The following is a 121,896-nucleotide window of genomic DNA, read 5'->3' on the forward strand; positions in this document are numbered from 1 at the left end:
TTTTAGGATTATACACTGAAGCTACGTACCGGTCAAGGATAAAAAGAAAATTAATTTCAGAAAGAGGAGGACAGCACTCGCTGGCTAAAGGAGACTCTACGCTATGACAGGAGGCCGCTTAAGCAAAACTCCAAGTTTACACATCCTTATGCTCCTATTAGAAACGGAAAGCAGCGAGCTAGCTCAGACGTCAGATTTATACTGTTACAGAAGCACACTGAAATTTTTGTGCTAGGAGGGATGGGAGAACAGATCTTTAGTTGCTACAGCTTGTAGCTGCACCATATTTTGAATGAACAAACCTCCTTTATACATGGAGCAAGACAGGATAGAAATAAGCTGGCAGAGTTCAGTAGAAAAGATGGACCACGCCATTCCAGGAATGCCTTTATGCAATTGTGAATACTACACTCAGTTAAATTTTTGCTGCATATTGTAATTCTGTGCATAAAATGATGCTCACTAGTTAAAGCGTTAGGTCCAGTCGAAACATCTAAGGAAGGCTGTCTCTTACGCAGATGATACCATAGCAAACAAATTCATGTTTTGATACTCCAAGATCAGGGGTGAAATCCATCAGGTTCTGACAGGTTCTGGAGAACTGGTAGCGGAAATTTTGAGTAGTTCAGAGAACCAACAAATACCACCTCTGGCTGGTCCCAGGAGTGGGGAAGGAATGGGGATTTGGCAGTATCCTTCCCCTAGAGTGGGGGTGGGAATGGAGATTTTGCAGTATCCTTCCCCTGCCACGCCCACCAAGCCACACCACGCCCACCAAGCCACGCCCACAGAACCGGTAGTAAAAAAAAAATTGGATTTCACCACTGTCCAAGATTATATAATGAGTCTAATTTTTGGAGAAAGTATTGAAATGAAAAGTAAACGAGAACTGGAAAAAATATCAAGATATGAACATGCTATGCCTGTGTATGTACCCCTTCTGTTCGTTCTACCCGGCTACGAAAATCACAGCTGCCTTTTCAACCTCATGAACCCATTCCTACATAAAACTCTTAAAGGTAAAGGTTCCCCTCGCACATATGTGCCAGTCGTTCCCGACTCTAGAGGGGCAGTGCTCATCTCCGTTTCAAAGCCGAAGAGCCAGCGCTGTCTGAAGACGTCTCCGTGGTCATGTGGCCGGCATGACTCAATGCCAAAGGCGCACGGAACACTGTTCCCTTCCCACCAAAGGGGGTCCCTATTTTTCTACTGGCATTTTTTTTTACGTGCTTTCGAACTGCTGGGTTGGCAGAAGCTGGGACAAGTCACGGGAGCTCACCCTGTTGTACGCGGCACTAGGGATTCGAACCGCAGAACTGCCGATCTTTTGATCGACAAGCTCAGCGTCTTAGCCGCTGAGCCACCGCATCCCTTACCTACGTAAGACACTTACGGAATCCAATTCACTGTGTTATGTTGAGGAACAAAGAAATCTCTTTCTTCACCCATCTCATCCCAATAACCTGATAGGAGTAGTATTGTTTAATATTTTACTGTCTCTATACCTAACCCGATACGGTGGATCTGAGAAAGATAATTATGATCCTAAATAATCAGCACTCTTGCTTGTTTCCCACATAAATGAGGGTTAATATCCAACGATCTTTTCTGGACTTTTGTTACAGACAAACATCATGCATATGCAGCCTTCCAGTACTTCTGAGATTTGTCCTTCTCTGTATAATGCACCCTGGACGTAGATCCATTTGCAGTGCTGATTTGCAGCTATCAAACTCTCTTCCAAGTATTCTCTCGCATGCCTTCCATCAAAGCCCCGCGCGCCAAGGTTTTCACTGCTTCCTAATGGCCCCATAGGTTGGCTGTATATATTTTTCTTCTTAAAAACCAATTAAAAAAGAAAACATTAAGTAGTTCAGGACAACTTAAGACTAGCCATTGATTTCAGCTGCTTTCCTCATCTATTAATGGGCCCTCGCTACTCCCTCGTAAATCCTTCCTGTGTGATATATTTGAAAGAGCCCTCCGTTGCACGCTTCCGCCCCTGCCTTCACCTGTGTTTCTGTCTGCCCTTGAAACCCAAAATGGTTTTCTGTGCTGTTGTGAAGGGATCGACTCAGTGGTGAAATCTAAAATTTGTTACTACCGGTTCTGTGGGCGTGGCTTGGTGGTGGTGGGGGGGTTAATGTGACTGGGTGGGCGTGGCCATTTTTTTTTTCTTTTAAAACTATTTTTTCGGCGAAGAGGTTGTAAAAAAAATGCTTTCAAAAGGCTCTGACGATCCCAGCTGAGTTGCCTGATTGGCAGAGGCTTTTTTTCTTTTAAAAGCCTCTGCCGATCAGGCAATTCAGCTTGGATCGTCAGAGGCATTTAAAAGAAAAAAAAGCCTCTGCCGATCAGGCAACTCAGCTGGGATCGTCAGAGGCATTTAAAAGAAAAAAAAAGCCTCTGCCGATCAGGCAACTCAGCTGGGATCGTCAGAGGCATTTAAAAGAAAAAAAAGCCTCTGCCGATCAGGCAACTCAGCTGGGATCGTCAGAGGCATTTAAAAGAAAAAAAAGCCTCTGCCGATCAGGCAACTCAGCTTGGATCGTCAGAGGCATTTAAAAGAAAAAAAAGCCTCTGCCGATCAGGCAACTCAGCTTGGATCGTCAGAGGCATTTAAAAGAAAAAAAAGCCTCTGCCGATCAGGCAACTCAGCTTGGATCGTCAGAGGCATTTAAAAGAAAAAAAGCCTCTGCTGATCAGGCAACTCAGCTGGGATTGTCAGAGGAATTTAAAAGAAAAAAAGCCTCTGCCGATCAGGCAACTCAGCTTGGATCGTCAGAGGCATTTAAAAGAAAAAAAAGCCTCTGCCGATCAGGCAACTCAGCTTGGATCGTCAGAGGCATTTAAAAGAAAAAAAAGCCTCTGCCGATCAGGCAACTCAGCTTGGATCGTCAGAGGCATTTAAAAGAAAAAAAAGCCTCTGCCGATCAGGCAACTCAGCTTGGATTGTCAGCTGACGATCCCATTGACGATCCCAGCTGAGCCGCGTGATCATCAGAGGCTTTTTTTTTTTTTTACTTTTAAAAGCATTTTTTCGGCCGAAGAGGTTGTTGTAGAAAAAATGCTTTTAAAAATTAAAAGAAAAAGCCTCTGATGATTGTGTGGCTCAGCTGGACATGGGGGGGTGGGGAGAGGCAGGGATTTTTGCCACCGGTTCTCCGAATCACCCGCCTCCATCGCTACCGGATCAGGTGATCCGGTCCGAACCGGGAGCATTTCACCCCTGGATCGACTCCTGTGCACGTTTGACTGGCAGGTTTTGTCATTTCCGACGTCTTTTGTGTCTATAAAATTATGATTCGCCCCAAAATCCTCCCTGAACCAAACTTGGTGCTCGACGTATATTCTCCAGAAGGATCATCTCTTTATAATCCTTAATTACAGGTGGCTGATTAAGCACAGCAGCTGTTTTTCACCTCATACATACCTCATACCTTGCCCACACAAATAGCAAAAGGAAGATTCACAAGGCTGGAACATGTCTGCGGCATACGCACGCCAAATACCAGGCGGAAAGAAATTACACGCCTATAGAATGTTTTGGAACCCGAAGCAATCTTGAGAGACGAAAAGCTTAAGAGAAGACTGCCCCCACTGCAAAAAAAAAAATCAATTATTAAACTGCCCTCCCCCCCCCCACTCAATAATTCTTGAGTTATTGAATTCACATCTATTTATTTAAAAAAAGGGTTTATACCAGTGGTGAAATCCAATTTTTTTAACTACCGGTTCTGTAGGCGTGGCTTGGTGGGCGTGGTGTGGTGTGGCTTGTCGGGCATGGCAGGGGAAGGATACTGCAAAATCTCCATTCCCACCCCGCTCCAGAGGAAGGATATTGCAAAATCTCCATTCCCACCCCGCTCCAGAGGAAGGATATTGCAAAATCTCCATTCCCACCCCACACTGAGGCCAGCCAGAGGTGGTATTGCTGGTTATCCGAAGTACTCAAAATTTCCGCTACCGGTTCTCCAGAACCTGTCAGAACCTGCTGGATTTCACCCCTGGTTTATACAGTTTTGTCCAGCTGCCTAGCGGGACCTGCGGTTTCAGTAACATTCACAAGCAGCGTCGACAAAAAAATGCCAGGATTAGAAACAAGGGCGTATAAAGAAGAAAGGAGGAAGAAAACAGTGAAGCTGCTTTGCAAAGAGTTTTGAGTATATTCAGGACAAAAATTAAATTCCCCTTTACACAAAATGTGCCCGGTTGCATGTTAAAAATAAACTCTGCACTTCAGTGCCATTTGATTTCCAATATGCTGCATATCCCTTCCAGAAAGAGTTATTACACTGACTGTTTTACTACCCTGTTTCCAGAGGTGGGTTTCAGCAGGTTCTGACCAGTTCTGGAGAACCGGTAGCGGAAATTTTGAGTAGTTCGGAGAACCGGTAGTAAAAATTCTGACTGGCCCCGCCCCCATCTATTCTCTGCCTCCCGAGTCCCAGCTGATTGGGAGGAAATGGGGATTTTGCAGTAACCTTCCTCTGCCACGCCCACCAAGCCAAGCCACGCCCACCAAGCCACACCCACAGAACCGATAGTAAAAAAAATTTGAAACCCACCACCCAAAATAAGACATCCCCTGATAATAAGCCCAATTGGGCTTTTGAGCAACATGGCAATAAGGCCAAGCGCTTATTTCAGGGTTCAAAAAAATATATATAAAACAAGGTCTTATTTTTGGGGAAACACAGTACTTTCAAACACCTCAGCTTCCTCCTTCAACTTTGTTTCTCAGGACTGTATGTCATAATGAAAGAGAAGATCAGGAACACACAGCAAGTACTGTATTATTGATAGTCTTCAAGGCCAGTCTTGAATAATGGCAGCAGCCTATCTTGCAAAGTTATTTGAGGGAATAATGCAAATAGAAGATTAAAAAAAAAATAGCGCCATGAACAAGGACGCAGACATATTTCTCCTAAATAGTTTGAATAAGATTCACGAGAACCAGTTTTGAGACCGGATCATTTCCACACCTAGCAAGAATTGCTATGCAACTTCTCACTTCTAAATGACTAGAGCAAAACAATATTTTCTTTTCACTCTGATTTTAATTACCTTCACCTACGAGATAGGTAACGTGTAGCCTATTCATTCAATGGAAACTCGCTGCTAATGAAAGGGTACCTCCATTTCTTTCTCGCTGAAAATGGGAAACAGCTTTGTAATAAGTAATAGTAGTTCTAACAGCAGAAAAACGCATATTAGAAATTACATGCTGCGTTGAATTAGAGGGTAAGCCTTAGGGGGAAAATGCATTATGCACTTGCTCAGAAATCATGGGAATTGGGGAAATTAACCTGAATTGTGGAAAAATGACAGCATCATGAATCCTTAAAGTTCTGGGAACTTGTTATTTGTATAGTGTCTTTCTTGTGTGTATGGAGACAATCCTATAGTAGGAGTTCTATCTATCCGCCTGTCTGCCTATCTGCCTGTTTGCCTGGCTGCCTCTCTCTCTCCCTCCCTCCCTCTCTCTCTATCATCTATCTATCTATCTTTGTACAGGTAACTTTACTCAGATAACCAGGTGATACAATTAAATTCTTGCCTCAAACCCATCACCTATGACAACTTGTCTGAAATCAGACGCTTGCTACTACCCCCAATAGTGGGTAGAGACAGGTATTTGATAAAAGTAGTATTACTTTTAATAGTAGAATTAATTTTTACCAGTAAATTCTGGTAAAAGTAGAAAGTATTATTCTTTCTATGCATATGTGTTATCAGTGGTGGGTTTCAAATTTTTTTTACTACCGATTCTGTGGGCGTGGCTTGGTGGACGTAGCATGGCATGGCTTGGTGGGCGTGGCTTGGTGGGCGTGGCAGGGGAAGGATACTGTAAAATCTCCATTCCCACCCCACTCCAGGGGAAGGTTACTGCAAAATCCCCATTTCCTCCCGATCAGCTGGGACTCGGGAGGCAGAGAATAGATGGGGGTGGGGCCAGTCAGAAGTGGTATTTACCGGTTCTCCGAATTACTCAAAATTTCCGCTACCGGTTCTCCAGAACTGGTCAGAACCTGCTGAAACCCATCTCTGACTACCCACAATAGTGGTCTACCTTCCAGAGACAGGTATTCGATAAAAGTAGTATTATTTTTAGTAGTAGAATTTACTTTTACCAGTAAATTCTGGTAAAAGTAGAAAGTATTATTCTTTCTATGCATATGTGTTGTTATCCTTCAAGATCTAGAATTCAGTAGCCACTGCTCCATGGACTCGACTTCTACTGAAGGAAATGGTGACTGCCAGCTACAGCTGAGACTTCCATTTATATACCAACACATGCACACCCGTATTCATGTCTAATTTTATAATATAGGCCAGCCCCCCTTTCCTTTTATCATATGGCATCACATCCTCTGTGGTAGAGGGGCCGATGCGCTTTTGGAGATGTACTGGTTTTTAAACCCGTTTTGGAATAGTTTCATCTGGTAACAAACAAGCACCATTTTTTTTGAGAAGAGAAGAGAAGAGAAGAGAAGAATAGCGAATGAATAGAATACAGAATGAATAGAATAGAATAGAATAGAATAAAGAGAATAGAATAAATAGAATAGAATACAGAATTAATAGAATAGAATAAAGAGAGAATAGACTAGACTAGAATAAATAGAGAATAGAATAAATAGAATAGAATAGAATAGAATAGAATAGAATACAGAATGAATAGAATACAGAATGAATAGACTAGAATAAATAGAGAATAGAATAGAATAGAATAGAATAGAATAGAATAGAATAGAATAGAATAGAATAGAATAGAATAGAATAGAATAAAGAGAGAATAAAATAGAACAGAACAGAACAGAGAACAGAACAGAATAGTATGGTATAGTATAGAATAGGATTCTATATTGGCCAAGTGTGATTGGACACACAAGGAATTTGTCTTCGGTGCATATGCTTTACTGTAAGAAATGCTCAGTTTATTGCCCTGGGAAATAATTAAATTACTGGTAGGTCTTCTATTTGCAGGACACGAGGACTTAATCCAGCCCTGCACAGGCACCAACGCAATGCTTCGCTCCCTTTTGCTTTTCTGTGGGGAAAGACCAAGGAGCACCTACCGCTTCCAGGCAGATCAATGGAACTCCTTTTAAGGGTTTGTTTGCTGGAAGGAGCCTGTGTGTGCATACAGCTAGCCTGGTCCCTTAGGCTGTCTCCTTGTGGCACCAGAGGGGCCTCTTGGTTTCCTCTCTTAAAGGCTGTCCAGAGGCTATTTAGGTGAATCAAGCGCATTTCTGGTGAACATTCCCAGAGGATCTATCTCTATGCTCCACAATCTATTTAGGAGTTGGCAAAGGCTAATACTCTGGGAGGTCCCAAAAGGACAGTCTTTGTTCCACCTCTTCCAGCAGGAGAAATCCCGTCCATTATATTGCCGTCTATCAAGTCAAGATACACACACACACACACACACACACACACACACACACACACATATATATACATACACCGTGTTTCCCCGAAAATAAGACCTCCCCGGATAATAAGCCCAATCAGGCTTTTGAGCGTGTGTGTTAAAATACTCTCCCCCCCCAAAAATAACCCCTCCCTGACAATAAGTCCCCACAAATAAGCCCTCCCCAAAAATATTTAAATGATTGTGCAGCCGGTCCCGGCCATTTTCTCTGGTTAGGGTTAGGGAGACAGAGCTGGAAATCAGGTAAGATTTCCCCGTCTTGCTCCACACGCCCCAAAATAATAAGACCTCCCCAAAAATAAGGTCAAGTGCTTCTTTCGGGGTTCAAAAAATAAGACAGGGTCTTACTTTCAGGGAAACATGGTATGTGTGTGTGTATATGTGTGTGTGTGTATAAAAATTTATATTTCGCTGATAAATAAATAAAGGGAGACTAGTATAAATCTATTTCAAGCTATTTAGCTCTCATCAGCTAGCCATACCCTTACTTGGATTCGAACTTGGGCTGCCTGCATGTTAGGCTTGTTAGTATTAACCTTTGAGCCACAAGTTCTCCTCCCTTCATCACCTTGAGTCAGGGGAGAGCCTTGGTGGCGCAGCAGACTAAAGCACTGTTAAGTAACACCAGCTGCCTGTAATTACTGCAAGTTCGAATCTCACCAGGCTCAAGGTTGACTCAGCCTTCCATCCTTCCGAGGTAGGTAAAATGAGGACCCGGTTTGTGGGGGCAATAAGCTGACTTTGTATAAAAAAAAAGAACACCGCTTGGGGGGGGAAAGCCCTACTAAGCAGGTATATACAAAAGTATGAAGGCTATTGCTTAACGCATTGTAAGCCGCCCTGAGTCTCCGGAGAAGGGCGGCATATAAATCGAACCAATAAAGTAAAGTGTTTTTCTATCGAGACACCTGGTCTACCCTAGCATTTACCTGGTCTACCCCTTGAGGGCTCCTGGATTGGAGCTGAAAGGCGAAAGGGATGCAGTATGCTCCCTCCCACATGCTGGGGTAGACCAGGTGTCTCGATAGAAATATATATATATGTGTGTGTGTGTGTGACACTGCGTTAAGGTAAAACACATCTTGAATTTTGGACAGCACATACATTTTTAAAAGAAGAATGACCGTTAGGGCAAGGGTACCCAAACCTCTGGTCCATGGACCGGCACTGAGCTACAGCATGCCAGAAACCGGGCCGCGCAAACAAGCGTACCCCGCCCGTGGGATGCAGCCAGCACACGAAACCATCTGGTCCGTGGAAAAACCTCTCCCCACATAACCAGTCCCTGTGCCCAAAAGGTTAGAGAGCCACTGTGTTAGGGTTCCTATCAGGGGTGAAATGCTACCGGTTCGCACCGGTTCAGGCAAACCGGTAGTGATTAAAAACTACCAGTTCGGGCAAACCGGTAGTTAAAAAAAAAGCTACCGGTTCATCCGAACAGGTATTTCTGACGATCAGCTGTGCTGTGCGGTTTATATAGGCTAGAAAGCAGGAAATCTTGCTTTCTAGCGAACAGTTTGAAAGCTGTCCTAGCACAGCTATTCTCCCCCCCCCTCGCTGTTCTACTTACTTTCCCAAGCCTCCTTTTTCTGCGTGCAGCACATGTTTAGCATGCACTGTGCATGCGTGCACAGTGTGTGTTTGGTGCACACCGCGCATGCATAGGCAACAAACCAGTGGCAATCCAGAGAGGATTTCACCACTGGTTCCTATTGAGAGCGCCATGAACACAGAAATATCCTGCAGGCCAATGTATAGCTGGGACTGACTTGCACTCTGTGGATGTTCCAAAATTAGGTTTTCTCTCCAAATCTTGAAACACTTAATATTAAAGCGTGGGGATCTGAAATGAGGCACATGGGGGTCTTTGGGAACGGTTGGACTGCCCGAATAAGGCCAATTACTTGATTCAGTTTGTGACGAATAAGGTGGGAAGAGGGAAAACTGTAGGGTTGGCCTGAGGTATTTGATGAGCAAGACGAAGGGACTTCTGTGGAAGAGCCAAGCTCAGCTTCTGCGGGCTCCACGAAATCTCTCAAAAAACCATACCAAAGATACACCTTCATCTTCCTTCAGAATATTGTTTTTGACTTGTAAGTCTAGCCTGTAGCCTTGAATTTCACTGTGGTCTCCTATCCAAATATGACAGAAGCTTGATTCGGCTTAATGTTTGTTTGTTTTTTGGCTCAGCAAAAGTCAACTAGATGTTGCTTTATATCGGGTGTCAGCAACCTGTGGCTCCGGAGCTTGCGTGCGGCTCTTTGGGCCCTCTGCTGTGGCTCCCTGTCGGGTGATCTCATTACTGGCTGGCCCCACTCCTCGCCCTCTCCTCCCAGTCACTCCTCGCCTGGCGTGAGAAGGTAAGGGCGACGGCAGGGGATGGAGAAGCAGCCAGGGCAGAGACAGAGAGATACAGAGAGAGGGGGAGAGAGAGAGACATAGAGAGATGCAGAGAGAGAGGGAGAAGGAGGGAGAAAGATGTCAAAAGGGTTTTGTGGTTCCCAGTGTTTTTTAACAACCGGTTCTCTGCCCTAGGTAGGCGTGGCTGGGGGTGTGTGTCATGTGACTGGTGGAAATGAGTGACATTGAGTTGGCCACGCCCACCCAGGTTTTGTGGCTCCCGGTGTTTTCTTTTCTGTGGGAAATGGGTCCGAATGGCTCTTTGAGAGTTTAAGGTCGCAGACCCCTGCTCTATATGAAAGCCAACCTGTAGAATTTCACCTCAATCCTGGCAATTGAAATATCCTCTCTTACTTTTCAACTCAAATGGATAGTAATCCATTTGACCTGGGAGGAGGAAGGGTGGGGGGTGGGGGGAGAGGTAGTCCAGGATCCAGTCTGAAGCCTGCCTCATTTTGCTTAATGGCATTACTGGTTGAGATGGGAAGGTGGGCGGGGAATAGGCGATTAACCTACATAGATTTAAGAGTGAGAGAACTGATACGCATGAAATCACCTGGCAGGGGTCAGGTGGCTAAAGTTATTTCGAAAGCACGCGGGGATTAAAATGTAAAACTTCAGCCAAACTCCTGAAATTTTCCACACCTTTTTTTCCCCCCAACCGTCATAGAAAAGTTGCAGAAACTCAGAAATTATTGTTGAGGATTCTGTTTGCCCTATCTGAATGGGGAGGGGGGAGCTTGTTTTGATATTTGCAGGAGCAAATTAATTTGAGCCTTCAGATTAGATCTCCGACACACCCAGATGACACTTCCACCCCCAGCCGCAGAGGGTGGTAACATCATCAGCTAACTTTGCTGCTGCTGTCTTTTTCTCCTATTTCTAGGGTTATGAAATACATATTTTGTGTAGCTGGCTAATGCCAAAGTTTCAAAATCCATGTAATTAAGATTAATTTAAGAGCTGCATTGGATCATCTTGTGGCATCCACCCATTAATTAAAGAAACACTTTGAATTTCAGGTGCCTGTCTTAATATTTCACTCTGTGCTGGCACTATGCAACTGAAGTTGGCCAAGGAAATTAAAAAAAAAAAAAAAAAATAAGCGCCCAGGTGTACAAGAGTGGAAAGGGATTGAATAATATAAGAAAACTTTTTTTTCTCTCCTGGGAGAAAAGTGCCCCCTTCTGGAGAGCATGACACTATGTAGAAAGAATACGTAGGTACTGCATGGATACAGCCCTGATTACATATCTCTTTATCATTAAAAAAAACCTCCAAGTGAGGTGAATCAGGAGTGAAATGCTCGCGGTTCGGACCGGATCGGGCAATCCGGTAGCGATTGTGGCAGGTGGTTCGGAGAACCGGTAGCGATGGCGGTGCGAGGCTCCTCCCACCTGCCCGGGTGTCGTTACTTCCTGCTTTTAAAAGGTTTAAAAAAGGCTCTGATGATCGCGCGCCACAGCTGTGATCGTCAGAGCCTTTTTAAAAACCTTTTAAAAGCATTTTTTTTACAACCTATTCGGGTGAATAGGTTGTTAAAATTGTAAAAAAGAAAGGTTGGCCACGCCCACCCAGTCACATTACCACCACCTCCCACCAAGCCACGCCCACAGAACCGGTAGTAACAAATTTTACATTTCACCACTGGGCCCACAAGAGCAGAGGTCCTCAACCCTTGGTCCCTGGGCTGCAGCATGCCAGAAACTGGGCCATGCAAACAAGCTTAACAGTAACGGAGTTTGAAGGGACCTTGGAGGTCATCTAGTCCAACCCCCTGCTCACGCAGGAAACCTGTACTAGGGATTCGAACCGCCAAACTGCCGACCTTTCTGATCGACGAGCTCAGCCCCATCCGTGGGATGCAGGCCGCACATGAAACCACACACATTCTCTGGTCCACAGAAAAACCTCTTTCCGTGGAAGCCATCCCTGGTGCCCAAAAGGTTGGGGACCGAAAGATAAATGTAGGGTTGGCAGGAATGAGGAGGAAAAGCTGGTTTCCACTCCTCATCAGGCCAAGGGGTAGGGATTATTGTGGTCCAGACCTCAGGATGATGAAGCATCAGCCACTGTGAATCGTCTCAAACGGCACATCAAAGAAATCATTCATTTCCAGGAATCGAGAGCGAGATTGTCAGACAGGGCTTCTGTTTTGTAAATCAGTTGTCTTGAATGGGAGGGAAATACCAGCCAGCAAAATTTGCAGCGCCGCTGATTTGGACATAGATAATCTACAGAAAATCTTACGCATTCCTCTCCAAAATTAAAAACTGTCTTCAGTGGCATATTACCAACCAGCACTTCCGCTTCTTCTTCCCACTTTTGTGTGCACCAAAAAAATATCTAAAGACAGCTAAAAAGCTACAGACAGGTTATCTCAAACATGTGCCACAGTGGGAACTTTTTGGTCTTCTCCTCCCACCATTGGCTGAATGACGCGAAAGTGTCAAAAATCTTTTTTTCACATTGTCTGTGTCAGGGGTGGGTGAAATGCTCCCGGTTCGGACCGGTTCGGGTGAGCCGGTGGCGATTGCGGCAGGTGGTTCGGAGAACTGGTAGCGATGGCGGCGCGAGGCTCCACCCACCCACCCGGGTGTCATTACTTCCTGCTTTTAAAAGGTTAAAAAAAAAAGGCTCTGAAGATCGCGCGCCACAGCTGTGATCGTTAGAGCTTTTTTTTTTTTTTTTACTTTTAAAAGCATTTTTTTTACTACCTATTCGGGCGAATAGGTTGTAAAAAATGCTTTTAAAAAGTAAAAAAAAAAAAAGTTGGCCACGCCCACCCAGTCACATTACCCCGCTCCCCCCCAAGCCACGCGCACAGAACCGGTAGTAACAAATTTTACATTTCACCACTGGTTTGTGTATCTCTCTCTCTCTCTCTCTTTTTTTTTTATTTTGAAGTTTTGAAGCTATTTACTTTGTGTAGTTGTCACCCAAGGAGAAAAACACACTTTGGAAAGGATTGGGATTGCCATCTTTCTCTGCTCCATTTCCACTGGTGCCCAAGGCATAGAGTAAGGCCAATCCAACCACGGAGGTTGTAAAAACGTTTTCTTCGGTGCCCCCTGCTGGTTGTGACAAATATTATCTATCTATCTATCTATCTATCTATCTATCTATCTATCTATCTATCTATCAGTTCGATTTATATGCCGCCCTTCTCCAGAGACTCAGGGCGGCTTACAATGCTTTTAAGCAATAGCCTTCATACTTTTTGGGGCCCCCTAAGCAGTGTTCTATTTTATACAAAGTCAGCTTATTGCCCCCACAAACTGGGTCCTCATTTTACCTACCTCGGAAGGATGGAAGGCTGAGTCAACCTTGAGCCTGGTGAGAATTGAACTCGCAGTAATTGCAGGCAGCTGGCAGCTAAGTGCTACTTTAACAGTAGTTTAGTCTGCTGCGCCACCAAGGAGAACTATTACGTTAGTTCTCCATTTTATGCCTCTTTAACTCACCGACAATTGTTCCTCGGGTCAGTCATTCAGGAATTAGCTCATAGCCCGAGAAAGATTATGTGCCGTATCTATAGATGTGCACCCGTATAGAAATGCAAAGGGGTAGTTGTCATAAAGAATTCAGATAAAATAAGGGGCTATTTCTATACCTTGGTGAGAAGCTAAGTGGCTCTAGTGCAGTTTCAGATCTGCAAGGAACCTGTGATTAGCACTCTTCAGTCTATGCTGGATTGGCTTGCTTGACATTAAGATTAAGGTCGGAATTCTCTGAAATCGGAATTCTCCATATTGATCACCAGTGCCCCTAGTGGTGGCTATGGGAACACCCAGCAGCAAGGTATGGAGGGGGGGGGAATGAAAGCCAAGCGGTAACGCAATAGCACTTAGACTTATATATCGCTTTATAGTGTTTTACAGCCCTCTCTAAGCGGTTTACAGAGTCAGCCTATTGCCCTGACAATCTTGGTCCTCATTTTACCAACCTCGGAAGGATGGGAGGCTGAGCCGGTCAGGATCGAACTGCCAAACTGCTGGCAGTCAGCAGTCAGCAGAAATAATCTGCAATACTGCATTGTAACCAGAGTTGGAAGGGAACTTTAAGGTCTTCTAGTCCAACCGCCTGCTCAGGCAGGAGACCCAATACCACTTCGGACAAATGCTTGTCCAACCTCTCCTTAAAAACCTCTAGTGTTGAAGAAGCCACAATTTCCAGAGGCAAGTCGTTCCGCTGGTTAATTGTTCTCATAGTCAGACACGCAAAGAGTCCTCACATTCACAGGATTAGTGATTTTATATGTGGGACGTACATCATTCTTGCCTGCTAAATAGTAATATGCCTCATTCTCTTTTGCACGGCAGGGTATTATTTATTTATTTATTTATTTATTTATTTATTTATTTATTTATTTATTATTTATTTATTATTTATTATTTTTTATTTATTTATTATTTTAAATTTATATATTTATATATATTTATATATTTATTAAATTTATAAATTTATATATTTAAATTTATAAATTTATTTTAAATTTATATTTATAACCCACGAATAACCCCCGAGGATTAGTTAAGACTCCTCCTTCCTGCTCCACATCCATTGCCTGAGTCACCTGTACTCACTGCTGACAAAGAAACTGGACGTAACATCAACTATCAGAGCTGGAGAAGCTTCTTGGATGAGAAGCGAAACATCTTCGAAGAAAAAAAAAAGCAAGTCCAGTTGCCTCTTGGAAAAAAGCAGCTGTCTTGGTTATAATGCAATGGATGGCTGTGAAAGTTGGACCATAAGGAAGGCTGAGTGCCAAAGAATGGAACTCTGGTGCTGGAGAAGACTCCCGCGAGTTCCTTGGACTGCAAGGCAACCCAACCGGTCAGTCCTAGAGGAGATCAACCCTGACTGCTCTTCAGAAGGCCAGATCCTGAAGATGGAACTCAAATCCTTTGGCCACCTAATGAGAAGGAAGGACTCCCTGGAGAAGAGTCGAATGCTGGGGAACGATGGAGGGCAAAAAGAAGAAGGGAACGACAGAGAAGGAGGTGGCTGGATGGAGTCATTGGAGTCGGTGTGAGCTTCAATGGACTCCAGAGGATGGTAGAGGACAGGAAGCCCTGGAGGAACGTTGTTCATGGGTCGGACACAACTTCGCAACTAACAAAAACAACAATCTTGGTTACCTTTGCTTAAATCCAGCCCTTGGTGCAAATGAATGCATGAAGCTGCACCTGCCCATTAAATGCAGCCCCTCTCTCTGCCTGGAAGTGGTCTTCAGGCCTCACTGCAGTATTCTGCAGTCTCAGTGGCCCTTGACTACAAGTAGTTCTCGACTTACAACAGTTCGTTGAATGGCCGTTAAAAAGTTAAAACGGCACTGAAAAAAAGTGACTTGGGACCGCTTCTCACAGTTACGAAATGATCCAAATTCAGACGCTTGGCAACTGCTTCACATTTATGACGGTCGCAGAGTGTCCCGAGGAAGTGTGAGCCAACTTTGGAGACCTTCTGACAAGCCAAGTCCGTGGGGAAACCAGATTCGCTTAACAACCGGGTTACTAACTGATCAACTGCAGTGATTCATTTAACAACCGTGGCAAGGAAGGTCGTAAAATGGGGCGAAGCTCACTTAACAAATGTCTCCCTTAAGCACCGAAATGGTGGGGGCTCAACTGTGGTCGTAAGTCGAGGACTACCTGTACTCAAGGGATAGCAGGTTGGGACCTTGCTGTGTATAAAGAGTTTGTGAAGCAGGAGCGCATTTGATGCTTTTGCTTCTGATGCCAAGCATAAATACATAGGTACATAAAGGTAAAGGTTCCCCTCGCACATATGTGCTAGTTGTTCCGGACTCTAGGGGGCGGTGCTCATCTCCGTTTCAAAGCCGAAGAGCCAGCGCTGTCCGAAGACGTCTCCGTGGTCATGTGGCCGGCGTGACTCAACGCCAAAGGCGCACGGAACACTGTTCCCTTCCCACCAAAGGTGGTCCCTATTTATCTACTTGCGTTTTTTTACGTGCTTTCGAACTGCTAGGTTGGCAGAAGCTGGGACAAGTCACGGGAGCTCACCCCGTGATGCGGCGCTCGGGATTCGAACCGCCAAACTGCCGACCTTCTGATCGACAAGCTCAACGTCTTAGCCCCTGAACCACCACGTCCCTTATAGATACATAGTTCTTGCACCATCCCTACTAAATATTCTCAAGCACTACTACACACTGGCCGATATAGGGCAGGTGGTGGCAAGTAGCACTTTTTCCTATGTTTTTTTGTTTTTTGTTTCCTAGAGGTGTTGGTATACGTGTGTTCTCATTTGTGGAGAAAACGTTCATGATTATTTCATTTTGTGGCAGTAATGGAAAATACATTTTAGTGCCCGTGTTCCACATTTGCAATTCATGCTTCCATACATGATTACATTAAGTCTGTGTTCTGTCATTTTTGATGAATGTAGCTTGTTTTCTATAAAAAACAGAGCCCGGGATGGAAAGTGACAGAAGTGAAGCTGTAACAAAGGGTGATCAATTTTTCATAGCCACGGTTTTCAAAAAAGCAAGAGGAACTTCCTTAGAACCTCAAGGGCAGCCCAGGGAGGCGAAGGGGAAAACACACTACTGTGGCACACTTGAAGCATGACCCCCGAGTTATTAGTGACCTGCCGGAAGAGCAAAATGGGAGGGACGGGGGACGGACAGCAATGGTCATTGGCAACACTCTTTCCCCCCCTCCCGCCTGAGGTTGACAGACTGATTTATTAGCTTACCAGTTCAAGAGTCACCGGTGGGTAAATTTTGCTCTCGCTGATTGACAGCCTGAGCTCAGTGACAGAACATACGCCGGGCTCGCGGAGAAGGTTTCAGGTTCAATCCTAGCAATTTGATCTGAAGGACATTACAACACGGGGGGTTTTTTTGAATCACCAAAGATCACAGTCGGAGAGACAAGAGGGGAGATTGGGCTGCAAGAAGGCACTAATTATTTATTTATCATATTTCTATGCCGCCCACTTTCCGAGGACTCTGGGTGGCTTACACCAAAGACAGTATACTAAATAGCATATTGCCCCCAACAATCTGGGTCCTCATTTTACACACCTTGGAAGGATGGAAGGCTGAGTCAATCTTGAGCCGGTGAGATTTGATCCGCTGATCTGCTGAACTAGCAGTCAGCTGAAGCAGCTGCAGTACTGCACTCTAACCACTGCGCCACCTCGGCTCCCAGGGCCCCCAAAAGCTTCAACACATCTGGAAGGGAGCAATTTGTGAAGGCCTTCGCACCCACTAAAGATAGCCAACTACTTTCTACCTGAAGATTTGTTTTGTTTCTTTTCCCTTTTTACTCTGCTACCAGAATTCATGCTACAGATGCATTGTCTCTGTACAGGCTTCCTGAGACAGTAAAAAGCACAGGATTAGTCCCAAAAACCCCTCTTTTTATTTCAATGGCTGTGAATTCTGCTCATTCACAGCCCGTCACAAGTCACAAATAGTTTGTAAAGAGTCCGACAGAAGTCTGCCATGGTTCTTTGGGATAAGGCTGAGAAGCACCCACCTTTATTTCCCTTGACACGCTGCTAAAGACTTAATTGGCAATTAGCTTTGCAAGGCCACACGGAGCACAGAGTCAAAACGGAGCTTCAGAATTTAAACCAGAACGAACAAAGTTGCTTCCTGCAAAGGCTCACATGCCTTTGCTCTTCCTTTATGTCTTATGGGAGGGGCTAATCATCTCCAAGCCTTACTGCCGAGTCGCCCCTTTTGTCTTAACTGTTTTTGCCTTCTGGCAGCTCTGCGCATGCACGCACTGGGAACAGACTCCCCCTGTTCCTCTGCCTCGCTGACATCAGACTCTGGAAGCTCCAGATTCAGCACATAACTCCCAGATGGCCCTGGCCCCATCTCTGCCTCGGACGCAGAGTCCTCGTCCGAGCCTTCCCCAGACTCCAGGACTGGCCCCTGTTCCTCCCCAGCCTCCTCATTGTCCGACTCTGCTGCCAGCTCCACAGGCTGCCAAAGGACCACAACAGTCTCAATTTTGACAGATACAGGTACATCTAAATTTCACTTTGAATTAACTATTCACTTGGAAGTAACCATCTGATTTTTACAGTCATGTTTCCTGATGGAAAATGTATAAGATTCTTCTGGCACTATTTTTTGTGGAATAAAGGTTATTTTCCGTAGATTTACCCAAAAAATAATATATGATCCCAATGAACTTTTTAATATGTTGTAGGTTTGAGCTCTGAGCTTGGCGATTTGGTTGCAAATGTTTTGTCCCCCATTCGAGGAGACATCTTCAAGATGAAAATGTCTCCGCGAATGGGGACGAAATATTTGCAACCAAAGCACCAAGCTCGGAGCTCATACCAACAACACAACTACCAACCCGAGCCACTAATGCTCAAAGACATTTCAGCTTTTAATATTTTTGCAATTTTTCCCCTTCCCTGGTCATTCAGAGAGTCCAAATGTCAATAGCATTTTGGGATTTTTTTTTGCAGAAATGTTATTAAATTTGCTTTTAAACCATAGAAACTATTTCAGTTACGGGCTCAGTTGAAAAGATATTGTTCCCAATTTCACAGCAAAAGTAATACGGCTTTCTCAGTTATAACAACATTGGGTTTATGAAGTGCGGTGTCAAATTAATGAAAACTATTCACCTAATACCAAATTCAACATGCTGCTTATTTCTAAAAAAAAAAAAAATCCTCCACATTCCAACAGAGAAAGGAAACTTTGGGTACTGACCAGTGGTGGAATTCAAATTTTTTTTACTATCAGTTCTGTAGGGATGGCTTGGTGGGTGTGGTGTGGCTTAATGGGCGTGGCAGAGGAAGGATATTGCAAAATCCCCATTCCCACCCCAGTCCAGGGGAAGGATACTGCAAAATCCCCATTCCCACCCCACTCCAGGGGAAGGATACTGCAAAATCCCCATTCCCACCCCACTCCAGGGGAAGGATACTGCAAAATCCCCATTCCCACCCGACTCCAGGGGAAGGATACTGCAAAATCCCCATTCTCACCCCAGTCCAGGGGAAGGATACTGCAAAATCCCCATTCCCACCCGACTCTATGGGAAGGATACTGCAAAATCCCCATTCCCACCCCACTCCAGGGGAAGGATACTGCAAAATCCCCATTCCCACCCCAGTCCAGGGGAAGGATACTGCAAAATCCCCATTCCCACCCCACTCCAGGGGAAGGATACTGCAAAATCCCCATTCCCACCCCAGTCCAGGGGAAGGATACTGCAAAATCCCCATTCCCACCCCACTCCAGGGGAAGGATACTGCAAAATCCCCACTCCAGGGGAAGGATACTGCAAAATCCCCATTCCCTCTCCACTCCTGGGGGAAGGATATTGCAAAATCTCCATTCCGGGGCCAGCCAGAGGTGGTATTTGCTGGTTCTCCGAACTACTCAAAATTTCCACTACCAGTTCTCCAGAACCTGTCAGAACCTGCTGGATTTTACCCCTGGTACTGACCCTGTGAGAGATTGAAAGGTCTTGGCCTCAGGAAATTCCATTCTCATTTGGAAAAGCATTCCTTATCATCAGAAGTATGGTCTTCTTACAGAACAAAAGTACACTGCAAAGATACTTAGAGCAGGGGTCAGCAACCTGTGGCTCTGGAGCCGCATGTGGCTCTTTCACCCCTCTGCTGCGGCTCCCTGTCACTCAAAATATGCGTCACAACTGCCGAAGTGCGACACCCTCTGGCACATGATTTATTGAGCTTTTCAACTCCCCAGTAGGCCAACCATGGATAAATCCAAGAAAAGAAAAGTTTCAGAAGAAAACAGAACGTTTAATTCGACTACATATGCTAGTTTTGTGGCCACTCAAGAAATAGTCAGGCACGGGAAGGGTTTTGTGGCTCCCGGTGTTTTCTTTTCTGTGGGAAACGGGTCCAAATGGCTCTTTTGAGTGTTTAAGGTTGCAGACCCCTGACCTAGAGAATATCTTGCCTAGGTTTTCCACAGATCTGGGATCAGCTCTGCCAATCACAGGTAGCCCTCGACGTACGACCAGAACAGAGCCCAAAATTTCTGTTGCTAAGTGGGACATTTTGCTAAGTGAATTTTGCCCCCATCTGACGATCTCCCTGGCCACGTTCATTAAGCGAATCGCTGCAGTTGTTAATTTAGTAACAAGGATGTTAAGTGAATCTGACTTTCCCTGTCAGACGACTTTGCTTGTCCGAAGGTCGCAACGGGAGGTGGGGTTGATCACACGACCCCGGGACACTGCAACCGTCATAAATATGAGTCACTTGCCAAGCACCTGAATTTTGATCACACGACTACAATAGAGGTTGGTTTCAGCAGGTTCTGACCAGTTCCGGAGAACCAGTAGTGGAAATTTTGAGTAGTTCGGAGAACCGGTAGTAAAAATTCTGACTGGCCCCGCCCCCATCTATTCTCTGCCTCCTGAGTCTCAACTGATCAGGAGGAAATGGGGATTTTGCAGTATTCTTCCCCTGGATTGGGGAGGGAATGAAGATTTTACGGTATCCTACCACGCCCACCAAGCCACGCCCACCAAGCCTTGCCACGCCCACCAAGCCACACCCACAGAACCGGTAGTAAAAGGACCAAAGAGCAGGCACCGTTCCTCATTTTACCGACGGCTCAGTGGCTAAGACAATCAGAAAGGTTGGCAGTTCGGCAGTTCGAACCCCTAGTACAGGTCTCCTGAGTGAGCAGGGGGTTGGACTAGATGACCTCCAAGTTCCCTTCCAACTCCTGTTACTGTTAAATATGTTGAGGAGGAAGGAGGGTGTTTTCTCTTACTCCAGGCAATCACACCATAAAGCCCTGCCTCGAAGCAACTTTCCCTGAAGTGCTCTTAATTCAGGCGAAAATGGCTTTTTAAATAAATATTAAAAGAGGCTGGGCGAGATTCTTATTCACAGTCCTCTATAACAAGCTTGTTTTGAGTCGTTTTATCTCTTTCGCTGATTTTTTTTTCTTTTCTTTTCTTTTTCCCTTTTCCCTTGGCAAATAATGCGAGTGAATCAGCATTCTCCTCTCTCCCTCCGCAGATTATGGCTCTAATTCAGTTTAAAGATTGTGACCTCTTGATTCTTTAGTAACTAAAGAACTATACAAACCCAGCTAAAAGTACACTTAGCAATTTCTCCACTACCTACTGGGAGGGAATCTTTGATGGGGCAGGCGGTGGGGGGGGGAGGAAAGGGAGGGAGAGATGGTAAAGAAAGGGGGCAGCGCGGAACAGGAAGGGAAAGTAACTTTCACATAAAATTATGGTATATGGATAATTGAGAAGTTTAAAAACATGAATCTAATTGTACAGCCCCTGGAGAGGCCGATATTGAGCCCTCCTATAAAAGGCCTGGAGTTACCCAATGGTGATTTATTGCTAAATCCTAGTATTTTTCAATACATTATAGTTTTTAAATTGTGTTTAAATTGAGTGTAGAAGAGCAGAGGCCATTAGGAGATGCAGAAATGATGATTATATTTAAATATTCATGCACGCAGTACCTTATTATTGAATCTGAACACTAACAAAATCAATATTAAGTGCGGTTTGACATGAATTTATTTATGAATTTCGACTCTCTAAGTACTGTATTTTTTCACTCAAAAAATGGTGGGTATAATGTAGTAATGATATCAAAACAGAGTGTCAGGGAGCATTAGCCAAAGGAGGTTATAAACCTCCATATTACAGGGCCCTGTGCCGCCCTCAAAAGTGCTTCGTGCACAAAACACAAATGCCTTTTTTATTTATTTGAAACACATAAACGCACACACTCACACATAAACACATATACGAAGAAATAGGAAGGAAGGTCTTGGTTGGAAATTGCACAGCGGGTTTCTCAGGACTAGCGTAAAAAAGGATGGCGATTGACAGATTTTGGTAACACAAAATGACTGGAATGGAGAAACCAATTTCGCCATCACGTGCCAAGAGGGGGGGGGGCGGAGGAGGTTGGCACGTGTGTGTGCCCACACTCATAATTCTATGTGCCCTGCCTCTCTAGGAGTCTCTGGAGGCTGGGGACAGCAAAAAATGTCACTTCCTGTCCAACTGGAAGTTGGGAAACGGGCCGTTTTGGGCTTCCAAGGGGGTGGGGAGGCTGTTTTCACCCTCCCCAGACGCATAGACAGGATCTGGAGCCAGGTGAGAAAGAAAAACAGGCTTTCCCCACCCACAAGGCCCTCCGGAGGCAGGAAACAGCCTGTTTCCCTACTTCTGGTAGGCCCAGAAGGCCTGAAAATCAGCTGGCCAGCGCATGCATGCACGCCAGAGCTGAGCTGGCGTGCCCACTGATATGGATATGCGTGCCACCTGTGGCAAGCGTGCCATAGGTTCACCATCACGGGGAGAAACAAGATTATAGAAGGGTGGGTTTTTTTTAAAAAAAAAAACAAAAACTGGACAGGTAGGAGGAAGCTAGCCAGATGAATACCGAATGGATGCTGGGAGGCAGAGGCAGATTTTTTTTTTCTTGTTTTCCTCCGCTAAAGCTAACGTGCATATTATGGTCCAGTGCGTCTTATAATGCGAAAAATACGATATATATTTATGTTTCCTTGTTTGTTTGTTTATTTATTTATATCCCACCTTTATTATTTTTTATAAATAACTCAAGGTGGAGAGCATAAGTAGTACTCCTCCCTCCTCTTATTTTCGTCACAACAACAACCCTGTGAGGTGGGTTGGGCTTAGAGAGAGGGAGACTGGCTCAAAGTCACCCAGCTGGCCTTCATGCCTAGGATGGGAATAGAATTCACAGGCTCCTGATTTCTGCTGTAGTATTATATTATTATTATTATAATAATTAACAGAGGTGGAAGAATGATTTTTTTTTCTATCCTCCTCCCATCCTCTAATTCCATTCCTGCCTTTTTCATTTCTCTTATTAAATCAGGGTAAGGAGATTGTTTTCTGTCTGTTAACGAAGAGGTTTTTTTCCCAGAAATTTTAAGATCCCTGAAGCACAGAAACCAGGGCCTGAAAGCTCCCAAATCGCGCATGAGGTTGAGCAAGTTCTACCAGACCAGATCCTTTTAAAGATTTTAAACAGAAAATACAGGAAGGCGTTTAAAGGTAACAAAATAAGGCAGTAGCTAAGCAAAGAGACAGGAAACCAGCTGAGGGAAAAACCAAAGTCCACCAACTTGTCCAGTGATGGATTTCAATTTTTTTTTTTACTACCGGTTCTATGGGCGTGGCTTGGTGGGAGTGGTGAGGCTTGGGGGGCGTGGCAGGGGAAGGATAGTGCAAAATCCCCATTCCCTCCCCACTCCTGTGGGAAGGATATTGCAAAATCACCATTCCCACCCTACTCTATGGGAAGGGTATTGCAAAATCTCCATTCCCACACCACTCTATGGGAAGGGTATTGCAAAATCTCCATTCCCAGTCCACTCCTGGGGGAAAGGATACTGCAAAATCCCCATTCCCACCCCACTCCAGGGGAAGGATACTGCAAAATCCCCATTCCCTCCCCACTCCTGGGGGAAGGGATACTACAAAATCCCCATTCCCACCCCACTCCTGGGGGAAAGGATATTGCAAAATCCCCATTCCCACCCCACTCCAGGGGAAGAATACTGCAAAATCCCCATTCCCTCCCCACTCCTGGGGGAAAGGATATTGCAAAATCCCCATTCCCACCCCACTCTGGGGCCAGCCAGAGGTGATATCGGCCGGTTCTCCGAACTGCCCAAAATTTCCGCTACCGGTTCTCCAGAACCTGTCAGAACCTGCTGGATTTCACCCCTGAACTTGTCCCTCCTCAATGTCGTGCATAATAATATCGTGAAAGCAAAGAGGGGGAGAAAAAAATTGGCCTGCCTTACAGGGCAGTTGTAAAGCTTTGATTAAATTACAAGCTCTATTTCTATTTTCACTGCTCTTAGTGATATTTTGAATATGATGGATTTTTAGTCCAAAGTGGGGTGGGCGAAACAAGACACCACATTACTCAAAGGGGCAAAATAGCTCCCTTCCAAAATACACTTAAGAGAAGGAGAGATTAGGAGCCACCCAAACGCCCCTCTTTTCCAGTAAATGAATGCGTTTTGCTCTAATTTTATTTGGATATATAAAAAGGAGCCCTTTGAAATGTGCTTAGAAGAGCAGAACCGGAGAGGGGGAGGGAAGGGGGGGAACGATTGGGGTGGTGGCATGCATGGGAAGCATTACTCTGTCTTTATTAAAAATCCCATCCTCACATTTTATTGTTACTGTCAGCCTGCAAAAGACAGTGCTTAAAACAAAATAATACATAATGTATTACAGGGGCATAAACATCAGCAGTCATTTTTATCTTAAAAAGAAAATGCAAAAAAATAATAATAATAAAAAAAATCTCCCGGCTACACAACAACCGTAAAGTATATGGAGATAGTGAGCTGGAGGAGCCTTAATATAAATGTTGGCCACTAAGATAATAATAATAAAACAAAAAAGGTATTAGAGGGAAGGATTGGAAGCAAAGACTTGCAAACGTCTATCTGTCTCGGTATTTTAACAGGTTTTGGTTTCTTGTTACTTTGCGTGGCATGAGGGGAGAAGAGGGAAGCCGGGAAGGGAGCAAAAATTTGTAAAGGACTTAAAGAAGAAGAAGAAAATTGCAAAATTGCAATCACAAAAGTGTGATTGGACACACAAGGAATTTGTCTTTGGTGTATAGATGCTCTCAGTGTACATAAGGAGAATAAAATACATTCATCAAGAATAAAAAGATACAACACTTAGTGATACTCAAGGTTACTAATAAGCTATCAAATCGTACTACGAAACAAACAAAAACAATATAAATTGAAAGATACAAGCGAAGAGAAGAGAAGAAAAGAGAAGACAGAAGTGAAGAGAAGTGAATAGAATAGAATAGAATAGAATAGAATAGAATAGAATAGAATAGAGAAGAGTGAATAGAATAGAGAATAGAATAGAATAGAATAGAATAGAATAGAATAGAATAGAATAGAATAGAATAGAATAGAATTCTTTATTGGCCAAGTGTGATTGGACACACAAGGAATTTGTCTTAGGTGCATAAGTCCTCAGTGTACATAAGGAGAATAAAATACATTCATCAAGAATAAAAAGATACAACACTTAAGTGATAGTCATGATTACTAATAAGCTATCAAATCGTACTAGGAAACAAATAATATAAACTGAAAGATACAAGCACATAGAATAGAGAAGAGAATAGAGAAGAGTGAATAGAATAGAATAGAATAGAATAGAATAGAATAGAGAAGAGAAGAGAAGAGAAGAGAAGAGAAGAGAAGAGAAGAGAAGTGAATAGAATAGAATAGAATAGAATAGAATAGAATAGAATAGAATAGAATAGAATAGAATAGAATAGAATAGAATAGGATAGGATAGAATAGAATTCTTTTATTGGCCAAGTGTGATTGGACATCCAAGGAATTTGTCTTAGGTGTATAGATGCTCTCAGAGTACATAAGGAGAATAAAATACATTCATCGAGAATAAAAAGATACAACACTTAGTGATACTCAAGGTTACTAATAAGCTATCAAATCGTACTAGGAAACAAACAAAAACAATATAAATTGAAAGATACAAGCGACATGGTTATAGCCATAAGTGGGAAGAGATAGATAGTAGTAAGGAAGAGAAGAAGACTAGTAATACAGTCTTAGTAAATTATTTGACAGTGTTGTGGGAATTAGTTGTTAAGCAGAGTGATGGCATTCGGGGGGGAAAAAACCTGTCCTTGTGTCTAGTTGTTTAGGTGTGCGGCGCCCTATAGCGTCACTCTCCGTTGTACATGGCTGAAAAACGTTCCATGTCTTTTTAAATACAGAACAGATAATACATGCAATTAATTCCATTACAAAAGAATAAATAGTCTGTGATATTCAATGAGAAATCATCGTACGAGCGAGACAACAAAAACGATGGAAAAATGTACCGTGGAGTTACTACAAAGATATCACATTTCATTTGGGAAGGCTCCAGGGAGGGGCAAAATATCAATAAATAGAAGGAAAGTTACAAAAATACGGATAAGCAAAATATGCCATTGCTTATGACATTGTAGATAATAAACCTGACCTAGGTTTCCCACTGCAACTCGCCTCTCCCCCGTTTTAATAAAATTTCCACAGCTATCGCAAATCTGTCAAGAGACAGTGAACAGGTAGGAGACACAAGCTGTTCTACAAGGTGCTGTATATGTAACCTATATAAGGTATGGAAAGTGCACTAATAACGTAAAATAGATGGATGACAGACCTTTTGAACGGGGCAGAAGAATTCCCATGAATTCAATATTTCTCAGGCTGCTGGATCCCGCCCCAATTGCTACCTTTACATTGGTAAAAAAAAAAATGCATCGTCAAACTAACTATCATGTCTTTTTTTTAACTGCCTGGATCGGCTTGTTCACAACCTACCCCAAAATATCTTGAAAACGTTATCGTCTCATTTTAAAAGGCACCGCTCGCTTTTGCAAATAAACGTCCGAAAATAGCAGCAAAGGGGAAACATAAAGCTAATACTGTGAGGAAAAACTCACATCGTGCAGTGGTGGGTTTCAAATTTTTTACTACCGGGTCTGTGGGTGTGGCTTAGTGGGCGTGGCATGGCATGGCTTGGTGGGCATGGCAGGGGAAGGATACTGTAAAATCTCCATTCCCCCCCCACTCCAGGGGAAGGATACTGTAAAATCTCCATTCCCTCCCCAATCCAGGGGAAGGTTACTGCAAAATCCCCATTTCCTCCCGATCAGCTGGGACTTGGGAGGCAGAGAATAGATGGGGGCGGGGCCAGTCAGAATTTTTACTACCGGTTCTCCGAACTACTCAAAATTTCTGCTACCGGTTCTCCAGAACTGGTCAGAACCTGCTGAAACCCACCTCTGACATTGTGGTATTTTCAGTGCCGCCATATAGGAACTGTTGGTGAACAGTGAAAAAGGAAAGTGGGTGCTGGAAAAGATAGTATTTTGAGCCAAGCCGAAGAAGAATTTGCAGGTTTTAAATACCGCATGTCTCGTTCAAGATAGGCTTTTAGGAGAACCTTAGTACTAAGACATTCAACCCTAATTCAAAGCAGCGCCAAGGGTCGCTAAACAAGTAGGGGCTAACGGTAAGGGGGAGAAGGGGAGATTCCAAAGCCCTGTTCCCCAGCTATTCCTCCATTGCCGTTGGGAGGAGAATAGTTTAATTTGGAGGATTTAGTTTGGAGGATTTATACCTAGAGCAACTGAGGATGATTTTAGAGGGTGATTAGGAAGAATCGTTCTCTCACATTTGCAGCCTCAAAGCACTGAGGTTAGCACTAGCCTTTTGAACGGGTTGTTGGAAATGAATGGGAATCCAATGAATGGAGGTTAGATAGCACTATTGCAGGAGTCGGCAACCTTAAACACTCAAAGAGCCACAAAGGTCCTAACCGGAACACCACCACCACCACCACCACCACCCCGTTCTATGGGCCGACCGGAAATCCGTTTCCCTCACCATAGAGTCTCCTCCTAGCGCGGCGTCCTTTTTCCTCTGCTGAACGGAAGTCCGGTTCCCCCACCATAGAGTCTCCTCCTAGCGTGGTGTCCTTTTTCCTCTACCTGTCCTAACCGAAAGCTATCAATTGTGGAGCCGACTGGTGACAAGGAGCCATAGCACAGGGATGAAAGAGCCACGTGCGGCTCCAGAGCCGCAAGTTGCCGACCCCTGCACTAGTGTAATATGACAGCAACCATCTTAATTCTAAAAAGCAAGAATATTTCTTTTTTTTTAAAAAAAAATGTAGGTCAGCAAAAGGTTTTTGCTAAATGCGCTAATAAAATTTATTTAAACGGCGGCGTTAAAACAGCGTGCCAGGTGAATTCCATTCACAAGTCCTGGTTAAGGCCACAGTTGGCAGAAACTGCTTAAAGATTAGCAGAATGTCAATGGTAGAACCCTGCTGCAGAAGGGTTCCGGCTGCCATCTAGTGTTGCAAAGAGGGAACTGCACGTTTTCTTGCATTCTGCACGAGAAAGCGACTATATGGAATATATAACAACATCCACAAGTTACAGTTCGAGGTTTAAGTTGTTTCCACTTTTTGTGGATAGAGACAAGAGATATGCAAAAAAATTGAACGTTTTGTCAGTGGTTTGAAACAATCGGTACTCAAATTATTACAGATTTTTTTTTTCCTTCCGTCTCCAGATCTAGAAATGGGCAGGTCTAGTTAACCCAGAATAAAATTATCTGTTTCAGAGATGCAGAGAAATAATTCACCAAGCTTTTCCAAGTAGCTAGATAGGCCATTAAATACAGCTTTGAAAGACTCAAATTAAGGGTAGGAGAGTTACAACGATTCTGTGATTTTATACTGGGAGGACAAAATTATTTCATCAAAGGGCATCTACCATGTTTCCCTGAAAATAAAACCTGGTCTTATCTTAATTTTTGCTCCAAAAGACGCATTAGGGCTTATTTTCTGGTTACGTCTTATTTTTGGGGAAATATGGTACTAAATGCACCCATCTGGCTGACGATCTTAACTGGGTCTTATTTTGGGGGGTAAGGCTTATATTACGAGCATCCTGAAAAATCATGCTAGGGCTTATTTTCCAGTTGGGTCTTATTTTGGGGGGAGTACGATATTAAATGCATCCATCTGGCTGACAATCTTAACTGGGGCTTATTTTGGGGATAAGGCTTATATTGCGAGCATCTTGAAAAATCATGCTAGGGCTTATTTTCCGGTTGGGTCTTATTTTGGGGAAAATACAGTACTAAACTCCTCCATGTGCTGACAATCTTAACTGGGGCTTATTTTGGGGGTAGGGCTTATATTACGAGCACCCTGAAAAATCATGCTAGGGCTTATTTTCCAGTTGGGTCTTATTTTGGGGGAAATACGGTACTAAATGCATCCATCTGGCTGATGATCTTAACTGGGGCTTATTTTGGGGTTAAGGCTTATATTATGAGCATCCTGAAAAATCATGCTAGGGCTTATTTTCCAGTTGGGTCTTATTTTTGGGGAAACAGAGTATGGGACAAGCCAAAAAAGCAGAGAGAAGTGGCTGCAATCATCTGTCACATTTTCCCCCTTATCTTAAAATATGATATTGGCAAAAATTCTCAAAAAAAGGTGAGGCGTTCCTGGGGAGGAGGGACAGAAAGGTGCAAGGTGAGAAATGATTCGGAAAATTAGGCAAGGCAGGTAGAGAGACAAGCCCAGAGCCGTCCGATACATTTCGGTCCATAGCAGGTTTATAGGACCGAAGGTGTCTTTGGTGGGAGGAAGGAAACCACAAACATATTCCTTCTCTGGAGGAAGAGGGGGAGCCACAGTGGCAAAGAGTGTGTAATTATCACCCAGTAATCACACCTCATGAATGTCATTTGGCAGGAGATGTTAATCTTCCCCGCCTCCCCTTTTCTTGCACGTCAGGGATAGAAGTGAGCGGTTACATGGGTTATTATGAGAAGGGGAGAGAAGAGGAGGAATTTTTAATAAGAATTGCCTGGAATTCCTTGGTCCCGCATCTCTCTCTCCCACCGTCTCCCCACCCCCACCCCGCCATTTTTGCCTAGTTGTGGTAATCTGGAGCAGGGAGGCTTGATTGCACCTGGGTCTTTTTGTGATTCATTCAGAGCTTGTGGGAAAAGGGCACCGGACGAGGCTCGATTCAGTTTTAAGGGCTGGGGAAAACTCCAGCAGGGGTCTCCAAAACTGGCTGGGGGAATTCTGGGAGTTGGAGTTCAGCAGGCTGTTGCGGTCCGCCAGCAGCCTGCGGAGATGGCAGCGGAGGCGGACAGTGAGGAGGCTGGGGAGGAACATGGGCCAGTCCTGGAGTCTGGGGAAGGCTCGGACGAAGGCTCTGCGTCGGAGGCAGAGATGGGGCCAGGGTCATCTGGGAGTGATGCACGGACTCCAGAGCCTCCAGAGTCAATCATCAGAGAGGCGGAGGAACAGGGGGAGCCTGTTCCTAGTGCGCGCATGCGCAGAACTGCCAGAAGGCAAGAACAGTTAAAACAAAAGGGACGACTTGGGAGTAAGGCCTGGAGATGATTGGCCCCTCCCATAAGGCTTAAAAGAGGAGCAAAGGCACGTGGGCCCTTTGCAGGAAAGCAACGTTGTTAATTCTGTTCCCAGTCGGCAACTCTGTTTGATTCTGGACTCCCTGTGGCTTTGCCAAGTAGGTCTTTGGCAGCGTGTCGAGGGAGATAAACGTTGGTGATTATCCCGAAAGACTTTTTGCAACTAATTGGGACTCAGCTGTGAATGAACGTAATCCACAGCTGTTGCCATAAAAGAAGTTTTTGGGACTACTCGTGTGTTTTAATGACTCAGGGAAGCCGAGGTCACAACATGGCTAAGGTTGGAGACCCCTGCTTTTCATTTTAGCACTCTAGATCAGTGGTGGTATTCACTTACCTTCGCTACCGGTTCAGAAATGTGAGCACACTTGCATGCGGTTCGCAAATGTGAGTGCATGTGCAGAGCATCAAAAACAAGACATGATGATGTCCGACAGGAGTGGTGGTAGGCGGAGCTTTCCGCCACCACCGCTACCAGTTTGCCCAAACCAGATAGAACTGGCTAAATACCACCACTGGTCTAGATGCCAGATCTTCAGTATAAAACTGGAAACAGGAAATTAAAACGCGCTGCATGCAAACATTGTGACTACGTTTGCACAATGTTGCTGACCAACGGGTTAACTACCATATTTTTTGGAGTATAAGTCGCACCGAAGTATAAGATGCACCTAGCTTTTTTGGTGAGGAAAAGAAGAAAAAGAAATCTCCCTCTGCCTCTGTGCAATTTTGCCTCATTGCAGCAAACAGCCTGCTTTACTTTCATTTTCGTTTTCAGCATAGCTTGATTAGCACAAGGAGAAAAAAAAAATCTGCTCCAGCAATTTACCTCTTTGCAGCAAGCAGCAGAGCCCTGCGCAAAACAGCTGAGAGCAAATCAGCTGAGAGTCGGGAGGCCGATCCAATCAACTTGTGCTAATGAGGCTGTGCTGAAGCTGAAAGGAGCTGTTTTTTTCTTGCTGTTTGCTTGCAAGGAGGTAACTGCTGCGAGGCAGAGGCCAACGGGTGGGGGCCAGTGGGTGGGCGGGGCTACATTTGGTGTATAAGACGCACCTAAATTTTCACCCCCTTTTAGGGGGGAAAAAGGTCCGTCATACACTCCGAAAAATATGGTAACTAAACCGAAGTTTGTGGAATTAACTCAATTGACAAGGGCGTGGGGGGTTATGTATCATGCAACGGACCACGAAACCTGAAGCGTTGGCAGAGATCCCTGTGTTAAAATATGGATGGCTAGTTCCATAGATGTTTTAAACTAATCTACGAGTGATGGGAAGCCCCATATGGGTTGAACGATAGACGTGGACTTCCTGAAATTACTTATTTCACCTTTGGCCAAACTTCAGAAGCAAAGATCCTCTCTCTGAAGTTCTACCTAGACTATGGTACAAACAGACTCTGGTATGTTTGTATGTTTTATACGTGCACACGGCTTAATATTGTTATCATTTTATCCCAAATTGCTGCGCCGATAACCAGCTCTACCCCCGCCCCCCCAAAAAATAACTCATTGCCCACAAGGATCTTCTTGAACCCAATTAACCCAACCCCTCATTAAAAAAACAAACAAACAACAAAACAATGTGGTGTAAAGAGCTAATCAGAGCTTCTTTATTAATTTTTCCTTTCCCCACAAGCTAATAATTGCATTAGAAAATGAATATGTAACGAACTGGAAACCACAGGAGTTGTAATGGCAGGAGGGAGATGGCACTCTTCGCAGGTGGATTCTCTCACATTAGAAGGGACCACAAAGATCTGGTGTGGTTTTTTTTTTTCAAAGCCACAGGCAGGGAGACCTTGAGAAAATGAACTGTGTTTCAGAGCCACAGGAGAACATGGCGGTGCTATCAGCAGTAGACTTTAGCAATGGGGCTCTAGGGAATTTCCCCCCCCCCGTGGGTCAGATTAGTCTTTCTGCTGCTCTAGTGTCCTTAAGAGTAGCGGTCGCCAACGGGTGGTCCGTGGACCGCTGGTGATCCGCGAGAAAATTTGGGTGGTCCGCGGAAAAATTATTTGCATTTCTTATATTGCACTAAATCAGGGGTCCTCAAAATACGGCCCCTGGGCCGGATACGTGCAATGAACGTTTGTGTTGCTGCAGAGAGTCTCCCCCTTCGGGGTCTTTTTGTGTGGGTCAGAGGGGGACAGAAATTCCGACTTGGGGTCTGCTTCAGCTTCCTGGTGTGGGGCTTTGGGCGAAGGCTGGAGGGAAGCGCCGCTGGTGGCAAAGAGCCGGAGGGCCTCGTTCCAGTGGGACTGCATCATGGCCTGGAACTGGCTGACCATCTCAGCCCGCTGAGCCTCCAGGCGCCCACACCTGGCCTTGGACTCCCGCAGGTCTTCCCTCTGCTTGGAAAGCCTATGCTCCTAGTCCTCAGTGAGGTGCTTCTGCTGAGCCTCCTTCTCGGTCAGATCCAATTTGAGCTGAGCCAGCTGATTTGCCAACTCTTTCTCGTGGTGGCTGCTTAGCTCCAACATCTGCTTCCTGTTGGGGCCCTAAGGAGGCCGGGCGGGCAGGCGAGGAGTGGCTGGGAGGGGAAGGGAGAGTAGAGGCTGGCGAGACGCCCCTCGATGTGAGTGACATCAAGTTGGCCACGCCCACCCAGTCACATGACCACCTAGCCATGCCCACCCAGCCAGCAGATCATATTAGTGGTCCGCGGGATTTAAAATTAGGAAGTTAGTGGTCCCTGAGGTCTGAAAAGTTGGGGACCTTGGCTTAAGAGTCCTCCAAACCCATCATATTACATTTCTTTGCAGTAGGGCCCCCTCTGAATATTTTGATTGGTCTTTAGGTGGGACCCAATAGCTTCCCTTTTATTTCAACTTCATCATAGTCTTATATGATGCTAGAAGCGTGACTTGTCCCCTGCGGAAGCAAATGTTTGTTTGGAAGAACAAACAGCTGCAGGGATGGCAATTAACCCATCACAATTTTTGTGTGTGTGTAGTGGGGGGGGTCTTTCCCTCCCCCCAGTCAGTACTCCACTGCCTGGGGGGGGTGCCATTCCTGCTTGGATAGTCCACCTCCATCTCTGCACTGCTTCTTATGAACCGTCGAGCACACAGGGTTAATTAGGGAAAATATCCTTTCCAGCTATTTAAATGATTCTGGCATTTTCAGGAGGGCACATGTAATATTCAAATTACTTCCACTCTGTGCTGCCTTGTCTTTACTTGGCTTGTCTTCCCAGGTGAATTTGCGGTCTTCTGAAATGCTCTAATTTCCCCACACAAGCCGTGTCAAATATAATTTTGGTGCAAAGTTAGTAATTATACCTAACATCAGTCTGATGTTAAAAACACTGAAAATCCTGCAAGAGGAGATGAACAGAGAAGTATGTCGTGCGGCCAAAGCTGGGAAATGAAAGGCATTTTTGTATTTGTGCGGCTTAATTAATAATAGCATGTTTTCACGAATCGCGGGGAAGGGAAAGACGTATTTCCCATAAACTGCCAGAATTCACTTCTGCCCAAATTATACTTTTTCACCGAGGAGCTTGGCTTAAGGAGCGCGCGATTTGGCATCGCTTCAAATAAAAATGCAAGGCCCCGGTGAAATCCTACAGCATTTTGCAAGCGTGTTAAGCACCAGCAGTTTCTTCCTCTGGGAAGTAAAGCTTCCCACATTCTCCTTTCTGTAAAAACCCTTTACCAAAAAAAAAATGCATAGAAAATATCAGCATCTGTGTGTACAGACACGTGTATTTGAAAAACTTAGATTTTAGATGTGGCCCACCAGCGGCCAGCAAAGCCGGACAGTGAGGAGGTTGGGGAGGAACATGGGCCAGTCCTGGAGTCTGGGGAAGGCTCTGATGAGGGCTCTGCGTCGGAGGCAGAGAGAGGGCCAGGGCCGTCTGACAGTTGTCAGCTGCCTTCGGAGTCGGACATCAGTGGGGCAGAAGAACAGCTGAAGCCTGTTCCCAGTGTGCGCATGCACAGAGTTGCCAAATGAAGGGAACAGCTAAAGAACAAGGGTCGACTTGGGAGTAAGGCCACAGGTGGACGATGAACAGCCCCTCCGAGAGGGAATAAAAGAGGAGTGAAAGGGAAGTGGAGTTTGCAGGAGACAATTAGTACATTCCTGCATTCTTGCCAATGAAAGATATCGGCCTGGCCGCTCCCCAAGCCTGATCAAGGTCAGTAATTGTGAACTATCTTGAAAGACTGTGGGAGAGGAAAGACTCTGCTGGAGAGGAATTCACTGTAAATTAAATAAAAGGGGTTTATTGGGACTCGAACTTGTGCTGCTGGGGAAGCCTAGGTCAGAACAAGACTGTCTGCACAGAAGCAACGTGGATGGCCACCTATCAGTCTCTTTTCCCAACTCTAGTTTTGGTATCTCCTAGTTGCCCTGGTATTTTAGCTGAGTTTTCAAAGCGGTGATTTCTCTGAATCTTGATATAGTCATTCCCATTCAGATCTTTCTTTCTGCCGGATTCCTTTTAATTTGTATGTCTCTCAGAAAGATGGTTAAGAATGCTAAAAATTGTAAAGTTTACACTTATAATGTTAAATTGTAAAGGAGCCCTGGTGGCGCAGTGGTTAGAATGCAGGATTGCAAGCTAACAATGCCCACTGAGAAGAGTTCAATCCTGACCGGCTCAAGGTTGACTCAGACTTCCATCTTTCCGAGGTCGGTAAAATGAGAACCCAGATTGCTGGAGGCAATAGGCTGACTCTGAAAACCGCTTAGAGAGGGCTGTAAAGCACTACAGGTAATCCTTGATTTATGACACAATTGAGCCCAACATTTATGTTGCTAAGTGAGAAATGTTGTTAAGTGAGCTTTGCCCCATTTTACGACTTTTCTTGCCACAGTTGTTAAGTGAATCACCATGCTTGTTAAATTAATAACGCCGTTGTTAAGTGAACCTGGCTTCCCCATTGACTTTGCTCGTCAGAAGGTGGGACACTGCAATGGTCATAAGTATGGAACAGTTGCCAAGCATCTGAATTTTGATCATATGACCATGGAGATGCTACAAAGGTCATAACTGTGAAAAACGGTCATAAGTCACTTTTTTCAGTGCCATTGTAACTTTGAACGGTGACTAAATGAATTGTTGTACCCTGTTTCCCCCAAAATAAGACATTCCCTGATAATAAGCCCAATCGGGCTTTTGAGCGCATGGCAATAAGGTTCAAAAAAATATAAGACAGGGTCTCATTTTCGGGGAAACACGGTAAATCGAGGACTAGCTGCATGAAGTGGTATATAAGTCTAAGTGCTATTGCAAAATGTAAAACTGTCACCAGGGCCCTTTACCGTAGCAGGAAAAGAACTTTTAATAAAAAAAAATATTCCTTCCACTTCTGGAAATAACCAGGAACTTAAATCAGTGCTATATTTTGGAGGGAACGAACAGAGCAGCTTATCTGCTTCTTGTCTTAAATGGCTCTTTTGTGAGGGCCAATTAATTCTACCTGTGTTTCCCCAAAAATAAGACCCTGTCTTATATTTTTTTGCAACCCGAAATAAGCGCTTGGCCTTATTGTCGGGGAGGTCTTATTATTTTGGGGCACGTGGAGCAAGACGGGGCTCCTCTTGCCGTCTTATCTGATTTCCAGCGCTGTCTCCCTAACCCTAACCAGAGGAAATGGCGGGGACCAGCTGCGCATGTGGTTAAATATTTTCAGGGAGGGCTTATTTTCAGGGAGGGCTTATTTTAGTGCATGCGCTCAAAAGCCCAATTGGGTTTATTATCCGGGGAGGTCTTATTTTCAGGGAAACACTGTATGCAAAAACAATGCTTTCGGAAGTACATTTGTGGCTTTATACATAATAAGCACAATTCCTTAGTTCGTTCTTACTGCGCGATACGCAGGTTAGAGATTATCCTTTCCCCCAATTGATGACGGGGCAGAGGAGCACACATTACAACTCTCAGAAGTGCCAGCGATTTTACTGGGAGCTTCTAGATGGGCAAGAACGGGTGTAGATCACCTGGTGGCTTGTCAAACCGTAACTCCGGTGTCGAAGCTATCAACGCTAACGTCCGAAAAGTGGCTCTGTATTTATCCATTTTTTCCCCCCTCTGCCTGTCTTTTTTGCACGTAGCCAAGTGGCAAATGCCTTCTCTGGGTTAGGGGAGGAATTGGGAGATCAAGGCTCATGGGATTTTGCCTCATTGAGGCCTGTCAACACCGCGTCCCAACCGGCTTAATCTAAAACATGCCTGAAACTTAACCCTCCTACCCCAAGAGGATCAAATAAAGATGTAAACTGCAAGAGTGTTGACAAGGTCTCTGGTAAAAGGCCTCGGCTTGGTTGCTTTAGGCCTGTGTTTTTCTCACATTCTGCCTCCCCATTTTCTCCCCACCACCCACCCACCCACCCAAGTGCAGGAGAGAATTTTTCTACTACCCGCGTTTCCCCGAAAATAAGACCCTGTCTTATATTTTTTTGAACCCTGAAATAAGCGCTTGGCCTTATTGCCATGCGCTCAAAAGCCCGATTGGGCTTATTATCAGGGGGTGTCTTATTCTGGGGGAAATAGGGTAGTTTTCTGATTACAGCCCCTCCCCCCCAAGGAATTGCTTCATTCCATGCACCTCTACATAAGAAGAAATGCCACATTCCCAGCAGTGGTGAAACCCAAATTTTTTTTACTACCGGTTCTGTGGGCGTGGCGTGGCTTGGTGAGCATGGCAGGGGAAAGATACTGCAAAATCCCCATTCCCATCCCACTCTGGGGCCAGCCAGAGGTAGTATTTGCCAGTTCTCCGAACTACTCAAAATTTCCGCTATCGGTTCTCCAGAACCTGTCAGAACCTGCTGGATTTCACCCCTGCTTCCCATGCCCCAGAAAAACAAAAACCTGGATAAAGAGATTATATAGTTACAGGTAGTCCTCGACTTACAACAGTTCATTTAGTGACTGTCCGAAATTACAATAGCAACATAAATAGCCCTTGGACTTATATACAGCTTCATAGTGCTTTACAGTCCTCTCTAAGTGGTTTACAGAGTCAGCCTCTTGCCCCCAACCCTTTGGGTCCTTGTTTTACCTACCTCAGAAGGATGGAACGATGAGTCAACCTTGAGCTGGTCAGGATCGAATTCCTGGCAGTCGGCAGAATCAGCCTGCAATGCTGCATTCTAACCACTGTGCCACCATGGCTCTTGTGGCAATAGCCCTTATATACTGCTTATATACCTCTGGAGTTTGCAGTGACGTAGCCTACAGTACTGCATTCTAACAACCGTTTTTCACATTTATGACCATTGCAGCCTCCTCACGGTCTCGTGATTTATATTTGGATGTTTTGACAATCGACTCATATTTATGATGGTGGTAGCGTCCCAGGGGTCATGTGTGATTTACCTTTTGCAACTCTCTCGACAAGCAAAGTCAAATTCACTTAACAACCCGGGTTACTAATATAACAACTGCAGAGATTCAGTTAACAGACGTGGCAAGAAAAGTCCATAAAACAGGGCAGAATTTCTCACTTGGCAACAGGAATTTTGGGCTCGGGTGTGATCGTTAAGTCAAGGATTACCTGTAATCCTTCTTGGGAGTTGATTACCTGTATATGTCTGTGGTGGCCACGCTTTTCCATACAAGTACTTCCCCATGTAGAAAAGGATCTCTTCAATAATTGGAGCATCGTATTAGCCAGCAGATAAATAAATAAGATTAGCAGATAAAAATTACTTAGGCTTCGCAGGAAAGCTACTTTTTAACAGAGATTTCAATAAAAGACGGTTTGGGGGGGTGTCTATCTGCAGCCCCTCAGGGACAGGTGGCCACTGTAATTGTTTCCTATAGATCTTTCCTGAACTACTATCTCATTTAGCTGATGGGGGAAGCATAAGAGGACAGAAATGACTTTCTGGGCCAGACAATACCCTCCCTTCTCTAATAGCTTTATTGATATTCTGCCATGTCTTTAAATTACAGGCCTTGTCCATAGTCTACACAAGATCTTCTGTGACATGCAAGTAGCAGCGCCAACCTCTGGATACTTGGGAGTTGATAGCATTCAATGCATATTAAAAGCCAGTTTGGGGCTGTGGGCAGCATGTGGGATATAGTATAGTATAGTATAGTATAGTATAGTATAGTATAGTATAGTATAGTATAGAATAGAATAGAATAGAATAGAATAGAATAGAATAGAATAGAATAGAATAGAATAGAATAGAATAGAATTTTTTTATTGGCCAAGTGTGATTGGACACATAAGGAATTTCTCTTGGTGCATACGCTCTCGGTGTACATAAAAGAAAAGATACGGTCATCAAGAATCATAAGGTACAACACTTAATGATAGTCATAGGGTACAAATAAGCAATCAGGAAACAATATCAAATATAAATCGTAAGGATGTAAGCAACAAGGTTACAGTCATAAGTGGAAGGAGATGGATGAAGGGACCGATGAGAAGATGAATAGTAGTGCAGACTTAGTACATAGTTTGACAGTGTTGAGGGAATTATTTGTTTAGCAGAGTGATGGCGTTCGGGAAAAACCTGTCCTTGTGTCTAGTTGTTCTGGTGTGCAGGGCTCCATAGCATCGTTTTGAGGGTAGGAGTTGAAACCGTTTATGTCCAGGATGCGAGGGGTCTGTAAATATTTTCACAGCCCTCTTTTTGACTCGTGCAGCATACAGGTCCTCCATGGAAGGCAGGTTGGTAGCCATTGTTTTTTTCGGCCGTTTTAATGATCCTCTGAAGTCTGTGTCTGTCTTGTTGGGTTGCAGAGCCAAACCAGACAGTTATAGAGGTGCAAATGATGATGCATATGGGTGCGAGAAGCCAAAAACTAAGTCCTAGAACGACATTCTACCTAACAATTTAGATGAGGGAATAGAAGGGGAACTCCTCAGATTTGCAGACAACACCAAACTGGCAGGAATAGCCAACATTCCAGAAGACAAGCTCAGGATTCAGATGGATTTCAAATACTGGGCTCTAGCCAACAAAATGAAATTCAGCAGTAAGAAAAACCAAATGTACAGGTGCAGATTAGGTGAAACTTGGCTCAGTAGCGATAGCTGTGAGAGGAATCTTGGAGTCCTATTGGACAATTGCTTAAATAGGAGCCAGCCGTGTGCAGCAGCCGCTAAAAAAGCCAATGCAATCCTAGGCTGCATTAACAGAGGGATAGAATCAAGATTACGTGAAGTGTTAGTACTGCTTTTTAAGGCCTTGGTAAGGCCACGCTTGGAATACTGCATCCAATTTTCACCACAATATAAAAAAGATGCTAAGACTCTGGAAAGAGTGCAGGGAACAACAATGAAGATAATTAGGGGGCTGGAGGCAGTGGTGAAATTCAAATTTTTTTACTACCGGTTCTGTGGGCGTGGCTTGTTGGGCGTGGTGTGGTGGGTGTGGCTTGGTGGGCATGGTACCCCCAAGGGGAAGGATATTGCAAAATCTCCATTCCCATCCACTCCAGGGGAAGGATACTGCAACATCCCCATTGCCTCCCCACTCCTGGGGGAAGGATATTGCAAAATCTCCATTCCCACCCCACTCTGGGGCCAGCCAGTGGTGGCATTTGCCAATGCTCTGAACTGCTCAAAATTTCCGCTACCGGTTCTCCAGAACCTGTCAGAACCTGCTGGATTTCACCTCTGACTGGAGGTAAAACATGACGAACGGTTACAGGAATTGGGTATGCTTAGTCTAGTGAAAAAAAGGACTAGGGGGTGACATGATAGCAGTGTTTCATTATTTGAGGGTCTGCCACAAAGAAGAGGGGATCAACCTATTATTCGAAGCACCAGAAGGCAAGAAAGAAACAATGGGTGGAAACTAATCAAGGAGAGAAGTAACCTAGAACAAAGGAGGAATTTCCTGACAGCAAGAACAATAAACCAGTGGAACAACTTGCCTTCAGAACTTATGGATACTCCATCACCGGAGGCTTCAGAATGTTGAACAGGACTCCATATAAAACACCTCGAGGCCAAGCTATCCCATTTTCATTAAAGCACCTCCTCCTGTTTAAAGACTGTGTCCTACATGCAATTGCACCAACCTTCGAATAGCCAAAGGGGTACTACAACTCATCTGGTCAACCAGGTGAGCCAAAGAATCAAACAGGATTTAGTTTGGCCCATTAATGTCCTGCAAAGGCTTGGTATCTCAGCATCAGTTAACTTCTTGCATCAAATAGCTCTACAGACTTCCTAGTTTCTCCTGACTTGATTTCTACCTACCTGGTAATTTCTTGCTTCTGCCTCTTGCTTGCTTATTTTAAAAGCTAATCTCTATTCCTTCGTAACACCATACAGTATTTCATGCCTCATCTTCAGCCTGTCCATGCCCAAATTTCTTCTGAAGCTGCTTTTGCTGTAACCCACCTGAAATCCAGTTCAAAATCGACTTGCCATAGCTCCCATTCATGGATGGGGAAATTGGCTTCAGGCAGAAACGATTAAGGACTGTCTGCTTTCATGCCAGGATGAGCCTCCTCAGTAACCACGAGCTTTGAGGTTTAAGGCTGGGAAGATCCGGCTTTTTCGACCCACTACTTCGACAATTATCAGAGTGCTTTCTTTCCAGCAGTGACTTTATCTACTGAACGTGTAAGGTAAAGGTAAAGGTTCCCCTTGCACATGTGTGCTAGTCGTTCCCAACTCTAGGGGGCGGTGCTCATCTCCATTTCAAAGCCGAAGAGCCAGCGCTGTCCGAAGACGTCTCCGTGGTCATGTGGCCGGCATGACTCAACACCAAAGGTGCACAGAATGCTGTTACCTTCCCATCAAAGGTGGTCCCTATTTTTCGATTTGCTTTTTTTTACGTGCTCTCGAACTGCTAGGTTGGCAGAAGCTGGGACAAGTCACGGGAGCTCACCCCGTTACGCGGCATTAGGGATTTGAACCGCTGAACTGCCGAACTTTCGATCGACAAGCTCAGCACCTTAGCCAGAGCCACCACATCCCTTTTATTGAATGTGTAGGACTCTCTAAAGAATGGTACTGTATTTATTTGTTCTCCCTCCCATCTTTTACAAATTATTTATTCACTTGTTTCATTTAAATCTTGTACATGATGCCACTTTGATCAGTTTTTAATAAAATGGTTTGGGTTTGATCTTTAATGCCAATCGCACTCCTGTAATGACCGTCTATCCACATGGTCGCTTAAAAGTGGAGGCCAAACCTGATGGCACATAATCATCACCTCAGCCAGGCAGGGGTGAAATCCAAAATTTTTCCCTACCGGTTCTGTTGGTGTGGCTTAGTGGGCATGGTGTGGCTTGGTGGGCATGGCTGGGGAAAGATACTGCAAAATCCCCATTCCCGCCCCACTCTGGGGCCAGACAGAGGTGGTATTTGCCGGTTCTCTGAACTACTCAAAATTTCCGCTACCGGTTCTCCAGAACCTGTCAGAACCTGCTGGATTTCATCCCTGCGAGCCGGGTCAATTTGCCAAACGGATGAAAAATCTTGTGGCGACTTAAAAGCTAACATATCTGTTACGGCATCAGCTTTTGCGGACTTTCATTCGCTTCATCAGATGTATGAAGTGTTATTGCAAACTGCAAGCATATGCACACCTCCCTGCTTTTCCACTGCTATATAATAGTTGCATCTGTTTTGAGTCAAGCTTACCATTTGGCTTCAATCTATCGGTTTCCTGCTACCGTCTCTAGGATAAAGAGAGACTGAGGCTTTCTGCAGTTATAACAGTCCAATTGTTGCTTTGTTGTCTATTGGTGGAAAGAAAGAGGAATTAAAAGTAAAAGACTGGGAAGTTTTCTCTATGGTCAGTTTTCTCTTCTCTGATTAGTGTGTCCTGTACGTGTCCATGTAAGAGGGCACGTTACACTTTTTAAATTTCCGAGCTTCAAACAGCCAAGCACATTTTTTTTTTCTCTCCCACCCAGATTCCCATCAATAGCTCTTCCAACCTTCTAATTGAATTCTTCCTTGCCTAAACCAGCTTTTTCTCATTAGGGAAAAGCTAGTGCATGGACCTAATCTCAAGTTTGTAAGGAGACCATTGGAGGTGCCTGTTAGATAGCTGACCTTATTGGGAGAAAAGGCTGATGTAAATACCGTTGAGGTTTAGGGAAGAGGGTGTGGAGGAGAAGTGTGTGAGAACCAGTCAGTATCAGCACTGCAAGGCAGTGGTGAAATCCAATTTTTTTTTTACTACCGGTTCTATGGGCCTGGCTTGGTGAGCGTGGCTTGATAGGCGTGGCAGGGGAAGGATACTGCAAAATCTCCATTCCCACCCCACTCCAGGGGAAGGATACTGCAAAATCCCCATTCCCTCCCCACTTCTCCGAACTGCTCAAAATTTCTGCTATCAGTTCTCCAGAACCTGTCAGAACCTGCTGAATTTCACCCCTCTTGCAAGGTAAAGGTAAAGGTTCCCCTCGCATATATGTGCCAGTCGTTCCCGACTCTAGGGGGCGGTGCTCATCTCTGTTTCAAAGCTGAAGAGCCAGCGCTGTCCGAAAACGTCTCTGTGGTCATGTGGCCGGCATGACTCAACACCAAAGGCACACGGAACGCTGTTACACTCCCATCAAAGGTGGTCCCTATTTTTCTAGTTGCATTTTTTATGTGCTTTCGAACTGCTAGGTTGGCAGAAGTTGGGACAAGTCACGGGAGCTCACCCCGTTACGCGACGCTAGAGATTCGAACCGCGGCACTGCCGACCTTTCGATCGACAAGCTCAGCGTCTTAGCCACTGAGCCACCGCATCCCTTCAGCACTGGAAGGAGGCAACCAAAGCTGAAATCCACATCTCATAAATTTTAATAAAGGCACACAACTGAAATAGAACTTAAATACAAAAAGCTATTACACTCGGATGTCATCCACCTTTGCTCTCCGTGGCCCTCTTATTCCTTTTTCCACTTCCCTTCAATTTTCCTCCTTCGGTTGCCCATCTTGGATGCCAAGAAACAGATGGGCAATCTCTTGAAGTAATACACCTTTTTTTCATGGATGGAGGTGGTTACTCTTGGAAATGTACAAAACAACAACAATCATACTAGCTATGTGAATTTTGGTAGGGGTGGGAGTTACCAGCCACCCTGCTGCATGGTACACAATCAATATTTGTTTGTGCGTCTTTGAAGATGAAAGATTAAAGCCATGGCCCGCCTGGGCTGCCTTTGATTAGCTTTTCATCTGAAAACTTTGCAGCTGCAATTCTCTTTTGCTTCCCCCCACCCCACCCCCCAAACATCATTTCTTCCTCATCCCCAAAAGTGACACAAAACTCTACAACTGCTCCTGCTTCTCTGGGGAGATTCAACTTCAATGAAATCTTACAGAAAGGGAAGGTTGGGGGGATACAAAAGAAGCTGGACAGGATGAGACCCCCAGGAGAAATGGTTTGTCACTTTTGTTTTCAATTCTCTCCCAATCCTCAAACCACAACAGGCACCAGGAAGGAGAGAGGAAAAAAAAAAAACATTTGTTTTTGTTCTGTTTTTTCTGCTTTTGCACTGCAGAGAAAATAAAAGAATCCCAAGATTTTTATAGAGCTGTCATGCGGAGAAACACGGCACATGAAAGCAAATAAAATACGATCCGTTGAGCGCGCAAGTCTCACCAAATTTTGCTAATTCCCTAGCAAAAGATTCTTTTTATGGAAAGTGAGAAAGAACTTTTTTTTAAAAAAAAACTATATTTTAAATAAAGTGGCTCAGTGGCGAAGACGCTGAGCTTGTCGATCGCAAGGTCGGCAGTTCAGCGGTTCGAATCCCTAGTGCCGCGTAACGGGGTGAGCTCCCGTTCCTTGTCCCAGCTTCTGCCAACCTAGCAGTTCAAAAGCAGGTAAAAAAAATGCAAGTAGAAAAATAGGGACTATCTTTGGTGGGAAGGGAACAGCGTTCTGTGTGCCTTTGGCATTGAGTCATGCTGGCCACATGACCACAGAGACGTCTTCGGACAGCGCTGGCTCTTCGGCTTAGAAACGGAGATGAGCACCGATCCCTAGAGTCAGGAACGACTAGCACATATGTGCGAAGGGAAACTTTACCTTTAGCTTATATAAACAAAGACAAATAGAAAATAAGGAAAATGCAACAAAGCAAAAAAAAATAAATAATAATAACAAGGGGGTGATAGTGTCAGTGTATCATTAATTATGAACGGTCAAACTAAATACTTTGGTGTAGACAACAAAAGATTGTTATTAAGTTTTAAGATAGGATAAAGAACCATATACCAATAATAGTACATGTCATTGCATAAAATTATAAGCTATGGTAGATCAAGTCAAAACCGAGAATTTTGCTTCAAACATCCCATGGAATTGAAATCTGTACATAAAATGATATGCATATCATGTTATGATGATGATGATGATGATGATGATGATGATGATGATGATGTTACCTAAATGGGTAATGAAATGTCTGTCAGAAAACCACCAAGCTCAGAGAGCACCAAGGAACCCCACAGTTTAACCCCGCGTTACAAATATTCTCGTCCATCTGTGTACATAAAAGAACTAAATTTTGGATGGAATATAGATCCATGTGTTGTTATAAATCCAGGAATTGGGCTTTGAATGATGTGCCAGATTTACTTTTAAAGCACAAAAAAAAAAAATGAGAAACAAGACTTTTAATATTTAATATTATACTCTAATATTAATTTAAGACTTTAAATATTTAATATTTTAATTTCTAAACGTTCTTAAAAACCGTGGATGTGCTGGGGCACTTCACCGTCCTGTTGGGGAAGTTGTATGACAAGCAAGAAACCACGATCAGGATGGCCTGTGGTGTTATTAAATGGTTCAACACTGGAAAAAGAGTTTAGGAGCCTGGTGGTGCAGTGGACTAAACTACTGTTAAAGTAGTATTTAGCTGCCAGCTGCCTGCAATTACTGCAAGTTCGAATCTCACCAGGCTCAAGGTTGACTCAGCCTTCCATCCTTCCGAGGTAGGTAAAATGAGGACCCGGTTTGTGGGGGCAATAAGCTGACTTTGTATAAAAAAGAACACCACTTATGGGGAGCCGAAAGTCCTACTAAGCAGGTATATACAAAAGTATGAAAGCTATTGCTTAAAAAGCATTGTAAGCCGTCCTGAGTCTCCGGAGAAGGGCGGCATATTAAATCAAGCTAATAAATAAATAAATGTTTCTCCTTATTTAAGTGTTGTGGTCCGCAAGCAGCCTGCGGAGCTGGCAGTGGAGTCGGACAGTGAGGAGGCTGAGGAAAAACATGAGCCAGTCCTAGAGTCTGGAGAAGGCTCTGATGAAGGCTCTGCGTCGGAGGCAGAGGTGGGACCAGGGCCATCTGGGAGCTATGCACGGACTCCAGAGCCTCCAGAGTCGGACATCAGTGAGGCAGAGGAACAGGAGGAGCCTGTTCCTAGTGCGCGCGTGCGCAGAGCTGCCAGAATTAATTTAATTAATTAATTAAATTAATTAAATTTATATGCCACCCCTCTCCGAAGACTCAGGGCGGCAAGAACAGTTAAAACAAAAGGGACGGCTTTTGTTTTAGATTTTGCAATATACTTCCCCCCAGGAGTGGGGAGGGAATGGGGATTTTGCAGTATCCTTCCCCTGGAGCAGGGTGGGAATGGAGATTTTGCAACATCCTTCCACTGCCACGCCCCACCAAGCCACGCCCACAGAACCAGTAGTAAAAAAAAAATGGATTTCACTACTGTGCCAATGTGCCTACCGCCCCTGTCCTACTGTCCCCATTTATTCGTATCCATTTCCTGTATTCATAATCATGTTCATACTTATATCTGTTATCTTATACATGCTTGACTAAATAACTAACTAATTAAATAAATAATGAAATAACGAAATAAATAACAAAACAACAAAATAAATAACAAAATAAATAACAAAATAACAAAATAAATAAATAAACCAACCAACCAACCAACCAACCAACCTTAAATATAGCCAAATCTACAGGAGCAGGAATACCTTAACACCAAATTTCAGCTTGTTCTCCTCCACATGTTACATCTGGCTAATGTAAAATAAAGAAGGAAAAAAAGAAAGAAAAACCCGGAGCCACACATGTTTTGATTGAAGCCTTTTTTTTTTCTTCAAAAATGCCAACATTAAAGGAAGGGTTGTTTTTTTTTGTTTTGTTTTGTTTTTTGTTTTTTGCTTTGTAAAACTGGAACTATAAAATAGTCCTGAAATTGAATCTGGGGGATTAAAGAAACCACATGAAAAGAGGAATGAAAAGCTGGACATTTACTTCCGACGCAGAACTCGGAGGCAAACATATGCCTCCCAGCTTGCTTGAATAAGTGGAATCTTACACAAACAATCCCGTTTTTATTTTTATTTCATGTGGAAAACTAAGAAAAGATATTGGGGGTTTGTTATGGATATCTACACAAAGACTATTAATTTTTAAATGTATATATATATATAAAAAGATAACCCCCAAACACTTTCAAATTAAATTGGGGAAATGAGATGAAAACATCAAATTATCCCTAATTTCCTTGGGCAATGCACTTGATTTTAATTTTTATTTAATTATTTAATTTTTTTAAAAAAAAGATTTTACCTTTAGCAGGAGTTGCCTTTGGAGTGGGACAATGTGCATGTCTACAAACAGTAGATCTACGATCTCTCTGCCTTCAATACAAATCCACTTGTCTGACTCCACAACCCACAGAAATCTGTTAAGTCTCTTGCTCCCTAAAATTATTCTATTTGTCTGTCTATCCGATCCCTTCTGATCTGATGTGGAACTGAAAACATTAGCATGGATACCTCCAACTTGCTTAAAATCAGTGGTGGGTTTCAAAAATTTTTTACTACCGGTTCTCTGGGTGTGGCTTGGTGGGCGTGGCAGGGGAAGGATACTGCAAAATCTCCATTCCCACCCCACTCCAGGGGAAGGTTACTGCAAAATCCCCATTTCCTCCTGATCAGCTGGGACTTGGGAGGCAGAGAATAGCTGGGGGCGGGGCCAGTCAGAATTTTTACTACTGGTTCTCTGAACTACTCAAAAATTCCACTGTCAAATTGTGGATGTTGTCATAAATGTGAAGATAAAAAGCCAAATCTCTACCTAATGCAAATAGATAAAGTTGAGAGGGGCTCAGCTTCATTGTGAAGTGTAATCAGTAACAGGGATAGAGGACAGTAACAAAAATTAACCGGAGATTGTAAGTCTATCTATGAGTGGCGAGGTGGCCTAGAGGTGGAGCTCTCATGTCACAATCAGGAGGCTGTGAGTTCGATTCTAGGGAGAGGCAGATATTTCTCTCTATGGGCACATTGAGAATGTATCTGCTAAATAAAACTCGGCATTGGCGACAGGAAGGGCATCCGGCCAGTAAAAATTCAGTTCAATTCAGTTGCTCAGATTCCACCCTGCAATGGATTACGGCAGTGGTGAAATCCAATTTTTTTTACTACCGATTCTGTAGGCGTGGCTTGGTGGGCGTGGTATGGCTTGGTGGGCGTGGCTTGGTAGGCATGGCAGGGGAAGGATACTGTAAAATCCCCATTCCCTCCCCACTCTGGGGCCAGCCAGAGGTGGTATTTTTCATTCTCCGAACTGCTCAAAATTTCCGCTACCGGGTTCTCCAGAACCTGTCAGAACCTGCTGGATTTCACCCCTGGATTATGGGTTCATTAAAAGAAGATGATGATGATTGTAGGTCTATCTATGTGGTTGCTAAGAATTGACAACAACTAAACGGATCATAGTCAATCAATCAATCAGCTGAGAACTGCAGGAAAAGGCAAAATATCCCCTTGCTGACGTTAATCAATTCACAGACACTTATTGGCTAAATAGTATTTCCCATTAGAGGCTGAAATGATAGTCAATTCTTTTATATATTTTGCTATGGGAGACGGTAATGGAGATAGACAAAAAACAATAGTTCAGATTTCTCCGATTTTTTTTTCCAGCCAGGGCTACTAGATGCAGCCGAACAAACTGGTCTATGTTTTTATCGGGCTGCCCACAGATTTATGCTGGTTCTTTTAAGATCGATGGATATATTTTGTTATTCCTTGCAGAATTGCTGGAACCTTGTTCCTTTGTGTCTGGTAATTCTCCAAATAGCTACTTATAAATCTGCACGATATTTCCAAAGCAAGAAAAATCAACAACAACAACAAAAAAATAAGAGGCAATTTTGCCGGTCCATACCGCCCGCTGATTGAGCCCGAAAGGTATGTCAGCTCTGGAAGGAATATTTGGATCGTAACCCAAGCCACAGACGTATTACAACTGCATGATAACCTCACAATGTTTGGCCGGCCCGAAGCTTCATTACATGGCAGCCTTCTTTCATAAATCTGACTGTCCTCAAGTGCCCCCCAGTTATCATTTGGTTTAATATTGGGATATTAAAGGAATACGGAAAGATTTTAAAATAATTATCAAGGCACAATTAGCTATGCGTTTGACTTAAGAAGCAATATCGTTTTCTCTATTAAAAAAAATAAAATAAAAGGAAAAACCCTTAAGTTGATTGTGTGGAAGGCCATGCACCTTTCAGAGATAATAAAACTGCCAATCAAAGGGATTTTCAAATATGGAAAGGCTCATCCTTTATGTTTTATAGCCCCCTCAGTGAACGTTAAAAACGTATTATGGAGCTCTCACTGCAGTAGCAACTACCCCCTAAATCCGCAATCATAACTACTGAAATCACATTCCCTTCCTTCAGAGCCAACGAAGTCCCGGTTGTGCCTTATCCCCACCCAATCCTTTCCGCAGCCAAAGAGTTCCACGGTTCAGTCCTGGATGACTTGCCGTTTTGAAAAATAAAAGCAGAATTCTCTATTTCCCCGTAGAGACAGCTCGGGTCAGTAAAAGAGAACAGATGATGCCTCCTGCCACGCCAAATCCAGGCCAAAGACATTTCATCAACTGGTAAGAGTTGTTCAACAGAAAATATTGCCCCCTTATGTCCAAATTGGGAATTCCACACGTTTTTAAAATGAAAATATAGGTGATTAGCTCAAATACTCAAAGAGCCATTTGGACCCGTTTCCCGCGGAAAAGAAAACACCAGGAGCCACAAAACCTGGGTGGGCGTGGCCAACTCAATGTCACTCACTTCCACCAGTCACATGACCCCCCCTAGCCACGCCTACCTAGCTGGTCATTAAGGCAGAGAACCAGTTGTTAAAAAACACCGGGAACCACAAAACCCTTTTGACATCTCTCTCTCCCTGCTCCCTCCCTCCCTTCCCCCCCTCTCCCTCTCCCTCTGTATCTCTCCATGTCTCTCTCTCTCTCTCCCCCTCTCCCTGCATCTCTCTGTATCTGCCCTGGCTGCTTCTCCATCTCCCACCGTCGCCCTTACCTTCTCAGGCCAGGCGAGGAGTGACTGGGAGGGGAGGGCAAGGGGCGGGGCCAGCCAGTGGTGGGCACCCGATAGGGAGCCACAGCAGAGGGCCCAAAGAGCCGCAAGTTGCTAATCCCTGGACTAGCTGGATACCCGTGCTTCGCTACGAAACTATGCGATCGGGTGTGATAAATTGACACTTAAAGCCTGAAACTTAATGTAGAATGTGTAACTCTGTAGCATCAGAGCATGTTAATATATATGGCAACTGGCAGTTGGAACAGAGGGGGAAGGGGAGTAGAATGTCCCAGCCCGAAGGCCGGATGCGTCACGCGCTGGCTACGCCCACGCCCGGTTTAGTGAAGGGATAGTAGCGTGTTAATATAAGGCAACTTGCAGTTGGAACAGAGTTCTTTTCAGTGGGGAGGGGGAGTAGAATGTCTAACTCCTTAGCATCAGAATGTGTGAATATAATACTGTACATAAAATACTAATGATCTGATGGTCATTTCGAAAAATCCTTTCTTAGCGAGCACTTAGAAGCCAAGAGGAATATATGTGGCAAATTTCAAGTTTGTAGGCTTTACAGTTCTGGAGATTTCGTGATGATGCGTGAGTGGTTTTCGCTTTTATATATATAGATTAAAGAGTTTAAATTTACTGATATCTGCTGATAAGAAAGGCCGACTGAGTTCCACAAGGTTCCTCTCAGCTATGTTAGAAATAGTTCTCAGTTAGGGAGCAAGCCCTATTGAATACAGTGAGACCTGCTCCAGAATAATGATCATCCATATGAAAGACTATCAAAATTAGGGTCATGTTGTGAAAAACAAAGTGGAAGGAAGTTGCATAACAACAGGAATCAGAACCGGAATAAAGCTGGAAGGGACACTTAGAGGTCTCCTAGTCCAACCTCCTGCTCAAGCAGGAGACCCTATACCATTTCAGACAGATGGCTGCCCAGTCTTTTCCTAAAAAACCTCCAGTGATGAAGCAACTACAACTTCTGGAGGCAACTTCTGTTCCACCGGCTAATTGTTCTCACTGTTAGGAAGTTTCTCCTTAATTCCAAGTTGCTTCTCTCCTTACATCCATATCTTGCGTTCTGGTGCTTCAGAAAAATCACAAGAGCCTTGGTGGCGTAGCAGACTAAAGTGCTTTAAGTAGCACCAGCTTCCTGCAATTACTGCAAGTTCAAATCTCACCAGGCTCAAGGTTGACTCAGCCTTCCATCCTTTTGAGGTAGGTAAAATGAGGACCCGGATTGTGGGGGCAATACGATGACTTTTGTATAAAAAAAGAACACCGCTTGGGGGAGCCGAAAGCCCTACTAAGCAGGTATATACAAAAGTATGAAAGCTATTGCTTAACGCATTGTAAGCCGGCCTGAGTCTCCGGAGAAGGGCGGCACATAAATCGAACCAATAAATGAATGAATGAATGAATGAATGAATGAATGAATAAAATAAGTTGACCCCCCCCCTTCTTTGTGGCGGCTCTTCAAATACTGGAATACTGCTATCATGTCACCCCTATCAAGTTCTTTTCTCTAGCCTCACCACATTCAACTCCTGCAACCATTCTTCATACGTTTCTGTCTTCAGGCCTTTTATCATCTTAATTGCTGGTAATCTGTGTGTGTGCGTGTGTAATTCTGCATGTAATGTATATTGACTGGATTTAGAACCTATGATCTGTTCGATTCGTGTGCCTTTCACTTAGTGAATCCCAGGATCAAATTTTTGGCCTTTGGAGATAAAATTCAACAAGCCTCTGTCTGCAATCCAAAAATTCACTGTCTGCCGGCTAAACAGTCAAATCAATGCATGGTAGTCTCCTATCCTGCTCCTACCTGTCTCTTGACAGGTAGGGAGTAAGGATTATAACAAAATTTAAGCAATTTATCCATGCTTCACTAAATAATTTTCATTAAGGAGTTGTCTCTTTATGAATTTAATGCTTCACCCAAACAGTATCAACAGTCCTAGGTACCCCTTCATCAGTGGTGGGTTGCTACCTGTTCGTGCGAACAGGTAGCGGCGGCAGGAGGAGGCTCCGCCCACCTGCCCGGACGTCATCAAATACAGTCTGCGCATGCACAGAAGCTTCTGCGCATGCGCAGATGTGGCGCACGTGTGCGAACCGGTAGCAAAGGTAAGTGAAACGCACCCCTGCCCTTCATCATATGGACCAATTGGCAGCGATCACCCCAATTCTTCCTCCCATTTTCTCCTTTATAGAGAAAAGCAAGAGATACTTAAATTCCTGGCATCGTGGTTGATGTTGCTTCAAGTCCCAGAGTGCAAATGACTTTCTGGTTCTAATGAGAAAACAGCTGTGCTGGAGCAGCTCTGCTGCTGAATCCTGCTGTGGTAATTGCCAGCTCTCTGTGTTATTTAGACTGGGAGCTTTAAGCTGCACGCATCTTGCTGTGTCAATGGAGCTAATGGCTGAGAAAGAGCCATCTTTCCAGTAGTCTCAGCAAGGGCCATTTTCTGCCCCTTGCTCTCAAGACGTTTGCTGATATCGTGCCCTGCTCCAGTCCAACTTGGCTATTTTGAATTGAAATGTCCAAAGGAAACAGTTTCTATATAACTATGGAATTCTAGACAGAAGCAAACCATCTTTTTAAAGTATTTTCAGGAAATATATTGATTCTGGAAAACTGATGTGCACTTGATTTAATGATATATATTAGTTTAGTTTCCTTTATTGTCATTGCACATGGTACAACAAAATTAAATGCCGTCTTCAGTGTACGTTATAACCAAAAAAATAAAAACATGAATATACATCCTTTACATTCTATATAATTGAAATGGAAAACTCGATATTGCACTGTATCAGGGGGTCTGAAACCTGAAACACTCAAAGAGCCATTTCGACCCGTTTCCCACAGAAAAGAAAACACCGGGAGCCACAAAACCCTTCCCGTGCCTGACTATTTCTTGAGCGGCCACAAAACTAGCCTATGTAGTTGAATTAAAAGTTCTCTTTTCTTCTGAATCTTTTCTTGGATTTATTCATGGTTGGCCTACCAGGGGTTGAAAAGCTCAATAAATCATGTGCTGGCGGGTGTCACACATTGGCGGTTGTGACGCATATTTTGAGTGACAGGGAGCCGCAGCAGAGGGGTGAAAGAACCACATGCGGCTACAGAGCCGCAGGTTGCTGACCCCTGCACTATACCATAGAATTTAATATGGTTATTGCCCTGGGATAGAAGCTGTTTTTCAGCCTATTTGTCCTTGTTTTTTATTGTCCTGTACCGTCTGCCAGATGGTAATAGTTAAAAAAAAAAAGGACGCCCAGGATGAGATGGATCTTTAAGAATGTTTTGAACTTTCTTAAGGCAACGGGAGTTATAAAGCTCTTCCAAGGAGGGGAGTGGGCAGCCAATGATCCTCTGGGCAATGAAGTTAACCCTCTGGAGTGCTGTCCTATCTGCCACTGTGCAATTTGCAAACCATACACAGATGCAGTAAGTTAAAAAACTCTCTATGGTGCAGCGGTAGAAGGTCATCAGCAGTTTTTCATTCAGTTGTTGTTTCCTGAGAAGTCTCAGGTAGTATAATCTCTGCTGGTCCTTTTGACCAGTGCTGCAATGTGAGCACCCCAGGTCAGGTCCTCTTTTTATGATAACAACCCAGAAACTTAAAACCGGCCACTTGCTCCACTCGGTCTCCATTGATAAGCAAGGCTGGATGTCTGATCTATTCCTTCTATAGTCCACTATCAGCTCCTTGGTCTTATTGGTGTTAAGGTTGACCAAGTTATTGTCTCCACACCACGAAAGCCACCGTTCCACCTCATCTCGATAGGCAGATATATATATAATAAAGGCAGGTGTGGTGAGCTGTTTTTGGAGCCAGAGGTATAAGGGATCCAGCTGGCCCTTCCGTTTTTAAAAGAACCAGGTTGGCACAGCATGATGCATGGCTAGCAAATATACACAGAAGAACTTCAGCATTTTCACAAAGCAGCAGGTGGAAGTAAGCTAAGGCCTATTGACTGTAGCAGCCACTAAGTGGCAGTAAGGAGACGCACTGTACAGATGTTTCTCTCCGGCGCTAGTTAGCACAGTTTTTCTCAGTCTAGACAACTTTAAGATGTGCAGACTTCCGACTCCTAGAATTCCCCAGCCAGCAGAGGATTCGGGGAGCTGAAGTCCGCACATCTTAAAATTCTCACAGTTGAAAAATACTGACCTAACAGTTGTCCAGATTTTTCTTACCTAAGTCCCAAGTGCTGATGCAACCTGCCACACTGTTTTAAGCAAGAAAGCTCTCCAGGCAACCTGTGATGCTATTTTGCTTCTGTGGGGAAGTCCTAAGCACCAACCTCTGCTCTGCTCTGCTCAGCTCTTAATGTGGACAAGGGCTGCTCACCTGAGATGCTTGCCTTGAGGGCCCAGAGAATACTACCTATGGTAGAATAGAATAGGATAGGATAGGATAGGATAGGATAGGATAGGATAGGATAGGATAGGATAGGATAGAATAGAATAGAATAGAATAGAATAGAATAGAATAGAATAGAATAGAATAGAATAGAATAGAATAACAGAGTTGGAAGGGACCATGGAGGTCTTCTAGTCCAACCCCCTGCCTAGGCAGGGAACCCTACACCACTTCAGACAAATGGTTATCCAACATCTTCTTAAAAACTGTCCAGTGTTGGAGCATTCACAACTTCTGGAGGCAAGTTGTTCCACTGATTCATTGTTCCGACTGTCAGGGAATTTCTCCTTAGTTCTAAGTTGCTTCTCTCCTTGATTAGTTTCCATCCGTTGCTTCTTGTTCTACCCTCAGGTGCTTTGGAGAATAGCTTGACTCCCTCTTCTTTGGGGCAGCCCCTGAGATATTGTTAAGACTGCTATCATGTCTCCTCTGGTCCTTCTTTTCATTAAACTAGACATACCCAGTTCCTGCAACCGTTCTTCATGTATTTTAGCCTCTAGTCCCCTAATCCTCTTTGTTGCTCTTCTCTGCACTCTTTCTAAAGTCTCCACATCTTGACGTTTTGTTTGATTTGTTAGCTTTCATGACACTGCCGTTGTAAAAATAATTAAAGCAAGTGCACAGATGAAAGGGTTGGAAGGGCCACAGTCTTTCAGAAGACTAGGTTTTGGCAAGAGAGTAACAGAGGAGGAATGTGAGTGAAAAATGATCTGTTTTTCAGGGCCAACCACTCTATTGTATCAATTAAGCCACAGTAAAACAGGTTATCTCCGATTCAGACAAAGAAGAAAAACCAAGATTGGTTTGAAAGTCAAAGATCTCACAACAGATAGTTATTTGAATCTAAACTGTTTTACAAATAGCTATATTTCAATACCCATTTCTGCTTCTTTGTTGCTCGATCATAACTGTTAGGATCAGCAGCTAATCCTTACATCATATGCATACTTACCTGGATAACAAGTCATTTACTTTACCATGTTACATATTAGGTTGTGGGTACACTTAACATGTTTAGTAGCTGGTGCTCGCTTCGGCAGCACATGCAACTAAAACTGGAACGATATTATTTAGTAGCTGCAGATTTATATTCCACGGGGCATTTGCTAAACTGTCATGGCATGGGAATACTTGAAGATCAATATGCCCAACTGAGCTGTTATGCCAAGCTAAAGATATTTTTTTTTTATTGTTGTTATGTGGCTTAAAACTGCATTTGATGAAGAAACAAATGAAGAAAGCAGGATTTATACCAGAATTCCAAATGACTAAAACAATTAATTAATGTTTTGCAGTGTGTGCAAGTCAGAAGCCAAGAAGGCTTCTGTGGCTAATCACAATATTAAGGTTATTGTTTTTAAGCTGGAACAAAATGAAGTGTAAATATTCATAGTACTCAAGTACTTACCTGTGTAGAATCTCTTTTCTTTGTCTTCAGACCACTTCTGTTTGCACCAGAATTGTTTCTGCAACATGTTAACTAAGGAGAAAAATAATCAAAATAAACTGGAAGTCAAATGCAATCGCAACAATTAGCAACGTTTTACAACTTCAGAAACTAAACAAATAATCCACATATTTTTTTCAGAGACAAGGTGTAGAACTAAGTTTTCACCTGCACTTGGTTCATTTATCTCCAGGATGGATTGCATGTTGCCAACAGGATTTTATTTTTATTTTTTTGCAGAAGAGCCCTGAAGCTTCTCTTATCAGATACATGATTAGGAAGAGTCCCAGTTTCACTAGCCCTAAATGGGAGAATCAAATGATAGTTAGAAGACTAATAGAGTATATAGAAATTTCTTACTACTAAAAGGAAAGGAGATTTAATAGGAAGATATTAAAACTGTACCACCACCTTCTAACTATAAATGCCAATTTCAAAAGAATGGATGGCAGCAGAGGTTGGTTAGCAGGTTCTGACCAGTTCTGGAGAACCGGTAAATGCCACCTCTGACTGGCCCCACCCCCATCTATTCTCTGCCTCCCGAGTCCCAGCTGATTGGGAGGAAACGAGGATTTTGCAGTAACCTTCCCCTGGAGTGGGGAGGAAATGGGGATTTTGCAGTATCCTTCCGCTGGAGTGGGGAGGAAATGGGGATTTTGCAGTATCCTTCCCCTGCCATGCCCACCAAGCCATGCCACGCCCACCAAGCCACACCCACAGAACCGGTAGTAAAAAAATTTGAATCCCACCACTGGATGGCAGGTAAAAAGACTCATATTTCACCGTAAAGTTATGCCAGTCAAACGTTTGATAGACATTTCTAGAGCTCTGGTTGCTCTTCCTGCTAATTATATTAGCTAATTAATTATTAACTAGTTAATTATATTAATTATATTAACTTTAACCTGAATTTGGACCAACTTGCTTTCAAATGGAGAATATCTTCAATACGTTGTGTAAAGTTATGATACAACTATGCTCTCCAAAACAGATGAGGTAGTTTAGAAATAACAAATAGCAGGAAATGAATAAAACCAAATTTTAGCCCTGCTCTTGAATATTTCTAAGACATTTGTAATATCTCAAAAATATTATCCTCTACCTGATCTTGGAGGTTTAGTTTCACCTCCTAATTTGATTCACACATAAACATCAAGCCATGGTTTGATTACCAGGCCTCATTTGCCTGTATTTTATACATCACTCCAACACTGTACTAACCCATCAGGGAAAGTCACAATATGGCTGCTCTGGGTTGGTTTTGGCTTACTACACGTGAAACCAGCTATTACAGTTTGTGAGGCATCGTTTATAGTTCAGTATGCTGCAACATAGTTATTCAGCACAGGACCACAAAAATATCTTGGTTTAGCTACAATGTAAACAACATTCCTTGTTAGAAAAACAGATTAATTTTAGATTACGGGGGAAATCCAGCAGGTTTTGACAGGTTCTGGAGAACCGATAGCAGAAATTTTGAGTAGTTTGGAGAACTGGCAAATGCCACGTCTGGCTGGTCCCAGAGTGGGGTGGGAATGGGGATTTTGCAATATCCTTCCCCTGGTGTGGGGTGGGAATGGAGATTTTGCAGTATCCTTCCCCTGGAGTGGGGTGGGAATGGAGATTTTGAAGTATCCTTCCTCTGCCATGCCCAAGACAAGCCACGCCCACCAAGCCATGCCCACAGAACCAGTAGTAAAAAAATTTGGATTTCACCACTGTTTTAGATACTGGATGTGGCCATAAAGAGAGAGGTTAAACCAGACTACAAGTTACATAGTATTTAATTTTTGAAAAACGGCCACCTCAAGGGTTAAGAAAATAATAGCTTTCCTTATAGTAAATTGTCCCATTTTTTTTCCCTACTACTACTACTTCGCTACTTTCTCAGCAGGGAAAACATGAACTCATGTTGAAAATGCAACACGCAAAATGTATTTTAAAGAAATGAAAGAAAAACAGGGTATTGTTTATTTGTACCCTGCTTATTCTGTGGGTTTCTTTCTGGTTTGCTCTTGTAACTCTTGGATATATGCGGTTTCTTTACATTTACTATGTGGCTTTTTGTAAATAATCACCTTTTTTTATGCATCAGGTGCAGCATTTTAAATTAGAAATAAAAGCTTCTACAATGGTCCACTCCAATGCATTGGTGGTAGGAACGACCCAGGGCGAGTTTAAAACCCTCTAAAATTTAAAAATATTAAATGCAGAATTTTGCAAGAATTACTGAGGGGAAAAGAGGAGTCTAAGTAGCAAAACCTGCCTTTATAGCTCAGAATTTCGCTACAAACTCAACCTCGGTTGTCTAACACGCATTTCAGAAGGAACTTTGGGATTAAGGATACACTTTTTGAGGGTTTCGGTTTTTTTTCTAAAAACAGCAGCGCAAAAACATAAAATAACCCCCTTGGACACAAAGAAAATTCAAAGTATTCAGCATTTCTGAGACTGCGCACGCGCAACGCTTCCCGCCCTTTTCCCGCTCGTGGTCACCAGGTCCCGCCTCTTCCCGCATGCGCAGAAATAACAGACGCTACTGAAACGAGCTTCTGACGCCTTCTCCTCCGTTAACTTCGCATCGTCCTTGTAACGCATGCGCATGACACGGCCGAGCGGGCCATACCACTCCTGGGTTTCTATCAAGGGGGGGACCGTACCGCAGACTTCAAATTACCTCCTTTTGCGAGGGAAAGGAATACGAGAAACTTCGAAATGGAAATCATAGTGAAAGAATTTTGAACTAGGACTTCTCCGGAGCACGTTTTTTTCCCTTGGCGATAATAAAAGCTTTCGGTGACAGGTCACGGGGTCCCCCCCGCTAAGCGACTTGGCGCGGCTCGTTCTGGGACCGCGGCTTCGCTCCGCAGTTGCTGAGGGAAAAGAGGGCGCCGCCATTTTGTCGACAGCGAGGAGAGTTGGAGGCCTCAGCCGGGAGCTTGCCCAAGGTCCTCTCCGCGGCCTAGTCGCGCAACCGATTCTTTCCTGTACTCCCTAGGCTTCGCGCCAACGGTGAGTCCAACGGTTGGAGGGCGACTCGGGTGGGCAGGCCGGGCCCCTCAGGCGGAGGCTGAGGTGACTGAAAACCTGCCGAGCCTCGATGGCGCATAGGGGCCTTTCTCTCGCGCGCGCTCCTCGACCCCACGCAGGACGGGATAAGGCGCCTTTCTCCAGCTGAGAGGCTTCCGTGTTTGAGGGAACTACGATTTCTACAATTTAGCCAGCGAGGCCTTCTTTTTGGCAAAGGGAGGCCTTCTAGTTGGCGCTGGCTCCCGTTGCCCCCCCCTCCCTTTGGCAGCCAATGCTGCGATAGACGCTGAGAGGAATGGAGGTTGCTGGGACTTGTAGTTCAGAGGAGCAAAAGGTCTTGGATCGGAGCAAAAAACAGGCCGCGCCCCTGGCTCCTCCTTTCCAAGTACAGGCAGTCCTCGATTTACGACCTACAGGGGGGGGGGGAAGAGGGAGCCCAAAATTTCTGTGGTTAAAAGCGAGACGTTTGTGTTAAGCTTAACAAACGTCTCGCTTTTAACACCACAGAAATGTTGGGCTCCCAAAACGAGTTTTTGCCCCGTTTTACGGCCTTCCTTGCCAAAGATGTTAAGCGAACCACTGCTGCGGTTGATAAAGTTAGTAACCCGGTTGTTAAGTGAATTGACTTTTGCTTGGTCAGAAGGTTGCAAAAGGGGGATCACGTGACACCCCTACACACACACACACACACAGAGAGAGAGAGAGAGAGAGCGACGGTCGTAAACACGAACCACTTGCCAAGCACCTTAATTTTTGATCACATGGCCATGGGGATACTGCGACGGTCGTAACTATGAAACACAGCCCTAAGTAACTTTTTTCCAGCGCCGTTGTAACTTTGGATGGTCACTAAATGAACTGCTGTGCCGTTGTAACTTTGAATGGTCACTAAATGAACTGCCGTTGCAACTTTGAATGGTCACTAAATGAACTGTGCCATTGTAACTTTGAATGGTCACTAAATGAACTGCTGTGCCATTGTAACTTTCAATGGTCACTAAATGAACTGCTGTTGCTGTTGTAACTTTCAATGGTCACTAAATGAACTGTGCCATTGTAACTTTGAATGGTCACTAAATGAACTGTTATAAACCTGTACTTTTCAAACCTATGTCTTTTCCTCCTGCCTCTGATTTTGAAAACCTACCGTAAATAAAGGTCGGACTAAGAACTTGGATGGGGGACCACCAGGAAATCCTAAGATCTTATCACTTTGGCTGAGAAGTAAAAAGGGGGGAAAAAAACACCCTCCCTAAAGAAGGCAATAAACAAATCACTTCTGTATTCTGCCAAGAAAATTTCGTGGATGTTATCATGGAGCCATGAGAAGTCAAGGAAACTGTTTCTAAAAACCGGCAATGAATTTTGATAGACCAATTGGAAGAAAAAGAGGAATTTTGTGCGTAATTATTTCGAAAACATTTAATCTGGTTTCCAGGATAACATTTATGGATAACTTTCTCCCAGAGTGGCTAAATTTGTACCTGTTTATGTCATTATAGTGTGTATTTACAGTTGTAAACAAACAAACAAATGGCACCTTGCAAGAAAATCCATTTGCAACAGAAATTGATTGTAATTGAATTTCTGTTAGATCCAGCAATTTTTATCAGCAATTGTTCAAAAGTTGTGCACTTGCCATCCAGTAAGAAATGTGTAAGTGGACTATTAGGGGCTATCAGCCGGACGGGGAAATTAGCTATGACATCCCAGAATGATAGATGAGTCAATTCAAGAAAATACATACATTCTATAATACAGATAGTCCTCAATTTAGGACCATAATTGAGCCCAAGATTTATGTTGCTAAGTGAGAAATTTGTTGAGTTTTGCCCCGTTTTATGACTCTTCTTGCCACATTTGTTCAGTGAATCACTGCAGTTGCTAAATTAGTAATTTGATTGTTAAGTGAATCTGGCTTCCCCATTGACTTTGTTGGAAGGTCGCAAAAGGTGATCACATGACTCTGGGACACTGCAACTGTCATAAAAATGAGTCAGTTGTCAAGCATCTGAATGTAAATCACATGACCATAGGGATGCAGCAAAGATCATAAGTGTGAGAAAGGGTCATAAGTCACTTTTTTTTTTCATTGCTGTTGTAACTTTGAATGGTCACTAAATGAAATGTTGTAAGTAGAGGACTACCTATATATCATCTTCATTCCATTGATACAGTTAGTGACAATTTTATTCTAAATCAGTCTTTGGAACAAATGAGTCATAAATCCCCTTTGTGGTAGTCTTTGAACTATAGGACCAATATAAACTTTGTATTCCACTTTCTTTTCTTTTTTTAAAATAATATTTATTAAATTTCCAAAGATTAAAATACACAGTACAAAAAGAAACATAATACACAAAAAAAGCAAGAAAAAAACACACACACAAAACAAAAAATATAAACAACCAAAAACAAACATATCAAAATTTCAATACTAATAACTTTTCTGCATCGGTATCTCTAACCTATTTAACCTCTTTACACAAATTCTGCTTCTAAATATCTCTATCTTAAACTTGCATCTTTATTTAAATTATCTTGATTTCTATTTACAATTCGATCTCATGACAAAAGCATCCCTTAAATTTTATGTTTACTCTCCAGCCAGGAATACCATTTATTCCATATTAAATAGTACTCAGTGACCTCCCTCTCCTTCATTTCCATAGATAATCTATCCATCTCTGCACATTTGTATATATATATTTATTATGATTTGATCTGGAGGGGTGTCTGGTTGTTTCCAATTTTGTGCTATCACAATTCTACTTGCCGTTAGTATGTTTAATATGATATTGTATACTTTTCTGCATTTTCCCTTCTAGATGTATTCAACTTTTTATTTCTGATACTAATGTTATTGCTAATGAAACTCTTAATAATGGGGTTTTAATGCCTATCCCCAAAGACTGGATATGTGTCTTCATGTTTGGTTTTAAAATACATTTTAGAGTCAGAAACAGTTTCAGCACAAGTAGTCCTCCACTTACAACAGTTCATTTAGTGACTATTCAAAGGTATAATAGCACTGGAAAAAGTGACACATTATGGTTTTTCACACTTAATGACTCTTTCAGCATCCCCATGGTCATGTGATCAAAATTCAGATGCTTGACAACTGACTCATATTTATGATAGTTGCAGTGTCCCGGGGTCATGTGATTACCTTTTGGGGTGGGGGGGGGGAAGCAAAAGCAATGGGGAAGCCGTGTTACTAACTTAATATTTGCAGTGATTCACTTAACAACTGTGGCAAGAAAGGTTGTAATATGGGGCAAAACTCATTTAACACCTATCCCACTTATCAACAGAAATTTTGGGCTCAATCATGGTCATATGTCGAGGACTACTTGTATGCTATTCCTCATTTTATGTATAATATTCTTTTTGTAGCATTGCATGTTAAAAGTTTATTTCTTTAAAGGTTTTATATTTAATTTTTCTGCATACTTACTACTGTGGCAGCTTATAATTAGTTAAAAACAAGATGGGTGTTGTTTTAATTATACATTTATCCATAGGCATACACACCTTATTCTGTTCTCTTTGAGAGTAAGCAACATTATTAGCTTGTAATGTAAAAATACAAGATAAAGCAGAATAAACAAATCACAGTACGATTTTGTGTAAGAGAAAGGGACCAATTTTGCTGTTGCAGTGTAAACAGAAGTTGCTGTTTGTTTTAACATGTTCAGTTGAATAGTAAAGCCAAAGGAAGTACTATAGTCAAAAATTGCTGGTGTCCTGCCTCGCTGATGGAATTAATTTGCTAATCACCCTGTTACTTTTTTAATAGCTGGCTGATGGGTGCCAGTTTGGCAAAATGGCAGGGACAGTAGCTGCTTTATAATTAGATTAACTAGAATGTGCATGCAAATATAAACTATAAAATTTATGAGCATCTGAATGGCTACTGTTGGAATTAAAATGGTAGTTGGTACTACATCATTTAAATGGAATGTTTTTGTATGCCAAATATATCTGAATGCTAAAAATAAAATACTGAGGCAGACTCAGTTTAATATTGTCCATTCTGATTGTAGGTGGATCTTTAGGTACTTAAAAGTTTTTCAATCTCCTATATTACTTCCAACTAGAGATACAATGATTGAATTTACAGCCTTTACCACAGGAAGCATGCTCTTATCATTTTAGTTACAATCTATTCTTTTTCAATTCAAGCTCTGTCGGATAAACAGTATTTAGATTCTGCCATTGGCCAAACCACTGATTACTTTTTTTATAAATTGCATGTTGCTTTCTTATTCATCTGTTTCTTTTCACCCTTCAGTAACATCACGGCGGAGATGTCGGAATACATCCGAGTAACGGAAGATGAGAATGAGGAACCCATTGAGATCCCTTCAGAGGATGATGGGACTGTATTACTCTCCACAGTTACTGCGCAGTTCCCAGGGGCCTGTGGCCTGCGTTACAGAAACCCCGTGTCTCAGTGTATGAGAGGAGTCCGATTAGTGGAAGGCATTCTTCATGCACCAGATAATGGCTGGGGAAATTTGGTATATGTGGTGAATTATCCCAAAGGTGTGTGTTTAAAGCTATTCTTCTTTTCTTAAAAAAAAAATCTTATCAACTATAAAATATATAATTGGAAATTAAACCAGTTCATAAAACATTTTATTTCAGCCATGTGTGGAAACAACTGAATTATTTAACCTGTTGTTCTGTTTAATAATTGGGAAGGGAAACGACAAATACAGTAGTAGTATTCTAACAGCATATGCATTCATATTATGAGGTTATATATGGTTATTTAGTAAGGCCCCGCTTATCGGCATGTAACTAAATACATATTACAGATTATATGTGTATAAAAGCTTATTTCCAAATTATTTTGCATATTGAACATTATGTTGAATGTATTAAGTTTCATATTGAGCATACCTTTGTCTGGAGTAACAATTGAGATGTGCACAGCTCTAAAATTAACTGATTTTTAATAATATGTAATAACCTTGGGAAGGACTCAATAGTCAAAAAATGCCAAATCCAGTCTAAGCCTCTGACTGCACAAACAATCATAGTTGGCTAAAGTATAGGCTGCCCAGCTTCCAGCAACTTTGGGTGCCTTCATTGCATTTAACATAATCTATGTTTGTGTCCATGGCTGTTTCTTAGACAACAAGAGGAAAATGGATGAAACAGATGCTTCATCAGCCGTTAAAGTGAAACGAGCAGTGCAAAAAACCTCTGATCTGATAGTTTTGGGTCTTCCATGGAAAACGACAGAGCAAGATCTGAAAGAATATTTCAGCACGTTTGGAGAAGTTCTCATGGTGCAGGTATTTGGCACTAGTTCTTGAAGCTGCACAGCGGTTCTTACTACGTTAGAATGAAAATTTAGTTTAGCCGGAGAAGGACTTAGATGGAGCCCCCGCTCAGCAGGGAAGACCTGCCTCTACTCCCTCTAGGCCAGGGGTTGGCAACCTTAAACACTCAAAGAGCCACAAACATCCTAACTGGAAGCCCCCATTCAATTCTGGAGCCAACCGGAAGTCCGGTTCCCCCATCATAGTCTCCTAGCACGGTATCCTTTTTCCTCTGCTGATCAGAAGTCCGGTTCCCCCACCAGAGAGTCTCCTCCTAGCACGGTGTCCTTTTTCCTCTGTCAACTGGAAGTCAGTTCCTCCCCCCCCCACCACCACCATAGAGTCTCCTCCTAGCGCGGCATCCTTTTTCCTCTACCTGTCCTAACCGAAAGCCCTATCAATTGTGGAGCCGACCAGCAACGGAGCCGCAGCAGAGGGATGAAAGAGCCACATGCGGCTCCAGAGCTGCGGGTTGCTGACCCCTGCTCTAGGCCAAATGGAGGGGGCATTTGAGGGAGAGGGAGCTGATCTTGTTGCAGCTTTTGATCAAAGACCGTAACGCGGAAGGAAAGCTTCAGCTAAGAGACAGAACAGTAGTATTTTTTCTATTATTACATGTTTCAAATTAACTTTAGAAGTAAGGTGAATACAGTGACATAATACTATTCTGGCCCTATAATTTCCTTTTCTAAACCTAGGTTAAGAAGGACATCAAAACTGGCCACTCAAAGGGGTTTGGTTTTGTAAGATTTACCGACTATGAAACCCAAGTAAAAGTCATGTCTCAGCGTCACATGATCGATGGAAGATGGTGCGACTGCAAGCTCCCCAATTCTAAGGTACGGGATGACATTTGTGGGCTTTATGAATCCGATTGGGCCCGGAGATTCTGTTCTCTGAAACAAGTTGGCAGAAGTCCAGACTGGTCCAGGTGTTCATATGACTTGACAGGGTTTTTCAGGCGGAGTGAAGCACTTCTTAGTTTTCCCGATTTCAAATTCCGTGTCATATCACTTGGAACTTTAGAAGAGACAATTTCAGAGTTTGAAATTTTTCATTGGCTAGTTGCTGCATTATTGTGTGGGTGGGGTGGGGTGGGGTGTGGAGAACCTTTATTGGTTACGGCCTCTGTAACTCTCTTCTTTTATATTAATGTAAATCTTCTGCCTTGGTACCAGCAAAGTCCAGATGAACCTCTGCGTAGCAGGAAGGTGTTTGTTGGGCGTTGCACTGAAGACATGACTGCAGATGAGCTCCGTCAGTTTTTTTCACAATATGGAGAAGTCGTTGATGTCTTCATTCCCAAACCATTCAGAGCTTTTGCCTTTGTTACGTTTGCTGATGATCAGGTATTCACCCAGTGCCCTCCTTGCCCTTAAGCGGTTTTCATAACATTCCCATTTAATTTCGTTGTGTGTTAAATGTAAATGCGGTTGGCTTTTGAATTACGAGACCTATAAATTGCATATATCCTGCTAAATACTTTATTCCCGCCAGCTCCACAATCATTTTAAGGGAGGGTTTCATTCAGGAAAGCTTGATCTAAAGTATCTCAGTATTACTGTGTAATTAGATGCTTCCATTTCATTGCCACTGTTTAAATAACAACAGGCACAAAGCAAACCTTGTAAATAAACTGGCTGTTAAATCATTTTTGCCCTTGAGAATGAAGGAGAAACAACTCTTGTTTGCCTGGGCAGCTGATTAATCTTGCCACAGACTTCTGGGCCGGTGGCTACTTATACATGTGTATGAAGCAGGATTCAATTTCAAAATCAGCTGCCTAAGAACTATAATTGGGGTAATTGTGTGGGATGGGCTTCCTTTTAGAAACGTCAGGGGAAGCGTTTATGAGGAAATGGGTTTCTTGTTTCAGACTTGAGCTGGATGGGTATCTAGTATAATACAAGTTAAATTAGTATTGCACAGTCCTGAGTTTGTTTGTTTGTTTTAGAAAGGGAGAGTAGTTCTCCACTGTTGTGAGGGAATGCTAATAGTCGGCCAGGTAATATGCGAATGCTTCAAGCCAACCTGTGTATTCATTGCTGCTCTTTTTGTGCATTTGTTGTCTCTCTTCCTTTGCTCCTGGGATTACTCAGCCCTTGCTCCTTGTTCCTTACAGGTCGCCCAGTCCCTTTGTGGTGAGGACTTGATCATAAAAGGAATCAGCGTCCATATATCCAATGCTGAACCTAAGCATAATAGCAGTAGACAACTAGAAAGAGGTGGAAGATTTGGTGGTAATCCAGGAGGCTTTGGGAATCAGGGGGGATTTCCTAACCGGGGGGGAGGCGGTGGAGGCGGCGGACTGGGTAACAGCCAGGGCAGTAACATGGGAGGTGGGATGAACTTTGGGGCCTTCAGCATCAATCCCGCCATGATGGCGGCTGCCCAGGCCGCGCTGCAAAGCAGCTGGGGGATGATGGGCATGCTTGCTAGCCAGCAAAACCAGTCTGGGCCGTCAGGGAACAACCAGCCACAGGGCAACATGCAGAGGGAGCAGAGCCAAGGGTTTAGCTCCGGGAGCAATTCCTACGGAAGCTCGAACTCTGGCCCAGCGATAGGGTGGGGCTCCTCCAACACAGGCTCCAGCAGTGGGTTTAATGGCGGATTTGGTTCAAGCATGGATTCCAAATCATCGGGATGGGGGATGTAGGCAGGCTTATACTGACTCTGGTGGGAAATCAATTTTTTTTTTCTAGAGCTCCTGGTAAGTATAATCTAAAATGCATATGCTAAAAGGAAAAAAAACAAAAACAAAACAACATCAAAAAAAGAACCCAAATCAATTTGTTCAGTGTGTAGTATATTTCGATAGTATTTTTGACACTTTTTTTCTTTTGTAAGGGGGAAAAAAAGATTAAATGAAGTTTTATAGGTTTTGTTACCATGAGTTGGAATACATGAGTTGGGATTATTGAGTGGCTGAACGTGAACTGTTTCCCTGACTGGTAAACGGGTGTGCTGCAATTTAAATAGGAATTTGTAAAGATTGGATTCCTCGTTTCCTAGTCAGCTGAGATCTTTGCATGTTTCAAAAAAAAATGGAAGCCATTTTACAGAAACTGCATCCTATCCTTATTAATTTTTTTTTTAATTTAATTTGATCCCCCCCGCCATAAGAATTTTTCTCTCTTTCTCTCCTTCCCCCTCCCCCAAATGTCCTGTGTGGAGAATGCAATGTTGGTGTCGGCTTTTTTTCCTTTTAACACTGTCTCCCTTCTCATACTAAAGTACAGTATGGAGACCTCATTTAGTTCTTGCAGTTCATCTCATTTCAAATGTGTCTGGAAGAAGCACTTCATTGAAAACAGTGCAGTTATAAAAAAAAAAAAATACACAAAACACAAAAAACACCTATATATAAATCTATAAAAAAAAAATATCTGCTTTAGGAATACTCCTGTCTCCATGCTTTCCTCATCCAAGACTCCTTCATCACACTGCACATACTACGTCTTAAAGATGGTGGGTGTTCCATTTTATCCGCTCCTCTTTTTATTTCATGGAGTCGTACTCAACGCTGTGAACGCAAGGCTGTGAGATGGAAAACAGAAGGCTTGTTTGAACTTCTGAAAACCTTGTGTGGGATTGGATTTGTGGTGCCAAGGCATGTGAGGGCTTGGTATGTGCGAGAAAAAGAAGGAGACGCATGCGGAGAGAGACTTGGTGGTGCATTATGGGATTTTTTTTTTATTTTTTTTAAAAAAAAAACTATTTTTTTTTTCTTGACGCAATTGTCCCTCGATCCTGTGGCTTTGGTGAGAGAGTGTGCGGAGAGCGATGGGAGCAGAACGTACGAATGTTTTTTTTTTCCTTGCATTCAAAACGGACATCTGATCTGGAAGAACTTTAAAAAAGGGGGGGAGGGGCTTTTTACTTAGTTAACCAAATTAGTTGGATGTGTTAAGTGAAACGAATATCTGTATCTTTTTTTTTTTCTTTTTTCTCCTTTATGTCAACTCTGCTGTGAATGCTGTATGGTGTGTGTTATTTTGTTCCAATGATCCTGTAAGTGTGGTAACGTGAAACCGAAGGTGGGGATTTTTTGATGGGAACATCCAGTTCGTAGTGTGCTTTCTGTGTGTGATTTTTTTTTTTTTTTTCTCCAGCAAAGCTCACTTGCAAGCTCAGGTGTTCCCTTGCGGGTGGAAGTTTTTCTGTCTGTAAGATATTCATATGAATGCTGTTTGCTGAAGTTCTGTGTTTGGATGCTTTTTTATAAGATTTGTCAATGTAGGAAATTCTTAAATAAAACTGATTTAAGTAATACGTGTGTGTGTTTGACACCCCCCCAAGAGCAAAAGAGCTTTTTAATTGGTTAAAGTATTTAGGATAAGAATTACGGTTTGTTTGTTTTTTAATTTTTTTAGGTTTGCCTGCCTCATGTAGCAGAAACTCCAAAACTATGACCCGGTCTTATCTTCATAGCTTTTGCAATAAACATAACTGAAATGCAATTCTGTCACATGAAGTACCCCGTCCCTGGTCAGCAGGCCCCACTTAATTTCCTGGGTCTAAGCAAAAATCCAAAATAACCCTTGAGCCTGTAGTATTGTGTTCTCAGGGCATTCAGCCTTGCTGGGAATAGGATGCTTATAACCTCCGTTTCAATGTGGTAAACAGTTCAACAAAAATATTGGTAAGCATTTGGCTCTAAATGAGTTATACAGTTAACCGGCCTTATACTTTTCCTTACTCGATAGAAACCTACAACTTTCATTTGATAGGTAATGGGAGCCGTCAATTTGGTCCCATTAAATTTATACACTTTAAAATCTCCTTTAGCTCCTCTGACTTTCTTTGCATTTCAGCTGAAAAAATTTCCTATTTCCTTTTAAAGGACATTAGTGTAGCAGGCAGATTCTTAAAAACTATTTGCTGGGTGCTTATTGGGGCGTGGTTGTTCAGTACCAAAACTGGTTTATTACGCCAGAAGATGGTTCTTGGTGTAAAACTGATCTGTGAATATTCCGGAGGACATATAGTCTTACATTGCATAATCTTGACTTCACCTAAATCCGATCCATTGCCAAAATCTACCGTCTGAATTTTGCATTTTAGCACTTGCATTAACACCAGCTACTGCTGCTGAGTAACACTTAATATGGTTTTCTCGGACCTCCCAAGGCTAAACTGTGTCATCCCAGGAAGGATCATGAGGGTAAGTTTGATACCTCACTAGCATGGTTTCAGTAATTTATTTTAGCTTGTATTTATAAAACCCGAGGGCCACTTCTGAATAGAAAGGGGGACCCGTGCTGTGATCATCTTAATGCTGCTTCAAGCACTAAGGGCTCTTAACGTCCCCTCCCTCCGATCCCTAAGCATCCTAGAATTGTTTTCAAACATGATTCATATCATTAATTTTTTCGTTAGTGTTGAAAGTGAGTTAATAAACAGAATTCTCATAACTTGATTGTCTGGAGTCTTTGTTTTTAACTTTCTGCAGCCCTTGTATGTATTGTGCTAAATGCAATTTAAAGAGGGAAATAAGGAACACAGTCGGTTTGCCACTGCTGGAAGGATTATCTTGCTAATGAGCTTCATTTAGTAATAAGCAGCATTGTAATTTAACAGAGGCCCAATGTGAGCAAATGTGTGTTTCAGTTGCCTGCTGAGCATCTCTTAATTACTGAGACTTTGCTACTCAAATGGATGTGATGATGACAATTCCTTTTTCCAGTCTGGATTTGTGTGGGCGTGAATTAAATCTTTGGAGCATTCTGGTCTCGGCAGTTGAGACCAAACTGTTAACAGCTGAATAAGCAGGGCCGCTGGGGCTCTTGCTCCGTTCCTGTGGGCTACGTGACACTCTTTCTCTCCCCCCACCCCTCCTGCCCCACCGGTTGTCAGCAATGCCTGTTTATAAAAAGAGAATACTACTACCTCCAACTAATAAAGGAATTCCTTGTATGCTAGGTTGATCTCATTAAGATAAGCTTCAGTAAATGTAAATGAGGGGGAAGAGATTAGCCCCAATGGAGTTAAAAGATGTGGATTTTAAAATTGACTATGGTAGAAGAAAACTGATGGCTTTAACAACATGAGAAAACTGAATAGATGGGAATTATGACCATGATGGGTTGCGGCAGGGAGCAAGACTGGGATATCCATCTGTCTTATCTATTCATCCATCTATCTACATCCAGACAGATTAGATAGATAGATAGATAGATAGATAGATAGATAGATAGATAGATAGATAGATAGATAGATAGATATGGTAGGTAGGTAGGTAGGTAGGTAGGTAGGTAGGTAGGTAGGTAGGTAGGTAGGTAGATGATAGATAGATAGATAGATAGATAGAATAATAATTTGGGAGGAAAATGTGAACATTGGTCTGGACGCTTTCTATGAACTTTCTGATTTAAAATGGACGGTCATCCTAATTCTGGCCCCTGTGGAATTTTCAGTTGAGGGTTGGTCATAAGAAATTCACAAAAGAATCAGATCTTTCAACTCGCCTTGATTAAAAAGCATAGCTTGTTGGTTGCATAGCTTAGAGAAAGATTCTGTGGATCTTAAAACCCAGTTAGTTTGGGGCGGGACGAGGGGGCTAATAGATGGGCATTATTAAAATCTACAGAAGTAATTGTGATCTATGCTTTATTGAAAAACACGACAAAACCCGATCAAGAATGGCGTGCAATTAGGTCCCCCATCCATGACATATAATTGGACACCTTTGTGTAGACCCCATAGAGCCCAGCAGAACCACATTCCAGACCCCAGGAGACCACACCCCCGACAAACCACCTCCTGGCCTTAGTATCGTAAAACACCAAGGCTCCTCCGCTGTCCCCATAGCAAGAATCCTTCCCCCCCATCTCAGTTCCTGCGCAGAGCATATTTTCCGTCAGACTGAGTTGCCTTCCTCCCAAAGTCCGGTTTGCGTAGGCAGCTTTGCACTTGTTCGGCTCGACAACATCTACCTCGGTATACAACAAGAAACGGGACTGCCGGGCCCGCTCCGTTTTTCCCCAGCCGGCAATTATTCCAGTGTCGTCTGTGTTCACACGGAAGCCGGGGTTATATCCCGGCAAGCAAATCGGAGTGATGTTTTTGTTAATGGGGACTTTGTGTTTCAGTTTAATCAAAGCGATGTCGTCGTTAAAATTGAGGCCATCGTTTGTGAAGCCGCCGTGGACAAAAACCGATTCTGCCCAGGCTTGGTGGTAATGAGGGGAACGTTTGTTTAGGAGCCCCAATTTCAAAGTCAGGGAGGATGCATCAGGTGGGCTGCCCAGGACGTGAGCGGCTGTTAAGATCCAGTTATCGTATAAAAGGGCTCCAGCCCCATTTGCTCCGTGCGCGTCCGTGATTAAAACTTGCCAAGGGAATTGGCCGGGCAGAGCCTTCTGCCCCCCAAAGATACGCTTCAGAGTGTTAGACGTTTGCACTCCACAGACTGGCAAGGAAGAGAAAGGAGATACGAGTCAGACTGTTACTAGTTCATGAGATTTGATTCTCTCGGCCTCGGTTTACAAGTCCTAGAAAAGTGTGGGGATTGGATTGGGTGCCCCAAACTCTTTTACTTTCCCATTCTTCCCCACCCCAACAAGGAATTCCAGAGAGGGGTGGTGGTGGTTGAAATGTGGATGCCAGGTTTGCCAAACACCTTCGACCTCTAAGCTATGAGGCTTCTGTGGTTATCGGTATCCTTCCCATAACAAAAGTTCAGAGCTATGGCTGCATTGTAACACGTTGGCATCTGTTGTAGCTTTAAAGGCACTTAATGTGAGACATGTTTCTTAGTCACAAATCTAGGCCATATAAGTATGTCAGTGCTTTAAACTATGGAAATACAAATTTTTCCTTAATGTGTAGTCTTTGAGATCTCCCAGGTGCTGAGTGGCTCAACTATCTTCACAAATATGAATGCTACTTTATTATTAGTAATACTACATGGTGCAGTCTGGTCTTAATACTGGCTTTGTTGTTTGATATGCCTCTGATTGTGCAGTTTGGCTAATTAAATTGAGTTGAGACAAAATATAAAGGTTATTTTGTACTACTATAGAAGTTCTTAGAGATACTTTTTTTTTAAAAAAAAAAAGTTGCAATAAGAGATATACTTCTCATCCAGAAGCTTGTAATACCTGTCTTTAGCCTTGAATAGTGCCTACCATAGTTTCTTTTGTATAGTTAAAAGCGAAATAGTTAATGCTGAATAAAAAACGCTTTTGGTCATCTTTTGATTATATGGATATGAAAAAAATCGGCATGAGATTTTTTTAAAAAATTGTTTTATACCTATGATTCTACACACACCCACACACATCCACACAATTATGCACAGCTGACAGGTCAGGAAGGGAAAACTGTTTCTGTACCACTTGGAACAGATCAGCAGCACGAAGCAAGGAAAGGGTGACATTTGCCTGAGATCATATCCTTGTCTTATGTACCTGTTGTAGAGCATTTGCATATATATTACCTGGTTCACAGACCGGAGGTGCTTTGTTTCCCTTGTGATCCTTCCAGAAACCGTCAGAGGCACACCGGTAATTACCTGCGTAGACGGTATAGCCTTGGTAAAGAGAGATGCCACCTACACTTCAGATTGCAACCAGCTCTTTCCCACCAGTGTTAAATACTGTCCTAACCCTCACCGGAAGGGCCCAGTTTGCATCCCATAGTTTTACTGATACCTCGTGTAGGAGATGACCAGGCTGAGTCAGGGGAGGAGTCAAGTACATCATCAGTTCAGAGTCCTTTGGCATCGACAAAGAGATACAAATCCAGCCCTCCTTGAATTCCATGGACTCTTTACCGCCAATCTCCCTTGACCGTTAGTAGTATAGATTCTCGTTTAGTGGTAGCGTGAAATAAACTCGCGCTAATATTGGACCTAAACTTGACTCCCGATTTCTTGCGCCTGACATCTCCCTCTTTCATGCCTCTGTGCATAGCAATACCAGAATCCTTGTGTCCAGGGGTGGGCTTCACAAATTTTAGCAAGGGGTTCTCTGCCTGGTTGCTGGGGGGGCGTGGCCATGGTGGACGTGGCCTAGTCGGCCTCCTGCACCGTGGTAGGGTGTGTGTGCGTTTTTGCCCTCCCCGGCCTCCGGGGGCTTTTTTTGAGCCTCCGGGAGGGTGAAAATGGCCTCCCCAGGCTCCAGAGGCCCTCTAGCGGCCTTCCGGTAGACCTGTTTTTTGTCCTCCCTGAGCCTCCCTGCATGCCCTGCACTTACCTGCATCCAAAATGGGCTGCATGGGGAGTCCGGGGAGGGCAGGGCAGGGCCAGCCAGGAGTGGGATTTGGGAGTTCTCCAAACTGCACAGAATCTCAGCTAGAGGTTCTCCCGAACCCCCAGCACCCCACCCTGCTTGTGTCCCTGTTCCGCCAGTTTTACAAATCCCTTAAGTTGAAAAGAAGTTTTCACTCTATAGACATGAACATGGTACAATGCCAGAGCAATTAAGGCAAGACCCAAAAGGCACTGGTGTTTAGCCCAGCATACTTGTTCTTAAATGGAGCACTTCTTACTATTTAATTGTCATAAAATTATCAAATTCTTTCTCCATGGGCTAATCCACAATCATCTGAACAACCGGGGGGGGGGGGGGCGGCTGAGTAGCCTTTGTGAAACTGCCAGGTTTGCAGAATTAATTTTTAAACACCAGATTGTTGGCTCTCTCTCTCTTTTTTTAAAGTCTACTGAGGCAGTCAAATAAAAGGGCAGAGTGTTCCGACCTAAGACTTCCTTAGAAAGTGTACAGCACAATCTTAGTCCCGGCAAACCTCTTTTGTTCATACGGCTGGGAATTATTGTCATTCCCAGTCCGAAAGGCTTCTCAGACAGTCTTGCAGGGGAGTGTTTACAAACACCCACCTTATCTCCCTTGGAAAGCTGCCAAACACAGGGCAAGGCCAAACTTAGCACAGAGTCAAACAAAACTTTCCCAAAGCTTTTACCGACCAGATGAACTAAGTGCTTCCTGCAAAAGCTCACATCCTGTTCGCTCCTCTTTTATGCCTTATGGGAGGAGCCAGTCATCTCCAAGCCTTAATCCCAAATCGACCCTGTTTTCTTAATTGTTCCTGTCTCCTTGCAGCTCTGCGCATGCGCACACTGGGAACAGGCTCCCGCTGTTCTTCTGCCTCGCTGATGTCAGACTCCGGAGGCAGCAAAGAACTACCAGATGGCCTTGGCCCCCTCTCTGCCTCCATTGCAGAGCCCTCGTCCGAGTTTTCCCTAGCCCTCAGGACTGGCCCACATTCCTCCCCAACCTCCTCACTGTCCGAATCTGCTGCCAGCTTTGCTGGCCACTGGCAGGCCACAACAGAGAGATTTTCAGAATTACAGAATATTTCAAGGTTCAAAAAGAACATTAATAGAACGTCCCGGGTGAAGATCCTGCTAACTAGAATGCAGAAGAGCTCCCTTAACTTTCACAAACTCCCTCTGGGATCGCAGGAAGCATTTTCAAGCAAATTTGAAGGTGGCCTCTTCTACGTCACAAAAAGGTTTCTCTTACCAGAGTGGCCGGTTTTCAGGGCGTAGAAGGGGCTTTCACAGTTATATTTGATTTCAGCTTGATAGGTGGAAATGTCTCTTCCGGTGACATATACGAGTGTGCCATTGGCTATGTCATTGGCAGGGCCGCAGTCAACAACTGAAAAGGATAAGGAAGAAATATTAAGCGTCCGAAGGGCTGGAACTCAGACAAGAGTTTCAAGAAACACCAGGATAAAAATAGTGGCAAGCTAGACAGTAAAGAATCTGGTCCCAAGTCAAAGATATTTTTTTCCTGAGACTTAAATTTAGAGTCTTGAGTATCTGTGATCAGGGATCTGCAACCCTAAGGCATTTGTTTTAATTCTTACAAATTCTTTTACTCAGCTTGTAAATAACATAAATTACATTTCTGCCTCTTAAAAGCGGCTCCCAAATGACTTCTGGAGCATAAAATCAATTTTAAAAGAAGAATTGGAGGGTGAGCAGAAGCAAGATAAAAAAAAAAGATTTATTTATTTATTTTTTTGGCGTTTAACTCCCCTGTAGTAAATTCAAAGCGAAAAGTTGGTCGGTCTCTGCTGAAAATATTTCAAAGCAGGCAATGTTTTATTCTGAGATTCAAATGCAGTTTGTCTCCCACAATTTTCATTAGAGAGCTTTGTCCTGTCAGACTCGATAACGGATTTCCACAAGAAACAAGTAACATATCTGAGGACTGCAAATCCCATGTGGATTCTGGGCGAAGACCTACTGGTGCATTGGGCCATTGCCTTGTTCCAGGTACCGTCCTTTTGACAGATTGCTTTGAATGATCCCAAAATCAGATTGTTCTGTGGGAGGAAAAAAATGAAAGATTTCAGGGAGTTTCAGGGGTAAAATTCAGCAGGTTCTGACAGGTTCTGGAGAAATGGTGGTGGAAATTTTGAGTAGTTCAGAGAACCGGCAAATATAACCTCTGGCTGGCCCCAGAGTGGTGTGGGAATGGACACTTTGCAATATCCTTCCCCCAGGAGTGGGGTGGGAATGGGGATTTTGCAGTATTCTTCCCCAGGGGTGTGGAGGGAATGGGGATTTTAATTTAATTTAATTTAATTTAATTTAATTTCGAATTTATATACCGCCCTTCTCCCTGAGGACTCAGGGCGGTGTACAGCCAAGATAAAAAACATAGAATACAAATATTAAAACATTTAAAAATATATATAAAATTTGGCCCAAAAAATTAAAATCGCAGACTAATTAAAAGGATTTAAAAATTTTAAAAATTTCTTCTTAAGCCAACCCGGCTTGCTGAAAAAGATAGGTTTTCAGGGAACGACGGAAGGCATTGAGGTCCTGGATTCTTCTTATCTCCGTGGGCAACTGATTCCAGAGGGTGGGAGCCCCCACAGAGAAAGCCCTCCCCCTGGGGGCCACCAGCCTACATTGTTTGGCTGATGGCACCCTGAGGAGGCCCTCTCTGTGGGAGCGCACGGGTCGATGGGAGGTCATCGGTAGCAGCAGGCGGTCTCGGAGATAGCTAGGCCCTATGCCATGGAGCGCTTTAAAGGTGATAACCAACACCTTGAAGCGCACCCGGAAGACCACCGGGAGCCAGTGCAGCTCGCGCAGGAGTGGTGTTACATGGGAGCGCCATGTTGCTCCCATCACTACCCGCGCTGCTGCATTCTGGACCAGCTGGAGTCTCCGGGTGCTCTTCAAGGGGAGCCCCATGTAGAGAGCGTTACAGTAGTCAAGGCGAGAGGTGACGAGGGCGTGAGTGACTGTGCACAGGGAATCCCGATCAAGAAAGGGCCGCAACTGGCGAATCAGGCGAACCTGATAAAAGGTCCCCCTGGTAACAGCCGTCAGATGTTCCTCCAAAGACAGCTGCCTATCCAGGAGGACTCCCAGATTGCGAGCCCTTTCAGTGGGGGCCAAAGACTCGCCCCCAATAGTCAGTGATGGAGTCAACTGACTATATCGGGATGCCGGGAGCCACAGCCACTCAGTCTTGGAAGGGTTGAGCCTGAGCCTGTTCCTCCCCATCCAGATCCGCACAGCCTCCAGGCACTGGGACATCACTTCAAGGGCATCGTTGGGGTGGCCTGGGGTGGAGATGTACAGCTGGGTGTCATCAGCGTACTGGTGGTATCTCACCCCAAAGCCACGGATGATCTCGCCCAGTGGCTTCACATAAATGTTGAACAGAAGGGGCGAGAGGACCGATCCCTGCGGCACTCCACAAATGAGAGGCCTCGAGGTCGACCTCTGCCCCCCTGCCAACACAAACTGCGACCGGTCGGAGAGAAAGGAGGAGAACCACCGTAACACGGTGCCTCCCACCCCCAACTCTTCCAGCCGGTGCAGCATGATACCATGGTCGATGGTATCAAAAGCCGCTGAGAGATCTAATAGGACCAGAACAGAGGAATAACCCCTGTCCCGAGCCCTCCAGAGATCATCGACCAACGCGACCAATGCCGTTTCCGTGCTGTGCCCAGACCTGAAACCTGACTGGAACGGATCCAGATAGGATGTTTCCTCCAGGAATTGTGGAAACTGTTGCGCGACCACACTCTCAACAACCTTCGCAATGAAGCGAAGGTTGGAGACAGGACGATAGTTAGCCAATATTGCTGGATCCAGGGACGGCTTCTTGAGGAGAGGCCTCACCACCGCCTCTTTCAGGGCAGCGGGGAAGTGACCCTCACTTTTGCAGTATCCTTCCCCTACAGTGGGGAGGGAATGGGGATTTTGCAGTATCCTTCCCCTACAGTGGGGAGGGAATGGGGATTTTGCAGTATTCTTCCCCAGGGGTGGGGAGGGAATGGGGATTTTGCAGTATCCTTCCCCTGCAGTGGGGAGGGAATGGGGATTTTGCAGTATTCTTCCCCAGGGGTGGGGAGGGAATGGGGATTTTGCAGTATCCTCCCCCCAGGAGTGGGGAGGGAATGGGGATTTTACAGTATCCTCCCCCCAGGAGTGGGGAGGGAATGGGGATTTTGCAGTATCCTTCCCCTGCAGTGGGGTGGGAATGGAGATTTTGCAGTATCCTTCCCCTGCCACGCCCACCAAGCCACGCCCACAGAACCGGTAGTAAAAAAAAATTGAATTCCACCACTGAGGCGTTTGTCTCGCAATTTGAGAAAGCCTTTGTTGGCAATCATTCCAAAAACAAGGGGAAAAAAACGTGACGTCCCTTCGCCCCCGGACCAGAAAGACCAAAACTAGAAAAGATTAATAACAGCTCAATATTAAAAGCACTTATAATACGTTGTTTTCCCCTCTGTGTGTGAAACACATAACAGCCCAGCGCTTTGTGCTTTGGCACAAGTTCCCCCCAGCTAAAATTTATACTGATCTGTATAAGTTGCCAACCCATAGAAGTAAAAAAAAAAAAAAATTGTGAAAATATTAACACACTTCCAAAAGCGCGTAGCCCACGTTGCAAGACAGGCTGTAGAAGTCTTTCAGGATATATTTTGCCTGCACTGGAGAGATTCGGCCGTTGGGTGGTGCTTGAGGGTTGGGACATGGCAAAGCTGCAGAGTTGGAAAACAAGAAAATTAAATAAATAAATAAATAAATAAATAAATAAATAAATAAATAAATAAATAAATAAATAAATAAAAACCAGCCCTGATTTCCTGCTCCTTGGCAATTAAATGCAATTAAATCATCTCGCGGCTCTTACAGAACTCTTTTAACATTTTGGATTTCTGTTCTACTAGGTTTCCTAGCCTGAATGAAAATTTAATCTATGTAACATATGGGCTGTATCATCGACCCCACTGCAGTCCTCCCAACTGCTTCAGCATCTATCTATCTATCTATCTATCTATCTATCTATCTATCTATCTATCTATCCATCCATCCATCCATCCATCCATCCATCCATCCATCCATGTAATCTATTATCCATCTTTCTCCATCCTCTCCTATCTATCTATCTATCTACCTACCTACCTACCTACCTACCTATCATATCTATCTAGCCATCCATCCAATCTATTATCCATCTTTCTCCAACCTCTCTCCTATCTATCTATCTCTATCATCTATCTATCTATCATCTCTATCTGTCTATATCTATCTATCTATCATATCTATCATATCTATCTATACATCCATCCATCCATCCATCCAATCTATTATCCATCTTTCTCCATCCTCTCTCCTATCTATCTATCTATCTATCTATCTATCTATCTATCTATCTATCTATCATCTATCTCTATCATCTCTCTCTCTCTCTCTCTCTCTCTCTCTCTCTCTCTCTCTATCTATCTATCTATCTATCTAAATGTTGCTTGGAGGGTCAACGTATGTAAGGGTAGCCCTTGACTTAACAACATTTAGTGGCCATTCCAAGTTAACAACAGCACTGAAAAAGACAACTTGTGACCGTTTCTCATACTTAACGACCGTTGCAGCATTCCCCACAGTCGCGTGATCACAATTCTTGATGCTTGACAACTGATTCATACTTTATGACGGTTGCAGATTCCCCTTTTGCGACCTCCTGACAAGCAAAGTCAATGGGGGAAAGCCAGTTTTGCTTAGCGACCGTTTTGCTAAGCTTAACGACTGCATGATTCACTTAACAACCGGGCCAAGAAAGGTGGTAAAATGTTGCAGAACGCGTCTTTTCCCCAAAGCCCTCTAACCTGTTGTGTCATATCTGAGCTTCCATCCGGTGTGAACCCCAGAAATGTCAGTGACGAATGTGATATCAACCGTATTGCTACGCGTTTCAATTTTGGGTGGTGGGGAATTTCCACAGAACGGCCCGTATTCTTTCTTGGGGGTCTTCACCTGACAGAACCACAAAATATAAGTGCTTTATTACAGCATCCAACATCCAGATATTGCCATCTGGCTCTGTCTGATGCCACTGTTTAAGAAAGAAACGTCTTCAGTTATTTCTTAATTTCCTTTTATCTTATTTTAAATAGGTTAGTTTTGAAGATAATCCATCCAAAATAGAATTTGCCTGTTGTGAGGCTGCAGAAATTGTGTGAAGTTCATTGTGACCCAAGTACCATATGATTTTAGGGTATGTCGTTCAATAGGCATTCCCCTTCCGTGTGATCCTACAGTACAGAAAGAAATGGCTTTAGAAAGTGTGGAGAAATGTGCTCTCATTTTTTTTTTTAAGGCAAATCTTAAACTTATTTAGAATTTTTAGAATAAACAGAGTTGGAAGGGACCTTGGAGGTCTTCTAGTCCAACCCCCTGCCTAGGCACAAAGCCCTACACCACTTCAGACAAATGGTTATCCAACCTCTTCTTAAAAATCTCCAGTGTTGGAGCATTCGCAACTTCTGGAGGCAAGTTGTTCCACTGATTAATTGTTCTAACTCTTAGGAAATTTCTCCTTTCAGATTTCAGATTGCACCTTTAAATTTAAATGATCGTGTGGCAAGTAGTTTTTTGGGCAAAATTTTGAAAAATGTTATCAGATCATTGTGGACAGAACCTCACAAGAGTGAAATAGAAATATATTGTAAATATTAATTCATTTTGAAAGTGTCTTGTGGCATTGACTGGCTTCACGCGTCATACTAGATTGTCATGTCATTTGTCTACTTCTGCCTTTTAAAATCCTTTTTATCAGTTGTTTTAAAGCTTTTCTGTTTCTTTGGTGCTTTGCTGTTTGATTCCTAGAGTTTGCCAAGATAGGAGCAGGGCACATATGTAGATTAGATAGATAGATAGATAGATAGATAGATAGATAGATAGATAGATAGATAGATAGATAGATAGATACCGTGTTTCCCCCAAAATAAGACCCTGTCTTATATTTTTTTTTGAACCCTGAAATAAGTGCTTGGCCTTATTGCCATGCGCTCAAAATCCCAATTGGGTTTATTATCAGGGGATGTCTTATTTTGGGGAAAACAGGGTAGATAGATAGAGAGAGAGAGAGAGAGAGAGAGAGAACAGATTAGAGAGAGAATGGATTAGACATGGATGGATGGAGAATAGATTAGAGAGAGAGACAATAGATTAGATAGAGATAGATAGATAGATAGATAGAAAGATAGATAGATAGATAGATAGATAGATGGTAGATAATAGATTAGAGAGAGATTAGACATGGATGGATGGAGAATAGATTAGAGAGAATAGATTAGATAGAGATGGATGGATGGATGGATAGATAGATAGATATAGATAGATAATAGATTAGAGAGAGATTAGACATGGATGGGTGGAGAATAGATTAGAGAGAGAATAGATTAAATAGAGATGGATGGATGGATAGATAGATAATAGATTAGAGAGATTAGACATGGATTTTTTGGAGAATAGATTAGAGAGAGAATAGATTAGATAGAGATAGATGGATGGATGGATGCATGGATAGATAGATAGATATAGATAGATAATAGATTAGAGAGAGATTAGACATGGATGGATGGAGAATAGATTAGAGAGAGAGAGAGAGAGAGAATAGGTTAGATAGAGATGATAGATAGATAGATAGATAGATAGATAGATAGATAGATAGATACTGTGTTTGTGAACTGTAATGTAGAGTTTAACATATCTTGAACCCAGCCATTTATAGCTTACTCAACAAATCATGATTTGGGTGCTTTGTGAAGCCAGTTTCTTTGTTAGTTACCGGCAGTGAATTCAATAGAGCTGTGTGAAAAATCCAGATTTCTAGCACGGAGGACCTCTAACTTAGCTTATCCCACTGACCTTCAAGATGTCATAGGGACACAGCACTTCTGGATGGTCTTCCACATCAAAGGTTCCCACAAATTCTAGGATGACCATGAAACCATCTTCCACCCGGATGCTATAGCTGCACTCGGATATTTTAGGATACGGGTTGGGATAATTGGGGCTGGAGATCACACCCGTTCTTGCTGTCAACACCTTAGTCGGACAGTCCGCTGGAAGGAAGGTGGAAGAAGAAAAAAATAGAAGCTTTCTTCAGAAAAAAATTATGTTTTAAAAAAAAACACATATTCAGTTCAATGTTCACATTTGAGTTCTGAGCCGAAAGACTATTTCGAATCCTAGTCTGATGTAAGAAGAAACGAGATTCAAACATCACCGTTCCATAGGGAAGCCGTCTCAACAGGAGATTGAAGGGTTCCATTTAATCTGAGCAAGCACAAAGAGTCCTTGACTTGCAATGGTCCTTGTTTAGCGCCCGTTCGAAGTCACAACAGTACTGGAAAAAAAAAAAGTAACTGTCGACTGTTTTTCACACTTAACGGACGTGGCAGCATCCCCGTGGTCACGTGATCAAAATGCAGATGCAACTGAACTCATATTTACGACGGTCGCAGTATCTCGCAGTATTACGTGAGCTACCTTTTGCGACCTTCCGACAAGCAACGTCGATGGGGGAAAGCCAAATTCACTTAACAACCATGTTTCTAACTTAAACAGCTTCAGCGATTCACATTTTTATCTGAGGTTTTGTACTCTGTCAGCCCCTTGAGTCGCCATGTGCGAATAGGCAATATAAGTTCAATAAATAGATAAATTCAATAAGGTAAAGGTTCCCTTCGCACATACGTGCTAGTCGTTCCCGACTCTAGGAGGCAGTGCTCATCTCCATTTCAAAGCCGAAGAGCCAGCGCTGTCCGAAGACGTCTCCGTGGTCATGTGGCCGGCATGACTCAACGCCAAAGGCGCACGGAACGCTGTTATCTTCCCACCAAAGGGGGTTCCTATTTTTCTACTTGCATTTTTTTTTTACGTGCTTTCGAACTGCTAGGTTGGCAGAAGCTGGGACAAATAATGGGAGCTCACCCCGTTCCGCGGCACTAGGGGTTTAACCGCTGAACTGCCGACCTTTCGATCGACAAGCTCAGCGTCTTAGCCACTGAGCCACCCCGTCCCTTATAAATTCAATATAAATTCAATAAATAAATGTGGCAAGAAAGTTCGTATAGCAGGACAAAGCTCACGTAGCAAATGGTCTCTCAGAAATTTTGGGCTCATTTGTCATCGGATGTCAAGGACTACTTGTACTGTCTAGCTTGAGCGACGGGGACGGGGCTGTTTTAAGTCCCCTCTTTAAGATAAGGACGGGCGCCTTCCATCATTTCTTATCTAGAGATAAGGTGGTCTGCACCTGTGACCCTCTGGGTACAGCCTGGGTCAGGGATGGCAAACCTTTTTTTCCACGGGTGCTGAAAGCGTGCGTGCCGACACCCATAATGCAATGCCCCTCCCCCGGCAGGCCACGCCCCCCCATGCATGCGTGCACGACTCCCCCTCTGCTCCCCTGCCACCTGTGCATGCGTGCGTGACCCCCGTTTTGGTGCTAGCAGGCCTCCCTGAAGCCTCCTGGGACTAATTTAATTTAATTTAATTTAATTAATTAAATTTATATGCCGCCTCTCTCCGAAGGCTCAGGGCGGCTCACAATACATTTAAAAAATCATTATAAAAAGACGTTGAAAAATTAAAAACATTAAAAACTCATTCACACCATTCATGGCTGGATCTCACCAGATCTCAAGAGCAAGATCAATGGCCCCAGGCCTGCCAGAAAAGCCAGGTCTTCACCATGTTTTGGAAGGCCAAAACGGGCTGCGGGGGGGCCCGCACACCACCCCCCGTGCATGCGTGCCCGTCTCCCGGCAGAAACCTGAAAATCAGCTGTTAGGGGGAGGCGCACAGGGTTGCGCGGTGGAGCTGACCTGAGCATCAGCTGTTCTGTCCCCGTCTCACACACGCACCCCCACAGACAGGCAACAGTTAACTCAGCCGACAACAGTTTATCCGGTATCAGAATTGGCAGCAACCCAGTGGCTGGCTGTCAGGTATTCTTTACTCACGAGGGGGGAGTTTCTCCCTTCGTCCGGGAACAAAGCCAATACACAATAATCAACAAAGTCCAGTAAATACAAAGACGGTAACTTTAATTCAACCGTCACTTTAATTCAACCGGATATCGTCCGATATCCATTTTTTGCTTGTCACAGAGCTGAACCGGCCACCACACCCTCTTTTATACCCTGTGGGGTGTGGTCCAGTAACTCAGCCTAATCCCTGGCACGCCTCTTCTTCCGCGCGCGCTTATCTCTGCGACGCTGCCGAGGATCCAGCCAAGACTCATCTCCCTCATTACTGTCCACCTGTGGCTGCGTGGACGTGCTTGACCCCGGGCCTATCTCTTGACTTTCGGAGGACACCGAAGGCATTGCCAGAGAGGAGGGTCCTGGAGAGGGACGCCTTGCCAACTCCTCTCCTTCACTCTCGGAGTCCTCTCCTGCCGATGACACAGGCTCAGGTAATGGAGCCTCAACATTGGCTTGCGTGCCCACAGAGATTACTTCCATGTGCCACCTGTGGCATGCATGCCATAGGTTCGCCATCATGGGCGTGGGTGGTACCTGTCCTTGCAGAAGGAGAGGGAGAAAAAAAGCTTTCCTGTTCCCTTCCCTCTTTTGATTCGTCACCAAAGAAGAATACGCAGTTCTCAACAGAGAGAAATGAAATGTTTTTGGTCGTGGCTCAGTTTGTGCCGCAGCCATTCCCCTCTTTCCTTTTCGGTAGCTCCCAAAACCCAAATCCTCTCCCAACGACTTTGTTCACCGTTGCCAGATGTATAAAGGTAAAAGTAAAGGTTCCCCTCGAACATATGTGCTAGTCCTTCCCGACTTTAGGGGGCGGTGCTCATCTCCATTTCAAAGCCGAAGAGCCAGCGCTGTCCGAAGACGTCTCTGTGGTCATGTGGCCGGCATGACTCAAAACGCCGAAGGCGCATAGAACGCTGTTCCCTTCCCACCAAAGGCAGTCCCTATTTTTTCTACTTGCATTTTTTAACATGCTTTCGAACTGCTAGGTTGGCAGAAGTTGGGACAAATCACGGGAGCTCACCCCATGACGCGGCGCTAGGGATTCGAACCGCTGAACTGCCGACCTTTCGATCGACAAGCTCAGCGTCTTTAGCCACTGAGCCACCGCAACGTATAGGAGACGTAATAACGAGTTTCCATGGTAAAAATCCAGCACTGTTATGACTTTTTTTGCTGGTGACATATTTACTGCCATAGTGTCTCCCTCTGATAACCGGAGGCAGGACTTCCCATCTAACAAATGTCTGCTAATTTCCCCTCGGTACCTTTCATTTAAATTTAATGTAAATTAAATACAGTGAGTTTAATTGCGCCATTACAAGTTCCTCTCTTCTGACAGGTTAAAAAAAAGGGGGGGGTTGTCAGGGGTTGCATGCCACCCTGGAGACTGTAAGTTGTATATCTCGGCCTTAAGGAATGCCAGAGAATGGAAGAAAGGAAAAAACTTAAACGCTCTAGAATTAGTCCTCCTGCACCCTGAACCTTTTCAGATAGCGCTGGTAAGACCGTTAAAATTTAATGCAGTTCAATTTATGATTAGACAGTTTGGGCATCGGTAAGAGAGCCGCATCGACAGGGGTGTCACACAGGCACTGTTCAATTAATACATAGCGTAGCAGCCATTAATATTAATTCAGCATTCCTTATCAAAGGCTGTATTTCTATTTTGTAGGAACGCACACACACGCACAAACTTATCCCTTGCACAAAAGCAGTCCTTTCTCCTCCTCCCCCCCCACCCCCCTTTCTGTCTTTGGCCATAAACTCCAGCTGAGTTTTAGGAGTATCAAGAGAGCATTCAATTACACTTAGGCCTATAGATACATATATATATTTTATTGGAGATTACACAGCAGTGCCCACCAGAGACCTGAACTCTGAGAAACGAGCCTATCTCAACTTGCAAAAGTGTGATTGCCGGATCATTAGGTCTGAAATTAACAGTTGCCCATAAATTTGGTTACTGAATGGACTGTAAAAAATGCGGACGAGACCGACGAGTAGAAAACAAAAGTCGGGAGAAACTGGTTGGTACTGTGAATGAGCTGAGATTAGGGATGGGCTGCTGAGGGTTCGGGAGAACCTCTAGCTAAGATTCCGTGCCGTTCGGAGAACCTCCAAATCCCACTCCTGGCTGGCCCCGCCCACCCCATCCCATCCCTTTCAGGAGTCCCCATGTAGCCTGTAAGTGCAGGGCGCCCACGGAGGCTCGGGGAGGGAGAAAAACGGGCCTACCGGAAGTTCAGGAAGGCCGGAAACAGGCCCATTTCCAGCCTCCAGAGGGCCTCCGGAGCCTGGGGAGGGCGTTTTTGCCTCCGGAGCCCCTGGAGGGCAAATCACACCCTGCCATGGTGCAGGAGGCCGACTAGGCCACGCCCACCATGGCTACACCCACCCAGCAACCAGGGAGAGAACCCCTTGCTAAAATTTTTGAAGCCCACCCCTGGCTGAGATTATATGACGCATAAACCCTGATTTACCAACAAGAATGGCTTAAGTCCTGCAGTAAGGTGGGCAGAAAGTGTCACAGGTTAGGGCCAAATGTGAACAGTTCAGCTCGAAACAATCTATGAATGTCTAAACTTAACCGTCAATTCCCCACTAGAAACTCACTCTCATTTGAGATGATGGGTCTTACGGGTGAAATAAACCAAGAGTTGCTTTGAACTTTAGGCTCCTATAGGAAGGAGTAGTGTGGTGGCCTAGAGGTAGAGCTCTCGCCTCACAGTCAGGAGGCTGTGAGTTCGGTCCTAGGTAGAGGCAGATATTTCTTTCTCGGGGCACACTGAAATATATCTGCTGAACAAAACTCTGCACTGGCGACAGGTAGAGCATCCGGCCAGTAAAACATACTGCTAGCCCCATACGGTTGCCCAGACTCCACCCCGCAAGGGATTATGGGGTCGTTAAATAAAGAGCCTTGGTAGTACAGTGGTCTAAGGCACCCTGTTATTAAGCTGGTTATTAAGACCAGATGCCTGCAATTACTGCAGGTTCGAATCTCGCCAAGGCTCAAGGTTGACTCAGCCTTCCATCCTTTCTAAGGTAGGTAAATTGAGGACCCAGTTTGTGGGGGCAATAAGCTGACTTTGTATAAATATACAAAAGAATGAAGGCTATTGCTTAGCGCATTGTAAGCCGCCCTGAGTCTCCGGAGAAGGGCGGCATATAAATCAAATTAAAAATAAAAAAAAAAGATGATGATAGGAAGCAGGTTGGCAGGTGGGGGCATCGCTGTGATTATTTCCTTCCCCAACTGTCCTCCCCAAGTCCTTTATTTCCTCAAGAAAAATATATTGAGGAAAGGAGAGGCTTTCAGAAGTTGGTGGAGCAAACCCGGAGGAAGAGCTCAGAACCTCTATCTGTTCATCTGTTTTAAAATGCCCAGTTTCTAAGTGTTGTACGGTTGGACTAGGAAGCACTAATGTGGTGAGATTTGGGTGGACAGGAAAACCTGCCTTCCCTGGCGTGAAGCTTCAGGTGACATGGGAGCTTACTGTGATTCTGCTTCAACCTCATCTGATTCCTCCTTTTCCCCCAAGAAACCTGCCGGATCTGTGTAGGAGACTGTTTCCATGTATGATGTTGTGACTGTACATACTTCCCTCAGGGGTGGGCTGCTGGGGGTTCGGGAGAACCTGGCTAAGATTCTGTGCAGTTCAGAGAACCTCCAAATCCCACTCCTGGCTGGCCCCTCCCACCCCACCCCGCCTCTCCCAGGAGTCCCCATGCAGCCTGTTTTGGATGCAGGTAAGTGCAGGGCGTGCATGGAGGCTCGGGGAGGGAGAAAAACGGACCTACCGGAAGTTCGGGAAGGCCTGAAACGGGCCTCCAGAGGGTCTCTGGAGCCTGGGGAGGCCGTTTTTTCACCCTCCTGGAGGCTCAAAGAAAGCCTCTGGAGCCCGGGGAGGGCAAACCACCCCCCGCTGTGGTGCAGGAGGCTGACTAGGCCATACCCGCCATGGCCACGCCCACTCAGCAACCGGGCAGATAACCCCTTGCTAAAATTTTTGAAGCCCACCCCTGACTTCCCTCCTCGCCTAGTCCTCTCAGGCCCAGCTTGTGACCTCTTTAGGTTTCCCTTTTCCTCTCGCGTAGAGTGCCATTGCAAAATAAACATTGCAAGAGATGTGGGACATGGTGGAAGCCATTTTATTAACCACAGGAGGCGGATGACGATGGGAGAAGCGGAAGGCAGAGCTAGCTGCCGAATGACTGTAGCCCTCCGTGGGTTTTCAGGAGAAGACCACAGGTGGCACCACTGTCAGCATCTCTGCCTAAGCTGGGGAGCGCCAAGTTTATTTCACGCTGGAAAATAGAAAAGGGAGAACGAGAAAGATGGAAAAGGAAGAAAACGACGCTGGTGAATATAATCCTTCCTGAGTGGCATAGCTAATTATGAGCTGTGGTGGCGCAGTGGTTAGAGTGCAGTACTGCAGGCTACTTCTGCTGCCTGCCAGCTGCCTGCAGTTTGGCAGTTCAAATCTTACCAGGCTCAAGGTTGACTCAGCCTTCCATCTTTCCGAGGTGCGTAAAATGAGGACCCAGATTGTTGGGGGCAATAGGCTGACTCTTTAAAACTGCTTAAAGACGGCTGCGAAGCACTGTGAAGCAGTATATAAGTCTAAGTGCTATTCCTTCCTTCCTTCCTTCCTTCCTTCTTTCCTTCCTTCCTTCCTTCCTTCCCATGGGTTAGAATGCGGTATTGCAGGCTAACTCTGCCCACTGTCAACAGTTCGATCCCAACCGGCTCAAGGTTGACTCAGCCTTCCATCCTTCCGAGGTGGGTAAATTGAGGAGCCAGATTGTTGGGGGCAAGAGGCTGACTTTGTAAACCGCTTAGAGAGGGCTGTAAAACACTGCAAAGCGGTATATAAGTCTAAGGACTATTGCTATCTTCCCTCCCTCCCTCCCAGTGGTTAGAATGCAGTATTGTAGACTAACTCTGCCCACTGCCAACAGTTGGATCCTGCTTAGAGAGGGCTGTAAAGCACGGTGAAGCGGTATATAAGTCTAAGTGCTATCACTATTATAATTTGTTTCCCTTTTCTAGAGTTCCTAAAGGTACTCGGTCGGCTTAACTTGTTTTAAATCGCAATGAAACCTGCAGCACATTCCAATTGCAAAGCAGCTGCTTGCGTAAACAAATTAGGGAAATGGTGATTTTTTTTTAAAAAAAGGTTCAGGTATCACACTCTGGCCAATTTTTCACCACTTGATCCTCCCTGATTCTTAGGAAGTGGACTCACCTTTGCAAGTCTTCTTGTCCCTGTGTAGAAGGTAGCCAATGTGGCAACTGCAATAAAAGCCGCCCAGGTAGTTGTGACAGTTGTGATCACAAGGCAACTCGCCGTCAAGCTGCCCTTCACACTCATCAATGTCTAAAAAGAGAAAAACAGAAATGGAGGACTAAGATTGGGATTAAATGTGGCTCTTTGGGGCAAGGTTTGTAGAAGTAGTAGAGGCAGCGGGGGTGACTGCTCACACACAAATGTCCATACAACAGATATGGAAAATATCAAAACTGGATTGTAAATTGTATTAGTTTATGGGTCTCTCTGCTCCAAAGCTTTGTGCTTTTGCTTAGCTTTTTTTAGACCTCTCTAGAATTCAGCAGTATGATCCCTGTGATTTCCCTCTGCTTTGATTTAGAGAATACGCACTAAACTACAACAGTAGTTGTCCAAAATTGTGGAAACCTTTTGGGAAAAGTGTATTTTTGAGGCTTGATGGCTAATAACACCACTTTTTTTTTTTTTTTGAGTTTCAAGATAATCCTATTCCACTGCTGGGATGGCCTGGGAATGGCCCAGATCTTCACCCAATTGAAAATCTATGGAGCCGACTAAAGAAACTGGTTAGTCAGAAGCGACCCAGCAATAAAACCCAGTTAATAGAAGCCATCGTTCAATCTTGGTTTCACATGATAACAGCTGCAGAACTGTTGCAGGGAAGACATTGTAAGGCCGTCATTCATGCTAAAGGTTACCCAACTCAGGATTAACTAACGTGGTGATCATTTTTGTAAATCTCGTTTTTTCTGTGATGATCTTTTTTATATATCTCGTTTTTTTCTACGTCTTTCGTTTTTCTTCTTTATACTGTCACTGCTATTCTAATAGCAAATCCTTCGTAAAAGTCATTGCATTACATTCTTGATTAAATTATCTTTCCATTGATATATAATTTTTCGGTATTACTCCGAAAGAAATAAAAAAAGTGGTGTTATTAGCAAAGTTTTAGAAAAGGCACTTTTCCCAAAAGGTTTCCACAATTTTGGCCACGACTGTATACCGTAACTTCTATGTGAAAAGAAAGCCCCACAAAGCTAGATTAAAAACCCTATTTTGCTCCCTCGTATCTATTTCTAAACTTACATTATTGATCGTGGCAAGGGGCAGCAATTCTAGATTTGGCTCAAGAATGGTTTCCAGGAGTTGCCGGAGATTGAACCTTCTGCTGACTAAATATGTGCTGATTATGGCACCCTATGATCATATCTGGTGGTGGGTTGCTCCCGATTCGTGCCGGTTCTATAGAACCGGTAGTAAAACCGGCGGGAGGTTCTGCCCACCGACCCCGATGTCATCAGAACGCTTCTCCGCATGCGCAGAAGAGTGTGCACAAGAGAGAGAGAGAAGCGAGCGCAAGCACGGGGCCCCGTTGCAAACCGGTAGTAAAGGTAAGTAGAACCCACCGCTGATCATATCAGACCGGGGCCCATTGGACTCAGTACTTCCTCTCAATCAATGGGGTCTCAGGCAGACCCCTTTCCCGTAACATTGCCAACTTTCCTCCCCTGGAGTGATCAAAACACAGATTCTCTTCTAGCTATTTCACTCCTCTCACCTTCAGCAGCGTAGAAGGCCTCAAAGCCAGTGAACTGTTTCTCGTTGGAGTAATCCGATCTGAAAGTCACCGCTAAATTGTTATCAACGGAGCGGTATATCTTTTTCCTGGGGGCCTCCTCGGTGTCAGTGCTCTCTTGCCCGCAGAGTGTGGCCACGACCTTACCTCCTGAGTTCAGCTGTAAAGCAAACACACAATGAGCTCTGCCGTTGAGTTGTGCATCTTTTCCCCCGCCCCAAGTTTCTGTGGGGACCTGATAGGAGACACGCGGTCTCCCTAAGCAATAGCAATAGCAGTTAGACTTATATACCACTTTGCAGTGCTTTACAGCCCTCTCTAAGCGGTTTACAGAGTCAGCCCATTGCCTCCCAACAATTTGGGTCCTCGTTTTACCCACCTCGGAAGGAGGGAAGGCTGAGTCAATCTTGAGCCAGTCAGTCAGGATCGAACTGCTGGCAGTGGGCAGAATTAGCCTGCAATACTGCATTCTAACCACTAGGAAGGAAGGAAGGAAGGATGGAATAGCAGTTAAAATTTATATACCGCTTCATGGTCCTTTTACAGCCCTCTCTAAGTGGTTTACAGAGTCAGCCTATTTCCCCCAACAGTCTGGGTCCTCATTTTACCGACCTCAGATGGACGGAAGGCTGAGCAAGAGAATCTCGTTCCATCTTTTTCGGAGCTAAGCAAATATGAAACAAGGGGTCAGGTTGCTTGCTCACTCGTACCAAAATTGCTCTCGTGTGGGTCTACACTCGAACAGATTAACAGAGTTGGAAGGGACCTTATAGGTCATCTAGTCCAACCCCCCCCCCTCAAGCAGGATACCCTACACCATTTCTGACAAATGGCAATCCAATCTTTTCTTGAAAGTCTCTAGTGATGAAGCTCCCACAACTTCCGAAGGCAACTTCTGTTCCATGGGTTGATTGATTGTTCTCACTGTCAGAGAATTCCTCCTCATTTCCAGGTTGAATCTCTCCTTGGTCAGTTTCCATCCATTGTTCCTTGTCTGGCCTTCGGGTGCTTTGGAAAATAGCTTGACTCCCTTCCTCCTCTCTGTGGCCGCCCCTCAAATATTGGAAGATGCTATCCTGTCTCCCCTGGTCCTTCTCTTCACTAGACCAGCCATACCCAGTTCCTGCAACCGTTCATCGTACGTTTGAGCCTCCAGTCCCCTCATCATCCTGGTTGCTCTCTACACTTTTTCTAGAGTCTCAACATCTTTTTTATAGTGTGGTGACCAAAACTGGATGCAATACTCTTATGGTGTGGTCTTACTAAGGCTTTATAGGGTGCTATTAGTACCTCCCTTGATCTTGATTGTATCCCTCTGTTAATGCAGTTTAGGATTGCATTGGCTTTTTTGGCTGCCGCTGCACACTCTTCACTCATATTTAATTGGATGTCCACTAAGACTCCGGGATCCCTCTCACACTTACTGCTATTAAGCCTGGTTTCCCCCAGTTTATATGTCTGCTTTTGGTTTTTCTTACCTAAGTGTAGGACTTTACTTTTCTCTACATTGAATTTCATTTTGTTAGATAGGGCCCAGTGTTCAAGTCCTTCAAGATCCATCTGGATCTTGAGCCTATCTTCTAGGGCAGTGATGGCTAACCTTTTTGCCGTCGCGTGCCAAAAGCGTGGGGAACATGGGGGGTTTGTGTGCACACATGCCTATACCCATAATTCAATGGGCTCCGCCCCCGTGCATGTGCATGTGACTCCGCCTCCCGCTCCCCATGCTTTTGGCACGTGATGGCATGGTAGGCCCGGTGGGCCCATTTTTCGCCCTGTGGAGGGCCTCCAGGGGCTGGGGAAGGCTGTTTTCGCCCTCCCCAGGCTCCTAGAAAGCATCTGGAGCCTGGGGAGAGCAAAAAACAGGCCTTCCGATCCCACCAGAAATCGACAAACAGGCTGTTTCTGGCCTCCGGGGGGATGGGGAAGGCCATTTTCACCCTTCCCAGGCTCCTAGAAAGCTTCTGGAGCCTGGGGAGAGCGAAAAACGGGCCTTCCCCACACCCCTGGAGGTCCTCCGGAGGCTGGAAACAGCCTGTTTCCTGACTTCCGGAAGGCCCGAAAATCAGTTGGCCGGTGCATGCATGCATGCTGGAACTGAGCTAGGGCAATGTTCGCATGCCCACCGATATGGCTCCCTGTGCCACCTGTGGCATAGGTTCGCCATCACGGTTCTAGGGCGTTAGCTAGTGTAAATCTCACCCTGCGCACAAAACTGCTACATGGCAGTTGGACGTACTTTGACATAGTCGTATTCGCACTGGTAAGACAGCTCCAGGTTGAAGTGAGTGAAATAGATGCGGACGACATAGCCCTGCGGCAGAGTGATATTCCATATCCTCTCCTTGCTGTTAGGATAGACGTTGGGGAAGTCCGGCGAGGCGATCCTCCCATACATTTTGTCTAGCCGAAGAACGTCGCCAAGTATCCCAGGCCACAAAATGAGGAGGAAGAAGCAGAATCTGTGCCAGAGGAAATAGGGAAAGTTACACACACAAAAAAACCTCTCCAGCTGACTGATCCTTCACTCACTCATGCTGACTGGCATTTTCTCTTCCTTCCTCATCTCCTTTCCTTCCTCTTCAGATTTCTGAGCCTGGCTGGCAGTCATTACCCTTTTAAAAATATTCTGTCAAAGCTAAAGAGTCCGACAGAAAAACGGTTTCAATTCCGTGACTAAAACAAGGCGCGCGTTGATTGATTGAAATCTGTAGATTACCCCGTAGACCGTAGGAACTTCAATTCTTATCTGTCCGAGCCAGAATTGCCAATTTGTCATTACTGTCGTCGCCATATCGAAGCTGAATTTAAGAAAGCCCACTACACTTCATTAAACAGTAAGAACACCAGAGGAAAAGCCACCGCTGATCAAATTAAATACTGATTTAATATGGTATCTTGTCTCCTTCCATCCCCGAATAAGAATCCCTCACGGAAGCAGGACGTGACCCTGTTCTTCTCCATTAATTTATCAAAGAGCCTACTGAAGTCATGTACATTGATGGAGGACATACTGTCTCCAGAAATTCAATAGGTCTGCAGTAGCAAGGGGGGGGGGGGGTTTAAAAAAAACACACATGGACAGATGAACAATTTGACAAGCACAGAGCAACCTCACAGCAAGCCATGCATTGTCCAAAAGAATTGAATTACGAAAGCATTTCCCCATCAAAACAAAGTAATGGCAGTTCCATAGATATTGGTAGAAATCATTACATCGGAGAGAAATTTGTTCTCCTTCCCACAAAATGAGACCAAAACTAGGTTCTTCCTGGAATAGAATAGAATAACAGAGTTGGAAGGGACCTTGGAGGTCTTCTAGTCCAACCCCCTGCCTAGGCAGGAAACCCTACACCACTTCAGACAAAATGGTTATCCAACCTCTTCTTAAAAACTTCCAGTGTTGGATCATTCACAACTTCTGGAGGCAAGTTGTTCCACTGGTTAATTGTTCTCACTGTCAGGAAATTTCTCCTTAGTTGCTTCTCTCCTTGATTAGTTTCTACCCATTGTTTCTTTTCCTGCCCTCAGGTCCTTTGGAGAATAGCTTGACTCCCTCTTCTTCGGGGAAGCCCCTGAGATACTGCTATCATGTCTCCCCTAGTCCTTTTCATTAAACTAGACACACCCAGTTCCCGCAACCATTCTTCATATGTTTTAGCCTCCAGTCCCCTAATCCTCTTTGTTGCTCTTCTCTGCACTCTTTCTAGAGTCTCCGCATCCTTTTTTACACCGTGGCGACCAAAACTGGACTCCATATTCCAAGTGTGGCCTTACCAAGGCCTTATAAAGCGGAGACCAAGTTATATCTGTGTCTCAATGAGTTGTAGAAGAGATCGTTTATCTCATTGCTGCCTATATTAGCCTACATTTTTTTACAAGGATCAGTGAGATTTTGCTGGTCAGAAGTGTTAAAATAAGTTTAAATCGAGACCCCCTGTTTTAATTCCAACTGTGCGTAGAACATACCTCATCACAGCAGAGTTCCTGTATTTCCACCCGGGTTTTGCAGTCAATAGTTTTCTCTTGCCTATTTATGTTGTTGTGGAGGCTTTTTCTGTGTTGGTTCAGAGATGTTTGCCTGAATTTTGAACTCTGGTCTTATGTTTCTCTCAAACAGGCGGAAGTTGGGAAGGGTTCTCCTCGGTGTGTTCTCAGCCTCCCCTCTCTTCTTTCCCTTAAAGGAAGACACACCTAAAGTCTTTTAGCTTCTATGCTTGTTCTGAGATACAGCAAGTTGACCAAAAAAAAGAAAAAAGAAAGAAAGAAAGCACTTGTGAGTGAAGCAAGTGAGATAAAATGGGGAAGGTACAAGGAAGTACAGAATTTTGTGGGTTGAGAGGGGAGGGAGGAATTGTGTTTGGCAATAGCCATTGTGTTTCGTAAGCTGGGTCTTTCCCCGCTCTTGTGCAATGTCCATCAGCGTATCAAAAAATCCAGGCACCTCTCCTGCAGCTGGAGAAAGAAAGAGAGAAGGAGGGAAGAAATATTTTCATTCTCTCTGAATATAATGGCATTCTTGCATGGTATGGGAGCAGCTCTGTAGCGGACAAAAACGCTCTACAGAGAATCATTAAAACTGCTCAGAATATCGTCAGGACTCCAGCTACCAGCCCTGGACGACATCTTCGAATCTCGCTGTTTGAGAAAGTTGCATAACGTTCTCAGAGACTCTTCCCATCCTGTTTACCATCTTTTTGGACTGTTGCCTTCTGGCAGAAGATACAGAACAATTAAAACTCGGACCGCACGTCTTCTGAATAGTTTTTATCCCAGAACTATAATCGCACTCAACAATGAACTAAAGGGCCACCATCAGTGAGCTGTTGGACAACATGACTTGGTCTGTTGTGTGGATGTTTGGGTGGTTTAGGGGTGGAGAATTGTGGGTGGGAGTGTGTTTGGGGATTGTTATGTATGTTGGACCTGGTCTTTGGGTGTTAAGTGAATTTCGTTGTATGGGTATACTGTGTATACACGTACAATGACAATAAAGTTATTTATTTATTATTTATTAATGTGTGGGCAATGCCAGCAGTAGCGAATTTATTTATTTATTTTAATTTACTTAGTTTGTCAAGCATGTATGGGAAAACAAGTATAAGTATGAACATAACAGATAAACATATAAGTATAGTATATACATAAGAAATGAGTACAAATAAATGGTATTCAACAGTAGGACAGGGACGGTAGGCACGCTGGTGCGCTTATGCACGCCCGCTTTACGGACCTCTTAGAAATGGGGTGAGGTCCACGGTAGATAGTTATAAGGTTAAAGTTTTGGGGAGTTGAGAATGTAACAACAGAGTCAGGTAGTGCATTCCAGGCATTGACCACTCTGTTGCTGAAGTCGTATTTTCTGCAATCGAGTTTGGAGCGGTTTGTCTTGAGTTTGTATCAATTGTTTGCCCGTGTATTATTGTGGTTGAAAGCTGAAGTAGTCATTGACAGGTAGGACATTGTGGCAGATAATTTTGTGTACTACACTTAGGTCAGACCGAAGGCGGTGTAGTTCTAGGTTGTCCAAAGCCAAAATTTCAAGTCTGGTTGGCATAAGGGAGTCTATTGTGAGCAGAGGAGTGGAGGACTCTTGTGAAGTATCTCTGGACTCGTTCGATTGTATTAATGTCCTTTATACAGTGTGGATTCCTGGCAGATGAGCTGTATTCGAGAATTGGTCTTGCAAAGGTTTTGTATGCCCTGAATGAATGAAAGAATGGTGCCTGGAACCTTAAAACAGCTGTTCCTTGCCTTAAATACACGAATGAGGACATTTCCATCCTTTTATTGCATTTCTAAATCCGACCGGAAGATAAATACTCTAAATGTTTTGTTTTCCCTTATGGTTTACTCACCAACCTTGAAAATCACCCTGATAATAGAGATGCTTTTACATCGCATTCCGTGAATTCTGGTTTCACAGTCAATTTCACATTTCTTCCACATTTAGCAGGACATTCGTGAAGCGTGTCTCTGCTCCCTAAGCAAGTATTTTGAATCTGGCTTTAATTGGTTGTTCTTAAAGGTAAAGATTCCCCTCACACATATGTGCTAGTCGTTCCTGATTCTAGGGAGCGGTGCTCATCTCCGTTTCAAAGTCGAAGAGCCAGCGCTGTCCGAAGATGTCTCCGTGGTCATCTGGCCGGCATGGTTCAACGCCACAGGAGCACGGAACGCTGTTCCCTTCCCACTAAAGGCGGTCCCTATTTTTTCTACTTGCATTTTTTTTTTTACGTGCTTTCGAACTGCTAGGTTGGCAGAAGCTGGGACAAGTCACGGGAGCTCACCCCGTTACGCAGCACTAGGGATTCGAACCGCTGAACTGCCGACCTTTTGATCGACAAGCTCAGCGTCTGAGCCACTGAGCCACCACGTCCCTATGGTTGTCTTAGTAAAAAGAACAAAAAGCTTGACTCCCTCTTTGGGGCAGCCCCTCAGATATTGGAACACTGCTATCATGTCTCCCCTAGTCCTTCTTTTCATTAAACTAGAGATCCAAATTCCTGGAACCGTTCTTCATATATTTTAGCCTCCAGTCCCCTAATCATCTTTGTTGCTCTTCTCTGCACTCTTTCTAGAGTCTCCACATCTTTTTTACATTGTGGCGACCAAAACTGAATGCAGTATTCCAAGTGTGGCCTTACCAAGGCCTTATAAAGTGATATTAACACTTTACGTGGTCTTGATTCTATCCCTCCGTTTATGCAGCCTAGAACTGGGTTGGCTTTTTTGGCAGCTGCTGCACACGGCTGGATCTTGGAGCCCACTAGAACTCCAAAATCCTTCTGACAGTTACTACTGTTGAGCGAGGTACCACCTATACTGTACCTGTGCATTTTGTTTTTCTTGCCTAAGTGTAGAACCTTCATAAAATATGAAGCTATCATGTCTAAATCAGCCCAGTGTTCTCCTGAGATCCATTTTGTCTTCACTGGTTGACTACTGCTTTTCTGGATTTTACTTGGTAGCCCAAGATCCTAGTCCAGTGATGGCGCCGGGCTTTTTGGCACCGGGTGCCCAAACCGGAATGCGCATGCATGCACATGCATATGCGCCCGCCGGAGTGCTGGAAACCCAAAGACCAGCTGGCCGGCGTTTGCATGCCTGTTTTGGGGCTGTTTTGGGGCCATTTTTGGCCCGAAAACAACTTGAAAATGCCTCCAAAACAGCCCGAAAAACAGCCTGAAAATGGCCCAAAAAACGGCCCAGAAAAGGCCTGGAAACAGAAACCAGAAGAGCAGCTGGCGACGGCGAACGTGCCCACAGAGAGGGCTCTGCGCAGTGGTGAAATCTGAACTGGTTTGCTACTGGTTCGCTGGCTGCGCACTGCGCCCCAAACGTGTGCTGCACATGCACATACACACCAAACACGTGCTGCATGTGCATGCGCAGTGCGCACCAAACGTGCTGCGCATTTAAAAAGCTACCAGTTCGATAGTTAAAAAAAGCTACGATCCAACGATCAGCTGTGCCGCCCGGTTTAGCTTTGCTAAAAAGCAGGAAATCCTGCTGATTGTCGGATCGTAGCTTTTTTTTACTACCGGTTTGCCCGAACTGGTAGTTTTTATCACTACCAGTTTGCCTGAACCGGAGCGAACTGGTAGCATTTCACCCCTGGCTCTGCGTGCCACCTCTGGTGGCATCATGGTCCTAGTCCTTGTCACATTCTCCTCTGGCACTGAGCTTCTTTACTAATGACAGCGATGGCATTTGAATTACTTGGAAACCACTCAGTGGACTCCTTACTTGTTCTGCCCCAGCTACGGACCCCAAAGAACGCAGCACACACAAACTCTATACAAAGCTTATTTTACTCAAATAACTTAGTCTTTATCATTCGAAGGCTGTTAATGAACTGTCTTAACAGCCTACCGGAATTCTAAGGTAAGGTAATCACAGTCTTACTAGAGTTGGCAGAAAGCCCAGAAGCAATTTTGCAGACACGAAGGAGAGTGAACTAAAGTTGTTCCCTATAAATTGCTTCAGTTGGTGTTCCTCCTTAAATAGGTTAAGGGAGTGGCCAATTAGCCCCAAGCCTTACTCTCGAGGAGACACTCCTGCCTTTTGGCAGCTCTGCATTGAGAAGAGGCTCCTCCTCTTCGTTCTCTTTACTTAAAGGAGCTTCTGGAGGTTCTGAAGGCCCTGGCTGAATCCCTGCCTCTGGCACCACATCTTCTCCAGCCTCCTCACTGTCCGACTCGAGCGCCAGCTGCACAGGCTGCTGGCGCAGCACCACGCCAGCCTCCTCGTTGTCGGAATCAGCTACAATCTGCACAGGCCGCTGACGGGCCACAACATTACTCAACCTGCAACAATGCCTGCCACCTCATTGCTTCTTGTTTTGAAAATCACTCGGGGTTGGCAATTACCTTGCCGTTTTGTCACACGGAGAACTCATCAGTGGGAACGTCTGCCTCCCCCCCCCCCACCCCCAGGTGGCCAATACTGTCACGTACGGCTCTGTTGTCGTTTACTCGTTTGCAAAATCAAATTCATACTTTTCTGGGCCTGAGCAGAAGGGAAAAATGAATGGCTGATGGCTGATCAAAAACGAATAAGCAGATTTCATCTGGGTCACGAAGATTAAGTGGGTTTGTCTGCGATTTTTTTTAATTGCTCGTTTGAGGGTCCATGAAGATAAGCGATAGACTTGGGATTCGCAGCCTGATGCAACTGTGTTTTCAACATACCGACTCACTCATGACTGGGTTCACATGTCATCTTAAAAAAAAGTCCTGTGTTTGATTTGCCATCTCGTGGGGATGAACCCAGATAATTTAGATCTGCCTCTCGTTGCAAGAAATAAACTGCACATAAACGAGAAATCTCCCAGTTCAAATCCCTTGCAGGCACCGGTGCCAACAGTGTGTTTCCAGCGAACACAAAATCCCATAATACATGATGTTCAGACCACGTTCTATGGCCCATCTGAAACTTGTCAGGTGCATTAAACATAAACGGCTGTACAATTTTTTTTCTCTCTCCCTCCCTGAAACCAATGTCCCATTTTCATCATCGCGACAAGCATTTAACGAGCGCTGAAAGATAATGGGTGATATCCTCAGGAGCAGATGTCAGGTTGGCTCCGAGCTCAGATGCCAAGTCATAAAAAAAAAAAACCTGATTCCTATCCAATTGCATCTGAGCCACTTCAGCTTCGTGAGAAGAGCTAGCCCAACATTACGCCTTTGCCCAGGTCAGCACCGACGTCTTCAAGAGACGGCGGACTTGTGTCGTGTCAAAAGGAAGCCCAAACTTTTTCTCCCCGTCCTCTGGGTCTGCTTGTCACAAATGAGAAGAGACAAGTCGTCAAGCTGAATCCTGTGCACAACAGCAATTCAAGCCCCGTTTCTGAGCTTGAATTAGATCACAGGAGCAGGGGTGGGCTTCAAAAATTTTAGCAAGGGGTTCTCTCCCTAGTTGCTGGGTGGGCGTGGCCATGGTGGGCGTGGCCTAGTCAGCCTCCTACACTATGGTGGGGGAGGGGAGGTGTTTTTGCCCTCCCCATGCTCCGGAGGCTCTTCTTGAGCCTCCAGGAGGGCAAAAACATCCTCCCCAGGCTCTGGAGGCCCATTTCCAGCCTTCCCGAACTTCCGTTAGGTCCATTTTTCGCCCTCCCCGAGCCTCCGTCCACACCCTGCATTTACCTGCATCCAAAATGGGCCATGTGGGGACTCCAGGGAGGGGAGGGGTGGGAGGGGTGGGGCGGGGCTAGCCAGGAGTGGGATTTGGGGGTTCTCCAAAATGCAGAGAATCTTAGCTAGAGGTTCTCCCGAACCCCCAGCAGCCCATCCCTGAAAACAAGGCGATCCTTTTCTCACGGCTGCTCATCCCGGTTAAAAATGAAGTTCCTGCCTCTATTCCCAGAAGAAGAAAAGAGTTGGATTCCTAACGGCTTTACGGATGCATCCTTGTCATTTTCTTGGCAGTCGTTTGCATTGCTTTTTCTCTGATTTCTCCCTTCGGTCCTCCCGTCCAGCCTTTGGCTCTGAGATCCCCTCGCGATCCCATCCAAATCCTAACCAAGCCCAACCCTGCTTAGCTTGGGAGCACCAACAAGGTCTGGCAGGTGCTACTTCCTGCAGAGTCCGCGATCCAAGGCTCATTATGCGTTTAGCATCATCACTACCGCCAGTTTTATATAATGCGGTTGGAACGGTTTTTCCTGGCTGTCTCTGTGACAGTCTTCCCCAACCTTTCCTGCCATGTTTGTTGCTGCAAAACAGGACTACATAAAACGAGCCTGCAAACAGATCGCCCTCTTGTCTTGATTGGTTGACTTGGCTCAAGCAACAGATTTGGCGCACAGGCGTTCAATAGTTGGGTAACGTTGATGGCCAGCAGTAATGCCTTCATTTCTGGAAGATGAGCCTCAGGTACTCAGCTACTTAGGCTGCATTAGTGCTCCAATCCATGCACACTGCCCCAATTCCTGCCCTCGAAGATGGGTCAGCTTTTCCCAATATGGGGCTTCCAGATTTAACAGAATAACAGGAGATGGAAGGGACGTTGGAGGTCTTCTATTCAACTCCTTAGTCAAGTAGGAGACCCTAAGGTCCTTCCAGCTCTATTCTGATTGATGATCTGTCCCCGTCCACACACACACACAAACACAGCCAGCCGAGGGTTAAGGAAGCACTTGGAACACACCCAGGTCTTTATCTCCAACTTGGCAGCGATATACACACCGTCTGCCAAGTGCTTTTATTTCCACAGAAAACAGAAAGATAATATACTCAGCGTACAAGAGTCCAACAGAAATTAATATTCCTCTCAGCAGTTTCGGACGAGGCTTTAGTGACTATCCAAGGTTTACTTTTGTTCGTCACAGGGATCACTGGCCACCACCCTCTATTATATAGTCTCTGGGGTGTGGTCCAGTGACTGAGTTCTAATCCCTAGCACGCCTCCTGAGCTGCTGCAATCGTTTATCACGCCTTCGGAGGCGTGCGTCCAGGAATGAAGTCTCTCCTTCACTCTCATCCGAGACACCTGTCTCCCTGCTAATCTCCTCTCCCTCGGCCGGCACCTGAGACAGTGCCAGAGGGGAGGGGCCTGGAGAGGGAGGCCTGGCTGACTCCTCTTCCTCATGCTCAGAGCTTTCTTCCTCCGATGGGACAGGCTCAGAGGGCGGGGCCACAACAATTGATTGAACAGCTTGCCTCCAGAAATTGCAGGTGCCTCCATCAGTGGAGGCTTTCAAGAAGAGACTGGACAGCCATCTTGTCGGAAATGGTGTAGTAGGGTCTCCTGCTTGAGCAGAGGGTTGGACTAGAAGACCTCCAAGGTCCCTTCCAACACTGTTATTCTGTATTTAGTCTAGAAAGACTTTCGGGGGACTTCCAACACTGATGATCCATTAGCAGCCTCCGGGGGACAGAGCATGTCAAGGAGACGGGATCCGTTGAAGCACAAACTTGTTATATCTCCCAATTCTTTCACCTCCTGCTTCTGTCACCTCTTCAGTTCTCAAAGAAAGGCCAAGCGTGTGAGTGACATCTGGCCTAATGCGAGTGGATGTGTTTTTATGGAAGCACCCTAACGAAGGCTGAAAAGATTTTAAAATGTTTCCCTCCCTCCCTCCCTCCCTCCCCTCGCCTCCCAGTTTCTCTGTACCTCTAAGCTTCTTCTCAAAGTAACATTACCATTAAACAACTTCAGGAAAGAAGAGCTGGTGGCCGGGGACCAGGAGGGTGATGTTGTTGTGGTCCGCCACAGATCGGTTGAGAAAAACAAAAAAACTACGCGGGTTGAACCCATCCGCACCGCCATTTGGCGTGAAAGAAAGCGGCTCATTCATTCTGATTAGCCAGCCCTTGGAAGGTGGGCGGAAAAGGTGAAGTCGGACAGCTGCCCTGTGTGCTGTGAAGAGAGCCCCATATGGAGAGTCCTAATACCTATTAAAAGACATCTGTGAGCCAAATTGAAAGAATAATGGCTCATCCCTTGCCGTGGCAGCCCAGGAGGCAGACTTCAACACCAATTCATCAGAGGCAATTTCTGGTCCTTACAGCCCTGTTAAATTCAGCCTTAGCGGGCGGGCAGGAAATTAAGCCCCTGTCGATGGCAGGGATGAAAGAGGATAATTTTCCACTTGCGTTTTTATATACATATACATACATACATGTATGTATGTATGTATGTATATATATGTATGTATGTATATGTATATATATATATATATAATGGTCTCCCTCACCCCTGATAGTAAATACCACGAACTCCGGGGTGGGCTTCAAAAATGTTAGCAAGGGGTTCTCTTGCCGGTTGTGGGTGGCGTGGCCTAGTTGGCCGCCTGCACCACAGTGGGGAAGGGGTGTTTTTGCCCTCCCCAGGCTCCGGAGGCTTTTCTTGAGCCTCCGGGAGGGTGAAAACGGCCTCCCCAGGCTCTGGAGGCCCTCTGGAAACGGGCCTGTTTCCGGCCTTCCTGAACTTCTGGTAGGACTGATTTTTGCCCCGTGCTCCGTGCGCGCCCTGCACTTACCTGCATCCAAAACAGGCTGTGTGGGGACTCCTGGGAGGAGCGGGATGGGGTGGGCAGGGCCAGATAGGAGTGGGATTTGGGGGTTCTCTGAACTGCACAGAATCTTAGCTACAGGTTCTCCCGAACCCCTGCGAACCCCCAGCAGCCTACCCCTGCATGTACTTTTAGCTCTTCGATTCTTTTCATGGGTCTTTTCAATTGCATGGGGACCAGAAAAGTAAAAATAAAAATTATTAATGACATGGAGAGCCACACAATACATCCTCAGTTCATCAATTTGGTGATTACTGCTGCACGCTCACACATAGCAATAGTACTTATGTACTGCTTTACAGTGCTTTACAGCCCTTTCTAAGCAGTTTACAGAGTCAGCCCTATTGCCCCCGACAATCTGGATCCTCATTTTACCGACCTCGGAAGGATGGAAGGCTGAGGCAATCTTGAGCCAGTTGGTGAGGATCAAACTGGTGGCAGTGGGCAGAGTTAGCCTGCGATACTGCATTCTAACCACAAGGATGGATGGACGGAAGGAAGGAAGGAAGGAAGGAAGGAAGGAAGGAAGGAAGGAAGGAAAAATAGGAATAGCACTTAGACTTATATACCGCTTCACAGTGCTTTCCAGCCCTCTCTAAGCGGTTACAGAGTCAGCCCTATTGCCCCCGACAATCTGGATCCTCATTTTACCGACCTCGGAAGGATGGAAGGCTGAGGCAATCTTGAGCCAGTTGGTGAGGATCAAACTGGTGGCAGTGGGCAGAGTTAGCCTGCGATACTGCATTCTAACCACAAGGAAGGAAGGAAGGAAGGAAGGAAGGAAGGAAGGAAGGAAGGAAGGAAGGAAGGAAGGAAGGAAAAATAGGAATAGCACTTAGACTTATATACCGCTTCACAGTGCTTTCCAGCCCTCTCTAAGCGGTTACAGAGTCAGCCCTATTGCCCCCGACAATCTGGATCCTCATTTTACCGACCTCGGAAGGATGGAAGGCTGAGGCAATCTTGAGCCAGTTGGTGAGGATCAAACTGGTGGCAGTGGGCAGAGTTAGCCTGCGATACTGCATTCTAACCACAAGGAAGGAAGGAAGGAAGGAAGGAAGGAAGGAAGGAAGGAAGGAAGGAAGGAAAGAAAAATAGGAATAGCACTTAGACTTATATACCGCTTCACAGTGCTTTCCAGCCCTCTCTAAGCGGTTACAGAGTCAGCCTCTTGCCCCCAACAATCTGGGTCCTCGTTTTCCCGACTTCGGAAGGATGGAAGGCTGAGTCAACCTTGAGCCAGTCGGTCAGGATTGAACTCCTGACAGTGGGCAGAGTTAGCCTGCAATGCTTCATTTTATGCACAGGGAAGGATGGATGGAAGGAAGGAAGGAAGGAAGGAAGGAAGGAAGGAAGGAAGGAAGGAAGGAATAGCACTTAGACTTACCCTGTTTCCCCCAAAATAAGACATCCCCTGATAATAAGCCCAATTGGGCTTTTGAGCGCATGGCAATAAGGCCAAGCACTTATTTCAGGGTTCAAAAAAATATAAGACAGGGTCTTATTTTGGGGAAAACATGGTGTATACTGCTTCATGGTGCTTCATAGCCCTCTCCAAGCAGTTTACAGAGTCAGCCTCTTGCCCCCGACAATCGGGGTCCTCATTTTACCGACCTCGGAAGGGTGGAAGGCAAGTTTTAAGTTTTCTGCTACAATTTCTCAGAGTCCCCTTTCATTGGGGAGGGGGAGATATTACTTGGAACCCTGACACTCTGTTTGAAATATTCTTAACAATTATTTCAGGCAGATGAGCATGTGATTAAATAAAATCTCTTTGCCGCAATGGAAAACAGGTGGAAAAAATGACCAGCTTTACATGTTTAAAATAAAAGGGGAAAAAAAACTTATTTTCTGGAAGGAAAGAATTAAGATTGATCGATATCTCGATTTCCTTGTATTTCTAGGTACACATTGGCCACTATTATTCAATTAAGGAAGTGGATGGGCCCAGCCTGGAAAGTACATTTTCTTGTAAAATGTGTCCTCAGTCTGGGAGAATTTTCAGTTCTGAACCTCCCTGCCTTTTTTTTTTTTTTTTTGCTAAAGTAAACCTGAAGTGCCTGGAATTAAATTAGCCCTATGAGGTTTTATGGATCATTATATCTCTTGCAAAATTCTAGTTTTATTATCTGCTTTATGGATTTGAGTGTGTTTGTTTAATGCCAAATTATGAGATTGTTGGTACATTTTCCCCAGCTTTCTTTTGGTGGGGTGTTATTTATTTATTTTGTTATTTATTTTTTAACACTGGCATTTACAGGAATTGTGGTTCTCACTGTTTAGTGACAGATCAAGTAGCCAACATAGATGACCTATAACCGTGATGGCGACCCTATGGCGCGTGTGCCACAGGTGGCACTCGGTGCCATATAGGTGGGCACGCAAGCTCAGCTCCCGCCACCTGATTTTCAGGCCTTCTGGGCCACCAGAAGTAGGGAAACAGGCTGTTTCCAGCCTCCGAAGGGCCTCGGGAGGGTGGGGAAGGTCCGTTTTTTGCTTTCCCCAGGCTCCAGAGCCTTTCTAGGAGCCTGGGGAGGGCAAAAATGGCCTCCTCCCCCCGGAGACCCTCCAGAGGCCGGAAAGCTGGCAAACAGGCCGTTTCTGGCCTCCAGAGGGCTTCCATGGGGGTGGGGAAGGCCATTTTCACCCTCCCCAGGCTCCTAGAAAGGCTCTGGAGCCTGGGGAGAGCAAAAAAAGCGTGCCATCGTGTGCCAAAAGCGGGGGAAGCATGGGGGCGGTCATGCGCACATGCGCACATGCGCAGGGAGCAGGGTGCGTAGAATTACGGGTGTGGGCACACATGTGGGCGGCCCCCCATACTCCCCCCGCTTTTGGCATACGGTGGCAAAAAGCTTAGTCATCACTGATCTATAAGGTTAAACTCTGTTAATCTGTTAAAAATGGAAGCAGGAATCTCATCTTCAGGGCTAAAGCTCCAGAAATTTGTGGATGGTACCCTCAACAATGATGCTGCATAAGGGGAAGGAGTCTGTTGGCTGTCAGTTCTTGTGCATTCTTGTGTGTTCTATTTGATTAGTTGTGCACTTTGCCGTCTTCATTTAGGACAGTAGGTACTTCCTATTGAAACGAAGGGGGGGAAAAAACCCCTTGAATTACTCATAATGACTTCTTCCTGTTTAAATGCTGGCCGTTAATTTTTGCTCTGCTCCATTAAGCATCTATGATTCAGTTGAAGAAGCAAAAACGGCATAAAAACGAAGGCTATTCTTTGAGTTGCCCTCTTCGGTGTCTCTTGTGATCTAGGCTTACTGAGTCATTACAATACAGAAATTAGTCCCAAACAAACCTATTTTATTGTAACAGCTGAGAATTACGTTCATTCCCAGCTGAGTCCCAATTAATTTCAAAACAAGTCCTTTGGAAGAAGTCTTTCGGGATAATCACCAAGCTTTATCTTCTTTGACACCCTGCCAAAGGCCTTACTTGGCAAAGCCCCACAGAGTTCAGAAACTAACAAGAGATGCCGACTGGAAACAGAGTTAGCAATGTTGCTTTCCTGCAAAAGGCCCAAGTGTCTTTGTTTCTCTTTTAAGCCTTATGGGAGGGGCCAATCATCTCCTGGCCTTACTCCCGAGTTGTCCCTTTTGCTTTAGCTGCTCTTGCCTTCTGGCAGCTCTGTGCATGCGTGCACTAGGAACAGGCTCCTCCTGTTCCTCTGCCTCTCTGCTGTCCGATTCTGGGGGCTCCAGAGTCTGCGCATCACTCCCAGATGGCCCTGGCCCCTCTCTGCTTGTGACGCAGAGCCCTCGTCTGGGCCTTCCCCAGACTCCAGGACTGGTCCATGTTCCTCCCCAGCCTCCTCACTGTCCGACTCCACTTCCAGCTCCACAGGCTGCTGGCGGACCACAACAGTGTCATCTTCCCCCCCGCCCTGCCAGGTCTCTTGGGTCCGACTGCTTTCTGTGCATGCTTTCTCATGGAAGAGTGCAGTTACAATGACAACCGAGGTCATGCTGGGATTGCCCAAGACAAGGAAGGGACAGCCAGCCTCCCAATTGACCTTCCTCTCACTGCCTATTAATCGTCATCATCTTCTTTTAACCACCCCATAATCCCTTGTAGGGTGGAGTCTGGGCAACTGAATGGAGCTAGCAGAGTGTTTTAATGGCCGGATGCAGTGGTGGGATTCAAGTAATTTAACAACCGGTTCTCTGCCCTAATGATTTCTTCCAACAACCACTTTGCCAAACTGCTCAGAAAGTTAAACAACCGGTTCTCCCGAAGTGGTGCGAACCGGCTGAATCCCACCACTGGCCGGATGCCCTTCCTGTCGCCGATGCGGAGTTTTGTTCAGCAGTTATATATATTCCCATTGTGCCCAGAGAAAGAAATATCAGCCTCTACCTAGGATCGAACTCGCAGCCTCCTGATTGTGAGGCGACAGCTCCCCTTCTAGGCCACCGCACCACCTTTGACTGACTATTAATGTTCTTGAGAAAGCGCTCCCTGGAAGGGCTCGCCATGAATCTAGCAGGAAAGGGTACGGTCCAGTGGTGGAATTCAAATTTTTTTACTACTGGTTCTGTGGGTGTGGCTTGGTGGGCGTGGCAGGGGAAGGATACTGCAAAATCTCCATTCCCACCCCCACTCCAGGGGAAGGATACTGCAAAATCCCCATTCCCTCCCCCACTCCTGGGGGGAAGGATACTGCAAAATCTCCATTCCCACCCCCACTCCAGGGGAAGGATACTGCAAAATCCCCACTCCCTCCCCCACTCCTGGGGGGAAGGATATTGCAAAATCTCCATTCCCACCCCACTCCGGGGCCAGCCAGAGGTGGTATTTGCCGGTTCTCCAAACTACTCAAAATTTCCACTACCAGTTCTCAAGAACCTGCCGAATAGCACCCCTGGCACGGTCCCACAAGACCCTGGAGCACAGACTGCACGTTGGGGTATTGTCCAAACACAGCTTCTGTGCTTAGTTTGTACTCAGTGTGTGGCGCGAACCTTCCCACATTCGACCCCTTGAGCAATTCACCTAATCTGAATGTTTAGCTGCGGGGATGCCCATCCTGTCAACGTAATCAGTGCTCTCCGTGCAATCACGTTCACAGCTGGATGGTTTCCTCTCTGCCAGTTCGCCATGGCGGCGCACCTAATTTTCTACTGGATTCCCAAGTGTCATATGTCAAGCAGTGTTTTGAATTTCACAAACTTGGCTGCTTGTTCGGAGCTTCGCGCTTGCAACCCGCTTTTAGAAATGCAAAGGGGCGGAAGCCAAATCACGTTCCGAAATGGATTCCTGAGTTGTTGTTTCCTTTTTACCAAAGGTGCATCTAACATGTTGACGAATAACCAGCCTGTCGCTCGTTGGAAGTTAATGCTACGGAATATTAGCCAGCAGGCTCACTGCTCTCGGGGGGAAAAGATGGATTTGGGAGGATGCAGCTTGAGAGAGAGAGAGTAGTTGAAAAAACTTTTTTTTGTGGGTGGAATTATCACTTTGAGATTTCAAGCAAGACTGTGTCTTGCTAGCAAAGCTGCCCAAGGGATGGGACAGCCCCATAACTGAGGCATTGATTGGAGCATTGATGCTTCCTTTTCGCCCCAAACCTTACTCCAGAAATCCATCAGATTTTGAGCAACGTTGACCTCGATTGCTTTGACATTGATTGATCCTCAACCTTCCATTATTATTCTGGCTTGGAGCTAGTGCCAGCTACATGGTATCTGTACTAACCGGACAGTGCCTAGTAGTTTTATCAGCAGCTTGTTTCCCCATGCAACTCCCAACCTCAGGATGGCTTTAAGGGGCATTAGAACAAATTGTGAGACGCCGTAATATCTGTCTGCAGCTCTAGCCATATCCGTTGCCTCAGGCGTCCACTCTTCTTAGCATTTGACATTTTCCATGAAGTTTTTTTCCCGTCATTAAAATCAGGAGCTGCCCTCCCCTTAGTGTTTGAAGGAGAGAGAGAGAGAAAAAATGAGAAAGAGAGAGTGAGAGTGAGAATGAGGAAGAATGAGAGAGAGAGAGAGAATGAAAGAGAAAATGAGAAACAAAGAATGAGAAAGAGAAAGAATGAGTGTGTGTGTGAAAGAGAGAGACAATGAGAGAGAGAGAATGAGAATGAGAGAGAAAATGAGAAAGAATGAGAAAGAGAAAGAATGAGAGTGTGTGTGTGAAAGAGAGAGAAAGAGAATGAGAAAGAATGAGAAAGAGAAAATGAGAAACAAAGAGAATGAGAGAGAAAGAATGAGTGTGTGTGAAAGAGAGAGACAATAAGAGAGAGAATGAGAATGAGAGAGAAAATGAGAAAGAGAATGAGAAAGAGAAAGAATGAGAGTGTGTGTGAAAGAGAGAAAGAGAGAATGAGAAAGAATGAGAGAGAAAATGAGAAACAGAATGAGAATGTGTGTGTATGTGTGTGAGAGAGAGTGAGTGTGTATGTGTGAGAGAGAGAAAGTGAGAAACAACAAGAAAGAGAGAATGAGACTGAAAGAAAGAGAGAATGAGAAACAGAGAATGAAAGAGAGAGAAAATGAGAATTAGAATGAGAAACACAATGAGAATGTGTGTGTATATGTGTGAGAGAGAGTGTGTGTGTGAGAGAGAGAAAGAGAGAATAAGAAAGAGAGAGAGAGAGAGAAAGAGAAAGAATGAGAGAGAGAATGAGAAAGAGAGAGAAAATAAGAAACAGAGAGAGAATGAGAATGTGTGTGTGAGAGAGAGAGGGAGGGAGGGAGGGAGGGAGAGAGAGAGAGACCGGAAAATAAACATAAGGCTGTGCATCCCAATGTCCTCAGGCCATGCTTTATTTGTCAATTAAATCATCACAAAAATCAAACTTTGTGCTTTGATGAGGAGAAGGAGAAAAGCCGAAAGACAACGAGGGGCATCGACATTACAGAAGGCAAGAGAGCATCCGCCACAATTTAGCAAGACCAGGCAGGGATGGGAAGCGATTGGCAACTGACTGACCCAGCCCTTCGCCTTCAACCCTCCCGTCCATCCGACTTGCAGCCTTTGGCAAAGTAGGCATGGGCTGGCTTAGGTTGCAAAATGTGATGAGAAAGCCCCTTCCCCACCTCCCCGCCACCCCTCCCCATCCCCCCCCCCACCCCGTCTGCAGATCGAGACTCCTCTTGATGGGCAGGAGCCACACAGGCTGAATAGCTCCAGAAGCCAGAAAAGGCCGCGGAGGAATTGTTAGCAGGACGTGAAGGTTTTCCAAAAGAAGTTTTTACACAGGGTTTTGCGGTCTCGCGGGCTGAGGTGCGGCGATGGCCCCAGCATCAAGGGCTCTTCCTCCAGTTTCCTTTCTAGGGGATCTTCGAAATCGGCGAAAGCCGCTGCGTCACGATCCGCCTCGACTCCGTTGAGGAGCCCCGCGAGCATCTTCAGAACGAGACTTTTCTGAGACTTGGGTTGCTCCTTGTGGGCGTGAAGGAGGCAGGAGAGAAAAAAAAAAAAAACAGAGAAGGCGCCGTGAGATATTTTTACATCCTTGCAAAAGGTAAAAGGAAAAGTACATACGTGCCAGTCGTTCCTGACTCTAGGGGACAGTGCTCATCTCTGTTTCAAAGCCAAAGAGCCAGCGCTGTCCGAAGACGTCTCCGTGGTCATGTGGCCGGCATGACTCAACGCCAAAGGCGCACAGAACACTGTTACCTTCCCACCAAAGGTGGTCCCTATTTTTCTACTTGCATTTTTTTACGTGCTTTCGAACTGCCAGGTTGGCAGAAGCTGGGACAACTCACGGGAGCTCACCCCGTTATACGCAGCACTAGGGATTCGAACCGCCGAACTGCCGACTTTTTGATCGACAAGCTCAGCGTCTTAGCCTCTGAGCCACCGCGTCCCTCTTTCATCCTTGAAGGAAAGGGGTTTTCTTTTAAGTGGACGGGGAATTCACATAGAGATGATGATAATCACATCCAAATTTAGGTTTTCAAGACAGACCCCCTTCCTATTGATACAGGTAAATCCTCGACTTAACAATCCCAACTGAGCCCCAAAATTTGATGGCTAAGCGAAACAGTTGTTAAGCGAGTTTTACCTCACTTTAAGCCCTTCCTCCTCGCAGCAAATCGCTGTGGATGCTAAGTTAGTAACACAGTTGTGAAGTCAATCTGGCTTCCCCATTGCCCTTGCTCGTCAGAAGACGACCCCGTGATCCCGGGACGCAGCAGATGGTCATAAATATGAGTCAATTTTCAAGGGTTTAAATTTTGATCACAGATGCTACTAAGATCGTAACTCTGAAAAACAGACCTAAGTCACGTTTTTTCAGTGCCGTTGTAACTTCGAATGGCCACTAAATGAACTGTTGTAAGTCGAGGATTGCCTGTAATAAGGAGAGCACAGTAGAAATAACAGGTCCATGGCATTCGCAAGGGACTTCCTCTTCCCAAGGGAATCCTATTCATTGTCTGAGCATAGCTTGAAAAGGATCTCCTGCTTGGGTGGGGTGGGGAGGGTCGGACTAGATGACCTCCAAGGTCCCTTCCGACTCTGTGAATCTGTTAAATACAGCTAAACACCGCTCGATTTGGTTTGAACCCGTTTAGGTGGAAATCCAGGAAATTCCAGGGCCATAGGCTAGAGCAGGGGGTCTCCAAACTTGGTAAGTTTAAGACTGGTGGACTTCAAGTCCCAGAATTCCCCCAACCAGCATGGGCGGCTGAGGAATTCTGGAAGTTGAAGTCCACCAGTCTTAAACTTACCAAGTTTGGAGATGCTTGGGCTAGAGAGACAGAAAAAAAAAACTATAAAAACCTCCTTAAAGAAACCACCCTCATTTGCAAACCGGCCTCCTTCCGTTTCCAACGAAAAGTTTCCACCACCCGAGAAGTTGCGGGCGTGACTTCGCGTTTCCTGGCGCAACGGGTCTATCTGAGATTTTATGCTCCTTTCCCCAGAATGGGACAACTCGCCGAAGACAATTCGTCGCGCCCAACTCGCTGCGGGGGCAATTCAAGAATTCGCCGTAATTCGTTTCATTTAATTAAAAAAAAAATATTCTAATTTTTTTTTTGTCATTCACGTTTCATTTTTTTTTGTCCCTCCTTCGGCATCCTTTCTGTTCCACTGTTTCTTTGATATTAATGTAACTCTTGCCCCGTGGCGAGTTGGCCCTCCCAAGCTTCGGAGGCCGGTGGGAATCAAAGAAGTGAATCTCCTCCCCGGGGGCCCCTCCTGGTTGTCTTGGAGCACCTGGGCTCAAAGGACCATCACTCCTTTCATTCGGGTTGTGTCAATTCCAGGTCACTGGAGTGATCTCCTAGGGCAGGAGTCAGCAACCCGCTGCTCTGGAGCCGCATGTGGCTCTTTCACCCCTCTGCTGCGGCTCGCTGTCACTCAAAATATGCGTCACAACCAGGGGTGGGTTCTACTTACCTTTACTACCGGTTTGCAACTGGAAGCTTCTGCGCACGCGCAGTTCATCCATGATGACGTCCGGGCGGGTGGGCGGAGCCTCCCACCGCTTTTACTACCGGTTCGCAAGAACCGGACCGAACCGGGAGAACCCACCACTGGTCACAACCGCCAATGTGTGACACCCGCCGGCACGTGATTTATTGAGCTTTTTGACCCCTTTTTTTTTTTTTTTTGGAGTTCAAAATGTTTGTGTCGCATGCAGAAATAAAAATTTGTTTTCTCTGTAGCAGTTCGTTGATTTCATAAATGCAACACATTCTAAGTTTTTTTATATATATATACATAGCCTAAAGGTAAAAAAAAAACGATATAGGCGGTGTTATCTTCCTTTTAGATGTCAAAAGGGTTTTTGTGGCTCCCGGAGTTTTCTTTTCTGTGGGAAACGGGTCCAAATGGCTCTTTTGAGTGTTTAAGGTTGCCGACTCCTGTCCTAGGGGCTCTCAAGATATCTTTTGAAAGGACATCCCTTCAATGTGTTTAAGAGCCATCTGCAGTGATCGCTGCGACACGGTAAATGAGAATATTAAAAAAACCAGCTAATTCTTTTTTTTCCCTCTGAACTATGCGCAACAAGTCCCTGCAGGAGGATTTCTCCCTACTTGCTCCTGACCCTTCCAGCTGGAAGAGCCTGAGTTTAAATTTTCTATGAGCTGATAGCGCAGGGGTGGCGTACCTATGGCACGGGTGCCAGAGGTGGCACTCAGAGACCTCTCTATGGGCATGTGCGCCATCGCCCCAGCCCAGCTCCATCGTGTTTCTCCCTCGGGGGGGGAGAGCGACAGAGGAAAGAGGGAGGGAGGGAAAGAGAGAGAGAGGGAGGGGAAGTGAGAGAGCAAAAGAGAGGGAGGGAAAGAGGGAGGGAAAGAGAGAGAGAGGGAGGGGAAGAGAGAGAGGGAGGGGAAGAGAAAAAGAGGGAGGGAGGAAAAGGAGCGAGGGAAAGAGGGAGGGGAATAGAGAAAAGGGGGAGGAGGGAGAGGGAAGGAGGGAAAGGGAGGGAAAGAAGGAGAGGGAGAGAGGGAGGGAAAGGGGAGAGGGGAGAGGGAGGAGAAGAGAGAAGGGAAAGCGAGGGGAAGAGAGGGAGGGGAAGGGAGAGGGAGGGAAAGAGAAGGAGAGGGAGAGGGAGGGAAAGGGGGAGAGGAAAGGGAGGAGAAGAGAGAAAGGGGAAAGCGAGGGGAAGAGAGGGAGGCGGAGAGAGGGAGGGGAAGGGAGAGGGAGGGAAAGAGAAGGAGAGAGAGAGGGAGGGAAAGGGGGAGAGGGGAAAGGGAGGAGAAGAGAGAAAGGGGAAAGCGAGGGGAAGAGAGAGGGAGGGGAAGAGAGAAAGAAAGGGAGGGAGGGGAAGAGAAAAGGGAGAGGAGGGAGAGGGAAAGAGGGAGGGAAAGAGAAAGGGGGAGAGGGAAGGAGGGAAAGGGAGGGAAAGAGAGAGAGAAGGGGAAGAGAGAGGGAGGGAAAGAGAAATGATATTGTTGCTAAACGTCATATTTCAAAAGCAGGAAAAAAAACGAAGGGGCATAAAAGTGCATTTATCACCTTTTTTATTTTACTTAGAACAATTAGCTGAACTCTTGCCTTGTTTATCATTATTTTAGGCCGTTAAAACCTCGTTATTCAGGTTAAATTGCCCCGTTGGCACTTTTTGCGATAGATAAGTGGGTTTGGGGTTGTAGTTTGGGGGCCCTCGGTCTCTGAAAAGGTTCGCCACCGCTGTGCTAGCGTGTCGATAAAAAGTCCGTTCCTAACCCAAGCTCCCCAGCCATGTACGTCTCACCAATGGATTTGGAACCCCACCGGTGATTCGAGAGAGGTTATTTAGAAAATAATCTGCCCCAGCTTGCATTTGTCTTGGGGACAGCCTAATGAAGCAAGGATGCTGCAATTTTCTTTTCAGACTGTCTGCGTGTTATCTCCCCCCCCTTTTTTTTTCCTCCCTTCTGTGGCGAGAGGGCATATCAAGCTCCGGGAAACTGGCTTTTGAGGGAATTCATAAAAGCTGGCATTGTTATCCTTTAAAACTCTATTACCCTTCCTTCTTTTCGCAGTTCTCAATGGAAGATAATACTAAAAGCTATAGGAAGTCTCTCTACTTTCTGATCTGTTATCTCCCCCACCCCCTTATATGTCCTTGTTTGTCTCTTCGTTAAAGGTAAAGGTTCCCCTCGCACGTATGTGCTAGTCGTTCCCGACTCTAGGGGGCGGTGCTCATCTCCGTTTCAAAGCCGGAGAGCCAGCGCTGTCCGAAGACGTCTCCGTGGTCATGTGGCCGGCATGACTCAACGCCAAAGGCGCACGGAACGCTGTTCCCTTCCCACCAAAGGTGGTCCCTATTTTTTCTACTTGCATTTTTTTTTTTTTTTACGCTCTTTCGAACTGCTAGGTTGGCAGAAGCTGGGACAAGTCACGGGAGCTCACCCCGTTCCGCGGTGCTCGGGATTCGAACCGCTGAACTGCCGACCTTTCGATCGACAAGTCAGCGTCTTAGCCCCTGAGCCACCCCGTCCCTTATGGTTCTTTCATAGGGACCACCTAATGCACACCACTTATTATGAAAATATATATATATATTTTTCGTGTCCCGATGTCCCAACAGCCAGGAGCATTGAGGATTTCATGATTCTTTTTAAAGCCTCCTCTTCTTCAGATATTTATTTTTATTTTATTTTATTTTATTTTATTTCGAATTTATATACCGCACCTTCTCCCGAGGGACTCAGAGCGGTGTACAGCCAGATAAAAACATACAATAGAAACATTATTGAAGGAATGTCATTTCTCTCCCCCTCCGCTACCCACTCCAACTTACCCTGCTGGTCTGTGCAGAAAAGTTATCTTCTCCCGGGATGGCAGCTGCACATATAGTCCAGGTCAGCAGAAGCACCGCAACAAACCTGCCCATCGTCGGCATGATGGATAAATTTCGGGGAGCTTTTTGCGAGAGAGAAGCTGCGAGGCAGAGACCAGCTTCAGTCTACTCTCCCCGGCTGCCGCATCTCCTTTTATAAAAACCTCCCTGAGCTGTGCCAGGTGACAGAAGCCGGGAAAAACTCTCTCCTAAGCCAATGAGATTTGAGACGAGTGTCAGCATCAGCTGTTTGAGGGATGAGAAGTAGGACCAACCCCAGGGGATGCTTGTGACATAACAGCTGAAACGGGAGGGGATCAGATAATTCCACTGGAGGATGATGATGATTGAAATTAGACAGATTTTTTCCCTTTCCCCCTCTGGAAAGTGAGAAAAAATTCCAGAGCTGTATAAAGAAACATGTGAGTCTCCTTCCATTCTTCTATTTTTATTTTATTGTTGTTGTTAGTTGCGAAGTCGTGTCCGACCCATCACGACCCCCATGGAACACATTCCTCCAGCGCTTCCTGTCCTCTACCATCCTCTGGAATCCATTGAAGCTCACGCCGACTGCTTCAGTGACTCCATCCAGCCTCCTCTTTCTCTGCCGTCCCCTTCTTCTTTTGCCCTCAATCTTTCCCAGCATTCGGCTCTTCTCCAGGGAGTCCTTCCTTCTCATTAGTTGGCCAAAGTATTTGAGTTTCATCTTCAGGATCTTGGCCTTCTAAAGAGCAGTCAGGGTTGATCTCCTCTAGGACTGACCAGTTGGATGGCCTTGCAGTCCAAGGGACTCGCAGGAGTCTTCTCCAGCACCAGAGTTCAATGTTCATAGTTCTTCAGCACTATAGTTTATTTTATTATTTTTTATTTATTTTTATTTTATTTATTTAGTTTGTCAAACGTGTACAAAGTAACAGGTATAAGTATAAACATGGACATGCACATAGGATATGAGTATGAATAAATGGGGGCAGTAGGACAGGGACGGAAGGCACACTGGTGCACTTATGCACACCCCCTTTATGGACCTCTTAGAAATGGGGTGAGGTCAACAGTAGACAGTCTAAGGTTAAAGTTATGGGGGTTTTGGGATGTAACCACAGAGTCAGGTAGTGCATTCTAGGCATTGACCACTCAGTTGCTGAAGTCGTATTTTCTGCAATCGAGTTTGGAGCGGTTTGTATCTATTAAGTTTGTATCTATTGTGTGCTCGTGTATTATTGCGGTTGAAGCTGAAGTAGTCATTGACATGTAGGACATTGTAGCAGACAATTTTGTGTACTACGCTTAAGTCAGACTGTGGGCGGCGTAGTTCCAGGTTGTCCAAGCCGAAAATTTCAAGCCTGGTGGCGTAAGGGATTCTGTTGCGAGCAGAAGAGTGGAGGACTCTTCTCGTGAAATACCTCTGGACTCGCTCAATTGTATTAATGTCCGATATATAGTGTGGATTCCAGGCAGACGAGCTGTATTCGAGAATTGGTCTGGCAAAGGATTTGTATGCCTTAGTTAGCTTCGCAAAATTAGGTTTTTTTTATATGCTTTTTTTTTCTTGACAAAAGGTTGAGTTTTGTAGATTTTCTCCCTACTCCAGGCTTAAATCCAGCAAATAGAAGAAGTGAAAGCAGATTTTTTTAAAAAAATGCAGGGCATTGATAGCGTGTGTAATCCCGTGTGTTCCAAAACAACAAAACTTGCAAAACAAAGAGACTCTGATCTCTGAGGAAGACTTTTTTTCCTCCTCTGAAATGCAATTTCCTTTCCTGGTGGAGCTGAATTCTACCCGAGAAATTTGTGGAATTGTCTGAACTTCCTTCCTCCTTGCATGACTAGTGAGAGGCTAGTTGTTGTGGCCCGCCAGCTGCCAACGGAGCTGGCAGCAGACTCGGACAATGAGGAGGTTGGGGAAGAACTTGGGCCAGTTCTGGAGTCTGGGGAAGGCTCTGATGGATGCTCTGCGTCGGACACAGAGATAGAGCCAGGGCCGTCCAGCATTTCCCAGCCACCGGAGAGGAAGTTGCCTTTGGATGCTGACATGAGTGAGGAGGAAGAACAGCTGGGGCCCGTTCCAGATGCACGTATGCGCAGAGCAGTTAGGAGAGGAGAACAACGGAGGACAAGGAGTCGACTCAGGAAGCAAAGCAAACGTGGACACTGAATGGCCCCTCCCTGGCTGGGGAATAAATAGAAGGAAAGGGGAGTGGTGGTCGTAGGAGACAACCGTTCGTATTTCTGTTGATTTTGCTCATTGTGTTTCGTGCCACAAAGACTGCTTGCCAGAACTTAATTTGAAGCCTTTCGGTGGGAGCTCATGACCTGGAAATTATTGCAACGAACTGATAAGGTCTGTTACTGCCATTAACTCCTTGCAGGACTCTTGCTGGGCCTTTCGGTGGGTGAATGCAATTCATTCATACGAGGTAAAATAAAAGGGGTTTTTCTTTTCGAGGAGTCTTCTTGTTTCTTGTTTCTCCTAAGGCTGGGTCAGAACACTAGTCTTATCAAAGAATGAATGGCTGATGGGGAACTGTGTAAAATCTGATCAGAATGATAAAATATAAAACATCATCCTGACTTTCAAAACAGCATCCATTTAGCATCCATTCTTCTTTTCTTCCAGGGTTGAAATCTAACAGGTTCTGGAGAACCGGTAGCAGAAATTTTGAGTAGCTCGGAGAACCGGCAAATACTACCTGGAGTGGGGAGGGAATGGAGATTTTGCAGTATCCTTCCCCCAGGAGTGGGGTGGGAATGGAGATTTTGCAGTATCCTTCCCCTGGAGTGGGGAGAGAATGGAGATTTTGCAGTAGCCTTCCCCTGGAGTGCGGTGGGAATGGAGATTTTGCAATATCGTCCCCCCAGGAGTGGGGTGGGAATGGAGATTTTGCAGCATCCTTCCTCCTAGAGTGGGGTGGGAGTGGAGATTTTGCAGTATCCTTCCCCCTGGAGGGGTGGGAATGGAGATTTTGCAGTATCCTTTCCCCTCGAGTGGAGTGGGAATGGAGATTTTGCAATACCCTTCCCCTGCCACGCCCACCAAGCCCCGCCCACAGAACTGGGAGGGGGAAAAACATTGAATTTCACTCCTCTTTTTCGTCTCTTCTTCATTTACCGCCCCCGGTAAATATGCTAAAGTTTTTAGTTGATTAATCTACTGCTGACATATGTCAACTTTATACATCTGCCTGGTTGGGGAACAAACTTACTATCGTGGTTTCCTGCTGGACTTCTCCTTGGGTTGGTGAGATTTTTAGAACAAGATCTTCCTTTGCCCATAAAACCTCTGTTGTTACCCTTGTCCAGAATACAACATACATTGCAAAGCTAAGCCCAGAGCTGTAATGTTCTTTGAAAGAACATATCCATGAAAATTGAATTGGTCCATAAATGGCAGTTTTAAAGAACCCTAGTCTTTTGAATTGCAGGATAAAAATTAAAAATAGACAATAACCAAAAGCCCACGGAGGCAAAATTATGTAAGATACCTCTGTAGAAGATAGAAGTGAAAAGCGCACGCATACACCTCAGTGGTGGGATTCAAATTTTTTTTACTACTGATTCTGTGGGCGTGACATGGCTTGGTGGGCATGGCAGGGGAGGATACTGTAAAATCTCCATTCCCTCCCTACTCCAGGGGAAGGATACTGTAAAATCTCCATTCCTTCCCCACTCCAGGGGAAGGATACTGTAAAATCTCCATTCTCACCCCACTCCAGGGGAAGGATACTGCAAAATCCCCATTCCTATCCCACTCTAGGGGAAGGATACTGTAAAATCTCCATTCCCTCCCTACTCCAGGGGAAGAATACTGTAAAATCTCCATTCCCTCCCCACTCCAGAGGAAGGATACTGTAAAATCTCCATTCTGTCCCCACTCCAGGGGAAGGATACTGTAAAATCTCCATTCCCTCCCTACTCCAGGGGAAGAATACTGTAAAATCTCCATTCCCTCCCCACTCCAGAGGAAGGATACTGTAAAATCTCCATTCTGTCCCCACTCCAGGGGAAGGATAAAGTAAAATCTCCATTCCCTCCCCACTCCAGGGGAAAGATACTGTAAAATCTCCATTCCAACACCACTCCAGGAGAAGGTTATTGCAAAGTCCCCATTTCCTCCCAATCAGCTGGGACTTGGGAGGCAGAGAATAGATGGGGGTGGGGCCAGTCAGAGGTGGTATTTACCAGTTCTCCAAACTACTCAAAATTTCTGCTACCTGTTCTCCAGAACTGGTCAGAACCTCCTGAATACCCAGGATGATACACCCATCCTGATACATTGCTATAGATATTGCAGGTACTTCTCAACTTACGAACTCAGTTGAGCTCCCGAACAAAGAGAACTGGTTCAGTGACGTCATATCGTCACCGCTACCAGCTCGGCCGAACCGGAAGGAACCCACCACTGCTTGACTTCCTCTTCTTTGTGGCATCCCCTGAGATATGGGAAGATGCTATCATGTCTCCCCTAGTCCTTCTTTTCATCAAACTAGACATACCCAGTTCCACCAACCGTTCTTTATATGTTTTAGCCTCCAGTCCCCTAATCATCTTCGCTGCTCTTCTCTGCACTCTTTCTAGAGTTTCAACTCCGTTAATCACACGTTGTTGACTCAACTTTGTTAGTAGCATGTTGTTAAGTGAATCTGTTTTCCCCATCAAAAAGGTAATTATTACATGATCCAGGACACTGCAACCATCACAAATATGAATCAGTTGCCAAGTATCTGAATTTTGATCACATGACCATGGGGAGGCTGGATGGGGCATCTTGGTAGGCCAGGTTTAGAGGTTCTCCATCAGTTGAGTAGCCCACTGTAAGGGAGATGAGCTACAGATCTTTTTTTTAAAAAAAAAACTTTACCTTTTCTCTTTAAATAAAAGCAATCCTCAGCCCATTCAAATCTGTGTTGTGGTCCGCCAGCAGCCTGCGGAGCTGGCAGCAGAGTTGGACAGTGAGGAGGCTGAGGAAGAACAGGGGCCAGTCCTGGAGGTTGGGGAAGGCCCGGATGAGGGCTCTGCGTCGGAGGCAGAGATGGGGCCAGGGCCATCTGGGAGTTATGCACGAACTCCAGAGCCTCCAGAGGCTGATATCAGAGAGGCAGAGGAACAGGAGGAGCCTGTTCCTAGTGCGCGCATGAGAAGAGCTGCCAGAAGGCAAGAGCAGCTAAAGCAAAAAGGACGACTCAGGAGTAAGGCCAAGAGATGATTGGCCTCTCCCATAAGGCTTAAAAGACCAGCAACGGCTCTTGGGTTCTTTGTGGGAAAACAAGGTTGATAGTTTTGTTTCTTGTCTTGCTGCATTTATTTCTTGTCGGCATCTTCTGCTTCTGAACTTTTGCCAAGAAAAGCGTTTGGCAGGTTGCCTAATTAGACCAAGGTCGGTGATAAGGCTGAAGAATTTGTGCTATGAAGAATTTGTTTTGATTTAGTTTGGACTCCACTGAGAATGAGTTAATTCTCAGCTGTTCTAATAAAGTCTGTTTGTTTCAAACTGCTTGCATCTGATAATACCTGCTTGGGCCTGGGTCACAACAATCTAAGCCCAAAGGACAGAAATGTTGTGTCATTTCACAGCTGTGCAATCTGTGAAAACAGGAGATTGAGTCAGGCCTGAAAACTGACTGCTTGACCTTGTGCCAATCCACCTCACAGAGTTGTGGGTAAAATCGGAGGCAGCAGAATTAGGTGCATTTGCCACCTTGGGTTATATAAAATAAAAATGCCACCGCAGTCAGTCATGATCATAAAATAATGTCGCTGGCCTCTGACACCCTCTTAAGCAGTGGTGAAATACAAAATATTTTCCTACCGGTTCTGTGGGCGTGGTTTGCTGGGCGTGGCTTGGTGGGGGTCATGTGACTGGGTGGGCATGGCCAACTTGTTTTTTTTTAAAAAAATTTAAAAACATTTTTTTACTACCTATTCTCCCAAACCGGTAGTAAAAAAAATGCTTTAAAAAAGTTTTTTTAAAAAAAGGTTCTGACGATCACAGCTGTACTGCACGATCGTCGGAACCTTTTTTTAAAAAATAAATAAATAAATAAAGCATTTTTTTACTACCGGTTCGGGCAAATAGGTATTTAAGCATTTAAATACCTATATTTGCTTTTAAATGCTTAAATACCTATTAAATAAAAGCATTTAAAAAATGCTTTAAATAAAAGCATTTAAAAAATGCTATTAAAAAGTAAAAAAAAACCCGGTATTTTTTTATCGGGCGAACCGGTAGCATTTCACCCCTGCTCTTAAGGTACGTTTAACTAAACAAGAGGGGAAAAAAAATCCTTTGGACAGGTTTCCTAATCTTTATCCTGCTTGTGTTATTCTACAGTTGTATTTGGTTTCTTTATGTAGAACGGGAGAAATGCAGAGAAAAAAATTACCGGGCGGGAAATAGAAACCCCCTCTGTGAGGAAATGTTACAACATTAGAGCACACTTAGGATCCAATCACACAATAACAATTGTGCGGTTGACTGGTGGATGGATTCTCCCATTTGTGAAAGCTGTCCGGTGCTCCTCAAGTTTCAGTTGGGGAAGCTGACCGTCTTTCAGCACCCTGGACAGAGGCAGATTTCTCCTCCAAGAAGGGAGAAGGAACCTGGCTGAAGGGCCAGATTTTCATGCAACCATAGAGTCATGGGGCTGGAAGGGACCTCGGAGGTCCTCTACTCCAACTCCTCCACACCCTTAACAGGAGTCCTGGTACTATTCTGGAGAAATGGTTGTCCAGTTTTTTTTTTCCTTGAACACTTTCAACAATGCAGCATCCACAACTCCTAACAGGCAAGTTATTCCCTTGATTAATCCTACGTATTTACTGTCAGGAAATTCCTCCATTGCTTCTCCTCCTGCTGTTCTGGAGAATAAATCGACAATCTTTTTCCCTGTGGAAGCTTTTCAAATAGAGTAGAGTAGAGTAGAGTAGAGTAGAGTAGAGTAGAGTAGAGTAGAGTAGAGTGGGGTGGGGTGGAGTGGAATAGAATGGAATGGAATGGAAGAATGGAGTGGAGTGGAGTGGAGTGGAGTAGAGTAGAGTAGAGTAGAGTAGAGTAGAGTAGAGTAGAGTAGAGTAGAGTAGAATAGAATAGAATAGAATAGAATAGAATAGAATAGAATAGAATAGAATAGAATAGAATAGAATAGAATAGAATAGAATAATAGAATTTTTTATTGGCCAAGTGTGATTGGACACACAAGGAATTTGTTTTTGGTGCATATGCTCTCAGTGTACATAAAAGAAAAGATACATTCGTCAAGAATCATAAGGTACAACACTTAATGATAGTCATAGGGTACAAATAAGCAATCGGGAAACAATATCAATATAAATCGTAAGGATGCAAGCAACAAAGTTACAGTCATACAGTCGTAAGTGGGAGGAGACGGGTGATGGGAACGATGAGAAGATGAATAGTAGTGCAGATTTAGTAAATAGTTTGACAGTGTTGTGGAAATTATTTGTTGAGCAGAGTGATGGCATTCAGGGGAAAAACTGTCCTTGTGTCTAGTTGTTCTGGTGTGCAGTGCTCTATAGCGTCGTTTTGAGGGTAGGAGTTGAAACAGTTTATGTCCAGGATGTGAGGGGTCTGTAGATATTTTCCCAGCCCTCT

The 121,896-nt window shown here is 44.7% G+C and overlaps 3 protein-coding genes across 8 annotated transcripts; 1 reads left to right on the forward strand and 2 right to left on the reverse strand.

The window, feature by feature from the left end:
• Positions 1–57,864: 57,864 nt before the first annotated feature.
• Positions 57,865–103,999, forward strand: TARDBP (TAR DNA binding protein). Of its 6 annotated transcripts, none has more exons than XM_070955993.1 (8): positions 57,865–58,024; positions 59,201–59,441; positions 62,337–62,590; positions 63,185–63,348; positions 64,074–64,214; positions 64,554–64,724; positions 65,498–65,600; positions 103,951–103,999. In XM_070955993.1, exons 2-8 carry the CDS (start codon positions 59,401–59,403, stop codon positions 103,977–103,979), a joined length of 903 nt encoding a protein of 300 aa, XP_070812094.1. In that variant the 5' UTR covers positions 57,865–58,024; positions 59,201–59,400; the 3' UTR covers positions 103,980–103,999. The 6 variants fall into 6 exon arrangements, with proteins under 6 accessions (XP_070812094.1, XP_070812093.1, XP_070812092.1 ...); XM_070955992.1 differs by lacking the exon at positions 103,951–103,999 and adding an exon at positions 68,440–68,761; XM_070955991.1 differs by lacking the exon at positions 103,951–103,999 and adding an exon at positions 66,771–66,932.
• Positions 69,988–93,916, reverse strand: MASP2 (MBL associated serine protease 2). The gene is made up of 11 exons (XM_070956282.1): positions 93,496–93,916; positions 91,766–91,988; positions 89,509–89,686; positions 87,909–88,040; positions 80,534–80,730; positions 78,490–78,637; positions 77,246–77,364; positions 74,592–74,670; positions 73,860–73,997; positions 71,816–71,890; positions 69,988–70,786 (listed from the first exon to the last, which is right to left on the reverse strand). The coding sequence occupies exons 1-11, from the start codon at positions 93,498–93,500 to the stop codon at positions 70,011–70,013; spliced, it is 2,070 nt and encodes a 689-aa protein (XP_070812383.1). The 5' UTR covers positions 93,501–93,916; the 3' UTR covers positions 69,988–70,010.
• A 5,177-nt stretch (positions 104,000–109,176) lies between the features above and the next one.
• CORT (cortistatin) lies at positions 109,177–121,123 on the reverse strand. Its single transcript, XM_070956230.1, has 3 exons — positions 121,105–121,123; positions 114,249–114,388; positions 109,177–109,444 (listed from the first exon to the last, which is right to left on the reverse strand). Exons 1-3 carry the CDS (start codon positions 121,121–121,123, stop codon positions 109,220–109,222), a joined length of 384 nt encoding a protein of 127 aa, XP_070812331.1. The 3' UTR covers positions 109,177–109,219.
• Positions 121,124–121,896: the final 773 nt, after the last annotated feature.

This window comes from Pituophis catenifer, unplaced genomic scaffold, assembly GCF_029215685.1.
Source record: "Pituophis catenifer annectens isolate HBS135680 unplaced genomic scaffold, rPitCat1.0.hap2 SCAF_18, whole genome shotgun sequence".
In the NCBI taxonomy this organism is placed as follows: Eukaryota; Metazoa; Chordata; class Lepidosauria; order Squamata; family Colubridae; genus Pituophis; species Pituophis catenifer.

What these genes read in the sequence shown, in the direction of transcription:
- TARDBP (XM_070955988.1), top strand. Translation starts at nt 59,401, where the DNA reads ATGAATTTTGATAGACCAATTGGAAGAAAAAGAGGAATTTT. An exon ending in GGAAGAAAAAGAGGAATTTT is followed by an intron (nt 59,442 to 62,336) that starts GTGCGTAATTAT and finishes TTCACCCTTCAG; the next exon opens with TAACATCACGGCGGAGATGT. An exon ending in TGTGGTGAATTATCCCAAAG is followed by an intron (nt 62,591 to 63,184) that starts GTGTGTGTTTAA and finishes GCTGTTTCTTAG; the next exon opens with ACAACAAGAGGAAAATGGAT.
- CORT (XM_070956230.1), bottom strand. An exon ending in TTTCTGCACAGACCAGCAGG is followed by an intron (nt 109,445 to 114,248) that starts GTAAGTTGGAGT and finishes CACGCCCACAAG; the next exon opens with GAGCAACCCAAGTCTCAGAA.
- MASP2 (XM_070956282.1), bottom strand. An exon ending in GGCCTTCTACGCTGCTGAAG is followed by an intron (nt 88,041 to 89,508) that starts GTGAGAGGAGTG and finishes TTCTCTTTTTAG; the next exon opens with ACATTGATGAGTGTGAAGGG. An exon ending in TGGGCTACGCGCTTTTGGAA is followed by an intron (nt 74,671 to 77,245) that starts GTGTGTTAATAT and finishes TTCCTCCCACAG; the next exon opens with AACAATCTGATTTTGGGATC.